Genomic DNA, 140,721 nt, shown 5'->3' with positions numbered 1-140,721 from the left:
GAGTTCCAGAAGAAAATTTTTCACCATGAACACTTAGACAGTAGAATAATCTCCCAAGGAAGGAGTGGATTCCCCTACACTCAACAGTTTTAAGGCTCAGCTTGACAGGGTGCTGAGTGGTGTCCAGAATGGTTTTGAATGACTCCAGAGATGGAGACTCCACCACCTCTCTGGACAGCCTGCTCCAGTGCATCGCCGCCCTCAAAGTAAAGAAGTTTCTCCTCATGTTTAGATGGAACTTTCTATGTTTAAGTTTGTGCCTATTACCTCTTGTGCCGTCACTGGGCACCACTGCAAAAGGTCAGGATTTTTAGGATATTCATAACTGGAGCAAGAGCCTTTCTTTCTCCAAGGGCTTTTTTCCAAGAGTACTGACACTCCAGGTGCCCTGCAGAGTTCATCAGACACATTTTTGCTCATGACTAATACGCAGCCTTCACCTCAAGCAGCCTCTGATACCGGGACACTGACAGGGGCAGGAAGTAGGGAACAACCTATCCTATTTAAATGCACTAAACACCTCACCACACCAGTGGCTGGCAGCATAATAGTTTCATACAACTCTTGTGGAAGCCAGAAAAACCTAGGTACAGGCTTCAGTGAGACTTGATTTGGCTGGGAAAATCACAGATTTCTGACAACTCCTTGCAAAATATCATAAATAACTCAGATTTCCTTCCTCTAGTGTACCTGAAAAATATCATCTTCCTATCAAGGATCAAGAGCAGGCAGCTGTGACCTTCATGTGCATCAATATTAAAGGGCAACTGCTCTGGCCAGAAGCTTAAGAGGAGATTTTGGAAGAAAGGTCGAACACCTTTGCCACATGCAGCACAGATTAGACAAGATTTAAGCTAGAAAGCTGCACTCAGTAGCTAAGGGGTTACTGCTGCATCCTGTCATTCCTGTCTGTCAAGAAGCAGTTGGGAGGCCTTGGATGACCTTTCCCTGCCTCAGTTTCCCCTCAATTACAGAGTAGTTAATTTGTCCATGCTCCTGCAGCATTATGGTTTAACAGACAGCATTATGGGCTTGTGAGCTATTTCTCTACCAGACATAGACTCTGCTGCAAAGTAGTGACATGAGCACAGATCACAACAAAATGTGATACTGGATAAGTAATGGGAAGAGGCAGAGATACACAGATTAAAGATGTGTCAACTGGATGACTCACTGGAACCATAACAGTCACTAGGGTTTAAGCACAGTATATTTATAGCTGCTGTGAGCACCAAGTTGCTAGATTTCATAATGACAGCTGGGAAAGGAAATGTGAATTTTTTGATTATTCTGTCTCTGGGGAATGTTTCTTGCCTACAGGAAAAGATAATTAAATCAACAATTAAAGCCGTAAAGATTCCTGAATCACAGACAATGGTGCATTGTATCTGACCTTTTGTGCCTTGCTTAGAGAGTGCAGATCTAAGGAAGATCTAAACACAAAGCAGAGTGCTGATCTAAGAAACCTAACTGCCTGGTTCATTGGAGTCACAGCCAGGCAAACCTGGGTAGTGGGAACAAATCAAACAAGCAGCCAGGCTATCCTGGAGAGATATGGGGTGTGCAGGGACTTTACCACCTTTGAATCAGCCCAGCTAAGGCTCTGCTCTTGTGAGATCCTACCCTGAATACTGCATCCAGCTCTGATGAAACCATCGAAGAGTTGAAGTGAGTCCAGAAGAGGGCCACAAAGATGATCCAAGGACTGGAGCACCTCTACTGTGAGGATAGGCTGAGAGAGCTGGGGTTGTTCAGCCTGGAGAAGAGAAAACTCTGGGGAGACCTTAGAGCTGCTTCCCAGTACCTGAAGGAATCCTACAGGAAGGCTTCAGAGGGGCTTTTAATAAGGGTGTCTAGAGACAGGACAAGGGGGAATGGTTTGAAGCTGAAGGAGAGCAGGGTTAGACTGGATCTTAGGAAGAAGTTCCTCAGTGGAAGGGTGGTAAGGCACTGGAATAGGCTGCCCAGAGAGGTGTCCAAGACCAGGTTGGATGAGGCCTTGAGCAAGCAAGCTTAGTTGAGAGGCATCCCTGCACCTGGCAGGGAGGTTGGAGTAGGTGATCTCTAGGGTCCTTTCCAATTTACACCACTCTATGATTCTGTGATGATTCTATGATTCAAAAACCTTTGGTGGCTCTGACACTACAAAAAATAGTAATGTTTTTTTCAAACTGCAGATGGACAGGAAGAGCATGAAGCTGCCCTGAAGTAAACAATCCCTTCCAATACTGCTTCTTTGAGCTTCAGAGACAGGCTGGGCAGCAGTAGTTAGCATGGGAGCCAGAAAACACAGGGCCTGTCCAGCCAGCAGGGAATAATACTGCTCATATTCTTTACCACCCAAAGCTACATCTCATCCACCACTACGAAAAAGTAGCAGACTCCTTTAGCTCCACACAGCAGGTAATAAATATTCCTTATTGTATATAAAAGCACCATTAAAGAAAATGTTAAGCACAGGAAAGAAAAAGAAAGGCAGAATTTCTCCTAATAGCCTTTCTGGTGGCAAAGCAGCCTTATCAGTGGATAGGAAAATTCCCAAAGCAGCTTGTATTCTAAAACATGTGGGAAACAATGTCTCTCAATGACTTCTCTCCAACACAAAAGGGTTTGTAACAACAGAGCTGACAGGATCTGAAGCTGGAACTCCAGATTTTCAGCTTCGACAATGGAATTATTGCACATTATTCTTTCTAAGTAAATTAAAGTCATTAATCACCATAATTAGTAATGCTCTGTGTCGGTGATATGGTAACAGAGCTAGTCATTACACTGTGCTATTTAAGAATGATTCTACAGCCACTACAAGCTGCTGCTGCTGGCTGGCTGCAGAGGAATATGTTAACACCCAGGGCTTAAGAAGGACTTCAGCTTCAGAGAGATATGAGGGCAGCAAGAGATACCATCTCTTCCATGCTGGCTTTAAAGCCCTGAGAGATGGCAGAAGAGAACAAATTCATCCTTAGCATCATTCTGCTTGAGCCATTTCAAGCATGGCAGAAATCACTTTGGCCCCTGGGTTTTCTCTCTTGATCTATACCAAAAGAAAAACCATTATCATTTATGTGAAGACAGCTCCAGTGATGTAAACTCAGGGCTGGTCTCGGCTGCATGTGGAATCCATCAGGATGCTGAGCTTTGGCACAGTTACCCTGGTGCTGCTCTCATCAACACTTCATCACCACATATATTGGAACTGCATTAATAATATGGTTACCAAACACTCAAGACATACCCATTAAGAAATTAATGTCAGATTTTGATAAACATCTATCCTGATGTGGGCGCCTTACACCAACACCTAAGGTGTAATACTCAGACACTAGACATGTATTGAGCCTTTACAATCTATTTATGAAGTAATTAACCTAAATAACCTTTTATTTGTTCGAACTTAGCTGTGTGCAAAGGATACAAGTGGCAGAAGGTAGCCCATGTGCTAGGTGTAATATAACCCCAAAAAACAGACCCTTGATGGTCCCTGCCCCCAAGAACTTACTAGAAATCACAAACAACTTCCTCAACAAGTTTTGCTGCCTTCTTCTGCAAATGTCTCTGGAGGGAGGGAGGGAGATTTTATTATTATTATTATTATTATTATTATTATTATTATTATTATTATTATTATTTACCTAACAGATTTGTTATTTGAAATCAGTTACCAAAATGTTTTGTTGATTTAATTTTCTATACTGCTCACTACTCAGGTTGGGTTGCTTAGTTACAATTGTCATTTGGAATTACTTTTGCTCCATGACTCAACAAATGATGAGTTCCTTGATTGATTCTGATGTTGATGCTGACGGAAATGGAATTCAAAATTTCCTTCCCTCCTGCCTAGTGTGATTGGATGGCATGAGTGTTATAGAAAGTCAGTACAAAGGAATCAATCTAGACCCCTGCACAGAAAGTATGTTCCTCCCAGTGGTGTCAGTGAGACAATTTGCCTGGAGTGTGAGAAAGGCTGAAACTGATGCAAGCAGATGACTGTTTGTCCTTTAATTCTGTGATGTGCCTGTGCCTGTAGAGACAATGTGCCCACATACACCTGTGCTTGATAAGATGCCACTGTCCCCTAGTAACTGTCCTTACCAGTCATACTTCTGCAACATGCTCTTAGGACAGGTGCCCAAACTACCCAAACAGATACAGATACAGCAGATCCTCAAAGAACAGTGTGTTTCACTGAATTCAGCTCAAACCTTCACCCCACAGCCACAGCTCTTAAAGTCACATTTGCCCAACACCCCCATTCTTTAGGACCCCCTGCCTTTAACACAATCTTCACTCCATTCTCTTCGCATTGCATCTTTTCCCACGTGCTAGTTGTCCACCCCAGCTGCTTCTACACCACCCAGTCAACACACAGCACTTAGCTCTTCTAAGTATTTCTTATGTTGTGAGCTCCATCTAGTGATGTCACTGAATCCTTATCTCCAGCCAATCTTGCTGCATGCAAGGTATTTATTTTGTGCTGGACACAAGGGATTGAACAGCACTGCAATAAAGGCCTTTCTGCCTGTTGGAACTTCTCTGAAGACATCAGTGACTACAGCGTATCATCTAAGAGCTGCTGTGTGGCACAGGCAGTGCAGTCAGCTGGGGAGCTAAGTAGGAAGCCAGAGGAAAACAGGGTGAAACACGGCCCGGCAGCGTCAAAGAGGTTTGCTTTTATGTCATCAGAGACAGGTTCTGGCAGACAGATCTGCAATCAGACCACCCCAGCTTCCTCCTACAGCTGTCAGAAGCTGCTCTTGTGGGAGCAGTGCCTTTTCAGTGGTCGCACAGAGAACGGGCTGGACTCTGGTGCTTCAGAATGGTGCTTGTGTGTTGGGTTGAATCACTCTGACTGCTCAGCCTGAGGGAAACAGGGTTACTTCTAACATCTGCTCAAGCAGCAGAGCACTTGGGCTTCCTACGTTGCCAGCACAAAGCTTTCCATCAGCACTTGTTAGCGTTGAGCAGGAGGCCAATAAAAACATATCTGAGAAAAATAAAGATTTTTTTCTACTGCCTATTTGCCTGCCTTCATAACTGCGTGTAACACAGATGTACAAAGCAGAGTATCATGGCTAACAGAACAATTCCCATGAGAGTAGGATTTGGTGGAAGCTTTCAAACTGTGTGGGTGCCATCCTATTTCTCTGCAGGGTCAATGCAGTGTCTAGCTGCGGGCCTGCACGGAAGCAAAGAGAGCCCCAGTTTTCTCAAAGATAAGTTTCTTCAGCTGTGAGTTGTCTCTTCCCAGAAATTCTATCAAATTTACTGCAAAGCATCTATTCTTCTAACCAGGTGCACCAAAGAAGTTTCACATTAGAGGATGCTAAGTGCTTTCTCAGCCTCTAGAGCTCATAGAATTCTGTAGAGTAACTGGAGAAACTGAGGCTCCAAGCAGAGAGGAAACCATTGCCTACAGAAGGAATGGGCACAAGATTTTACTACTTGGGCTTTCAAATACCCACACCAGACACTGAGCTTCTATATATTTTAGAGGCAATGAAGATGGATGGGTCTTGAGGGACTTTTTATGAAGGGAATGGACGCAAAAATGGTATGGAGATTAGGGAAGGGAATGAGAATGCTTTATATGGATCCTCAGATCTTTCTAATTTCAGCACAGCATCTCTGGACACAAGGCCAAGGAAGTCATCCCTAGCATATTTCTCTCCCCTTGCCTGCTCTGAAAGCACTTGCTGCTGTATCATATTTCATTCGGATTTTTGACCTCTCGCCCCCACACACTACTAACACAGACTTCAGTGAGATCTGGCTTAGACCCCTCTACAATGACAACTGTAATATAAGAATGCAGACACAAAGAGAAATCCACATGACACGTCCTCCAGCTGCTCTCCCCAGGTCTCACCCTGTTTGGGAGACTGGCAGACTTGGTTTCCTGGAGCCATTTTACTGGGCCATTAGCAGGGAATAAGGGGCACAAATGATATTATTTCCTGCAAGCTGAAATCACAGAGGTTCCACAAGAAATTGGAGTGCAATCTTGTTTACCTGCTTTATCCCATTCCTGCTTTGGAGTAACAATTTCACAGTCAAATCTGTTGTTTAATATTTAAAATATTCTCCCTCCTCATTCCTTCTATCCAGGGGGATGACAATACTCTGAGACAAAGCATTCAATAGATTCTCAGAGTGCAAAAAATAATATAAACCCAACCCAGATATTTTCTTAATTTCAAAAGATGATAATTTACCAAGATACTCGCAGGTAATAGAAATCTATCTCTATGACTCTAATGTATCTTATCCACAGTGTTTAGAATTTCATCCCTCATTTTTGTAAAATTCATGAAAGATTTATGAGTTATTCAGCTACTCTGAGTTCCTGGGATATTGCTAATAAACCTTCCCCTTATTCCTATTGTTACATCTCATCAGCCCCTCAGCCATTTCAGGCTTTTGAAGCACAGAAGAGCTGCTTTTTTTTTTTTTTAAGGTATTTTAATATCTGCTTCCCTGAGATGAACATCAAGTTTTGCTGCTCTGTCAAATCCATCATTTTCCACTCTTCCATCATAACTTGGGAGCCAGGCAGATGACACATTAATCCCTTGTTAAGACAGGAGTGGAGTTAGATGAGAGGAACCCCTGAACCTAGATAATGAATCTTTACAATTGTTCCAGCCCTTAAAGAATTAAGCAAAAGTAGCTTTTCCCGAAAGTACATTCAGGGCTATTATCACTGCAAGGGACTTAGTGATACACTGCCAGCATTCAACTCCACCAAACAAAAGTCTTCAAAGGCCTTTGAGGACCCATCCAAGTGTAAGTCCTGTGCAGCAAAAAGAATGCTGAGATTTTTATTCTGTTGACTCTTCCCCAAGAGCCAGTTCTCTTCCTGGGTCTATTTCCATGCTCTCCTTTTCCCTTGCCACCACTTAGTCTCAATTCCTAAGCAAACCATACCCTTAATTTCAAGGAAATCTCTCAGTGAGTGTAGATAAGCCACAAACTCCATCCTTGGCAGACCACAGGTGGGATACCCTCATGTGCAGAATCTCAGAGCTGAGATGAAGTGCTTAGTCTAAAGTCCTACTCATTTCCCAAAGATGAGCTGGCATAAGAGGGATGCATCTACCAGCAATCAGTTAGAAGATATGCTCCTTATCAGTCCACAATGTTTAAGATATTTTCAAAAGAAAGCAAACAACAAATCAGAGAAACTCTTGCCTTGGTTTCCCCAGGAAAGAAAACAAGTAAACCACATCAAATACTCTCTGCTACCCAGGACATAGATTTTCCAGTGTAAGCTTCCAGAATTCCATGCCATATCTTCAGGGTCTACTCCAGGCTGTGGTCTGAGACACCAATGGCTAAGTGCTGTTCAAGGTCCAGAAGCACAGTTGCTCTGCCTTAATAACAGAGACAGAGACATCCTCCTTGGCAGAACTAATATAGAGACATATGCAGCTTCTCTAAGAGGCTTCAGTTTGAGTAGGTTCTCCAGAGCACACAGTGTGAATGAGCTCTTCAGATTTTAATCCTTTTGCTTTTTGCATTTTTTATTTTTTTTTACAGTCTTATCATGCACTGCACAGTTTCCAGTGATTAAGCACACAACAGAGGGAGGTACATTTCCCCTGTAGGCAAGAACAAAACAAAAGAAAGGAAGTCCTGATTCAGCCTCTTGTCAGCAAACTCTTCCCCAGAACCAGGCCTAGGGAGATCACCTAGAAAAACATCTCAACTTCTATCTTAATTACTGACAAAGCTTTCACCAGAACAGCTTCTGTGTACCCCAGAGTGGTAACAGATGTGTCCTGACAATGCTCTGGCAAGATGAGAACGATTATCCCTATTTACAGATGAGGAACTGAGTCCAGGAAAGGGAAGCATCTGATCTACTATCAGACACACTGTTACTGAGTAAGGAATTTAACATGAGCCTGCAAGCTGCAGGCTAATGCCTTAACCGTGAGCTGCTGTTGTAATTTACCTCCTAACCATAAAACTCAGTATGAAGCAAGACCTTCTCTCAGTAACACTTTGCCCCTCTTCCCAGGACAGATCACTGTGGTGGGCACAGACTTCCACTCAGTTTTACTGTTTAAAGGGTCTCAGTGGTGAGAACCCTCTACCAAAAACATATCAGTGTGTTTTTTACTAGTGGTAGAAACATTCAGAGCATCAGCCAAGCAAATCATATATCATTTCAGGCTGTGTCCACAGCCTCATCATTCCTGTCTTCTCTGCACCCAAGTGATCCCATTTGGGGCCACTCAAACATGTGTTTATGCACCATGAGACAGCAGAGGTCTGTGTCAGAACGTGTAGGCACAGCACAGGCTGCTCATTGATCTTCCTGCCTTACATATGTGTGACACAGCCATAGCAGAAGTTTGTGAAAGCAGAGGGACTCCAAGCAGAACAGAGCCTGGGATTAAGAAGGCAGCTTTCTGCAAACTTGTCAGACGTCATGAGAATTAAGAACACTTGGGATTTCCCTTTCTTTTTACTCAGAGAGCATTTTGTTCTTAATTACAATTGGCAGACACAGTGGCCACCTCATTTGGCTTTGTCAGGGTTGAATTCAATTACATTCAGAAAGGGAAACAATGTGCATTCCTTAAGTCCAAAACACCTCAGACACACATCCAAAGCAACTCTGGACATCTGCTTCCTTTGTGAGGAGCGCCAAGGAAAAGGAGCAGTGTAGTGGCAAACTTCTTTGGGCTTACAGATTTCTCAGTGCATTTTCATAGATTCATAGAATGGTTTGGGTCGGAAGGGACCTTAAAGATCATCCAGTTCCAACTCCCTTGCCATGGGCAGGGACACCTTCCATTAGACCGGGTCGCTCAAGGGCTCATCCAGCCTGGCTTTGAACACCTCCAGGGAGGGGACATCCGCAGCCTTCCTGGGCAACCTGTTCCAGTTTCTCCCCACCCTCACTGGAAAGAATGTTTGTCAAAGAATGATCCTTTATTGTTCTTCTTACCTCTAAGTCCGTCTTCTCTCCTCCAGGAAGTGAACAACAAACTAAACTGCTGGGGGTTGTATCTGCAACGTCACCAACCCACGGTGTGGCCTGGAGCAGGTCACTGCAGGTCACTGCTCCTCAGCTTTCCCCATGGCTATGTGGAGATGTGTGCCAGAGCTGGGAGGCTGCAGGGAAACCCTTATCCTCCACTGGAGAGCATCAGAACCTGTCAATCCAGGTATTACAAGTGTATTTATATGCTTTAAGAAGGATTCTGCTGGATGTTTTAAGAGCTGGAAGAACTGAATTTTACATCTCTTGCCAGATGTAACACAGTCCCTTCCCAGAAATAACATTTTCACAGTGATGATTCCTCCCAGTTAGGCAACATACACAGAGGTTTACACCTACACAATACAGAGACCACATTTGGGAGCTCTCAGCTGCTTCTCTGCATGGCACTGTGGCACTTCCTTCCCAGCATTTAAACACAGTCATAGCAAAAGTTGTCTCTGCCCAAGTCTAGGCTTTTACTGAGCACTTGTGAAAAAAACTTAGTTAAATGTGAATCTTGACAAAGATCACCCCTGGGTATCTCAAAAAGGTATGTCCCACACTGTTTCATTCCTGATGTTATTTTTCTTCTTTCATATCAGATTATGCACAGCAAAGCTTCAGAAAGTCTCTGCTCACTACTCACCAGCATATTGAATACCTCTAGCACATGATCTCTGAAACCACCACTACAGACAAGTCTCACAGTGCACCCAGCCCAGCTGTATTCTCAAAGCCTGCATGACAGAGAATAAAATGTGGAATTTTTGCTAGAACAGTCTGGAAACTGAGAAAAATTGAGTCTCTTTCTTGTTAAGCAAGACTGTGGCAAAAAGATACTGCTTACATCTCTTGCTAGCAGTAAGATCTGGCTAATACAAAGAAAGGCACTGAAAGTTTAAGGACCCTTCTAGAAAACCTGAGGAGATGACCTGCAGAAATTCTCCTAATAAAATTTGTATTTGCAAATTGGGACCTTTAGGCTATGGAAGCAGCTATACAGAGGCTCTCAAGGCAGTTCAGAAGCCAGCAGAGCTCAGCTCTAGAGCACTTGAGATCCAGACTATTCCTCTGACTCATCTCTGTAGTTATCTGCCTGTCAGAACTTGAAATCATTCTCTTCCAAAACTTTCCAACTAAGACCTTGACACATTGAGATTGAAAGAAAAGAACCTGCATCAAATCTTTAGAGAGAAAACACAAAACCAATTTAGTGTCACTCTCTGTATAGCAGCTCCCTTTGCTCCACTCTCGACAGGCCTGGAGCTGCTGGGATTTTAAGCATTCAGCATGCTAAATGCAGCCTGGAGGAGGGGAGGGCATGTGAAGCACAGAGCAAAGAGAAAGAGGCTTGACAAGAAAAGCAGGAGGGATGCAGGTGTTGTGAGCACAGCAGGTTTCTGGATGACTTCCCCAGTGATGCACCATCAATTACAGTGATGCTGCCTCAGCTGGATTGACTCCTGGTGGACAGGAGGCAGCTGAGGGATGGACTCACTCCTCTGTCAGTCATGATCAAGACCAGCATTTCCCTCTCATCAAGCAGGTCCACGTGTGCTCCGTTCTGCAGAGGAGTTACTGACAGCCTGACAAATTTTTTCAAGACTTCCACAGCCATCTGCTGCTTTCCTAGCTGACTTCTCTGACAGGTCACTGGAGGGAAGCTAGCACCACTGGCTCACCCTCAATGACATAATACTGATGCTGCCCTGGCACAAACTCTTCATGCTCAGTGACCCTAACTGCAGACCACTCCCAAAGTCAGCGGAATCACAGAATGACTTAGACTGGAAGAGATCGTAAAGATCACCCTCTCCAACACCCCCACCATGGGCAGGGACTCCTCTAACTAGACTTGGCTGCTCAAGGCCTCATCCAGCCTGGCCGGTAACACTTCCAGGGAGGGTGCATCCATGACCTCCCTGGGCAACTCGTTCCAGAGTCACACCACCCTCATACTGAAGAACTTCTTTCTAAAATCCAGTCTAAAGCTATTCTCCCTCAGCTTCAGACCATTCCCCCTTGTCCTGTCTCTAGACACACTCATGAAAAGTCCCTCTGCAGCCTTCCTGTAGGATCCCTTCAGGTACTAGAATGTAGCTCTAAGGTCCCTCCGGCATCTTCTGTTCCCCAGGCTGAACAACTCCAGCTCCCACAGCCTGTCCTCATAGCAGAGGTGCTCCAGCCCTTGGATCATTTTGTGGCCCTCCTCTGGATTTGCTCCAACAGTTCTATGTCCTTTTTATGCTGGGGACATCAGAACTGCACACACGAAAATGAAGGCTCAAGCCTTTCAAATGTTTTAAAGAGCCACCTAGAATCCATTGCACTTCAAGATGAGCAGCCTCCCTGCTGTCCACAAAGTGGACCCTAAGAGGGAATGACTCCCAGGGGCCATGGTGTTTGCCACACAAGATATGAACCACTGAACACCAGTGCCCCTGCAGTAAGTTCTTAAGCCTACTGTACAAGAAGCAAAAACTGATGCCTGCTTGTTTTTTCTTCAGCTCTCCCAGCTGGTCTGTGTCATCACTTGTTTGCTGTTTGTGAAGGGAGTTTTTGTGCTTGTGGATTTCTGTTCATGCCTCTGAATCTACAATAAACCCAGAATTGTGATGTCAGGCAGGGCCTGAAGACAATTTTATCACAGTCTGTATAATGTGTAAATACCATTAAGTTAGACAGATTTTCTCATTAATTCTCCATCCCAGTGACAAGCCAGGAATTAATACAATTGATTTTCCAGTCCCTGCTCATTATCAATCATCCCAGAACTTAGTCACATCTCATCTCTTCCACCTGGGTCCCAGCATTTATTTGTAGACTTCAATAGATATTAAACTAATTTTTTGAAAAATGGACATAGTGACCTCTGTGCTCAGACCCCAGACAAGAACAAACTAGGTAGGTTCCTAACTCCTTTGCTGGGAAACATCCCACAATGTACCACTATCCCCCAGAGAACAAGGGCTAGGCAGGTGAAGGAACAGCCTGTTGCACACTGCCTCTGGCTCTAACGTTTTCTTTCCTTCTTGCCAATTAAATGCACATGTCTGTGTTGCCTAAAATCTAAACGAAAACAACAATTCAGAAAGTGTTTGTTTCCTGGAGGTGCAAGGGTTCTCCACAATTCGACCCAAATTATCCCCATTATTCTCCCTGAAATACTACTCCCTGAATTTACCACTTGTCTCCACTGACTGCAGTGGGAATGCTGCCCTTCAGTCCCCCGGCAAGGGGAAGGACATAGATAATATGATTTGACAGCTTAAGAGAAGAAAGTGAAAACCTGGGGGGAAAATGTGTAAGGCCAAAATGAAAAAGCAACAACCCACAGCCTTAAAACTCTTTTTGACTCTAGAAGAAGCTCTGTAAGGCTGCAAATAGAGACAACTCACAAGCAGTAGTGACGAAGGGAGTAATCTCAGTGCCTCACAGGTCTTCTGTTCCTGTGATTCCCACCATGTCTGTCTCACTGTCAGACCAAAACAATAGAAGGCAACATTTCCATGCAATTTTGCACTTTTGAGGTTTTCTGATCCCCTTCACTACCATCTCTTGGACTAGGAGTAGAAGTCTGGCTTGTACAGAATTTTCTGCAGAAACCCACAGATAAGGTAGATACTTGAACAGCAGCCAGGCAAATGCAATCCCTCTGTTAGGAAGCTGATGTGCCCCCAGTATACACAATCCTCACTGGGCCTCTGCATAAAACAGTCTGGGATCACATCTGACACATCCTACCCCTACCCCACGCTCAGCCTTTCAAGTGTTCTCTTGCTTGTTCCATACCCTTTGGTGCTGCTGGCTTACACACTGTGTAAATCCACCCATTCCTCTTCCTGTAGCTCACCCAAGGAACGGGAAACCCAGAGAGCCACACACTGAACACAAGCAAGTAGATTGCTGTAGATAGTAAACAGTTGTGAATCCCCCTGACTGAGAGCATCTGTTCTTCTGGCATATGCAGTCAGAAGGGGATTCATAGACCAAAATCATCTCTCTCATTCACTGCAGAAATGTTCACTCTGGCTGTTACAGGTTGGTAATGATGAGTGCTGGGTGCCATAGACCCGTACTTCTTCTTGACCCAATAACCATTTTAAAGCTCAGAAGGCAAGCATTTATTCAGATGCTTGCTAAGATCATTATTCAATATTTGTTATTTAATGAAGCAGCTGAATTTCTTCTGCATCTGCAACCCCATCTTCAGCTTCATTCTTGTAGATCTCAGTCCTGGCTTGCAGTGGTAAGCTTCATAAATCAATCAAACAGGAAGGAGTGGGGAGGAAAGAGCAAAACCTTCTCCCAGGCATTTGAAGTGCAGCATTAGTCCCACAAGCTCTTAGCCTCTCCCTAGAGGGTCTGTAAATCAGTGTAGTATTTTAAAGCTAGCAGCCCTCTTTAGTTCATCTGTGTCCAGAAAGTACTCAAGACAGGCTCAGAGATGGAATTATCAGTAGATAATAATAAGCTTTATGGAAGCTATTTAAGGGTAATTCTAATCTTTTTTATTAGGTGATTTCTGAAACTTCCAGTGCAGGGAGATGGTACAGGTTTGGAATACTAAGCAAGAAGAGGTTAGAAGGGATATTTCAATCTGGTGGCTGTTTCTCCAGATAATTGGATTCCTAATCCCTGTAAGGTTATGATCTCAGTTTACTCTGCTGGGATAGAAGGTGCCCAATTAGTCTTTTATCAGATGATCCAGAGCAGGCTTCAGCATGGCCTGCAAGAGACAGGTAACAATTTGCAAATCATCATGGCAGGGAGAAAATAAAGATGCTGCAGATACAGGATAGTCAGGCTGTGATACATCAGCTTCTGTCTTGTGTTTCTCACTGGAAGAGAGCATGGGATATGCCATCCTCCCAGTGGCTGTAAAACAGCAGCTTACAACACCCACAAAAATGTTAAAGTCCATTCTCTGAAGCATGCTGGCTGGCTAACTTGTATGCAAGAGCCTGCTCCTGTCCAAACAGAGCTGGATAAAGACCTCTCCAGGCCAGGTCTGGCAGCCCACTGTAAAGCACTCACAAGGGAAGGTGTCTGGGTAGTATTGTTGCTGTGTTGTCAGCTTGTCCTGAGGTTATGGCACCAAAAGACACAGTATCAGCAGAAAAGCGTGAGTGCTGAGGAACTGCTCTGTTCTATTCTTTATAAAGAACCCATATTAAATCACAACATTTTCTCTCAAGGACTGTGAAGTGTTTGGCTGCAGCACAGAGGAGTTTGTAAATACAGTGGAACTAAGCTAGCTCTTGTAAAACATCCTCACAAATGCAGAAGAAAACACAGAGGCAAGTCAAACGCTACCCCATCTCAGCAGGAAATAAACAGAAAACATCAATGGGCTTAAATCTGGTCCTAAACAAAAAGAACCCAAAAAGGAACCCAAATCAGCAATGATGAGTAAGGATTACTTCACAGAAGCTAACGAGGTCACAGTCTAGATTATGTCTGGTGTCTTCTTGGTAGCATTACTGCTAACAACAACCACTGAATATTTCATGCAAGGACTCTGCCAATGAATATGGGGAAGGAATGTGTCTCTGGATAAGAAAGCATCTTCAAGGAGCTGCTCATTTCTGAAAGAGATGCTGGGCAAAGATTAGTGCCAAGAAGGAATAAAGATCATGGACAATCAGACAAAATGGTGTCGCCTTCCACATACCTAAAGAGGTTGAAGCAGCACAAGGAGCACTGCAAAAAGAAAACTGAACCATCATGGCTCCTGCAGATAACTCAAACCTGTTGGTTTATTAATATGGGTAAGGTTTACTGTACACAGAGGACTCTACCAGTTGTTAGCTACAGCTTTTGAGCAGTCAAAAGGAAGATTGTCTGAATCTTCCCACACGCACTGTCTCATGATGACATTTTGCTGTTTTTATCCACTGCAGACCACAAAGGTGAGCACTATATTGGGTAAAAAGGATTTCTAAGTGTGCTAACAGCTGGAATGAGAAAAATATGGAGGGTTTTTAAGGTTACACAGAAAATAAAACAAACCAAAAAAATCTGTCAGAAACCAAGACTTTCTCCTTTATCAGTGGCTGAGCTCATGTCCCCTGCAGCCTCATAACTACATTCATTCATATGTAACTAGTTTTATGGCAGATTTCAGACCAGAACAGATTTTTATAGCTCAACCTTGAACTCCAGCAAGCACAGAATCTCAGTTGGAGAGCAGTGGCCTGAGCAGTGGCCACAGAGCCCTGCTCCAGGACAAAGCAGAGGGTCTAACATTAGGTGATACAGGCAGCTGACGGGCATCAGACAGGGGCTGAGGCCAGTGGATTGCTGCTAGTCAGTTCCTATGTGACACATCCCAGTGAGTCTTAGACAGCTCTTCCAGGTCTAGGACTATACAAAGCTCTCCAGATTCCTTCAGCCCTATTCTATCTCCAATCTTGGTTTCCCATATACAGCTCTTCCAACTCACTTCAGTCCTGCCTTGCAACCACAGACACATGCCTGTCCAGGATGTGAACAGTGAGCACTGACTGAAATTATATTCATGGGCGAGGCAACAAGCCAGGGGACTGTCTTTGCTGTCACTCACTTGGCAGTAACTGGAACAATTTATAGCAAATTGAAGTGAAAGGGCTTGATAATGAAACTATTTCATTTGATCTCCGATTCAGCTGCCACCTGTAAAATTACAGCCAGGAAAGGGCTCTGGAAATGCACTGTAAGACCGTTAGGCTTCCACCAGGCACTGCCTTCATCCTTCTGTCTTTACTTCTGTGCCGACCCACATCAGCTTTGCTATTGTAAATGATTCCTCCTCTAGCTGGTCCCTGAAGTGATCAAGGACCCCAGACTGATTTATTAGCACAAGGACAAAGGATAATGCAGCTCTCTGCATCTTTTACAGACAGGCATCATGTGCTGAGTTCAAAGCCCTCAGCACTCAAATGACTTTTCCTGTCCATACAGGCTGTCACTCCAGTAAAGGGAAGCAGTGCTTGCTGGAACACCATATTCTGTTTGACCACTGTTCCACACCAAGGACAAAAAATGGGGCACAGGCATTTTACAAATAGGGCACTGACATTTTACAAATGCCTGTTCTAGTACTGTGAACAACTCTCCTGTCACAGGAGTCTGTTCCTGACATTCACACCTGGATTGGCACCATTTGCTGGTGGCCCTTTCCATCAATGTCAGCTCCATCCCCAAGGTGCTTTATGCTATTGCAGCCCAACTGTTCAAAGCTACATACATTCCAATGCAACATTTCTATATGAATGACTACAGCCTGACTACAGACAGACATTTCTACTGCACTACCTCCCTGGGACTCCAACAATTTCCTGTCCCTTCCCCATACACAGAGAGGGCCTCATGGAATTTCAGTTTTGTTAGCAGCAGAGTGGTGAGTAGCATGGTCAGGTTTTGAGTGCAAGAGAAAGAATCAACATCAAATTCAGTTTTCCCTAGAAAGAGCAAAGCCTTGCTGAGGTAAATGCTGAAAACTTTTCTTCCCTTTAACTTTTCCTTCATGAGATGCTTTTCACACAAGTTGGAATGCCACACACATTCTCTCCCCCAGAAAAAAGCACACAGATCTCTGGAAAACAATTATTTTTCTCTCCTGTGGGCTAGCTTGCTAGAGAGATTGATACTCCTCTTTTTATGTCTCAGTTCTCAGGAGACATTCAGAGCCCCTAAATTACTTAGCTGCACTTCTTCACCATCTGGAGATGAGTTTAGTCTCAATGGGAGTATGTATCACTTTCATAAATGAACAGGCATTCAACCCTTCCTGCTCATGGAAAACACAAACACCTTGGTGCTGCTGCCTTCAGCCCAGCTGCAGAAAGGGACAAAGGAATTTAGAAGTTGGTTCAAAATTGAAGACCCCTATAAACACAAATATGCTGGGAACAGACCGGTTGCCTGCTTAGTACTATCCCAGGACATAGTTCTTCAGGAGACAAAGAGTAGGCCAGTAGACAAATACACAGGACTTGCAATCTTAGAAGGCAAATGCCAAGTTGACACACTGGGTCATGTCCCCTCCCTTCTCCAAATCCCAGGTTCTTCAGGCATGAATCACACCATCATCTTTATGACAGTGCTGAATGTCTCTGGATGAAGCAGTCCTATATTAAAATGCTAAATTCCCTGCATATCATATAGGAGATTTTTTTTTCTCTAAACCAGCTGAATTTCTGTGTATCCACTTCTTATGCAGGGGTACTGACAGAGCCACTGAAAACCTGGAATAGTTCAGATCCAGCTTCCCCAGGTCATCCTTTCTCTTGCATTGGAACAAGTTTAAGTCCTGGGATCCAATGACATTGAAAACTAGGTAATTTGGGATATGAATATTATAATTCAGGCTCACTGCTGAAAGGAGGACAAAGGCAGGGAAGCTCTGTGTGCGATGCTGACCTGCTATTGCTCACATTTGGCACACAGTGAGACAGGATTTCAGCTTCTGAAGTTCCTTAATACATAGCTTGTCCCCTCCAACTCTCTTCTTGGTCTTTCTCCTTAATTCTCCACTCCCCATCCATGTGCAAATATTCCAAGTCTTCCTGGAAACCTCACCTGCAAAGGTGTGAAGAAACAGGGATGTTGCAGGGGATTCACACGGAAAAGAACTTTGTAGAAAGCCTACAGCCCATCACTGAGGAGGAAACTTTGTGTTTCAGGGGAGCTAATTAACTTCTGCTTAAGAACTAATTTAAGGAGTAAGAAAGACCAGATGACGAATGGTATGGCACAGCACCAAGTATACTCTTAAGGCTTTAATGAGCTCTAGAATACACACAAAAAGCACATGAATCTCTAGAATGTTATTTCCAACTTGTCCTTTATCTGACTGGAGCTTTGGTTTATCTAGCAGTGGAGCTATCCCCCTCGGGTTAAAATATGACTCAGCTGCGGCATGCAGTCGCCTTGTGCCATCCAGAGCAGTTTATAATCCATCTGAAGTCATTTCACCAACCCTTGGGACAACAGCTAACGAGGCTGGGAAGATGGTTTATTAGACCCTCTTTCCACTAGGTCCAAGCCTGAGAAACTGCTGACATCTTCCCCACAGCGAGGTGACATTTCACAGCCTTATTTGCAAACACTGCATGAGATGTAAATTGCCTGGATTTGCTCCTTAGATGGCACAAGGATTCAGTTTATTTACCACAGAAAGTCAAACAATTTGGGAAGCAGGCTTTTGGCTTACTGGGACACCTAAAAGCATGCATTGTCTTTATTCTTTGTGCTAAACCATTCCCACACAAACTGAACCAGTGCTGAAAAAAAATTTCATTTTACCCTAAAAGGAGAGGAGAAAGGTGACTAGCATTTATTAAAACTGTTGGGCTATTCAGCATTTCCCAGTTAAACCGGGAAACTGATCTAGCACTGCAGCTAAAGGTAGATGCCAAGATCTCCCACCTACCTCAATCAGCACCTAAAATCACTGCCAGACCAGCAGAGGTGCCCAGCACCAGCCTAGGACAAGGCATGGGAAAGGTGCCAGCCCAGAGTCAGACTGCAGGAGGCAAATCCTCAACCTCTTCTCCTGTTGCTAAGCTCTCATCACCGCCAAACGCCTGGAACAGGATGCCAGACCCTGTGTTTTAGTGAGGTTCTCACAGCTTCCCTTGCTCCCTGACAAGCTGCCTAGGTGACATCTCTCAGCCAGCACATTCGTCTGGATTCATTATTGACAGAGCCAGCTGATTAATGAGCAGCTTCTCCTCTGTTGTTTTCATGAGAAAGCAGCACAATTGGGCTATAGATTTTTAATTCTTCAAACCACTCTGGCCTTGGCAGCCTGAGGAGAAGTCAGCTGAGGGCAGTCAGTGTTTTTTGGATGTTGTTTTTAAAAAGTACTTGGGCATGCATATGCAGAGGTTGTGAACTTCTCTCTCAAGATAGTGCCTGTGACAGATGCCCAAGCAGAGGTTTCCTTCCCAAGGGAACAAATACCCTTGGCTGGTGACCACTGTCCCTGTAGATCAGAGGCACTTGATCACTGAAGCAAGCTGCAAACTCTCAGCTGACCCCAAAGGAGTGCTGAACTATGTGCTTCAAGTTTTTCCCATTCAGACAAATCCATGTGGCCACTCAAACAGCTGGACTAGAGCTTGGGCTTTCCTGTGCTCTAACTATAGAAAGGATAAGCACTGACACTACTGAGTTATCACCAAGGGAAGGTGAAAAGGAAATTTGATAAGTTTTCATTTTGGGTCTTACTCTGAGTTACACAGAAGAGCAAAAACCTTATTTCTGGCAGTAAAGCATGGGCATTATTCTATCCAGTGCTGGGCATGTTTCCTCTAGACACAGCTGCAATAAGCCACTGTGCTGAGTTTTAATAAAACTTAGGAATTTTTGCACAGTTCTGGGAGCTATAGATTTTAACTTGGCTAGATATTTAGCTCCACCTTAACATAAAAAATAGCTTTAAAAATCCAGAACAGCATTTCATTCCTTAAATATGTAATTCAGTGGGCACAAAACTCCAAGTATATAGCAACCAAAGGTGATTTTATAAAAATAATTTACCAGTGACCTAAAAGACAAACCAATATGTGAGGGGAAAGGTCTACTTGTTAACAAGGTACCAGACAGGAAAGGAGGACCCTTGTGTACTCTCCTCCAAGGAGCATGACCTTGATAAAGCAGCAGTGACTCAGCCTACTCACCCAAGAAATGGGGAGAATATATTCCAAGCTCCTAACACCACTATAAAAGCATTACGATTTTCCAACAGTGATTCAAGGTGTGTTAAAAGCACTTGACTGAGCAGAAGTTCATCTCACAGAGTGTGCAGACACTGCATTTTTTCCCCCCACAAGTTTACTACCCATGATGCAGAGCTTGCCCACACTCTTTTGAAAGCTCAACCCTCAGCATCTGACCAGAATAAGCTTATTAAAGGCATCAGCAAAGGCTCTAGAAGTGTGAGCCAGAGCTGACCAGCTTTCTTCAGATGCCTGTTTCTGCCATTACCTGCCTGGGCCACAAGCATCTGTCCAGATACAATCTGCGCATCAGAAATTCATCTGCAATGATAAAATCATCTGGGTTGAAAAAGATCTTTAAGATCATCAAGTCTGGTGCTAAACAATGTGCCTTAGCACCACATCTCTGTGTCTTTGCACCAGAGGAGACCCAGTGAGGTACAACCCGACAAATACTTGCAAACACAACATGAGTTCCTGCAGAAACCAAAAATCAGCTACTTTTAAGCCAGTATTTGGAAAGCCTCCTTTGAGCCTGAAGACTTTTGATCTGTAAAGGTAAAACCACCAAAAAAGAAAAACAAAATCTGTCATGGCTGTAAAAAAAATCCTCCCAAATAAAAAAGGTGTGCTGGCCAATGCAGCGATCTGAGCCTGCACAACCTCTAAAACCATAAATGCAGGAGGGACACCTCCTCTTCCTCCTCCAATGACAACACAGTCTGCTGCATAAAATGTTTTGCCACTCAATAAAAAGTGGAACTAGAGGATTCTGGATCAACCTTGTAGAACAGCAGAGCAGCAATACCAGGATCTGGTCCACCACTTCTTTCACAGGGAACCAATTTTTCAGGCTGTGGATCAAGGAATCAGGACAATCCCAGTCTGTGCAGTGCCTTTGTTGTCTGCCTGCCCGGGGTTCTCTCAGCCAAGGGCAGGGATACCAGAGGGTGCTGCAGCAGTGCTGGAAGAGCAAGGCTGCCATCTGCGGACCAGGAGAATTACAGCCTCCACCCAGAGAGGTGCTGGACAGGTGTTCAATGGTGCATGAACTTCACATCTCAAAGCATTTCCTATTAGAGGTCCAGTATCTTTAAAATTAGTTTAAGCTGACTACTATTAGACTCTGCCTGCTACCAGGACAAAGCATTGGAGTGTTTTAAGAGTAGATGCAGAGCAATCACAGTGGGAACAAACCCCCCACCAGCTCTCTTGCTAAAGGACACTCAGCAGACTGGTTTTTGCAGTTCAGAAAGAGCTTTATCCGATTTCTGTGGAAGGATCCTTGAGCACAGCCCTTAGGTACCTAGATGCTATGCTGTTCTGTGTTTTATTCTCTAAAATGATCCCAAATGTTATTAGCTTGGGGCCCACTCTACACCTCAGAAAGACTGAAAAACATTTCCCAGGCTTAGCAGTCAATTAGAAACGTGTCCTGCAAACCCAAACAGAATTCACTCCAAAGCAGATAATAGTAGGAGAGTTTTGCAGGTAAAAGCATCAGCTCTGCAATGGTTTCTAGCCACTAAACTTTATTGCAGGAACTTCTTTGATTCTCTCAGAGGCTAAAACTTAAATCATGTTTGACAAATGCCTCACATACATTAAGTTGTCTTTGTATCTGTTTTCAGCTCTGCATCACAGACAACAGAGGTGGCACAGCTAAGGGGTCTCTCCAGACTGTTGAAACCATTGTAACCACAGAAGAAGATGAAAACAAAAAGAGGGAAAAAAAAAAAAAGCCAGAAAGCAGGCAACACAAGGAAGGCTTCTCAGTCTACTTAAGCTAACTGCACATGCTTTTATACAGCAGGCTGCACCAGTGGCCAAAATGGGAAATTTTCAACCCCATGTACAAGGATAGGTTGAGGACTGACCTGTTGGAGAGCTGGCAGTCCTGGTGGACAGAAGAATGACCATGAGCCAGCAACATGCCATTGTGGCCAAGGAGGTCAATGGCATCCTGGGGTGGATTAGAAGGGGTGTGGTGAATAGGTCAAGAAAGGTTCTCCTTCCCCTCTATTCAGCCCTGCTGAGGCCACTTGTGGAATATTATGTTTGGCTCTGGGCTGTTTGGTTCAAGGACCTCAGGGAACTGCTTGGAAGACTCCAGTGCAGAGCCACAAAGATGAAGTGAGTGGAACATCTCCCTTCTGAGGAAAGGCTGAGGGAGCTGGGACTCTTTAGCTTGGAGCAGAGGAGCCTGAGGGCTGACCATGTTCATGAAGATGTGCAGGGCAGTGTTGGGAGGACAGAGCCAGGCTCTGCTAAGTGATGTCCAATGGCAGGACAAGGAGCAATGGGTGCAAGCTGGAGCAGAGAGGGGTTCCATGTGAATATAAGGAAAACCTTTTTCACAGGGTAACAGAACACTGGAACAGGTTGCCTGGAAAGGTTGTGGAGTCTCCTTCACTGGAGGCATTCAAAAGCCACCTGGACATGTTCCTGTGTGACCTGCTCTAGGTCATCCTGCTCTGGCAGGGGAGTTGGACTTGATGATCTCTAGAGGTCCCTTCCAACACCTAACATTCTGTGATACACTTAGGCTCCCTTAGGACACGTAATGCTGCTGTTGTCCTATGGAACAAATAAAACCATTCCAAGTCAGAAGCAGAGACCATGGCACAAGAAGAATGGCAGACCACACAGGCGAGGATGAAAAAGTCCACCTTTACTTAAATATTAAAAGTTCAGCTGAAAGCTCCTTACAAATGCTGAACAGTAAGTACATGGCACAGAAAATTAATCAAAGAAAACTCTGCTTATTGATGACAACAATGAAAGCACTCTGAAGTGTGCCATTAGTATGAGATGATCCCTGCTACTGAAATTTGGTGATACAGAAGGACAGGACTATGTGAATCAAAAATGCAGCTTACAGCAAAAAAAAAAAAGTATGATCTTTCATGCACTTTCTACTATAAACAAGGCACACAAAATCCCTCCTCCTTCTGGGAAGATAATTCAATACATGTGCAAAACCACAACTGGAGTGATATAAAAATAATCAAACACAATAGAATGCACAGAGTAACATTCTGACACTTTATTTGATAAGAAGAAAGGCCAGGAGGTGCTCTAGGACACATTAACAGATGGGCTACAGATCTGTTCATCTACCAGTGTAGACTCATCAAATGGCAACACAGCTCATCAAGACTGACCTGAAACAAGTTTATATTAAGAGAAAGTAACATGGGACAGAGAGGAGAGGGTAGGGAAAGAGACCCAGCATCTGCACAATGAAACAACCCAAAAGAGAACCTCTCTTAGCCCTCAGTGTTGCTGTGGAGATTATTTTGGTCTATCTAGATTGGGTAAGTCACCTGTTAGGTTAGTTCATACCTAAAATGTTCTCTAGTACTAACATGGTTTTTGGAAAGCACACAGAGATAAAGCACTTTTTCCTTTCAAAGCTGTCTGTGACAATGATGCCAGCTCAGCATCCCTGTGAGGTAGGCAAAAATAGCTGTTTTCTGAAACACAGAGATGTTAAATGACTTCCTTAAAGCCATGGTGCAGAATGTTATTTATTAATATCCTTAAAAACCTGGAATGATACTGTATATCACAGACAGGGAATCAGAGGCAACCAGCATCTGCTAGTAAGGAATTACTGAATTTTCATCACATTCTTAATATTAAAATGCTTGAATCCCACTGCACACAACTTCAAGTGTTCCACAAGTATACACATGTATTAGTCAGCTCTTCTTTCATCTCTGTAATAAAAAGCACTGCTCCTTTCCAGGAGTAAGCAACCATCCTACACAGGGGGCTTTCCCTGATAGTAAAGGGTAGCCTAGATGCAACTAGAGTTACATACACTACTCCAGCAATGATCATTCCTGGACCTTTCCACTGTTACAGTTTCAGTTATCAAAGACACGAGCCAAGTGTTAGTTACTTCAAGGAATTTAGCTGAGTATTGTAGTTAATGTAAAAGGAGTAAAAAAAGCTAACTATCCATTCCTATAAACTGATAGCTATACAAAAATCAAGCTGGTGTAATATAAAGCACACAGCAGTTACAAAAGGTAGCAACAAAGCTATGCTGGGGTTAACCAGCAACTGCAAGGTTAATAGGTTGACCAGCTCAGTCCATATCCCCATGAAAAACTTTTGTTCTGCAAAAAAATGAAGTGGGTGTCAGAGCGAGGCTCTGTAGGTCCACAGAGAAGTCACAAGCAGATACTGTGCTGTGTGTGTCTGTATTGAAAAGTTTCCAAAACCTCCTGGGTATCTCCTTCAGCTGAGTTGAACTTTTGCATTTTCTCCTCACTTCTAATCTAAAAAAGAAAGCAGCACACATCTCCTCTTGTCTTGGGCCTGGTCAGCTTAAAGAGATTATTTGCCTAGTTGTAATCAAAGATGAAACTGTAGCTCATAAAATACACCTGCAAAGAATCCCTCCCCCTGAGGACAGCGCAGCTGATGAGTAGGAAACCAAGAACTGGGTAACACTGGATAAAAGGAAGCCATAAAAGCAGTCACTTAAACAGCTATGCCATATAATCCTGTACCATCAACTCAGCTTTACAACTGCCACTACAATTCATTAACACAGCACTTGGTACTTTCAGATGGACACCACAAGGGCATAACACACCCATGACAGCTGCAGGGTCACACCCCCCTGGTTTATTGCTAGTTTATTGCTCATGTTTAAAGCACTTCATACAGTACTTAGCACACTCCCACATTCTTCAAAAGCAAGGTTGTGCTCCAGGCACCAGTAGCTCTAGTTCAATACCAGCATCAATTCCTCTGAAGTTTTCCACAACTCCTGTAAGCAAATTTTTCACCAACTCCCTCCTTACAGGACACCAACACTTTTTCTTCAACTCGGAAAATAATTCAGTTGCCACTGAGCAACACAGTACGGATCAAATTCATCTTTGCCCTGCAAGTCACACTTTTCCCCAGCTGTGTTTGGCATGGTTTTCACACTGCTACATAACTGCTGAAACAATCGGTTCTCCAAATGGCCACATCAATTAAAAGTGGCAAGAGATGCAGAAGAAAATACCACCATAAGGTGTAGAGGACGAAAAAGAGGCTGGGGACTTCAGAGCTGTCTCAGCAGTTAAATGTGATTCAGTCACACAAACTCTGGACTCTATAGGAAAAATCTTGTCAACAAAAATGGTTTATTCCTGTTTCTGGGCCTATTTTTTCTTGGCAGAATCAATGCAATAATCTTGCTTTCTTTTTTCTAACCCTGTATCTTTCTCCTTTGCTCAATTGGGCCTCTTTTTTGGCTTCTAAGAAACTGACATCTAGCCTCTAAATAAACTGAAAAAAACTTTTTTAACTGAAACTCAGTTCTTCTACTGATGTACCCATTAATCCATACCCAGCCAGAGAAACCTGAGAAACCTGCCACTCTGTCAGCTCCCCCTTAACTCCAAGAACATTATTTCAGAGTAAACTCTAAGCAAATGTAAAAATGGAACCCCCTTGTTTATCTATGCATTGAGGGCTTTTCAATGCATGATTTGTATTTACAGACTCAGCTTTCATAGCAGAATATAAATGTACTGGTTTTGGCTTGAAGTTTGTGCCGCAGGCTATTTGTGCTCCATGTGCACCAACGTCCCACAGAGATATGTAACTTGGGACATTTCTAGACTATAAGGACCAAGCAGAAGCAACAGTTAATGAATTAGTATCTAGTGCATTTCAGGGAGCTTGGAAAAAGAAGCTAAACATTTGGGTAAGAAAATAAAAACAAAACAAAAACTCAAACATCTAACAGATGAAGGTTAACTATGTTCACAAGGGAGTGAAGTAATAGCACCTACATTGTTGTGAGGCTAAGCATTTGGCAGTGTTCTCTGTTGAGCACAGAGGAGCCACTAGACTCTTTCACGGTGGTACGGAAAAGAGTCGTAAGAGCACTCACTGTGCTTGTGAAGGGAACAGTTTGGCTTGGGGGCTCAATCTTACTTCCATTGAGTTGACAGTGAAAGAATTCAGTGGCAGAAGGATGAGGTTCTTTAAACATTTCCTTTGCTCCCTTGAAAAAAAGCTGCAGTTCACTCCTTCTCAAGAAGGCTTCACACACAAATCACTTTTGCAAAGTCTGTTGTGCAAGCTAACCAAGCCCAGAATTATAGCTTCCACAGCGCAGGATGGTATCTTCATTCTTCCCACTGTCCATATAGATGATCTACCCACATAATCCACTGCTAATACTGAATGGTGAGGCCTGACTCTACAACTCTTGTTACAGCTTGGGCAGAGCACCAGCTGGTGCCAGCATGATGCCAAAAACATAGAAAAGCCCCAAGAGGAGATTGAGTTTGGCTGTCCTCTGGGGAATTTTGTTGAAGCTCTGACTCCGAAACTGCCTCTCCAGTGAAAACGCCATCGGGATGGTGAGCAGTGGCAATGCCATGCTGATGGTGTAGCGTGTGGCCAGCACACAGAAAATCAAGTAGGGCAAGAAGAGCAGCAAGGTGTAGAGGACATAGGAGAGCGCAGGGCCGATGAGGATGGCCAAGGTGACAATGCCTGCCTGCCGGTCAGACTCCATGTCCCGCGTGTTGTTGCTGTGCAGGATGGCCTCAGTGCTGAGTGCTAGAGGGATGGCGTAGAGCAGCGGCGAGACAGACAGATACCCAACCTGCACAGCATGCGCAAACATGACAGCCAGGGGCCCGAAGGTGATCAGGATCACCACGTCTCCAAGTGCAACATATTTAAATCCAATTCCTGCGGCGAGACACAAGAATAAAATGAAGCAATGTCAAACAACTGAAACAACAGAATAAAACGGACAACAGAAATACTGTGAAGTGACCTACACACACAGAGCTATGGCCAAGAACCATTATCTTTTTCTGCCAAAGATAATAAAGGAAATGCAGCTTCTTGCTCCAGTCAAGCAACACAACATAAAATAAGGGCAGGCTCTAATCCCCATCTTCACATCTGCAAGTACTGTTTCTGCAGAAATCTACAGAAATAAAGTCCTGTTTAGTATGACCAGTCACACTAGAATCTGATCCTGAAGAAATATATAAAATGCACAGAACAAACAGCAAACTAGGTAAGATTCTTTCAAAAGTAGATTTAGACTAGATCTTAGGAAGAAGTATAAGGGTGGTGAGACTCTGGAATATGTTTCTCAGAACACCTGTGGATGCCCCCTCCCTGGAGGTGTTCGAGGCCAGGCTGGATGAGGCCTCGAGCAACCAAGTCTAGTTGAGAGGTGTCCTAGCCCATGGCAGGGAGATGGGCATAGATGATCAGTGAGGTCCCTTCTAACCTAAGCCATTCTATGATTCTAAATGTTTGAAAGTTTGACGGTTTGACACTGAGCTTGTTTTTCTCTTCCCAATAATCACATTTTTATCTACTCAACACAATAAGACAGTAAAAAAATATCCTCTTACTAAAAGCAACCACAAACTGTTCTACATTCACAATGAAACTCCATCGACAGAATAACAACAAAACATAAAACAAAATAATAACCTCCAGTATAAAGGAAAGAGCTGGAAAGTCCTCCAAAGTAAATCAGAGCCAGGTGCTCCAGCTTGAGCGTTGAGACAGCATAAAGCCCAGCAGCACAGATACAGCCCACGGTATAAAGGAAGACTCCAAACCGGACTACATCCTGAGGCTGCAAAATCTGGTCCACCAAAGTCCTGTCATCACTCTTCTTGTGATCGATGCCTTTGGAGAAGTCGTAATAGGTATTCACCAAGTTGCCGGCTCCGTGCACAGCCAGGACAGCCACAGCGCTTCCCACCAAGAGGCCTGGATCTAGCGACCCCTCGGCCCGGTACGCCAGAGCGCTGCCGAGGGCCACGGGGGTGAGAGAAGCACTGAAACTCCAAGGCCTGAGCGCCAGCACATAGGCCGCACACTTCTGCCTCCAGCTGCCGGGTGGGTCTCTCTCAGGGCCTGTCAGGCTGGCGCCGGAGCCGTTTCTCTCGCCTCCCCGCTGGCTCTCGGCGCTAATACTGATCTTCTGCACTGGCTCTCCCGGCCCCATGCTGTCCCCGCCGCCCCGTCTCACAGAAGCAGCACCTGGAAGGGGAAGGGCCCTGCGTTAGCCCAGCCTTTGCTGCGGGGCCCGGCACGGATGGGCCACCGTTGCCATGGCCACTCCTGAAAGGAGGCGAGCAGCAGCCTGACGAGCCCCAACCGCCACCGCCTCGCGCCTCGACTGCCGTTCCACCCCCTTCTCACCGCCCCCCCGCGCCCCCGCGGCCCCACGCAAGAGGTTCCGCCGAAGGTCGTGTACCGGAACGACCCGGCAGCACCTTCTGGCTCCCGGTGCAAACATTAAACTCTCCATGTCGTTACGCGCTGCTGCGGTCACTCTGAAGCACGCACCAGCTCTGCTATATGTGGCATTACGGCAACGGAGCACCCACAGCCGGGCACCGCATCAGCTGCCCTTGCCTCTATCGGGGACAGCCGGACACATTTCAGCGACGCTTACTGGGAAGAGCAGGGCACCGCAATACTTCCTCCACGCGTGCGCACACGGGAACAGGCTGTCAGGGCGGGCAGAAGGTAACCGGAGCCTGGAGGCTGGCTTTAGCTCGAATTTTTTTACCAGTGAGGCATAATCTGCTCTTCCATTGGTTAATTCTACTGCCACTCAACTCGACTGGCTTGATGATTGGCTGGAGGGAGACAGTCCTGCTTGCTGTTCCTGGGGAGAAAAGGCGGAGCTGCGAGCGCTCCTTCCCTTTTGCGCTTTTCCTACTGGTCAGAGGCGGTGCCTATCAAGATCCTTCCTAGAGTCCATTGGCCACGGGCGGCTCGCGGGTCCAGCAAGCGCGGGGGAGGGGAGGGCGCGGGGCCCGGAGCCCGGAGCAGGGGAGCCGGCGGCGGTCGGGGCGGAGGCGGTGAGTGCGGCTCCGGAGCCTCTCTTCGGCATCGCCTTCCCCTCATTCTCGCTTCCTGCCACGGTTCTCCTCACGCTCCCGCCTCAGCCGCCGCCGGGCTGGCGCCCTGCGCCCTGTCAGCGGCACCGGCTCTCCCGCGGACGGCTCGGCCCCGCGCCGCAGTTCCCCGCCCAGAGGAGCTTGCCCGAGCCCCCCACCCCCGCGGCGTTGCCGCTAAAGGCCCCGCACACGCTCCGGCGGTCGTGCCCGCCCCGCCCTGTCCTGCCTCACCTCTCGCTCACTCCCAGTCTGTGAAGCGACAGCAGCGGGATTCCGCGCGGGCTCGGGCCTGGCGGCTCCTGCCCGCCAGCTCCTACCCACCGGCTGTCGCGTCCCACCGCGGGTGCGACGGTAAGGGAACTCCTGCGCAGGCCAGCCCAGCCGGTGGTGATGGGGCTGCAGCTACAGGCTGCTGCTGTGGCGCGGGAGAGCTTCTGGCTCCCAGCAGCGTGGAAGCCCCTAAGCCCCAGCACAGTGTAATGTCAATGGATCTTTATGACCACGTTGGGGATATCTAGGGAAGGAGCTGGGGCTTTGGTGCCTGTGTCGCTGTGGGCCCTTCTGTCAAGTGCTTGGTTTGTGCTTATGTAATCTGAAAATCAAGGGATTCAAACCTCCAAATTATTTTCCTCATAAGGAAAGACTCCTGAGACAGTTGGGCTACGTATTATGATAGTAAATATCCTGCTGCAGTGATTGGTGTTGCTATAAGTAGTCTTCTCATCTCTAAATATCTACTGGAGAATGTAACACTTGCCAGGCCCTGTGTGCTGAGTCTTCTTCTGTTGGCATAACACTAGAATGTCTGTGGAGAACCTTGGATGAAAATGTTCAAGGAGGAGTCAGATACAATAACGATGTTATCATAGCACTGATTGTGCCTCCTGTTATAGGGCAATTGGAAACCCCAGTCTGACCCTGCTATTTCTCAGCTATTGCCCAATCCTGGATTTACAATTGGATCACCATGGGTTTGGGAACCTGACCTATTGGAACATGTTCTGATATTTGAGGAACTACACAGCAAATAATTTGGGGGTCAAGTTATGTGGTGTTGCAGTTTTGTTAGGGGACTATAAGACCTAAGGAACATAGTCATTGCATGTAATTTTATGCTCTGCTGGCACAGCATCCTTGCATGCAGTAGGGAACATGGAATAATAGACACATAAAGAAAAGTTCAGAGTTTTCAATAGCTGAAAACAGTAAAAAAAGTGTCTTCTTTGAAGCACTTGCAGGCCTTGATGCCCCCAAGCCCCAGCACACCACCATCATGTCGGGCACCGTGTCCATTCTCCAGCAATTTGCCAATGGCTTGAAGAGCCGCAGTGAGGAGACGAGGGCCAAAGCTGCCAAGGACTTGCAGCATTATGTCACCATGGAGCTCCGTGAGGTGAGTGCTGCAAAGGAGATGATTTATCCCCGTATGCATATGGGCCATGGGCTGCATACTTTGGGGATGGAGACTTGTGGAAGCCGGTCTTAGGGAGGAGATATGCTTAGAGTGCACTGACAACATAGACACGTGGTCAAGCACCAGAAGAAATAAAAGTTGACCTGTCTAGGGCACAAAACAGACATACACTTTTGTGTCTGTCTGTTCTGTGTGGTTCACATAAAGCCTTTAAGTGACCCAGGAAGCATTTTCTTTTTGGAGGTTTTGTGGGCAGGAAGGGAAGGAATGCTGAAAGCTGATTCGAACTTTTTGCTGTTACAGATGAGTCAGGAAGAGTCTACCAGGTTTTATGATCAGCTGAACCATCACATATTTGAGCTGGTCTCTAGCTCTGATGCAAATGAAAGGAAGGGTGGCATTCTGGCAATAGGTGAGTGAAAGTGCTTTGTGCCTCTGGTGTGTTTTCTCTTCATGCATCCATCTTCAGGGGCAGATCTTTAAAAGGAATGAGCTTTTATCATTGCAGCCTTCTGACTGCTCAATATGCTGGGTGCCTGCTAGCTGCTGGGCTCTGAAAATCTGTAAGTGTCAGCATGGGAACTGCTGAGAGTAGCTGAAAATCTGGTGCTTCTTGGGCCCTGAGCTCTTCTGTGAGCTAAGCATCAAATGTGAGAGCTGAGCACATGAAAATTCTGATCCTGAGCTCAGCTGAGCACAGTTTCTGCTGTTCTGCTGTTCAGGGTGGGCTGACTTGCTTAACTCTCTTCTGTCCAAGGAGATTAATTCTTGTTTTAATTGTACCTGGCTCAATAACAGCAGCTTCCATCCCTTGAAGTGGCTCACATAGCATCTGCTTTGATTCTGCTCAGCTGCTCCATCAGTTGCACTGGTTGTGCTTTTGCTGTGGTGTGGCAGCAGTTTGACTTAGTGAAATCAGCTCACTTAAATACTTCACCTTCCAAGTGAATAGCCTGAGTCATAGCGATTGTTTCTTTAGTAACCAAATAGGAGGTGGTTTAGGCTCACAGCCATAATCTTCCACTCCCGAGGTGTTTGAAGACAACGGAAGTCCCCTAGCTAGAGAAATTTTTGTTGTCAAACATCTGATTTTTAAGCTGACAGTATCACTTTAAAATTGTTTCTGTGAATTTAGTGCTGTTGAAAGGTGCCGTCTTGACAGCCCTTGACACTGATGGCCTCTTTATCTACAGAGCAGGTACAACCCAGGCACTGGCAGTGAAAGCTTCTGTCATGCTACTGCCTGCCAAGGTGCCTCCACCCTGGTCTGGAGAGACAATCCCTAGAGCTGAGGGGAAGAGAAATTTCCTTGGTCCATTCAATCTTTGACTTCTCTACTGAGATGGACCAGCTGTCGTAGTTGCACGTGGATGGATGCCTTTCTATTGGGAATAGGTCTGTCATCCCAGGGTGGATTATTTTTTTTCTCTCTTTTTACACTAAAACTGAGGAACAGCTATGAAGCTGCTGGATGTATTTTCCTGCCCACTTAGCAAGTTCAGGCTTGAAAGAATGGTGACCCTTTCCTATTGCTTGATTTTTATTTTTTGTTCTGTGGATTTGCAGATTAGGAGATATTAATGGGCATCTTTAAGGAATGGATAGGGAATACTAACTCTCATCCAGAGACTATCTACTGTCTGTCTCACTGACTGTTAAGGAGAACCTACAACATTGCTCCCTTTCTCTGCAGCGAGCCTTATTGGTGTTGAAGGAGGGAATGCCACCCGTATTGGCAGATTTGCCAACTACCTGAGGAACCTCTTGCCATCCAATGACCCTGTTGTAATGGAGATGGCCTCCAAGGCTATCGGGCGCCTTGCGATGGCTGGTGACACCTTCACAGCTGAGTACGTGGAGTTTGAGGTGAAACGAGCTCTGGAATGGTTGGGGGCTGACAGAAATGAAGGTCGAAGACATGCAGCTGTAAGTGACTTTTTTGTTTGTTTGTTTTCATCTTTCATGAAATGGGATGGTTGGGATTAGTTAGCAGTGGGCATGGAAAGCTCTGGTCAGGATCAGAATGGTTGCCAGCTCACATCTGAGGCTGTGATGCTCTAAAGCTGCTTCATTGCTTTAATCTGTCTTAGCCCAGTGACTAAAGGCATTGAAACACCATTGTGCTAGGAACTGTAAAAGTGTGGAGGTGGAAATAGCTCAGCTCACAGGCACTGACAGTCTAAATAGCTGATACTATGGTCTAGAAATTATGGGGGTTTTCTGTGGCTCCTCATTCTCACAGGCTGTTGCTGCTCCTCTCCCCACCTTCAGGTTCTTGTCCTGCGTGAGCTGGCAATCAGCGTGCCTACCTTCTTCTTCCAGCAAGTGCAGCCCTTCTTTGACAATATCTTTGTGGCTGTGTGGGATCCCAAACAGGCCATCCGAGAGGGAGCTGTTTCTGCCTTAAGAGCCTGCCTTATCCTTACCACTCAGCGAGAGCCAAAAGAGATGCAGAAGCCCCAGTGGTACAGAGTAAGAAAAGAACTTTGCTTGGAAGCAGCTCCTCATAATGCAATGCAAATGATCAAGTGCCAGTTCAAAGAAGAGCTGTCTAAGCCAAGAACCTATGTCACCACTGTCAGTATGTTTCAGAGTCAGTAGAAAACTGCCTCCCTTGAAAGGGTTGAAAATATAATGGCTTACAAAATGAGTAGTTCCTTTATTCCATGGTAAAAATAAGAAAGAGACTTAACTCCACTAAGAATCCATTGCTCTAGCTGCAGCTCATTTTTATTTGTTGAGCCTGACCTAGTTTTATAGCCATGTAATCATCTATCTATTGTCTACTCTTACTCACAGATGGTTTTGTTAATGTTGATAAAACATGAGTGAGAAAAGAACTCTGAACCTTAGCTTTGCTGCTATTTTCACATGAATTCAAGCTTCATAATACCAAATAAGCCTTGAACAGTGCAGTCAAATGTTCCTCAGTCAAATATGTGATGCAGATACTGATGAATCTTTACCATGGTATGGTTGACTAGAGGTTTGATTAATGCTGTTGAAAATGGTCTGCAGCAAAGTCCACAGCTTCTGTGTGAATCTGAATTGTGTAGTCTTGTACTCTGTGACTACTGTTGAAAACTGCAGGACATCAGTAGTTCTTGACTGGCAGGACTACTTTATTTCCACAGGTTTTGTTTCTGCATCATCACTGAATTGCCTTTTTTTTCCCCCCAAGCATACATATGAAGAGGCTGAGAAGGGTTTTGATGAGACTTTGGCCAAAGAGAAAGGAATGAACCGCGATGACCGAATCCATGGTGCCTTACTGATCCTAAATGAGCTAGTGAGAATCAGCAGTATGGAAGGAGAGGTGAGAAAATGAACAAAGTAGGGATTATGCCTTTTGGTTGCCACATTGATTGACAGTGTGTAACAACTCAGCAATCTGGAATACTCCATTGTGTGTGAAATGGAGTCGTTGGCTTGAGAAGTCCCCTGAATGTGGTGTCAGAGCATTGATTGTTACAAATTGCAGTGGTATAGAATAAAAACAGTGACGAGTCTGGGCTGAGCAGGTTGTAAGCTCTGATGGAAAGTGCTGTGATCTGGATTCATTGCAATGATAAAGATTTTTATACAGAATGAGGACTCTCTATTGCGTATTAAATACCTGAATATTTTTGCTGGATTTTGCTTAGTTGTTGTTTTACAGCCATTTGGATATCAATTATACAGGTTACTGCTCAGGAGATTTGAGTAGCACTGTGCTGGGAATCTCTTATTCAGCTTTTCCTTAAAGCCCATGATTTTCTTCTTTGTCCAGCGCCTTAGAGAGGAGATGGAAGAGATCACTCAGCAGCAGCTTGTGCATGACAAGTACTGCAAAGACCTGATGGGCTTCAGTACCAAACCTCGCCACATCACTCCCTTCACTAGCTTCCAGTCTCTTCAGCCCTCTCAGTCAAACGCTTTGGCTGGTCTTCTGGGCTACAGTGCCCACCAAGGAATCATGGGTTTTGCAACCTCCCCTGTCCCAGCAAAGTCTACATTGGTAGAAAGTCGATGCTGCAGGGACCTAATGGAAGAGAAGTTTGATCAAGTAAGTGTTTGGTCTTCAACTTGTCTATCAACATTCAAACACTAGTTTTTGCAGAGCAGTTGTCCGCTGTGTCCTTATTTAGCAGATAATGCTGCCTAGCATTGAATAGAGACATCAAACTCATGAATTATAACTATCCTGTCTTTCTCACTGTCTCTCAGAGTAGATTTACTTTCTTTAGAAGCGGTGTTAATCATTCATCTTTCTGAGTGGCTCTGAAGCCAAATATCAGTAGAATGCCTTAAAGCACCCAGGCAGTGCTGGCAATGGTCATCCTTCAAAGCCCAATCTATCTCCTTTCAGGTGTGCCAGTGGGTTCTCAAGTGCAGAACCAGCAAAAACTCTTTGATCCAGATGACAGTTCTCAATCTGCTACCACGGCTGGCGGCTTTTCGTCCTTCAGCATTCACAGGTGATGAGACAGATGGTTAGATGTTAGAAGTGTTGCTGAAATTGGGCTGGAGGAGAACCTTTTTGTTGTTGTGGGTTTTTTTTCTGTTTTTTTGTCCTCAGTATGTCAGACTTGGGGTTGAACTCTGCTCTTTTGCTCCCACTCAGTGTATCCCAGTATTGTCAGCAGAGTTGTCTTCCTTTTCTTCTGTGGCATGTGCTGGGAAATACTTGCTAGCTTTAAAGCAGGTCAGCTGATTTATCAAGCAAGCTTAGGAGAGCATCAGAGCTGCTGGCAAGTTACCAAGCTTCTCTAAAGGGGCTGGAACAAACTTCGTTGTCATTCCAAATTTCCAATCAAGGTGCTTGGATCTTATTTGTGTGTAGAACCAAATGCAGTGATGTGTTTTGTTTGTTTGGGTTGTTTTTTCTCATAGTTCTTTTTTAGTTTTCTTTTCTTTTTTTTTTTTTTTTTACAAAAAGAAAGCTTTCTAAGCTTTGAAAACTTCATTGTATGGTGGTGTGTTTGCCACCACCCATGTCAGCAAATTTTATATGGTTGTGTCTGTTCCTTAATTTTATGCTTGTAAAGGTTTAGTTGCAAATGGGATGCCACTGTATAAACCTGAATGAGTTCCAGTATCTGTGGTGTTCTTTCTTTTGGGCAGCTGATCAGTATCTTCCAGACACCATGAATCATGTTCTCAGTTGTGTGAAGAAGGAGAAGGAGCGGACAGCAGCCTTCCAGGCTTTGGGTTTGCTTTCTGTGGCTGTGAGGTCTGAGTTTCAAGCTTACCTGCCAAAAGTTCTTGAAATCATTAAAGCAGCTCTTCCACCAAAGGACTTTGCCCACAAGTAAGTGAAGGTTAGGGGAAGGAAATTAAAAACTTGTTCTTTATGTATTTTTTTATGATGTGGGAGCAAATTATTGTATTAAAACCAGAGGTGTTTCTGTGAGACTGATAAGCACAGAAGTGGGGTGAGGAAAGAGCCACTCCTCTTAATGAACTTTTCTATGGTCCCGTCTCAGGAGGCAGAAGTCTGTGCAGGTTGATGCCACAGTCTTCACCTGCATTAGTATGCTGGCACGAGCCATGGGACCCAGCATCCAGCAGGACATCAAAGAGCTTTTGGAACCTATGCTGGCTGTGGGCCTGAGGTAAGCAAAAGGCATAGAAGTGTATTTTGCTGTTACCCACTGGATGGCATTGTTTGGCCATACAGAATGAACCTTTGACAGCCTTCACTGTGAGAAGGAAGATTATTACTTTTAAATGACCCTTTAGAAGATCAATATAGCTCTTCCAGAAGAATAACAAGTAACTCAACAGCCATTAACACTTAAGATGTAAGAGTATTGGTTTCTGTGTGAAGAAATAATTTTGCTTTTGAATTCACTAGTTGTTCTACAATCTCCTTTACTTTCCACTCTCCAGCTGGCAGGGAAGGAAAATTTGCTTCTACTTTCTTTCTCCTTGGGAGCTGTCAGTTCCTATTCGGAATTCCTTGGCTCATTAGCTGTTAGTATGAGAGGGTACAGAGAAAGTATCCGGGAGGCAGGAAGCTGTTTAGATTAATGTTACCATTTGAAAGTGAATTTGTGTCTTAAAAGCACAATTAGAAGGACTCACATAGACTTGCAACAGTATTCTACTAATATTGCCTAATGTAGCCATGTGTTGCTACAGTCCCAGCAGTTTGCTCACCGAGTTCATCCAAGAAGGTCACCTCATGTGCCTGAGCTCATGCTGGGACCCCAGTGCTGTGCTGGCAGGTGTTGCTGTGCTGTGGCTGCCCACAGTTCTCTGATGGGCAAAGGCATAAACAAAAGGCTGAAATATGCACCTGTTTTGTTTGTGTTCTAATGACTATCTAGCTGCTTCTTGCCCACAGCCCTGCTCTGACAGCTGTGCTGTATGACTTGAGTCGCCAGATCCCCCAGCTAAAGAAGGATATCCAGGATGGGCTGCTGAAAATGCTCTCCCTTGTCCTAATGCACAAGCCTCTGCGACATCCAGGCATGCCAAAGGGCCTGGCCCACCAGCTTGCCTCCCCTAGCCTCACCAACATCCCAGAGGCCAGTGATGTGGGTAGCATCACCCTAGCCCTTCGTACACTGGGTAGCTTTGAATTTGAAGGTAAGAGGAAGTAAAGCAGCAAGGGGCAAAGGGATGTGGGGTATGTGGGACGTAAGCACTAGTGCATTGGAAGAGAGTCCAAGTAGCAGAAAAACTCAGCTTTATTTAAACTGTTCTCTGGTAAGACCAATATTGAGGTGTAAAACTCCTCATCATCTTCTTTCTAGGCCACTCTCTGACCCAGTTTGTCCGGCACTGTGCAGACCACTTCCTGAACAGCGAGCACAAGGAGATCCGGATGGAAGCAGCCCGCACCTGCTCTCGCCTCCTCACCCCTTCCATCCACCTGATCAGTGGCCATGCCCATGTGGTCAGTCAGACAGCAGTGCAGGTTGTGGCTGATGTACTCAGCAAACTGCTTGTGGTTGGAATAACTGACCCAGGTCAGTGTGATGTTCAGAAGAAAGAGTTCTTCCATGTGTTAGTTTTGGGTGTGTTGTATTAAGGCTGTGGCACATATCTGCTACTAACTGAAGCTGTCATTCCTTACAAATTAAAAAGGGCTCCTAATTTCTCTTCCCAGGTATTGATTTTTGATGTATTAATAGAACATTAGTATAAAATGCTCAAACTGTGCCCTTGGGAATCCTTTGAACTAGGTGGACCCTGAGACTTCTTTTGCTGCTGTTCTATGTTGTGGCCTTAAGCTTTGTAGGTTGGGAAGGAATTGATTCTTTCTGTTGAATCTTCCTAATTGATGGGTTTTTTTAATTCTTTCAGTTGCAATATGGTAGCCTGAGATGAGTTTTCCTTTTCTTCATGATGCCTCTAAATGTGCTTCTAGGAGCAGGAGGTTGGCTTTATTCTGATCTGGGTATAGGGGCAGTTCTGAGCAGCACTAAATCTGCTGGGCTGACCTACCCTGCTTCTCATTGTAAAACACTGACGTAGTATATCATGTTGGGGGAGCTCTTAGCGTTTCCTTGAGGTTGTGAGGAGTTTTGAGGCCAGTTTGTGAATAAAGGCAACAAAACCCAGGAGTGTACTGCATCTAAAGAGAAACAAATGTGTTCTTGCAGACCCTGATATACGTTTCTGTGTGCTGGCTTCTTTGGATGAGCGATTCGATGCTCACCTGGCTCAGGCTGAAAATTTGCAAGCTCTTTTTGTGGCCTTGAATGATCAAGTGTTTGAAATCCGAGAGCTGGCCATCTGCACTGTGGGTCGCCTGAGCAGCATGAACCCTGCCTTTGTCATGCCCTTTCTGCGCAAGATGCTAATCCAGGTAACAAAGAGGGATGCCTGCAGTGGAAAGAGAATAGTTGGTATTGAGACTGAGATGGTGTTAAAGAACTGCTCTGTCTAGCTCTAGTTGATGCGTGGGAGAGTGGGGGAGTATCTCCCTTTTGGAAAATATTTACTGCTCAGCTTAGCAGGTTTCAGGAGATCTTTTTAGTGATCGATGTTTCAGCTGAGGCTCTGAGGGTGTACTACAAAGGAAAGGATAAGGATAGCAGTCATGATTTCACCCCACGTTCATCATGCTGCAGTGCTGTATTGAGGAAGGATGGTCTGTGCTTTTTTAGTTGAATGAATGGCTCCACTTTATAAACCTACATGGGTTTGGAGCCATCTGTTCAGCTTTAAGCTCATTCATTTTAGCTTCATTTAGACATGAATGGCTGGATGGTGGACTAATCTAGAACATCCTTTACAAGTGCTGAGATTTGTTGTCATTGGACAGGAAAGAAATATGAACAATTTTTGCCTGCCTTTATTTCCCCTGTTGTCACACTTCCACCGTCTTTTCTGCAGATTCTGACAGAGCTAGAGCACAGTGGTGTTGGCAGGATTAAAGAGCAAAGTGCCAGGATGTTGGGTCACCTTGTTTCCAATGCTCCACGCCTCATTCGTCCGTACATGGAGCCTATCCTAAAGGTAGAGTTTCTGTACAGTTCCAGGTGACTTTGGAGTGAGATGGTACAGCAAGCAGATACATGGCCCCTAGGAGCTGCGGTCCTTTTTTTTCTTCATAGCAGGAAAAAGATTGGTGTGGATGATATCTGCAGTAATGTCTGTATGTGACAGTGTAGCCAACTTTGATTCTGGATTTGCATAAAGTTTGTGAAACTAAAGTTTAATTTACTGTTGAAATGCTCACCATCATGCATGTTGAGCCACTGTGGAATCAATTTCAGACACAAAAGATAATTTTGAGTGCTGTACAGCAAAGAGCCTTCTGAACACATTTTAATTTGCTCTTCTATCACCTGCCAGGCACTGATTGTGAAACTGAAAGATCCTGATCCAGACCCAAATCCAGGGGTAATTAACAACGTCCTGGCTACCATAGGGGAGCTTGCACAGGTAGGGATACTGCAGATACCTCTTTGCCCTGCTTATCAGTTGTTAAGTTTTTGGCAGTGCTAGATGACGGACTTGGATTTTTGTCTTTCAATAGGTCAGTGGGCTGGAAATGAGGAAGTGGGTGGATGAGCTCTTCATTATAATTATGGACATGTTACAGGATTCCTCTCTGCTGGCTAAAAGACAAGTAAGTGTTTGTCAGCTGCACTAAACTTGCTATCCACTGTGACCAGAGCTGTGGTGAGACATCCTTGTGTGCCATCATTGATTTAAAGGTTCCACAAGACAGACTTGTGGAGCGTATGGTCATGCTTGTAGCACACAGGTGAAGGGACTGCAGTGCCTGTCTGCTGTGACGTAGTACAGAGTTGTTAAAGGAAAAGAATTAGGGAGGGGAAAAGGAAGCAGTTTTTATTGCAAGCTTGGACTCACTTAACTGAAAACCTGTGTGAATTATGTCTCTGAGTGAGGGCAGTTATGGCTGTCAGTCTAAGCAATTGTTGATTATCAGTTGCTTTACTGTTGCTTATTTTAAAACACTTTTTATAGAGGCTTTCAAACCATGGACTGTGGGTTGCAGTGTGATGCTAAAATGTTCAAAGAAACTTGACTGGTGGATGAGGTGATATAATAAATTTCCTGGTCAAACCTAATATTCTATGGACTTGATCTTTCCAGGTGGCTCTTTGGACACTGGGACAGCTTGTGGCCAGCACTGGTTATGTGGTGGAACCATACAGGAAGTACCCAACTTTGCTGGAGGTGCTTCTGAACTTCCTGAAGACTGAGCAGAACCAGGGCACCCGTAGAGAGGTATGAACAAGGAAGCTAACGCAACCATTGCTAAGAGTTTTGGGGGAGAGAGTTATCAAACAAATGTATCTGCGTAGATCTGGAGTGGTGGGAAGGGAGGTGAAAGAGCACTGTTGTGGCTGGTTAGAAGTGTACAATAAGCAGATTCACAAAGATGAAAGTTATGAGTCCTCCAGCAGTTGAATGGAAAGCATTCAGAGTTTCTCCAGGGAGTCACTTCAGTTCCACATCTTCTCTCTTTAATCTTCGGACCTTCCCAATCACATGAGTTCATGCATTGACTCTTGCCTTGGTGCTGAAGAAGCTCTAATGAATTTTCTTTGTTTCTGTCTTACCAGGCCATTCGTGTGCTAGGGTTGCTGGGTGCTTTGGACCCTTATAAACACAAAGTGAACATTGGCATGATTGATCAGTCACGAGATGCTTCAGCTGTCAGCCTCTCAGAGTCCAAATCCAGCCAGGATTCTTGTAAGCACCTGAATTTATTTTCAAGTGAATAGATTCATGATATATAAGAGACGTGAGGTCCTGGAACCTGTCCAGAAAAGAGCAGCGAGGCTGATGAGGTGTTTGGAGGGTGTCATATGAGGAGCAGCTGAGGGAACTGGTGGAGTTTAGTCTGGAGGATGCTGAGGGGAGACCTTATTGCTGTCTACAGATACTTGAAGGGAGGTTGGTCTCTTCTCCCAAGAAACTAGTAATAGGATAAGAAGAAATGGGTTTAAGTTGTGCCGGGAAGGTTTAGGTTGAACATTAGGAAGAACTTCTTTACTGAGAGAGTGGTGAGGTGCTGGAGCAGGCTGCCTGGGGAGGTGATGGAGTCTCCATCTCTGGAGGTGCTCAAGAAGTTTGTAGATGTGGTTCTTCAGGATATAGATTAGTGATCATGGTTGCTGGGTTGTGGCTGGACTCAATCTTAAAGGTCTTTTCCAACCTTAATGATTCTATGATCTATGAACAATTTGCTTGTGACACTATTTTCTTTCTCCTAGCGGACTACAGCACCAGTGAGATGCTGGTGAACATGGGAAACCTCCCTCTGGATGAGTTCTACCCAGCTGTCTCTATGGTGGCACTGATGAGAATTTTCCGAGACCAGTCCTTGTCACAACACCACACGATGGTAGTCCAGGCCATCACTTTTATTTTCAAATCCCTTGGGCTGAAGTGTGTGCAATTCCTGCCCCAGGTCATGCCAACTTTTCTTAACGTAATCCGGGTTTGTGATGGTGCCATCCGAGAGGTGAGTGTGCAAAGGGACCAATTCTTCCTTCCTCTACCTCTGCCCTGAAATGAGAATCCATTACTCAAAAGAGAATGTGACTGGCTTTGGGCATTGCTGTGCTGTGTGCTGCTGCCAAGCATGCTGCAGAAGTGAGGTTCAGCTTTGCTTTTTCTCTCTTGTGAACATTTGGTAGAATATCCAGTGGAAACAATTTTTCTGCTTCTTATTGAATCAGCTGCTTCTGAGCATAATCCCTGGAAGGCCAATATTTGATTCTGTTTTTATTATCAAGCTGTTCTTGTTCAGGAAAACAGCCTGTGCAGCTTCCAGAGCTTTCAGTGATCCCTGCATTCATGTGCTGTTGAAAACAGTATTATTAAATAATAGAGGGAGATTCTTTAAATTTCTGATGGAACCGTGTACTTTGGCTCATCCAAGAGAAGGAAAATTCAATTTGCCACAGTCTGCTAACATTCAGAGCAGCGTGGGTGGTGATTCCACAGCAGTACTTTTTCTTCCTTCCCACTGAAGTTACAGTTTTAGAAGGAAATGAGAATTGTATGAAGATGACAACAGGCGTAAGGTTCACCTAACCAGAGATGGCTGCTGTTTGCCAAGCCTTTTCCTCAGGCAGCTGAAAATAATCTCTGGGGTGGGAAGGGCAGTTTGTACTCTTATTGGTGCTGTGTTTTGTAGGTGGGATGGGTGCTCCCTTAGCAGAATCCCAACCCTGCTATAGAACCCCTGTTTTCTCCCAGACTGAACTACTACTCAGATTGGAAGAAAAACATCTCACGTGCCTGGGTTGGCTGAACTCCTAGACCTGACTGATCTAACTTGCTTGAAAGCTATGCAGTTGTGCACACTCTGTTTAAAAATTTTCAGGTAAAAGAAGATGGTGAAAGTGTACTGGGGAGAAGAGCTGAGGTGGGTACACATGACACTAAAGCTTAAAGGAGGCTGGTCCCTGTCCTGTCTGTAAGCATCCTCTCACAACATCAAAACAAGGCACACCAGAGGAGCTCAGGGTTCTTTTTTGGTACATGTGGGTGCACTGCTCTCACTAAAGAGGTTGATGTTATTTCTTTCTCAATTCATTTTCACAAAACAAAGCTCTGTCTGAGCTCTGCTTTATATTTGTCACTATAGTCTTTGAATACTGCATGAAGAAATGAAATTAACATATGGTAACTAGAGGCAAAAAGCTACATATGTTAGGTTGTGGACAAAGCTATTTAACCCTTCTTATTTCATACCAATCTCAAAAGCAAATTCATAAGCATGAGTGAGGGCATAAGATTGTATCGGGGCAAAAGGCATTGCAAAACTGACATCATACATGCAAATAAAACTGTTTTAGTCACAATTCTTTTGTGGTACAATCAACCATCTTTCAAAAACTGGGATATTTCTGGCAAGGACCAAACTCTCTTTCCCAGTAACTTTTCACCAATATATCTTGGTGGGGATGGGAAAGAGTGCAGACAGAGTATCTTAAAATGTGCATAAATTTGGTTTACAGGCAGGGGGCTAATTTTTTTTGGCAGCATCCTTCAAATCTAAATTACCACACTCTGTAGTGGTTTGTACTTGCAAGTCTGCTGACACATTATAAACCCCTATTTGTATGCTTCATTCTAAAGCTTTGAGCTTATAAAACTTTTGATGTAAGTTGAGGAGGGGAAAGCCAACCACAAAAACCCCAAACTACTCTTACCCCTCACCCATAAAACCCCAAACCACTGAGCTGAAGCTGCCAAGAATGTAGCCCCAGATTTTGAGCATACAGGAGTGATGCATGCTGGTTGTATGGTAAACAAGCTTGCAGATGGCCTGTGAAACGTTGTTTACCTGTCGTGGTTTTGATATTTGAGTAAGCTGCATTGAGCACTTCTCATTTCTTCCTTCCAGTTCCTCTTCCAGCAACTGGGGATGTTGGTGTCCTTTGTGAGAAGTCATATTCGGCCCTATATGGATGAAATTGTCACCCTGATGAGAGTGAGTGCAAACTGTATGCTAGCATTTTGCTGCTAGCACAGGTGGACAGAGTTTCTGTCATTATCAATGTATAAGTTACTTCATGCATTCATGTGAAATGCAGAATTCCATACATTTGAAGTACTAATTGGATTTTGAAATAATATCTATTCGAAACAGTAATATCTGTTATTACGAGAGAAGACTCCAGGAGGACGTTAGAGCTGCCTTCCAACACCTGAAGGGATCCTACGGGAAGGCTGCAGAGGAACTTTCCATAAGGGTGTCTAGCAATAGGACTTAGGGGAATGGTTTTAAGCTGAGGGAGAGCCGGGTTAGGCTGGATCTTAGGGAGAAGCTTTTCATCATGAGGGTGGTGAGACTCTTGAACAGGTTGCCCAGGGAGGCTGTGGATGTCTCCTCCCTGGGGGTGTTCAAGGCCAGGTTGGATGAGGCCTTGGGCATCCAGTCTAGTTGAGAGAGGTCCCTGTCCATGGTGGGGAGGTTGGAGTAGATGGTGTCTAAAGTCCCTTCCAACCTAAGCCGTTCTGTGATACCAATGACTGCAATATGATCAGCTCCTAGGTTCTGCTAGTCCCTGAGTTCTTTTGAGTGCTTGGACATTGTGCACCTTCTCCTTTCAGAAACAGTTTCAGCAGGAGGTGTTTGGAGTTCATAGATAGGTGACATTTCACTTCATTTTCGCTTACTGTTTGCAAAGACTTAGAAGGAATAGGAAAAATCAGTTGCCTAAAGGTTGTTTTTAACAGCTATAAATATCCTGAAGGCACAGAGTGTTTTGAAAACAGACCAAAACCTGCCAATTGATACTAGTCTAGTATAGCCCCTCCTTGTGATCTTGAGTTTATCTGGAGATTGTCTCCTACAGCTGGCTTTTCTTGTATCTGGTACAGCTCACTTGAAGAACTGAGTCTTTCTGTTTTTTTCCTTCTGTAGGACTTTTGGGTCATGAACAACTCCATACAGAGCACCATTATCCTACTTATTGAGCAAATTGTGGTGGCTCTGGGAGGTGAATTCAAACTTTATCTGCCTCAGCTCATTCCTCACATGTTACGGGTCTTCATGCATGACAACAGTCAGAGTCGTGTTGTGTCCGTCAAGGTGAGTGGGAGGCTGCAGTGCCTGGGCTGGGTTCAGTGTTGAGTTGGGTAAGTGCTCAACATGCTGGGCTCCAGCAGAGCTTCTTGCTTGTGTGCTGCAAGCAGATGGGATAGGTGCAGTTCAGCAGTGGCTTGGTATGAAATGCTGCAGACAGTGCTTTGCTGAAAATGCAAGGTGGAAGCAGCTTTTCACTAGATGCTGCCTTACCTAAAGTGCATCTCTTCTATGACTCACACTGGGTAACTTTTTCCTCCAGCTCTTGAATGCAATCCAACTCTTTGGAGCTAACCTGGATGACTACCTTCATTTGTTACTACCTCCAATTGTGAAGTTATTTGATGCCCCGGATGTCCCAGTGGTGGCTCGCAAGTAAGTGTTGGCTTTGCAGTCTGTCCTTCTTCTTTCCTTTTTGCCTTTTGATATCTAAGCTCTGCAGTACGTGCTCTGGCCACATGTAGAATAAAATACCACTTGATTCCTCCTGTGGTTTTCCTCTATGAAATCACTGTGGAAGAACTGGCTTTGCTTGGGTGTCACGCTACTGTTACTAGACTTTCTTGGGCATAGACTATTACTTTCTGCTTCTCACCTCCCAGTATTTTAGTCACTGCAACTTACTAGCTGCATTAACAGAATTCTGGTGACTTTTTTCATAGAATCACCATGCAATGTCGATTTGGGTTGGAAGGGACCTTAATAGACCATCTAGTTCCAAATCCTTGTCAAGAGCAGGGATATTTCCTACTAGACAAGGTTGCTTAAGGCTCCATCCAACCTCCCTTTTAACACTTCCACTCTACAACTTCTTTGAGCAATCCTTTCCAGCGCCTCACCACCTTTTCTATTATTATTGATGCCCAGGAGGCCTGAGCACAAATCACTTATATATTTTTACATCTCATTTCTCCTGTCTAATATCATGATGGCTAAGTTCTCCTTTCTTTCTGCTCTGACTTCAGAGCTGCTCTAGAAACAGTGGACCGCTTGACTGAATCCCTGGATTTCACTGATTATGCTTCACGGATCATTCATCCCATCGTGCGGACACTAGATCAGAGCCCTGAGCTTCGGACAACTGCAATGGACACCCTCTCCTCTCTGGTCTTCCAGCTGGGAAAGAAGGTAATAGCCTTCTTAGGCTTGAAAGCTCACAAAAGGAGGGACTGTCCCGAAGATTGATGTTTTGAAGTTGAATATTTGCATTCTGTATTTTAAAGAGCATAATTTTTTTTTATTCTCTTAGTTGTTTCTTGAATCAATAATTACTGAAATCAACATTTCAGAATTCGTTTCTTGTCAGATCAATAAAGGTGAAATTTAACTGCTCTTGATGACACTGAGTAGAAACAAAGGTGGAGTTTAGCTGCTTTTGGTGACACTTGGTAGAAACAAAGGTGGAACTGAGCTGCTCTTGGTGACACTGAGTAACTAGCTTTTGATGCTTTTCCCTGTACAGTACCAGATTTTTATCCCGATGGTGAACAAAGTTCTGGTGCGACACAGAATTAACCACCAACGCTATGATGTTCTCATCTGCAGGATTGTAAAGGTGGGTTGGCAAGTATCTAGCTCTTTGCAGAAGGGCACTTTGGGGATGTTTCTTGTTGAAGCAGATGAAGAAGAGTTGTTGCTGTGTTGTGTGTTAAGTGCAACTTTATAAGGAGATTTTGAGATTGCATTGGGAAGTCGTCAACTGGTTGCGATTATTTCCTATAGAAACATTACTGCAAGTTTTAGGCAAGAACTTAGACTTGTAGCCAGTGTAATTAATTTTTTTTTCTCAGTACTTCTTAAATGTGGATTTACCTTATTTTTCCCACAGTTCCAAGACTGAGATAACAAGGTCTCCTGATTTTCTGCAGCATGTTCCACATTTCAAAAAGTCAGTAACTGCTTTGCAGTTTGATTAGCTTGCACAAGTAGCACGCTGCTGTTCTAACCTACTAGTGAGTCAAACAGGAAAGAGTACTTGTTTTAAGGGGTGTTATTTGTTTTTCATAACTAGGAGCTAAGATTGTCTACCAGTTACCTTGGATAGAAAAGGGATATCATTTGAGTTCTTTGTTTTATAAAATTATTATAATGAAACCAAACTGCTTCACAAACTGTGTTGTGAGTCTGGATAGTCCTCTGACCTTATCATCCATTTGGCCTTTGTATGTTTGGGTGTGATCTTCATTTTAAGCCATTTATTGTAGGGCTATACTCTTGCTGATGAAGAGGAGGATCCCCTGATTTATCAACACCGAATGCTGAGAAGCAACCAGGGAGAAACTTTGGCCAGTGGTCCTGTGGAAACGGGTCCCATGAAGAAATTGCATGTTAGCACCATCAACCTGCAGAAGGTAAGACTGGAGCACTGCACAGCATGAGTTTGCTGCTGAAGGGAGAAGCTGTTGTGTCACATCGGTGGAGTTTGTCCAGTGCATCTAAACTGCATTTATTTACTTCTCTTTTCTGTTGCAAGTTCTGTGAAAAACAGGTCTCAGGTCAAAGTAGTGCCTGAGACTCTTTAAAATTAGAAGGTGGTAAGCAATTTTAGAAGAGGAACAGCTGAATTATTAGGCTAGTAATGGCCATGAAGTCATCTTGACACTTTCTTATGTGAAATGTGAACAAGACTTCCTAGATGACAAAGAATCATCTGTAGCTTCTAGAGACATCTTCTCAGAGCTTCTGCCTTTTTCATCAGCCGCTTCTCTGCTATCTTAGTGCTATAATGTCCTGAAGGGAGTATAGAACTTAACAGCGAAGCAGTGACTAATCTGAACAGTAAATGCATGTGGCACTCATTTCAGTGGTGGGATGGATTGGTTTGAAAATGCTGGACTTAAAAATGTAATTCTGAACATATGATGTATTTTTAAGCTGATGTTTCAATGGTGGCTTTAGCTCTTGATGTATTTTTGTTAGGGGGAAGAATTATTCATGTTAAATACTTGGCAGGTCATGACAGGAATACATTTAGGGAAAATTTCTTAGAAATGAGACTGAAGTGCTGCAATTTATCTGGTGAAGTTAGCATATTTCAGGGAATTGAAAAGGGAATCTCAACAATGTGGTTTGGAGCTGTAAAGAAATAATGCTGCCTGCTGATGGAGTCTTCTGCTTTGGGGTAGTGCTTCATTTGGTACTTTAATTGTCTTCTTTTGTAATACAGGCCTGGGGAGCAGCTAGAAGAGTTTCCAAAGACGACTGGTTGGAATGGTTAAGAAGACTGAGTTTGGAGCTGCTGAAAGATTCCTCCTCACCATCCTTGCGCTCGTGCTGGGCCCTGGCTCAGGCCTATAATCCCATGGCTCGGTAGGGTAATTCTGTTTTTTTCACATCACTTAAAATTGCAGCTGCAAGCCAGATACTACAAAGAGAAAGAAAGTTACTTAAAAGCTCTTAGATTCCATAAATAGAGATGGTTCCTGCTATAGGACAAATCAAATACTTGGCAACTTGATTTCATTTCCACCCTTCCTAGTTGGCTGCTCCATGATGTACACAATCTTTCAATATAATTCTGCGTATTGGCCTAGAAATCTCGTAAAGCACATAAAAGGGAAGCTGGAAAAATTGCAGAGTATGAAATAGTTTTGAGGATCTGCTGTGGATGCATAAAAATGCCTCTGAGTGGAATAAAACACAGTGGTTTATTTCTTTTGTAACCAGTATGTCTGGAGAGACTTTGAGTTTCTGGAAGCCATTACTCGTTTGTCTCTTCTTGACAGGGCATATGAATCTGACTGTTGCTGTTGGAGAAGCAATTCATTCCTGGTTTAGTTTTAATGTGAATGTTACCATTTTTGAAGTAGAAGGGCAAACAGCATGATAGAAAGTCAGCAGTTCCTAAGTGGGCAGAGGTGTGATGCTCATGTACTCCATGCATCTAAAAAACCCTCTCACAGTATCTTGTCACAGTATTGGCAGTGACTAGGGCTGTCACTCTCTGGTTTTCATGACCTTTTCTCCTTCTTAAGCTTTGCCATTTTTGCAAGCTCCAGCTAGTGCACTTCTCTGGTGAGCCGAGAAGGCATGAGTGTTGTAGCCTCTGTCCAGAGAAAGGTACAATCAGCTTCCTTACTGCATTCATTTATGATCTAAGACAGACCAGGCAGAGAAAGCATCCTTGGTGCTGTGAAGAGTTTGTCCTTTCCTAAAGTTCTTGCTGGCATATGATAGGACAGTACTTCTACTATTGTAGCATCCTATTACATTATTCTTAAGATGCAAGTTTCACTAACTGTTTGGTGCAGAAACTAGTTGTGTAAAAGGTAATCCCTCTCTATTGCAGGTAGACATATAAATGCATTTTGTAGCGCTCTTTCTCTGAATACAAGGGCAAGTCTGCTGTCAAAGAGACTTTTCTGATGAATAATGAATTCCCATCTCTCAATCTCTTCTGTTTTCCTCCTCAGTGATCTCTTCAATGCTGCTTTTGTTTCATGCTGGTCTGAACTAAACGAAGACCAGCAGGACGAGCTGATCCGAAGCATTGAATTGGCCCTGACTTCTCAGGACATTGCAGAAGTCACTCAGACACTGCTGAACTTGGCAGAATTCATGGAACACAGTGACAAGGTAGAGATGCTATGAAGCAACTCTTTTCCAATGCCTAGTTTATGGAAAGGGTGTGAAGAGTTCATGTCTGCTTTGTTCTTTTTTATACTCATCCTGCTTTTGATGCATGTGCTTCTGCCCAGGGTCCACTGCCTCTGAGAGATGACAATGGCATTGTGCTCCTGGGGGAACGTGCTGCCAAGTGTCGAGCATATGCCAAGGCCCTGCACTACAAGGAGCTGGAATTTCAGAAGGGCCCCACCCCAGCCATTCTAGAGTCTCTCATCAGGTAGGACCACAACTGATGAGATTTCTGCTCTTACATCACTACCAGATTTAGGATGCCATTAGGATGAATCTAGACAATTCTTAGGATTCCACTCTCTACCAGAAGACTGCTGTAGGCTAACAGCTTGCATTCTCCTAGAAGGTGACTTCTGCCCTTCTGTTATGTGCTTAAAAATTATGATAGAAGCCATGGAAAGTTGTACAGGAAAAAGCAGAGTCTTCTGCTTTCTGCCTCTCACCTGTTGAGTTCAATATGGGATATTGTGGAGTGGCTGTAAGATAGATGAGAGATTCCTACACCTATATGTAAATAAGGAAGAAAAGTTCTTAGTGAAAAATTCTCATCAAAATTGACTAATGTAGCTCAGGAAGAGTTCACATATCAAATAGAAGATAGAACAAGAGCGTATTGTTTCCTGAGCATTGTCAACAAGACAGATGTTACCCTGAAACACTTTTGGTACTGAGCTAAACTGTTTTAAAACATGAATCTGTTTCATATCACAGAATTGCTAACTCTGCTATCTGAGATGGACAAACTGATTTTGGTTGAGCAAAACCTTAGCTTGGTTTCAGCCCTTGTATACCTTGGAGCTGTGCTTTCCTGTTTTTTGTTTGTTTGGGTTTTTTTTTTCCCCCCTTCTCTTTTATTCTTTCATGCCTCAGTTTTGTTCTCTTGGTTTTCTGAGGAAAATCTAGAATTCAGTGTATTCCCTTCTCTTGGCCCAAATCACTTTGCAGCTGTTTGTGTATCAAAAAAGCACATTAAAGAGCAAAGGCTCAAAGTCAAGCAGGACTAAAAATGAAAGGCAATTTATTAGAAATGAAAAAGTTTAGAAACCCTTAAAAATTCATTTGGCAGACCACAGTTAAAATAGTTCCAGCTGTAGTTCCACACAGATGAAATTTACAGCATGAATAATCAAACATATTTAAGGCAATTCTCAAGACACCTTAATCTCCCATTTCATACAAGACTGAACAATTTAAATTAGATTCAAACTCTCTTTAAGATGAATAAAAATAGGTATATTAACTGCAACTATTTTTTCCAACATACTCAAAGAGTGATATGGCTACAGGAGGAGTCTCTCTTTTGTAACTGTTCTTTAAAACATTGTGTTATGTAAGGATTGGTGACAGAACATCTCTAGGTAGCTTGTAACTGAGTGATCTTCAGAACAGATGTTAATATTCCTCAGCATGGTGTGCTAGCACGTCCCCTTAGGTTGGAATAACTTCTGCCAGTTAATGGATTCTCTAGTGTGTGTTAGTGTTTTGCTCATGGATACAGTGGTTTTAATTGTTGGAGTTGAGTTTTTTGACTATGTGGCTGGGTCTGGATATCTTTTTGCTGACCTGCTGTTCTCTCTCAGTTTTGCTGACATGTGGCACATTTATGTTTAACCTGAACATAATTTTGTGACAGCCCAGTAAGTTGCTTTGTGATTGACCAACCTTTAGGTGATCTGTGGATAGGAATAAGCATCACAGAGCATACAGGAGAAACCCTTCCTCTGGGGTTACTATTTGCTGGGTGCAGACCTCTGTGGGGACTTACTTGAGGCAGCAGTAGGAGATGGCAGTAGAACTTCAGGAGAGAACCTGGGCAATACAAAACTTCTGAGCTTTGCCTTTTTCCTGTGTGGGAATGTAAGCTGCTTACTGTACACTAAAGAAAGGTGCATCAGGGGCACTTCTGATTGATTCCTCTGGTATGAAATGAGTATTTCTGTGATGTGAGTCTCTTTTGAAAGGAGTTACTCAGCAGTGCTTCTTTCAGACACTGAAGGAAAGGTGACAAAAAGGCCTTTGTTTTCAGTCCCTGCCTGACTGGTTAATGCTAAGGCAACTCACCAGTCACAATGCTAGTGACAACACACCAGTGGGTGTTCTGAAGGTGCTATAAGTGCATTCTCTCCTAACCTATTCTAATACAGCATTTTTCCCTTTGGAAAGAGTCACAAGAGGAAGAAATAATTTTGAGCCCTGATGACACTAGGGGCTGTGGCAGATGCTTAGTGTGCCTCTGTGTTCATAAGCCAGTATGTAGCTGTTGCACATATTAGATGAAATGAGTATTTATCTGGGTGAGTTGGAGCTCTCCATTGCCCACCTTCACCTGTGGCATCACATAGCTGTACAAGCAAATATTGGTTCCCTCTATGGTTTGAAGTCCTCTGGCCGGATCTTCATCTCAACTCTCTTCAGTGAATAGGTTGATCCGTGCCATCCATACCAGGTGATGCCATCCATGTTCTTGGTGTGCTCTCCCTTGCGGTAGTAAACCCCATTCAGGTTGGAATCTGTGCAGCAGTTGTACCAGTAGCCACCTTGTCAGAAAATGAACAGATTCCTGGTGAGCCAATTACTTAAAACAGGCAGGCTTTGTGTTAAGAATTACTGCTTCTTCTGGAGGAGAGAGACTAGAATGCAGCATTTAATCCTTGGAGCCTATAATCCTGCTAGCTGGGATTGCAGGTAAATTCAGAACTTCAGATAGATACTGAACACACAAAGGCTTTACAGTTCCATAGTCAGATTAGTCCAGTAGCTTTTCATCCAGTTGCTCATTCCTCTTAGAGTATTTCATAGATTCATGGCATGGTTTGGATTAGAAGGGACCTTAAAGATCATCTAGTTCCAATCCCCCACGCATTGGCAGGGATACCTTCCACTAGACCAAGTTGCTCCTTGACATTTTTCTGTCCCTGACTCAAAAAGAGCATGGAAACCACTTTTGGTTCTTAGTGTAGGCATCTTACAGTGTTTAAAAGGTTTCTGGACTCTGCAAGGGGGCTACACTATTTTATTGAGACTGATAGCAATTTTATTTGTGTGCCATGTGGGGGCACAGTGGGGAAATTAAAAATAAAGGGCAAGACACAAAGAAGACAGTTATTTGTGACAGACCTCATAAAAAGCTAGGAATAAAAGATTAGAATTCAGGTTGAGTTTTGAGGTGTATGTAGAATAATATAGGCAAATAATTACAAATCCTTAATTCTAGAGTTTGAATCAGAAAAATAGAAGGAAAAATAAAGACCTTATAGATATAGAGAAATAGTTTTCTGCGTCTCTAGATTACATCAATGTCTGGGATAGTCTGGCAGATTGTCAGGTGCACAGAGTGGGCTGGATAAATGTGTGTAGGTGAGAGCAGAGAGTAAATCATTTGGCAAATACTGATGTCTAGAACATGCAGCCTGGCTTTCTGTAAATCAGTCTTAACTGCCAGATTTCCCACACAACCCAGAAGTGTATATTCCAGAGTTGGTCATCACTCCCTTGCTTTGCTATTGTCACTTGTAAAGAGGGAGTCTTGGGCTCCCTACAAAGGACTCATACCTCTCTACGCAGCGCTGGCGAGTCTGCATTTCAAATAGTGTGTTCAGTTTTGGGCCCCTCACTCCAAAAGGGACACTGAGGTGCTGGAGCCATGTCCAGAGAAGGGCAACAAAGCTGCTGAGGGGTCTGGAGAACAGGGCTGGTGTTGAGTACCTGAGGGATGTGGGATTGTTTAGTCTGGGGGAAAGGAGGCTGAGGGGAGACCTTATTGTTCTCTACAACTCCCTGAAAGGAGGTTGGAGCAAGGTGAGGGTGGGTCTCTTCTCCATAGTATCAGGTGATAGGACAAGAGGAAATGGCCTGAAATTGTGCAAGAGTGGTCAGGCATTGGAACAGGCTGCCCAGGGAGGTGGTGGAGTCACCATCCCTGGAGGTGTTCAAGAAACCTGTGGACATGGCACTGTGGGACATGGCGTAACGATGGTCTTAGGTCAAAGGTTGGACTTGATGATCTCAGAGGTCTTTTCCAACCAAAGCAATTCTATGATTCTATGACCCAGGCAGCTCTGTGGGGCCAGGCAGGTGTTTGTATGTGCTTTACCTTTACGGAACTGGGCACAGTCATCCACACATTTGTCATTGTCCTTGTCCTTCGTGCTGAAGGCTGTATTGTTGTGGTAGCGCAGGGAGTCACGCCCTGTGTTGCCGGTGTAGTTGCCCACGAAGAGCCGGTAGCTGTTGAGTTCATTGCTCAGGGTGAACTGCTGGTACTGTGCGTAGCGGATGTTACCTTCCCAGTCCTGCCACACAACAAGGAAGAAGAAACAGGTCCTGTGAGAACCCTTAGGAGAAGATTCCACCATCTGTGATTCCATACAGTGCATGTTGTGTGTCTTTTCTCGGTTGTAGATTTTTCACAAGTTATTTTCTGTCTTGGACTCAGGCTGCAGAAACTTAGAAACATAGAATTGTTTGGGTTGGAAAAGATCTCTAAAATCAAGTCCAACCACTGACCTAACACCACCATGTCCATTAAACCAGCTGAAGTGCCATGTCTACATATTTTTAGAACACCTTCGTGGATGGTAACTCCACCACCTCCCCAGGCAGCCTAAAATTCCCACAGCAAGGCATCATATTTTCAAGTTTTATCTACACTGGTAGTAAACAATGCATGTGGAAACCTGGTGTGCAGCTCTTGTGTTTAACATCCTTGTCTCAAAGTGCAGCCACAAGTAATTTTTTTTCCCCTCTCTGAAACAGTGGCTTTTAGATCCAAAGCCATTCAGCTCACTCTTTCCATTGTACATATCCCACCCCTCAAAGCTATTGACCAACTATAAATGAGTCTAAGACAAACATAAGCCTTTAGCAGACTGTAGAAATTGTTTTGGGGTAATACAAGGCAAACTCTTGTACACAGACTGGAAGGAAGTGCTGCAAAAGGAAAACACCCAGTCTTAAACTTCATGGGGCAGAAGATTCCGAGTCTTGAAATGTGAGGTGGTCAGCAGTTTGCTGTCTGTCTGCAGTGAGTTCTGCAAGAATTCTCTAGAGCCCCAAATGCTTCCCTAAGATACAATCTCTGTGCAGACAGGAATTTGTACTACTGACTTTGCACTGTGGAGGACACAATTCTCTCTTATCCTTGAATGCATCACAAAGTCCATCCTACCTCATTCTCCTGTAATTAAAGCACAAAAATTCTTTTGGTCTTCTGTTGAGATAGTTTCTGCTTCTAGTGGATCACTTTGTACAAAAACCCCTTTTGGGGCTGAAATTTGGAGCTTGTTAGTTACCTCCAACTCCACTCTCAGAACAGTGGGGCGCCTTGAGAGTCTGTAGATATTTTCATTTCCCAGCCAAAAGTCTCCTCTGATGTTGCCAAATCCATCCCTGTATTGTTTCCAGTCCCTATTGAAAGATGTCAAACCAACTTTACGCCTCTGGATGATAGTCCAGCCACCTCCATCTGTCTTCATGTCACAGAACACCTAGGACAGGACAAAAAGCAGTGTTTACTTCTCAGTAGACTTAGGAAGGTTTGTTTCTCTTAACATAAGACATTGTTCCAAAATTTCACAACTTGGAGAAATTCCTCTTTTGTTTAAAAGTAATGAGAAAAAAAAAATCCTTAACCCTTTTTCTATTTTCCACTCTTAAATATTCATTCTTCCCTTCCTTGAAGTTTGCCTGTATAAAGATGATGATTCTAAGTGCAGAGTGTCATAACTCGGTATATGCTCTTTTCTTCTCTGTGATAGAGAAGTATTTCTTGATTATATTTGAAAAAGACTTAACACCTACATTTTGTACTTAACATCCTTACCTCCAGATCTGGACTCCCCAAAAATTCATCAGGAGGTAGCTTGTAAACGCCAGAGATTCTGTAGTTCCTCTGGTAAAGCGATGAGCAGTCATAGACAGCATCTACTTGAATCAGAACCAGTACGTAAGAATCTGAACAGCAACAACTCCCCTGTAAGAGTGATGTCTGCAAAGCTTTCTGTAATACAAGGAGTAATTAAGTGAAGAAGATTCCCACAAGTGTGTTTCCCTGAAACGGTTTAGTTTTGATCAATGCATATGTTAGGAAAAGAGGGGACCTTGTGTTGTTAACCTTCCCTATCCAAAGAGACACCTCTCTGTTTTCTCTTCACATTGCTGCTGCGTGTCTGTTAGAAGGTTAAAAGGTGCGTGTTTCCTTCCCCTCCCAAATAACAAAGGCTTATCTTCTAGAAGGCTGCCTACTGCCAGATTTGTTTTGTTTTGTGTGCCTGAGTAGGGTAGCTGAGTTTGAGCTGAGATGAGACATATTTGCTTAAAACATTTTGCACTAGAGCCTGTGGCAGAGGTGGTAGCTTTTAGCTGCAGTCAGTCTGGTAGCTTCTGCAAGCCTCCTTTCCTGTCAATACAGGAGCTGACTTGAATTGTAGTGCATTTTACCATTTTCTTCTGAGGAAGATAAAGCAGCTGAAGCAAGGCTTTATCCATTCTGACAGCTCTCACTGGGGTACAACCTGAACGTCTCTTACCTGGCGAGGTGAGACGTGTCTGCTTTAAACACCTTCAGGGCCACCTTCTTCTGTGGGATATTGTATTTTTTCCAAACCTCCAAAGGTTTGGATTCATTATAGTAAAAAAAAAAAAAAAAAAAAAAAAAGTTTAAGACCTGCTGTAAACAGCAATGTGTCAAAACTACAGCCAAGTGCAATTTTTTTTTTGTAGGAAGAATTTAGTAGACTTCGAAGTTTTTCCTTGGCATCTAAAATAAAAACCAATCCAAACGAAGCCTTCTGGCAAACCCAGTCAAACCCAAACATCCCAGCAGTTTCTTTTTAAGCAAGTTTTAAGCTCGTTGCAGTGATTTCATTTGAAAAGTCAGCAAAAAGGACACTTTCTTCTAGAAGCAGCTTTACAGGAGCTGACCTACAAAATGCACCTGCATTCCACAGTTAGTCCAGGCCTGTGCAATTACTGCACAGTGAAATTTTCCCTCGGGGAAGAGAATTTGGAGCAATTTAACTGTGTTCTGCCTGGGCTTATGTAACAGTTTGCATCGTGCCTCATCTACAGCCTTGAGATTTTGAGAATGACCATTCAAATAATGGGTCACTCCTTTCCTCTGGTTCAGAGAAAGTCATAAAGATACAATTAGAAATCTTCAGTAGTGCTTAGAGAGCACTTTTAAGTGTTTTACCGACTTCAAGTCTCCTGTCAGCACTGTGAACTTGGAGGATGTTACTGCCAGAGCCATTCCCTGACACAGCCAGATCCTGTTCTTTTTGGATTGGTCCTGTACTGTCAGAAAGTGCAATACCAGGCCAAGTTCCTCACTGTACACATACAGTACCTGTTCAGTTTTTATCCTCCTTGATTACAGACACAGATACTAAAATACAGCTGCCTCTTTGGGCTTTGGCAGACGAATTCACACCTGGTTCTCTCAGGATCGCCTGCCAACAGCAGTGCTGCATACACATCCAGTCTGCATATTTGCTGTTCACATTAGTGGGACGTGCTAGCATTAAGATCTAGTTGTTAGTTCATTTTGTGCATTAAGAGGTGTGTCGGGGAGCTTGGTGACTCCCTGCTTACCAGCTGAAGTCTGTGTGACAGTCTGAGCCGCCTGCAGCTGCATGATGTCTATCTGGTTGTTCATTTCGGAGTATTTGCTCTCAGCATCAATGAGGCGAGACTCCATCTGCTTGGTGCTCCCTTCCAGCTCCATCACCTGCATCACCACGTTCACCCAGTCACCTTCCTGCTTCTTGCTCAGCTCCTGCAGCATTCTGCTGAGGTTGGCTACTTGCACCTTGAGCTCCTTGATCTCATCGCAGCAGGCTGTCATCTTGGACTGTACATTCCCATTGATTGTTCTCCGTTTAGGAGGCTTCTGCAGCAGTGCAGGGTAGATTGCCACAGACACAGTGACAAAGCAGAGCCATGCCAGCTGGGCACTGGATCTTGCTGGCATTTTTGCTTACAGCAACAGAAAGCTTCCAGCTGCCTGTGAGTAGTCTGAATGCAGATGGGGTAGCTATGAAACTTTCAGCAGGTCCTCCAGCAGACTGGTACCTAACTTTCTTCCAATGAACTCAGTCTCTGAAGGTGGAGCCTGAAGGAGCAACTTTTTTTCAGTCTGTGCACTTTGGAAGTCTGTCTCAAAGCATCTTATATACTATTTTTCTGTTTACCTCCACCCCCCTGAAGCTATGAAGAGCTTTCTGGCCCCTCCCAGTTCATCTGTTCATATCAGGTGTTTACAGGGTGAAATTGGAAGAGGTTTCAGCCAAAAAGGGTTTGGGAGAGCAGGAGAGAATTCACTCAGTTCTGTCTTCAAAGGGGTGTGGGAGAGGACTGGGCAGTGAGGAGAATTTCCAACAATTATTGCCTGTTGGATTGTAGCCCTCTTGGTGACTAGTTCTGGCACTCCAGTAACATTAGAGGTCCAGGATGTGAAAAGACTGTTCCAAAGAGAGTGAGTTTATAGAAGTTCAAGGAAGGTAACTCCCTATCAGGTAGCTTTGGCTGCAATGAGTCCTACTAATATATTCCCCAGAAGTTGTAGGGGTAACTCTGCACTTGCAGTGTTTCTTAAATTAGAGAATTTGTAGCAAATTCATCAGTTCAGCACCTAACCCTCCTGTCTCTGCACACTGATGCTTCTGCACTGTTGGCTTTGTGGAATTCAGTGCTGTTCTCTTTAGAGATGGGATATCTGAGAGTGGAATGGGGAGAAGTCCACAAAATAAGTAAGTCAGAACCCATGCTTCTGTTTACTCAGAGTGGACAAGCAAAGGGACATTAAATCATGCTGAAGGATAGTCTATTTAAAACTGAGAAGAGATGGGTTTTTACAGACAGTGTGATCTGTCACACTCCAGTATTATGGTGACTAGTTTAACAACAGCTTTTGAAGAGAAAATCTATGGCTAGCTAAAATGTCCACAGTTACATAAAGTGCAGATTTAAGATTTATTATTTAAGGTTTGCTCTTAAATCTTTAGGTATTCAGAGTATAGATCAAATATTGGCTGGCTGAGATATAAGAGGAGACTGGAAATTATCTTTTAACATTTTAGCAGCTGATTATGGCTGTTTGATCCCAAAGTTGAAGTACTTCAGCAATGGTACAGCCTGGTGCAGGTGGTTTGCAACTTTTGTTCTAGAGCCTAACAGAGAATTTGTTACAGCTGCTCTGTAATTTCCCAATGTGTGGCTTCTTGCATCTTCCTGCAAAGTTTCTGATTGTGTCAACTGGCCGAGGCAAGGTGTAAATGGAGTAAATGGCTCAGGTAAATGCTCCTGGGGTAAATGCCATGAAAGTTTCTTGGTGTCAAAGAAAACAAAGTGAATCTTGCTCCATTTACCCCTGACATGCACCACAGCTGGTTAGTAGGGTTTTTGCAGAGCAGTAATGAAAGACCTTCCAGGGTGTAAAGATTTAGGAAGATGAATTCATCAAAGCACTGGAGGAGTAGAATGTGAATGGAGGTGTTTCATAAACCTGTTTTTTTCTTAGAGGAGGAAGAGATGATCTTTTGGAGGAGTTCAGAATTTGAGATCAAACAGGCAGCATTGAGTGTTTTCAGTTGTTGTGGGTGCCTGCCTGTGTGCTGTACTTTATGTACTACTGCAGCCTGGAGTATCAGCTGTTGAGGCTGCTGTGTGGAGATACTGCCTGAGATATGCAAGTCCAATTTGATGAAAGCACTGAGGGTACCTCCAGAGCAGACCATAGGCTTCAGCCACATTTTTGTCATGGACATTCCAGAAACCTTCCATGGCAAAATTGCCTTTTATGCTTCAGACCAGAAAGTGTCACTGCACCCAGATGAAAGCCTGACCTTTTTGTTCTGCCTCTAATCCTGTCTGAGCCCTCTTCCAGCTGGAGCTTCTGTCATTCCCAGGGGCAAATTCTTCTCAGGCTTCCTGTGATGAGAAACATGTTTTTGTCAAAGTTGGAACAAAGAATAGGGCAGACCAGATTTTGGCTTCTCTGCCCCAAAAAGCCACCCTGCTAACACTCCCATTGTGTTACATAGGACTTCGTTCTGCTGCTACTCTCACTCAAATTCTTCTATCTGTCTTGTACAGTTTGAATTTCACACACATCATGATGGGCAGATGTGGAAGAGAGGAGCCTCTTGTAGGTCCATGCATTTCTTCTTGATACAGATTTTGGAAGGATCCAAAACTCAGCCGAACTGTTGCACACAGATGTTATGAAACAGTGCAGAAAGGCCTCCAAATGCTCTCTTTAAACTGAAGTATGTCATTGGAATTGAGGCAGCCAGGGTTTTCTTTTGGGTTCAGCCTCTGGTTTGTGTATCCTAACACCATCCGTCTTTCTTTTGCATACGTACCTGTTTAAAGCAGACATAATACTTCTTCATTCTGAGGGTGACAATAGACAAATTATGCAGGAATAGGAGAGAGCACAAATCTTCTGTCGTTATTTTTGATGAAGCATTAAGAGAGCTTTGGACAGACAGATCTCTCTTGGCAGAGACCTTGGCCTTATGGAACTGGACTTCTTTATGAATATGTGAAAGATGAATCTCTTCCTGTTGCATGGAGAACTGAATGTAGGCTCTCAGGCAACAACACCTACTGATGGTAGTCACTGCCAGATCAGATCAGCTGTAGGAGCTGGCAGGCTGTTGGAAGCAATTCCACTGTTATGTAATTGTGTACTGACAATTCAGGATCCTAGTACATTTTGGGAATCTAGGGAGAAACTAGTTTTGTGATTACTGAGTGGGTCCTAGTCCTATTTTTCCCTTTCCCCCAATGCTGATAGAGGAATCCAATATAATTTTATCTGAATTCCATCACCCTGTGTTTTTTTTTTCTATTATTTTGTGTGTGTGGAAATATCTTTCCAGCTACCAGGTTGCAGAATAAGATCCTAATGTGAAGAGCATGAGGCAAATCCTTTTTGGTTTTGTTAATGATGTAGAAGTGGTTGGGAGAATTGAGCCTAACCATGGCTGCAGTTAGTGTGTTCCCTCTGCTTGCAGTGTTGGGTGATGTTACAAATTCAAGTGTGTTAGTATTACGTGATTAAAACCAGAGATCTCATGTCCCTGGAGGGCCAGATTAAATCAGAGGTCTGGGAAGCTGTTCTGGCAGGTGTATGTGAAGCTGAGACAAGAAGAAAAGCTCAGAGCCCTGTGGCTATTTATTTGGTAGGCAGTCACTGCAAAACCCTCAACAGGCATCTGGCAAATGCTTAGAATTCAGCATTCCTGGTGCTTGCTGAGGTGGCAAAGGCTCTCCTTGGTTCTCTGCTGGAGGGTCACAGCAGTCCATACTGTGCCAGAGCTCAGGGAAGTACTGCTTTCCTCTCCCACAATATGTGAAACTTCACCTCTGGCTTTGGAGATGCTGTTTCACCTTTTTCTGCTAATATTTCTGACAATTTTTTTTCTTCTCTGCCCTCACTGAATCTGGTTAATAAATATTTGGGTGCAGAAAACCTTTTGCAACCTAAGATTCATAGAATCACAAAATGGTCTGGGTTGAAAGGGACCTTAAAGATCATCTTGTTCCAATCCCCAGCCTCGGGCAGGGACATTTCATAGAATCATAGAATCATAAAATCAAGAAGGCTGGAAGAGACCTCAAAGATCAAGTCCAACCTGTCACCCTAAACCTCATGACTATCTAAACCATGGCACCAAGTGCCACGTCCAGTCCCCTCTTGAACACCACCTCCAGGGATGGTGACTCCACCACCTCCCTGGGCAGCACATTCCAATGGCCAACCACTCTCTCTGTGAAGAACTTTCTCCTCACCTCCAGCCTAAACCTCCCCTGGCGCAGCTTGGGACTGTGTCCTCTTGTTCTGGTGCTGCTTGCCTGGGAGAAGAGACCAAACCCCTCCTGGCTACAACCTCCCTTCAGGTAGTTGTAGACAGCAATGAGGTCACCCCTGAGCCTCCTCTTCTCCTTCCACCAGCCCAGGTTGCTCAAGGCCTCATCCAACCTGGCCTTGAACACCTCCAGGGAGGGGGCATCCACAACCTCTTTGGGCAATCTGTTGCAGTGTCTCACCACCCTCATTGTAAAGAATTTCTTCCTAATCTCCAGTCTAAATCTCAAATCTTGCAGCTCGAAACCATTGCCCCTCACCCTGTTGCTGTTGTAGTGGTTCTCTCTGCTTTGCATTTCAAAGCTCATGAAGTTTTTTATTTACTCTTGAGTATTTGTATAAAAATTGGGAATTTGGGCAGTTTTAAACCCCACGAGCAATGTGGTGTGCCCTTGCTGTGCAAAGTTGAAGGGCCTGCTACTCTGGCCTGGCAGCAGTCAATCGTCAGAACTGCTGATTGAGAGCAGTCCTTTGCCACTGTGGGTTTCTCAAATGCATTTGTTCCCAGCAGGGGAATAATTTTCAGTGGCATGATGGAAATGCTTTGGGGTTTGGAGTGGCGGGGGGGGGGACAATTGATTGTTCTCTGAGCTTTGTTGAATCAAGGAGTGAAGGATGCCTGAACACAAACTGTAGAACTGGGGACACTGGCCAACAAAGCCAATTCCTTGTGCCAGAGGATTATCTGTTCCCCAAAGTATCCACAAAGTAGTAGTGCCTTCTGTTTCGAATTCCAGAAGCAAGCTCTCAGCACTTCAGAAGGAAAACCAAGCTTGATTTATCTGCCACACAGAGGAGCTTTTTAAACAAACTTAGGAAGATTGCAAGAAGAGTTTGGCTTCTTGTCTGGTCTTTGCGCGCAAGCTGCTGTAGTGCAAAAAGTAAGGGATTTGGTAATAGGAAATGTGTGTTCTCTCACAGAGAGGCTTGGAACCTCCTGAAAAGGCTCTGTTGAAAGAAAGTTTTTCATTTTTTATGGGAAGATAGGGAAGGGTTCTGTCTCTTACTTCTGAGTTCCTGAAATTTTAAAATGTATTTTGACTGGCAGAGAATAATGTTAGAGACCCTCAAAGATAATGGAAGACTGGAAAGCTCCCAGGACTGTATAAAACAGAATATTTCTAGTAAACATTAGATATTTATGCCTGGGGTTTGTGGAGGAGAAAAGTCCATCATTTTAATTGTCTTCCTACTGAAGACAGCAAAGTTGTTGTCTTTCATTCCTAGTTTCATACCTGGTTTCTGTTTGGTGAGACTTCAGCTGGAGTACTGTGTCCAGCTCTGGTACCCTCAACACAAGAAGGACATGGACCTGATGGAGAGGATCTAGAGGAGGCCACGAAAACAATCAACTGACTGGATCTCCTCTCCTACAAGGACAGGCTGAGGGAGCTGGGGCTGTTCAGCCTGGAGAAGAGAAGGCTCCAGGGAGACCTAATAGCAGCCTGCCAGTACTTGAAGGGCCCTCCAAGAAGGCTGCAGAGGGACTGTTTGCAAAGGCCTGCAGCGGTAGGACAAGGGACAATGGTTTGAAATTAGACAAGAGGAGGTTTTAGGTGCATTAATGCTGGAAGATTCTGCCAGTCCATACTGGGCAGCATAGCTGAGTGCTTGGGCCTTTCCTGAGGGGTGATGTGTTTAACCTGAGACCTAAAATACAGAAGTCATCTCTTGTGGCCTGCTGCCAAGACTTCAAGTAAAATAGGTGGTAGTGGTGGTTTTTTTTTTTTCTAGTTTCTACACAAAAATAAACATGAATATGTTGTACCTTCAGTGAACATGAGGAATAATTGATGTTCACCTTAATATGAAACTTTGTATTATCCTGAATTAGGAACAACTGCAAGGATATCACCCTGTAAACAAAGACTTAACTGGCTGCTGAGTTAGCCAGAAGCATTGTTTTTGTCTTGAGAGATGTTTTCCAACCTTCTCCTTTAATCCAGAAAGATTTTGTAGTTATTTTTTCCCAATACGAGGAGAAATCTATCCTCCTGATTGTAATCCAGTAAACTCCCCTCATCTCCAGTAGCAACACTGTGACTAAAACCCCCTGGCAACTCTGCCTGCCTGGAATATCAGCCCTTCAGGGCCTCTTCTGTGTGCCTGGATGTTTTTCTGTGGTGTTGCTCATTCTGTCCAGTCTCCAGCACAGCTCAAAAACAGCTCTGCAGGCCTTTGAATATTAGAAAAGTTGAGAATCTGCAGCAAAGAGGGGGCAATGCCTTAATAGTACGAAGATGAAAGGGTGAGGAAGCTGAGGAGGTTTTCCAGTCAGTGGCTTATGAAAGTCCACAGAACTACCTATCTTTACTCACCATGTGTCCTCCTCAAATGTTACAACAGAGTAATTTAGGGTTGTTAATGATAACACAATATATTTTCTGCTGATATGTATTTCTCTGTCCCCTTCTCTTCTTTCCCCTCCCTTTGCTTAAACCATAGGCATCTTTAAAGCATTCAGTTTTATTTTGGACAGCCAAGAAAGTGTGAAATAACAACAAAAAGAGTAATTGAGTGCAGCAAGGAGCACCAGCAAAAGAGCAGAGATAATTGTTGAAGAGTAAAAGCTAACGGTCAACATTGTCAGGAAGCGTTGACAAGAAAGATAAGTTGAGGTTATTAACTGTCTGACATGCTGGAACTGATGTCTGCCAATGGCTCTTTAAATCATCAGGATATGAAATGTGACAGCCATTTATCACTTTTATGAGGCACTGCTGCCTAGCTTTCCCTTGGGAAGTGTGGAGGTAGCTTGTTCTTTGACTATCTTGCTAAAAAAAGGCATGGATGTATTTCAAGTGCTTCCCATTTTTTGGGTGCCTGGCTTCTTGAACCATGATTGTGCTGCATTCTTAGCCTGACTGAATCTGAATTGAGCTCAGGCCATTCTGAGGTCCTGTTTCCAAGAGACTTCACCTTCCCATATATCCAGTGTGTCTAGGAGCTCAGTTCTTTAGCTGTCAGGGAAGGAAACTTCAACAGGCAAAAATCTAGCACTCATTTGAAAATGTTTCCTTTTTTGTCTTTTCAGACTATTCCCTTTAATACTATAATAGATTTCCTTGTCTCTTACTGATCAACAAACCTGTTCTAGGGGAGAAAAATACGCAATCATTCTGATGCTAGCTGGCAGGAAGGAACAATCCTGAAAGCTGCCCATACCTACAGCAGCAAATTCAAAGGGCACTGAAAGTCTCTTTGCATTGCTCTTAGTTGATGTGTTTTGGTTTAGGTTGTGCTTTTTCTATTGCAGATGTTAACTGTCATTAATATTGAACCATGGAGTGTGTTGTATCATGCTCAAGTGTTGTGACATTGCTTTGAACAACTTGCACTTCTTGTTCTCCAGCACCACAAGGGAAAGAGGAGAGCCATAAGCCAGAGGCTGTTTGTAAATAACCATTATCAGTTAGCAGGGGCTTCACAAAAAGTTCATTTCCCCCTTAAATTTGGGTTTAGCAAAAGAACTGTTAATCATATACAATTACTGGTTTGTGTCACAGGTCTTGAGAATACCTGCAGAGAATGTGTAGTCTTTGTGCCTTATGTAGTCCAGTCATTCACTTGGAGGTTTTAAACAAAAAGGAGGGTGGTCCACAGCTATTTCTAAGTGACAGAGCTTGCTATTAGCAAGCAGAAGCTCATACCAGCCTCTGATAATTGCCAACTCTGTTAAATGGTCTTTCTCTTCTACCTTTTCAGCATTAACAATAAACTGCAACAGCCAGAAGCAGCTGCTGGAGTACTGGAATATGCCATGAAGCACTTTGGGGAGCTGGTGAGTCCTGCTGGATAACTTCCTTCTTCATGTCTTACGTTTTGCTGTTTTTCTAGGGTGTGGGGTTTTTTTGGGTCTTCTACCAATTCTGCTTTGTTAAAAAGATGATTCTGCAGTGCCTTAAGGTGGTTTGGGAAAGGTAGGCCGCCCTGGAAGCACAGTAAGGAACCACTAAGCAGTGGGAACATGTATAAGCACAAAATGATGGAATTCCTTTGGTGCAGGATTATGTGTGGGTTTGACCTAGACTGGAAAAGTCCTTTCTGGGAGAGGTACAGACTTCAGAACATACTCACAGCTTCTTATGATTCCCTGGGTGGATTGAGCAAAGCTCTGTGTTACCTAATCCTGACCTCACTCGTTACCAGTAATGTAGCTCTAGCAGTAAATGGAGTTCAAAACACAGAATTTGCCAGAGTGGGCAGTGAAAAGAAATTAAGAGGAGCTATGAGCTCTGCTTTCAGGAACTTACCTGAAATACTGTGATTGTGCTGAGAAGTTAAGGGCTGATGTATAAATGTCCTAAGTGGAAGACCTGGCATGCAGAGCATGGTTTATACTGACCCTGCCCACAGGGCAAGGAGAGGAATATTCTGAAGCCTATGTCAAGGTTTGAGCTGCCAAGGGCTAAGCAGGAAGACATTGGCAGAGAGAAGTATGGAAAAAATATTAAAGCATTTTATTTCTTGAAAATTAGAAACAAAATCTTGAAACCAAGACTGAAGAGAAGTTTGTGCAGCTGATAAGGATCAGTGCTTGGCTTACTTGTAAAGTGTTTGTTACAAACCACATGCTTTCCTTTTGAGGGCTGTGATTAGACCCCAACATCAGCTACCTGGTGTGTTGAAAAATGGCCTAGCAGTAGCCAGGCACACAGTGTGATTTTTGGGGTTTGAGTTTATTCCAGTTAGTCACTCCATTCCTGAGTGTAGCATGGTCCTTGTTTAAATGCAAGCATATGCAACAGTAGGAAGAGGAATGTTTTATAGCTTTGCCCTTTATCCTGTTCCGCTCAGTCCCCTTCTCCGAGAAGAAAAGCACCAGCTACAGAGCTGGTATTTTAGTGGCACTGAATAAGGGAATGGTGTTGGATTGATCCCTCTGGTAATATTAATTCATTTCTGTGCATGTTGAGCAGTGCTCAGGATTCCTGTTTTGTACTAGCTCAGGGCTTTTCTCTGTACCACAGAAGTCCATTAAGATACTTAGAATGAAAAAAGGTTGAGGTGGCCACCACAGACTGAACTTTTCAGGAACAGCTGTGGTAGTTAATATAGAATGATTAATATGAATCCTTCTATTGATTCTGATTTTTTTTTTTTTTTCTTCCCTTAGGAAATTCAAGCTACCTGGTATGAAAAGCTCCATGAATGGGAAGATGCTCTGGTGGCCTATGACAAGAAGATGGACACAAACAAAGATGATCCTGAGCTGATGCTGGGACGGATGCGTTGCTTGGAAGCACTTGGTGAATGGTAAGAGGAGAACGCCTAAAGACTGAGGAAAGTGGTGCCTTTAAAAATAGTGCTTATCTCTTCTCCGGGGGCTGGCATTCAGTTGACTTTTTTGCCTGAATTCCTACTAATAGTTTGAGTATTTTCAGCAATTTCTCACTTTATTCATTGTAGTCAGAATTAGTAACATCTCTAGGCCTTGTGGGATGGGCCATCTGATGAGTTCAGATCTCTCTGAAAGAGAATCTGCAGTTTTATGGTCAGATCAACCCCATTTATAACTGAGAAAGGAATTGTAAGTAGAGCAGACCTCTCAGGAAACATTAACATGGCAGCACATGTCAAATAGAAGGAGACTCTACAACCTCGCTGGGCAGTCTTCTCCAGGGCTCCAGCACCCTCACAGTAAAGAAGTTTCTCCCCATGTTGAGATGGAACTTCCTGGCTTCCAGCTTATACCTGGTGTTCCTTATGCTATTACTGGGCACCACTGAAAAGAAACTGGCACCTTCATCTTGACACCCACCCTCAGATACTTATAGATATTCATAAGATCCACCCTCAGCTGAGTTTTTTGTTGTTGGTGTCTCTTAGCTTTCATTAAACATTGTCTTTGTGGACATGTGGTATTTCAAACCCTGTGTTAAATGTGTTTTGTCAACATGTAACTGATCAGAGGCAGTGTTGGTTAGAGGGTGAGCTGGTAGCGACTTAGAGCTTGCTGGTTAGCTGTGGGCTGCTGTTTTCCTCTGTGTTCATTTGAAAGAAGCTAATTGAAGAAGGCATCCTGTGCACTGCAGCATGCAGTCATGCCTAGGGGCAACTCTGATTTGCTCCAAGTTCTGCCTTTCTGCTGAACTTTTCATGTCACCAGAGCTCTCTCCTGATGGGTCCTGACGTGAACTCAGGGGATGGCACAGAGTAGGGAGATTCCACTTCACTACAGTTACTGGAAGAGAACCAGAGCTGGTTGAGGAACCTCATTCTGACAGCAGTTGTCTGCCCTTTTCTAGATGAGGAATGAGGTATGTTTGGCATAGCTTTTTCAATAGGAAAAACAGATCCTCTTAGTGAGTGTTTCTCAGTCATCTTTTCCAGGGGTTTATGGAATTTCTCCTTCTGCAGGATGTGTATTTGTGTAAAGTGCCCTCTCTGAACCCCCTGCTTCTTCACATCAGAAACAAATAAATTGCATCTATCAGTAGTCTGTAGTTATTGCAGGTGAGGGGAGGCTTATTTAATAATTGCCCTCACAACAATAATTAATAAACGATATGGCAAATGGGTACTAAAATAGTAACCCTTTATTAATATGAAATATGCCAAACTCGTAAAAAGGATCGTTGTACAGTCGGAAGATGTGCCCAGGTGGCCAAGAGAGCCAATGGCATCCTGGCCTGCATCAGGAATAGTGTGGCCAGCAGGAGCAGGGAGGTCATTGTACCCCTGTACACAGCACTGGTTAGGCCACACCTTGAGTACTGTGTCCAGTTCTGGGCCCTCAGTTTAAGAAAGATGTTGAATTGCTGGAGCATGTCCAGAGAAGGGCAACGAGGCTGGGGAGAGGCCTTGAGCACAGCCCTGTGAGGAGAGGCTGAGGGAGCTGGGACTGTTTAGCCTGGAGAAGAGGAGGCTCAGGGGTGACCTCATTGCTGTCTACAACTACCTGAAGGGAGGTTGTAGCCAGGAGGGGGTTGGTCTCTTCTCCCAGGCAACCAGCACCAGAACAAGAGGACACAGTCTCAAGCTGCGCCAGGGGAGGTTTAGGCTGGAGGTGAGGAGAAAGTTCTTCACAGAGAGAGTGGTTGGCCATTGGAATGTGCTGCCCAGGGAGGTGGTGGAGTCACCATCCTTGGAGGTGTTCAAGAGGGGATTGGACATGGCACTTGGTGCCATGGTTTAGATAGTCATGAGGTTTAGGGTGACAGGTTGGACTCGATGATCTTTGAGGTCTTTTCCAGCCTTCTTGATTCTATGATTCTATGATTATGCAGTCTCAGGGCAAATACAAACTATCCTATGCAAATTAGGAGGCAACAACTTGGAAAGAGAAGGTCCCCGAGAGCAGGTAGTGCTCAGTTACAGCAGGGAGGAGGCTCGATAAGAACTGTTAAACCCAAAAGGGAGCGAATTAGTTATTCACAGCTAGTTTCACCCATATAGGGTTGCTGCTGCTGCTGCATTTGCTTTGGGGTGCTCTTATAAGGCGCAGCACAGCAGATTGCCAGCAGGAAAGGTTTACCACCTGGTCCCAGGCTGCTCTGGCTTCAGGCGGACAGCAGGCAGTTAACGACGCTCTTGGTGACAGGTGCTTGTGTGGTTCCTGGGTAAACTGAGGCATGGCACAGTTCTGGTGGCAAGGGGAAGCAGGCTAGGTGACTTCACCTTCTAGGCTCATGGCTTCTCTGGCTTGCATGTGTATGGCTCCTGGCTTTATCCCAGGCTCTGGACTCGAGGCAGGGCAGGGCAACTCGAGGCGGCGAGGCTTGAAGCAAAGCAAGGCTTCAACAAGCTTGAGCAAGGCAAGAGTGACTACCAAGTCAGTTGTATGTATACAAATGCCAGAGGTCAACTGGTCCAATGGGGCACTGAAGCTAACGTGTAGCTGCCCAATGGAAAAGTGTTCTGCCAGGCTACAACCATAAAAGGCAGAAGTAAGAACCTTGTATCTGGGGGAGCAGTGGTCAGCTTAAGTGCTCTCACCCCAGATAAACATCTTGTTTGGTAGACAGACAGGAGTCCTGTCCCCTTTGTTCCTTTTTCTGCATTGCCCTGTTTTTCTGCAGGAAGGAGGGGAGAGAAAGGGACTCTGTGTCTAGACATCTTAAGGCCTGTCTGGATTTGTACTGGGCCATGCCATGGCCCTTCCACCACAGTAGTGATGAGAGCAATCACAACCTCACAAAGATCTGTGTGCTTGCTGTTGTGGGACTGCATTCCATCCCTGAACAGATTTTTTTTTTTTTAATTCAGAAGTGCCTTTGCAAGGTGATATTTGCTACTTTGCAGCTGACTACAGAGACATCATCATCCAGAGACTGGGAATTCCATGCTTTGGCTGCTGATACGCTTCAGCAGGGTTCAGTTTGCCTGACTGTGCTGCTGTAGTCTGCTTGACAGAGTATGACAGTTAATCTAGAACTGGTACTCTGCAGCATCATGATTTCAGTAGGTGTTGAAAGTACAGGCAAAATATTCCTAGCTGTCTGTCTCCTGATGCAGTTCTGTCTACAAGAGCCAGACTACTTGATTAGCATCTGTGAGGTCCCAATTTACAGCTGTTGGTGGGTTTGCCTTGGGTTTTCATTTGGTTTGGGTTTGGTTGGTTGGTTGTTTTTTGTTTTGTTCTTTTTTTTTCCTCCTGGGCCATTAAGCTGTCAGAATGACTATCCTGCCCATTGGTTCTGTTTGACTAACTCATCTTCCTTTTTGGGAGGAGATGACAGCAGAGAAGGCCACTTGGCCTTCCTGGCAGTTGGCAGCTCTTCCACTGATACAGAGTATCCAGCCTGAGAAATTCTGGAACTGCAACACCCACAGTAATTGGTTTGATTAATGGAGCATTCACAATTGATTTAAAGGAAATAATATAAAAAACCCTGATCCTTCCTCTCCAGTGGAGATGAAAGATTCAGATCCCCTCTGAGATCTTGCCATGACAAGTCTTCTTCCTAGATTAGAGCAGCACTGATTGTCTAGTGTCTGTCATGATGTGTTATCCAAAGTGTTTGATAGCAGGAGCCTTGCAGAAGCTCTTCAGATCATGTTTCTTGCATTGGTACTTGAAAAAATGTTCAGCATCCCTTGTTTGGTGGTGGTTTGGATTTTTTTCTGTATTTGTGGTCTGAAGTTGCCATTTCAGTTCTGTAAACAGGCATTGCTAACTGCTGAGGAGCAAATGCAAGCCTTTCTGAATTTGTTTGCAAAGGATAATTTGCCTTTAAATGATTTTCTGATGATGGGATATTTGTCATCAGACTTAATCTGTCTGGGTTAAGAGGAGAGGAATCCTTTTAAGCACTCTCGCTAAAAAGAATGATGGGGCTGGTTGTCATCTTATCTGTGGAAAATGGTTGTTTAACAAGGCAAAATTCTTAGAAGAGGCTTTTTGCTGATCAGAAATTGTGGATTCTTCTTAGGGGGCAGCTCCACCAGCAATGCTGTGAAAAGTGGACCCAGGTCAATGATGAAACTCAAGCTAAAATGGCTAGGATGGCTGCTGCTGCTGCCTGGGGTCTAGGTAATGTATCCTTGTCTGGTGTGACAGCCCTCAGCATGGAAGCACAGATTGCTTTAACTTCAGAACTGCAAGATAAAAGAAATGGCAAAATCAAAGAACAAAATTATTTCTGTTGGGAAACAAAGTAAGAGTCATTCAGCACTGAAGCCCTTTGGAAAATTTGCATTTACATGAGGTCTCCCAGTGTGATCTCGAGTAACAGACTGCCTTACTGGTCTGAGCAGATCATCAGTTGCTTTAACTGGTCCCTTTTGCTTAGTTTTACATTGAACAGAGCTCAGACTTGAGATGAAATTAATAGGATTTCTTAGATTTGTTGGCAGACTCTTATTTACAAACTAGAACCATATCTGTTGAGCATTTTGGTAGGTTGTTTCTGCTGAGTAGACAGTCTTTAAGTGGAATAAATCCATAAATGGTGCAAATATCCATTATGCTGGTAGTCAGAAATTTACTAGGGAAGCTTATATATCACTTGCTGTTTGCCAGCCTTTTGCTGAGGAAAAATTCACCTTTTGCTGTGTAGGACACTAAATCATTCAAGTGTTCTGGAAATGTCAGCGTTTCAAGTTTTCATCACAGGGAATGCAAGAACTTTTCCATGATGATAACAGTTTGTCTAGAAAAAGAAATGCCTGGTTTTGCTTGTCTCTGTATGTATGACTGTCCCTGCCAAAGGGGAGCTGCTGGAGAGCTGACTGATATGGAAGCACCACACAGCATTCAGACTTAGTTGCTGATGCCAAAGCACTGTAGCATGGTTCCGTTCTCATCTTGCGGGGAGGGCTGTTGTGGTACTGAGGATATCTGTCTCTCTGCAGGTCAGTGGGATAGCATGGAAGAATATACCTGCATGATCCCAAGGGACACCCATGATGGTGCTTTCTACAGGGCTGTGCTGGCTCTTCATCAGGACCTTTTCTCACTGGCTCAGCAGGTAATTATCTTCCTTTGCAGGCTTCCCAGTACCTGATTTAAGATGAGCTAGGCTATACTGCTACATGGAAAGATGTCCTGGTTTAAAGCAGTTGGCTGTAACCTATGAATTACCCAATAACTTTTTTCCATTGATAGGTTAGATCTCAGTGATTGAGCTTATTTTGCATTTCCAGACACACAGAATCTTTGTACAAAGAGCAGTGGTACAGTGCTGTGGAGTGCAAGAAAGCCTTAGTCATTATTTGGCTTCTTTACTTTCCTGTCTGTTTTCTAGACAGACAATGCAGAAGGATTATTTCAGCAGAGGTTCCACCCTACAGAGCAGTACTTGACAAAAGGCATTCATGGCCAAAGTCACACACACCTAAGGTTTTTCATGGGTGCTCTGTGCACTTCTACCTGTTCCAGCTTTTTCGGTGGACCAGAAACTTTCCCTCTGATTTTTTCTAGTTGCAGTGATAAATCTTAAGCTGAGATGAGAAATCTCATCTCTGGCAAGGAATGAGTCTATTAAACAGAGCTGTATTGGTCTGCCTGTTTGTCACAGAGGAGATTTGCAGAGTGATTTTTTCCCCTCCGTAGATTCAAAGTCTGTTGTTGCCTTTCCAAGGAAGCTCAAGTAACATTTCTCAGAATTCTGTGCTGCCTTGCCAGCTTAGATAAAGGACTAATTCAGTCTGCTCTGTCAAATCCCATCCATAGAGTTTGGGGTGACGTGCACAGTAAAATTAGCCAGGCATTCAAAGGCGCAGAGCTTTGGTGCTTAACCTCTAACATTTGGAAAAGGAAAAAACTAAAGATGAGCGATTATATAAAGACTGGAACCAGGGCAGGATTTATTTCGTGCCTGAAGAGCATTTCTTAGTTGCAGTAAGAGAAATGGAATTTGCTGTCCTGTAAAAGAGGCAAAAACCTGTTGGGTTACGTAAAGCAGTGAAAGCTATTTGCTGTCATTCTGGGTTATCAAGATACATCTCTTGAGGCTTTTTGTAACAGGCTCTCTTGCACTAAAACATAAACTTCTTTTTTTCTCTCTAAATATTTCTTCTCTCTAAACGATGATCTCTGCTGTCAAGCAGGATTAGAAGTACTTCAAACTTTGGTAGAGAAACAAACTTCAAACTGTAGATAATAAATTAAGCCCCCTTGACTTCCCCTGTACCTGCTCTGTCAACTCTTTCTATTGATAACATCCTTTCCTGGTTCTTGGTGGAGAAATGAGAACAGTGCCAGCTTTCTTCATGAGATGCAACAAATGTATGGCAGTTCCAGGAGTTGATTCCAGATGAAACATACCATCTTTACCCCATATATCTTGTTTTATTTCAGTGCATTGACAAAGCCAGAGATCTGCTAGATGCTGAGCTGACTGCCATGGCAGGAGAGAGCTATAGTCGAGCCTATGGGGTAAGTATGTAACACTCAGCCTTCCTTTTCCTCGTTGCTGTTTTGGACTGTCTCTAGAAGCTGCATTTGCCTTCTGAGCAGCGCTAGTGTCAAACATAAGACCTGTGTAGGCCCACAGGCTAAATGGCTCTTATCAGGTAAGAAATACAACTTTGTAGGAACAGCTTTGGGATAAATTATGCAGCGAAGTGAGCTCCTCCCCCTCAAAAGAAGTAAGAATTGACATTTAGAAAGTTTGAACCAGCAGATGGTCTAGATCCCAGCATCTAGCAGTCAGTCCTTTACCTGTTGGGCAGCACATGTACTTCAGATTCTGATGCCAAAATACTGTTCCTTAATTGTAGATTTGTTCTGTAGTGATTGGGATGGAATGTGATTATTTCCTTCAGGCTATGGTATCCTGCCAGATGCTGTCAGAGCTGGAAGAGGTTATCCAGTACAAACTTGTACCAGAACGCCGTGAGATCATCCGCCAGATCTGGTGGGAAAGGCTGCAGGTATGTCTGAGTAAGGACCAAGGATGGAGATGCTGATGTGCTGGCATGCACAGCTCCTCTTGCCAGTCAGTGTGATGGCTCAGGAGGTCTTGCCATACCTCTTTCTATCCCACCAGCACGTTTGCTTGTATGGCTGCAAGCTTTCTGTCTCCCTTTGTCCTGGTTGGTTGGGGTTTGGGTTTTCTGTTAGCTTTCTTGAGGTGTCTACTAATATGACACTTTAGTAGGATAATGTAAACCTTAAAATAGATGTATACAGAATGGAGTCACTAGAAACATCTCCAATGCTGCTTATGTCAGAGTTGGATCACACCTGGAAATACTGGTTTGGATAAGGCTAGTTTGAACTTTTTACCTGGCTGGCTGCATTTTAAGGAGAAGTGATTCTCTCTCAAGGTGCTACCAAACTGGACAGAGAATTCACATAATTGTTAAAAATTGTCCAGTCCTTTTCTGACCTCTTACAGGAACATTCCCAATTGATTGGTGGCACTTAAGAACATGGCTTAGAGGTGAACTTGACATAATGTTTATTGTTGGACTCCATGGTCTTAAAGGTCTTTTTGAACCTAAATGGTTCTATGATTAGCCTATTAGCCTTGTACTCTTCAAAGAGACCTTTAGCAATGCTGCTTTCTCTGTATTAGGAAACAAGTTTGTGCCTTTTTTACTCTAAACATTAAAAATCCAAAGCACCTCTGAAGATTTACATCAGACAAATATTTTGCAATTGTTTCCTTACAAGAGGCATCCCTACAGTGAAAATGAACACCATCAGATGAAGTAGTGCATTTAGGAATACTCTTTAAAGAGGTGATTCCTGTAAAGAAAATGTTGAAAAAGGATGACAAGAGCATCACAGAATAGCTTAGGTTGGAAGGGACCTTAGAGGTCATCTCCTCCAACCTCCCCACCATGGGCAAGAATGCCTCTCAACTACACTCAGCCACTTAAGGCCTCATCTATGCTGGCCTTGGACACTCCCCAAGGGAGGAGACATCCCCAGCCTTCCTGGGCAGCCTGTTCCAAAGTCTCACCACCCTCATACTGAAGAAGTTCTCCCTAAGATCCAGTCTAAAGCCCTGTTCTCCCTCAGCTTGAGCCATTCCCTCTTGTCCTGTCTCTGGACACCGTTATGAAAAGTCCCTCTGCAGTCTTCCTGTAGGATCCCTTCAGGTGTTGGAAGGCAGATCTAAGGCCCCCCAGAGTCTTCTGTTCTCTAGGCTGAACAACCCCAGCTCCCTCAGTCTGTCCTCATAGCAGAGGTGCTCCAGCCCTTGGATCATCTTTGTGGCCCTTCTCTGGACTTCTCTCCAACAGCTCTGTGTCCTTATGCTGAGGACACCAGAACCGGATGCAGTGTCAGAGGTGTCCCCTCGTATATGCTCTCATTATACCAAATTTTGATAACAGTGCCTGAGGGAACAATTTCTCCCTCTACAGGGTTGTTCCCTGTTACTGCTATGTCTGCCTCCTTAGAAAGGCTGTTGCTGCTGCATTTGTTTTTGCTGTTTGGGAAACTGTGACAAAGCTTATAGTCTCTCATCTGCATTCCTGTCCGGAAAAGCTCAGGACCATTCCACTGGGGTGGAGAAACTGAGAGTGATGAGAAGTGTAATGTCTGAATCCAGCTGTTTATAGTGCTGGTAGCAGCACATACACTTCTTGCGCATTTTAGAGCTGCTTTTTAGTAATTAGTAAATGCCTGTCAGAGGAGCTTTATTTGGGTGTCAGGGAACAAGCTTTGCCTAACTTCCCAGCCTTCCATTCTGGGCAAAGAGGGAAAGAAATAGACAAATCTGTGCTAAGGTGCTTGCTGCCATTGGAAATTTTTTCATTTACCTCAAACTAAGTCTAAGTTGCCTCTGGATCAATACAACCTTCAGAGTATCTCTGTTGCCTTGAAGCACTTGGCCATTACAGCAAGCACCATGTGTTTGGTTGTTACTCTCACAATTCTACTTCTCTGTAGCCTCCTTGAACATCTGAAATACAACTCACATTTTCTCTTACTGACCATGTTGTGCCTTTCCCTTCACACAGACAAGAACCAGACAATGCTTGCACAAGCAACACAGCAGTTGGAACTGCAGATTCTGGCAAAATTATCAGTTCAGTCGTGCCAACCTCTAAAAGCAACACATGCAAGGAGAAGAAAAGGAGCAATAATAAAAATATCTCTGCAACCATTTGGTTTTGTACCATCTGCATATTGAGATTTGTCACTGTTTAAGCCAAAATAACTTCAAAACTAGGTTCAGAAGGGTTATAAAACTCTTGACTCATTTTGGAATTGCACAAAGAGCTCTCCTGGTGCATTTCTGCCTTAGAAGCTTTTTCTCCCTTTTCCTTAGAGGATATCATTAGACTGCAAACTGAGCTGGCTGTAGAGTGTCAAGGACTTAACCTTCTTGCAGTGTTAAAGTAGCCATCTACTTCATAGCCTTGGCCTGCTGTGAGTTATGGGTTCTGAGGAAAAGTTCCTTCAAATCCTGAATTAAGGCTCTGTGGAGCAAATTTGAGAGAGAACATTAACAAGTTCTCTCTTATTTTTCTTGCAGGGCTGTCAACGAATTGTGGAAGACTGGCAAAGGATACTGATGGTCCGATCTCTTGTTGTGAACCCTCATGAGGACATGAGAACTTGGCTGAAGTATGCCAGCTTGTGTGGCAAGAGTGGGAGACTGGTGAGCATGGTCAAACTCTACCTTCTACAGCAGGATTTTAGACAATTGGCTTTGTCATGCTGCTTCAACCTTGAGTGTTTCCAAATACTTTCATTGCCCAAGTGGGATGGGCTCTACTTCGAGGAGACTGGTCAGCAGAAATTGTTGAAATACTAAAATTCTAATCAGTGTAGGGTTCATGCTTGTAGCCAAGGCTAGTTTTGTGGGACTTGTATTCCACCTGAGAGCCTCAGAGACAATTTTTTGTGACATGCTGTACCTGAAAGTTCTTATGCAGCACTGATAATTATTAGTGATAGCTCTCTCTGCTGAAGCACTCTTTGTGTCATCTAGAATGTGATGTTATCACTGAACATCACAACCCTGTTTGGACATTCACCACAAGGTTTATTACCAAAAGCAATTGAAATAGAGACTTCACACTCTCTACTGGCTTCTGAAAACAGAATCTAACTCTCTAATCTTGATGAAGACACGTGATTTATCATGTGGTATTCTTACAAGTCCAGGGAGTGGTAATAAGGCTGCTAGGTCTGTGTTTTATCTGGAGGGTCAGAAGTATTTTTCAGTGGCCAGTAATTCTGCAGTCAGTATGAAATGAGGTAAAAATGAGCTTGGTTTAACCTGCTCTTTCTCTTTGTGACTTTCTTCCAGGCTTTGGCCCATAAGACACTTGTCCTGCTCTTGGGTGTAGATCCATCTCGACAGCTGGATCACCCCCTGCCCACAGTACACCCCCAAGTGACTTACGCCTACATGAAGCACATGTGGAAGAGTGCCCGTAAGGTACAGGAGAACAGAGGGCTCTCTACCTTTTATTGCTCAGGTTTTGGGCAGTGACATGCACGTAAGCTCTTCATAATCCCCACAGAACTAAGTCAAGGCTGATGGTTTTATTTTTGCTCACCTACAAAAGAGTAACTAATCCCTTTCCTTATTGTTATTCAGAGGATAAGCCTGTGAAATTTCCCTTTACAACTCTAGACTGACAGGGAAGGCCTGACCCTGCTTTTGTGTCCTAGGTGGAAAGATTATTTTTGCTAAACCCAGTATCAGGTACCCAAGGGATGCAGCCAAGATGAATGGTGGTAAATAATAGCTCTTCTGTCCTCACCAAGGTCTTACTGCATAGGCTTGGTGCTTGACTTTTCATCCCCTGTTGTAACTGCCAGTTCTCCACACTCAACCAGAGTGACATGCTGAAAGAGGTTTTATTACCAGTTTAAAAAATATATCCTGAACAGTCTGTACTTAGTTGTTGAACAGAACTGACTTTTATTAAAGTCATTATTGAAAATTTCTAACTGAAAGGGAGCTGAAAAGCACACAGGGTTTTGTCATGGGGACAGTTTGGCTCCAAAGAGCATAGGGTGAATGTTTTTGACATTGCAACACAGGGAAAATTTACATAATCATAGCCAATAAACTCCAGACTGGATAACTTATCTTCCCTTTTTTTTTTTTTTTAATATACATTAAAGCCTCCATTTATTCTCTCATTCTGCCACATCTTTTTTATTTTTCCTGTCTTTGGGATTGCCAGCACTGGAGCAGAGCCATTACTATGAGAACATTGCCATGACCTAACTCTTCTTTATTTGAATTTAAAATCCAGAAGGAGCTGCTGCTGAGGCCCTGTTCAGCTGGCTCTGTAAAACAGTCTAATGGCCTCTTAAATGACCTAAGAAGTATATGGGCCTTCTGCTTCCCTCTTTGAGTGAAAGTGGAATTTTCTGAGTTTGAGCTGGGATGAAGAAATAGACAAGATGCAGGAAACCAGTGCAGTTGTAGAAAGCAGAATGAAAAACACACAAAGAAAAAAGGAATGGGGGAAGAGAATTCACCGAAAATACACTGATGCAAGAGTTTGGGGAACCTGTATGTGAGAATGTGCAAGTCACAGAGTGTTAGGGGTTGAAAGGGACCTCTGGAGATCATGAAGTCCAACCTCCCTGCCAGAGCAGAATTACCCAGAGCAGGTCACACAGGAACACATCCAGGTGGGTTTTGAAAGTCTCCAGAGAACGAGACTCTGCAACCTCTCTGGGCAAAGTCTTCCCTCAAAATTTGGTTGTGCATTACTTTAACACTGCTGCCACACGTAATCTGCATTTGTACTTCTTAAACAACTTTAGTGTAAATGTAGACTTTAATTTGATGAAACAAGTCAAAGTTTACATCCCATGATATGTAATGTAGCAAAGGTCAAGAGTTGGAAGAATGGGAAGCTGCAAATTTTCCTTCAGGCTTTATTTTTCATATTGGTAGGATTTTTGTTCAGGGCATAGAAAATTCTAAACAGGCTTCTCCTGTCTATTGTGTTAGTGACCTGGTTTCTTTGACATGCATGGTGAGTTGCAAATAAGACATCTCTATCATTATTAGAGTGTCACTGCATGAGTAGTAGCAGGACATTCTCTTCTGCTGAAGTTTTCTTGTACAGGTGACCATCACACTTTGCCAGAGGAAAATTCTTGCACATCAGAGCACGGTGTTAGCTTATCTTGTGGTCTCTCATACTTCTGGCTGTATGTATGACCTGAAGGTGTGCTTAGCATCAGAAGTCTTACCTGTTCCTCAGTGTAGCAATTCAGTGGCCAGATTTCTGATACATCAAGAATTTCTCACCTCTTCATTTATTTGCTGCTATATGTGTAGAGAAAAAAATATTTTAGAAGGATACAAATGACAAAAAAGCTTTGAAAGAAAACGAAACTGAGGATTTTGCTTTCAGTGAAAATTTTTCACACTGTTTTCCTCTCTTGTGAAGTTGTGTTTGACCCCTGTGCTCCTTACTGTCACCATCATCCCATTACAGATCGATGCGTTCCAGCACATGCAGCACTTCGTGCAGACAATGCAGCAGCAGGCACAGCATGCCATTGCAACTGAGGACCAGCAGCACAAGCAGGAACTCCACAAGCTCATGGCACGGTCAGCACCCTGGTCCTTGGACACCCTTTAGCTTAGAGTGCAATCAATTTCTTTCCTGAGGTTGCAGAGTCATAGAATCATTTCAGTTGGAAAAGACCTGACATCATCAAGACCAACTGTCAGCCCAACACCACCATGCCCGCTAAATCCTGTCCCAAAGTGCCATGTCTGTGTGTTTTTTGAACACCTCCAGGGATCATGACTCCACCACCTCCCTGAGCAGCCTGTTCCAATCCATGAACACTCATTCAGCAGAGAAATTTTTGTTAATATCCAACCTAAACCTTCCCTGGTGCAATTTCAGGTCATTTCATCTCCTTCTGTCACCTGATACTAGGGAGAAGAGACACAACTTTCACCTGGCTCCATACTCCTTTCAGGGAGTTGTAGAGAGCAATGAGGTCTCTCCTCAGCCTCCTTTTGTCCAGACTAAACAATCCCAGGTCCCTCAGGTGCTCAACACCAGCCCTGTTCTTCAGACCCTACACCAGCTTTATTGTCCTTCGCTGGACATGTTCCAGCACCATAATGTCTTTGTTGTAGTGAGGGGCACAAAACTGAACACGTGAAGATAACACATTTCAGACATGACCCATGCTTTGGTTAAAATGAGCAAGGGATTTCTCCTCTAGCTGGTAGAGCCCTATTTATGTTACATCCTTACCTATCTTATCAGCCACAGTACATGCTATTGGGACACATCAGTGTAAACAAGCCTGTGATTGTGGCTGGTTGTATTTTTCCATCCCTGTGGCTCGCTGGCAGAAGGCAGAGCTCCTGCATGGCTATTCCTTTGGTTTTCAGGAGATCCAGTCAGCAGGAAAGAAACACATCTGTGCTTGGCAGCATGTGTGCTTTGGGTAATAGATGCCCAGCATGTGATGGGCTCTTAAAATATTGTTGCATTAAAACCACATCTGATAATCTCCATTTTCCTCTGTGGATCTGGAGGTGCCAGATCTGTCATTTCCAATTCAAAAAAGAAATTACATAATGCTTACTAAAGGGAGGCAGGCACTTAATTTGCTTTTATGAGGATGGCAACTTGATAACATCATCCTGTGTTTTTCAGAGTGGCTATAAGGGAAGTCGTGAGTTGCCCACAATATTTTTCTTGCACAGTGCTTTCTGGAAGACTGAAACTACAGAGAGGAGACTGGTATAACTGTGGTATTCCAAGCAAAGTATCGAGGTTAACACAAGCTTTCACAGCTCCACCCTGCTGCAGTAAAACCATGCTGTTTTTCCTTTCCATTGGGAGGGGATGACTTAGTGGAGTTCTGGCTTGGGGGAAGAGCAGTTGCTCTCTTTCCACTGTTTGTCTGTTCTCTCCAGAAGGTTGGTTTGTGTGCTGATAACTCGAGTTATCCAGCATGTATCCTGCGTGCATTTTAGTAACACTGAATGAATTCTCTTCATGCTACTGTTGGCTACTGCTGTTTATTTTATCACTGAGATAACTGAGGAACGAAGTTTGACCCTCACCTTCCTTTCCCCTTAAAAATTTAACCATTGATTGGTTCCATACTTGGAAGCAGGATATAGGTGTTTTGAACCTTACCTCTTAATGCATACATTCTCGATCTGAAGAGGCGTGCTGAGTGCCTTTACTACATGAAAGGGTTTTCAGACTTCTGATAAGACGTCTGCCTCTTAATCCAGTAGGCTTCATTGTCATTCTAGCTTCTGAGTCAATAATCCCTTTGCTTAACCAGGTGTTTCCTGAAACTGGGTGAGTGGCAGCTGAACCTGCAAGGCATCAATGAGAGCACAATCCCCAAAGTCCTGCAATACTACAGTGCTGCAACAGAGCATGATCGCAACTGGTACAAGGTCAGTAAGGAAAATCTTCCAGGCAGCATTGCAGAGAGATGGGTAAATCTGATCATATCCCATGTTACAGGAAAATATTCATAGGAAGATCTTTTATAACTATCTGCCTTGTAGGAATAAAAAAAAAAAAAACACCAAAAAAAACCCAGAATGCAGACCAAAGCAACTGTGAGCTTCTTGTTTAGAATTTTATCTGACTTGTAGAACTAGGCCACAATTCAGTTTCTATTCTTGCTCTCCTGTCAGTTAACAGTGAAGGAGAAAGGATGGAAAAAATGAAACTTGTTCTCACTCAGTGTATTTGAACTAGGAAAATAGCCTGGTTGCTAATTCTCTGAAGAGCCTTTAATTCCAGGGTTGTAAAATTTCAATTAACATTTGGTGCCACCTCTTCTCTGAGGCACCATCTCCTGAATTTCTTCGTCTTGAGCTGCTCTTAGTCCTAACACATTCATCTTCATTTTAAGAGTTGAAAAAGGAAGGTGTGTGTGGAATGGGATTTAATTTTTGCTACACAGCTCCTTTGCCTGAATATAAAACGAGGAGCTCCTGGCTGAGAACTTCCCGTGATGTTAAGATAATGAGATAGTTGAAACTACAAGTGGGTTAGAGAAAGCAAAGTGTCGTATTGTCTGCAGGGTATTACAGACTCAGAAAGGTTAGAATATTATCTTGAATAATTAGAAAGTACAGGTTGCAGAAAGGATTCATCCTCCTTCTGACTTTTGTTCTATCTTGTTGGCAGGCCTGGCATGCCTGGGCAGTGATGAACTTTGAAGCAGTGCTTCACTACAAACATCAAAACCAGGCCAGAGATGAGAAGAAGAAACTACGTCATGCCAGTGGAGCCAGCATCACCAGTGCCAACACTGAGGGCAGCAACAGTGAGAGTGATGCAGAGAGTGCAGAGAACAGTCCCATCCCTTCTCCAGTGCAGAAGAAAGTCACTGAGGTACCTGTTTCCCTGTCTGTAATGGGAGATATTTGCCTACTGCTTAGATGGCAGAAAGATGCTATGGTGGGGAACAAGCTGCTGTGCACAACTGGCTTGTGGAAGCTGTCTCTATGTATACAGTATGCACACACATACACTTTTACAGCAGAAGTGAAGAAGTTCAGGTTAGTTTAGGCTTAAGGGAATTAATGCAAAAGATCCCAGGTTAGCTGTGAACTCAAGCAAAGGCATGGATGGCTGTCACTGTGTGTGTTGTGTGCATTGACAAATTCTGCTGCTGAAGCCCTCCATGGAACACTGTGAGGAATCTCTTTTGCTTCCCAGCTACAGCAGGCTTGTAGTTTTTACACTGCTGTGCTGTCCATACCTTTGCCAACAAAATGAAGTATAAAAACACTTCATAGTGTGCTTCCTGCCAGGCAAAAAGAGCTAGGTTTAGTCCAACAAAACATGAATTCCAGGACCAATACATCCCATGAGGGGTATGAGCAGAAGTCAACTATACTGTGGATCAGACCTGGGTTTCCACATATTTCTCCTTCTTTCCCCTGCTAAGCTAGGATTCATGTGGACTGATGTGCTCGTGTAGAACTAATGCAGCAATTTTCATTCCAAAAGGATTTATCCAAGACCCTCCTGATGTACACAGTCCCTGCTGTCCAAGGTTTCTTCCGCTCCATATCTTTGTCTCGAGGAAACAACCTGCAAGACACTCTAAGGTAATAAAGCAGCTGGTAAATGAAATCCAGCTGAGAAGGGCACATGGTTTAAGGCTAGGTAGAACCTGTGTCTGCTTTTTGTTATGGTTTAACTAAGTGAATGCTTCAGTCCAAGCTAATTTGCTAGGTGGATTAGCCCTTATCCTACTAGCTGTAGATTCTGGGAAGAAGAGTCACTTGTAAATGGATCTGAAGGTGTTTGGAATGGGTTTGGTTTTTTTTTTTTTTTTTTTTGTTGTGTTTCATTCCTAAGGAATGTGTTTCTCATTTTCAGAGTCCTTACTCTGTGGTTTGACTATGGCCACTGGCCTGATGTGAATGAGGCTTTGGTAGAAGGAGTCAAAGCAATCCAAATAGACACTTGGCTGCAGGTAAGGAACCCAAGGGGCTAAGACAAATCTCAGTTCTGGAAGCAGCTGGGGCATTTGTTCCATGAGATTCCTGGTGAGATCCTTTGTTAAACAACCTCTGTAGCTGAGTGGTGAGAGCAGTGAGCAGTACAGTTTGTAGAGGATTTAAGATGCATCTTGAACAGGGGCATGAGAAACACTCTTGCATGCATTTGGGTATTTATATGCAGATTAATGCATATGAATTGGGAAGATTGAAAATGTTTACACTGAAGATGATGTGCATTCAGAGGTGATCAAGTATAAAACACAGCTGTGCTTCTTTGATGTAATTGAAACAGTCAGTCTGTTTCAGGGTTACCCTGCAGAATGATTTGTAAATAAATAAAAGAGGCTTTATTTCTTATTTGAGCATTACAGTACAAAACATATCTTCCTCTTTCCTTAAGAGCATCCTTTAACAGTTTTGCACAGAGCAGTTGTGAGCTCACTGAGCTTTTCTGTGTTTCTGGCACTATCCTCTGACCATCTCAAGCATGAGTGGTGGGCCTCTCTGTCTCCATTGGAGATTGTGAGGTCTCTAGCAGAGGGCAGAAGAGCTGGTGAACTAAACATGTTATGACAGGGATGTTTGTTTTTCCAGGTTATCCCTCAGCTCATTGCAAGAATTGACACCCCTCGACCATTGGTAGGACGCCTCATTCACCAGCTCCTCACAGACATTGGACGCTACCACCCCCAGGTGAGCTTTGGGCTTGGAGGAGGAATTTCCACAGACCGGTAGCCAGTTGGAGCATTCCCTCTGTTCCATTTCACCTAGGCTAGATGCCTGCACTGGAAGTTGCAGCAGGTGAGGATAGTGAGGGTGGGAACTATTTCTGCTGCTGCTTCCACCTCAGCGCTGTTGACATGAAAATGCAAAGAAGAGGTGGATGAGCCATGCAGCAGGGGAAGCTGTCTCCGTCTAACAGAACACTGGGTAGTGCAAATCACCTTCTTAAACCTCATTAAATGGCTATTAAGAGGCTGCCTCACAGATGGTTTTTCTGAATTGCTTCATACATTGTGAAAAATCATGAAATGCTAAAAATAGGGTTTCCAGTCTGACACAGGCTTTCAGAGTCATTCTGCTACCCAGTGAATGAAAGTCTTGTCAGCTTTCAGAGTGGAAGACTTTCAATAGCAAATTACTCTTCCCAAAAGCAGTTGTGCTCTCTCTTTTCTAGCCCTAAGACTGCTACTTACTAATGCTTTGCTAATCTTCCCATTTATGTAGCTCTTCTGTGTGGTTCTAAAATGCTCTCGCTTGATCTCCTTTGTAGGCTTTGATCTATCCTTTGACTGTGGCCTCTAAATCTACAACCACTGCTCGCCACAATGCTGCAAATAAGATCTTGAAAAACATGTGTGAGCACAGCAACACCCTGGTGCAGCAGGCAATGATGGTGAGTTCGTGGGGTACCACCATGTCTTCCATGTTTCAGGGGTGGATGTACCAAAGGTATAATAACACAAAATGACTATCAGTTGTTAGCTTTGTTCAAATAGAATTAATTTGTGGATTGTTTGGGTTTTGGTTTTTTTTTTTTGCAACTGGTAGATAACACAGTAGTGAGATAATTACAAGAGAATAATATTTTAATTTTAAAAGGACCCTAACATCCAAACACTGAGTTATGAATAAATTTAGAGAGGTAATGAAGAATTTTTCTTCCATAAAGAGATATTTTTGGTTTAATGAAAAGCAGAAAGAAAACTTACTGAGCATAACACAGAAAGAGTAATTTCATTCATTTGCTGAAGATTTTTATGAATAAATGAAATGCTTTCAGGCCAAGCTACATAAATACACAGAAATTTTCAAAGGCAACAGATGGGGTGAGAAAAGCCTGGTGAGCTTCTTGCAGAAAGAAAAGGAGTTCTTGTGGCTCCCTCTAGCTGTCAAAAAGTATTTCGTAACCAAGGAATGATTGAAGAAAGGTTTAATTTCTAAGTCAGTATACAGGCAGAGCATTTTGTGTAGGTGTTTAATCTTTCTCCCTGTCCTAAAACAGGTGAGTGAAGAGCTAATCCGTGTAGCCATCCTATGGCATGAGATGTGGCATGAAGGTCTGGAAGAAGCATCTCGTCTATACTTCGGAGAAAGGAATGTGAAGGGAATGTTTGAAGTGCTGGAACCACTTCATGCAATGATGGAGCGTGGGCCTCAGACTTTAAAAGAGACATCCTTCAATCAGGTATCAGCAAACAGCCAGAGGAGCATCATCTCCTGCATGATCGCAAAACCAGGCAGGACAGCCACCTGCCCACATGGGTCCCCACAAGGACCTTTGCAGTCTAATACACAATGGATCTCTTGGGGCTCATTGTGATAGTCACAGACTTCATTATTGACAATCATCTTCAGATCTGTGTCACCATTGGTGACCACAGTACCACTGGGGCCATGGGATTATAGATTGCCATGGAGTCTTATATTGTCTGGGTGTCTAATAGGGTCTGGAAAACATAAAATAGCTCTGCAGTGAACTCTTCTAAATCTAGCCTGCTTGGCTTCACAGTAACCACTAGCACAGAGAGCAGAGATGCAGTTAATTCTGACTCCAGTCTGCTTGGCTTCACAGTAACCAGCACAAGTAGTAGAGATAACCTCCCCCACACCATCAAAAGGAATTAATTTGAGCTTGTGAGCCTACCATTAAAGGGTGATTCCTTTCCTTCCTGTTGCTTGCTATCATAAAAACTCTGAGCAATGTTGTCTAATAAACTGAGTGCATCTCTTGGGTCCAGGAATTTTGGGGTCTTTAATTCTGGATATGCAACAAGAATGTAAGCTCAAGAATTTGTAATGAAATTTGAAGATGAATTGTGATACTCTTTGTGTTCAGAGATCTCTAACTGTTCCACTTCCATCTGTAGAAATGTTTTTCTTCTGTTGGTTTTCACTTCCTGCCTAGGCCTATGGCAGAGATCTAATGGAAGCTCAGGAGTGGTGCAGGAAGTACATGAAATCAGGGAATGTCAAAGACCTAACTCAGGCATGGGATCTCTATTACCATGTGTTCCGGCGTATCTCAAAGCAGCTGCCTCAGGTGAGGGGACACTGACAGTTCTGTTGTGAGTCTTACAGTGCAATGGGTCAACACCAGTCTTCTTTCATGTTTTTGGGTTATTCAAAACATTCAAATTCAATATTCTAGAAATATCTGCATATGACTTGCTGCAAGTTTTCTGCTCATGCAGCACTTTGTACACGCATCTGAAGTATTGACTACTGAACTGTTCCAGGTCCCTCAATAACATGAACATTTCAGGTGTTTCAGTGAGATTTAACTGAGGGTTGTATTTCTTTTGGCTTTGGTAGCTGACTTCTTTGGAACTACAGTACGTGTCTCCAAAACTCTTAATGTGCCGGGACCTGGAACTGGCAGTGCCAGGAACCTATGATCCCAATCAGCCCATTATACGCATCCAGTCCATCGCTCCCTCACTGCAAGTCATCACCTCCAAGCAGCGGCCCAGGAAGTTAACATTAATGGGTAAGAGACAGCAGTTTGCTCTCAGCTATTCTACCATTTAAACAATTGTTGCTTTTAGGTCAAACTGCATATTGACAAGGTAGTAAAACCTCTGCAACATCCTCTTTCAAGTGAGGTGTTTCGTAGTGGTCTGGTCAGTTTGCCACACTTTCCAGTGCTGGATGCCATGTGTGCTTGTTCTCATCTGTTTGTTCAACAAGGGTAAATCTCTATGTGTGTTAATTCTTTCACAGGAAGCAATGGGCATGAGTTTGTATTCCTTCTGAAAGGTCATGAAGACCTTCGCCAAGATGAAAGAGTGATGCAGCTTTTTGGGTTGGTCAACACTCTGCTAGCAAATGACCCAACTTCTCTTCGGAAAAACCTCAGGTACCTCTTGTGAATAATCACTGAAGGTGCTTGTGCACAGTGACTCCCTAGACAGGTGCAGTTTCCAAGTAACTCTTGGCACAAGCAGCTGGTTTGTCAGGAAATGGTAAGTCTTGGAACTAAGTTAATTTAAAAACAAAAACAAAAAAACCCACCATCACCGCCACCTCCCATCCCCAGAAAAAAAAATACCCTCACAACATCAACCAACCAACCAACAAAACTAACACCTACAAAACCAAAAAGAAACAAATGTCCTCATTTTTAGAATTCAAACTTGGACAAAAGGGATCCTGGAAAGATCATTTGTTTTATTTAATTGAAGCTCCATTTGGTAACTATGGTCTTTGAGGCAACTCCTGTTTCAGGATAGCTTGAGCACTGTCTTAGGAGTCTGAGAACAGATTTTTATGTTCTGGAGGTTTTTTTACTGTAGTCACTAAATAGGTTGGTGAATAGTCACTGCAGTTCTGTACAGTGTCTTTCAAGTGTGAACATATCAAATGTCATGTGCAAATAATAGATCAACGTGGGTGACTTAACTTGTACCTGCTGAAAGCAGTGAAAGCCATGTAAGCTCTGACAACGTCTGTAGGTTATCTGGCAGCAGCCTATCCCAGTGGATGCTTCAGATCTCTTTGAAAGGAAGAAAAGCAGGGCAACTACTGAAGAGAGAATTTTGGGTCAGAGTCAGAATTAGTAGTAGTTGTTTTAAGCATCTCAAAATGTAATTATTCACAACATACAATTTAAGCTCTGGTTCTCCTTTTCTTTTTTTGTTTTTCCTGTAGCATCCAGAGATATGCTGTCATTCCCCTCTCTACAAATTCAGGCTTGATTGGTTGGGTGCCCCACTGTGACACCCTGCATGCACTCATCAGAGACTACAGGGAGAAGAAGAAGATCCTGCTCAACATTGAGCATCGCATCATGCTGAGGGTAAAGGACAGAGCTTTAAAGCTGCCACTTTTGGGTACATTCTTTTTGGACTCCGGTGTCTTAATGAAGAATAATGTGCACAGCAGCAAACTGCCTGTTCTCTGGTTGTGATTGGTACCAGTAATAAATGCAAAAATATCAGATAGGAGTTACAAAATGCTACCAAGAGGTAAAATTGGCCACACGTTTATTTGTTTCTCATTTCTTTTTTGCAGCAAGTTGTTACCATCTGGTGACTAAAATGTGTTTGGAATTTTGTGTGCTTATGCTGTGGCTTATACAAGGTGCCATGCTGCTGGCATCTACGAATATTGTGTCTAAGCAACAGGGCCAAAATTAGACAGACTGGAGAAACTGAACATTACTAGAAAAATTGGAGCTGGCTGCCAAAAAGGAAAGTGTGTGCCAACCATGAAGACTTACTTGGATAATGGGGTTTGAAACATATTTACTTCACAGTATTCTAATTAAATATGGCTATGGAGTACTTTGTGGTTGCTAAATCATTTGCTAACCATTTTAAATTACTTCTTTTGTCACTTTTGGATGGTCATCTCACTGAGTTTGGGAACATACTGGTCAGCCTACTAATAGCTTCATTCTAAAGTTGATACAAATTTTATTGTGGTTCTTGTTTCTCATGGTACAAGTTGGGATTCCTGGAGGCTTTGTTCAGTTTCTGACTGTCACTTCTCCATTGTAGATGGCTCCAGATTATGACCACCTGACTCTGATGCAGAAAGTAGAAGTATTTGAACATGCTGTCAACAACACAGCTGGGGATGACCTTGCCAAACTGCTGTGGTTGAAAAGCCCAAGCTCAGAGGTGAGTTCAGCTCATATAATGGCTTGTGTTTGGCAGGCAGCAAAATGTGGAATTGCCTTCTCTATAGAGGGAGAGGGAGATGGTGTTTACTCATCATAGACTCCAGATGGATCACTGCTGAACGTGTATCCACACGTGTCCCCTCAAAAGGGGCATTAAAAGGCTCAGATCACAGTGACTGCTGAAGTGCAGTGCAAAGCCTGAGACTGCAGAGTGTGCTCCATATACTGGGCATAGAGGGGGAAAAAAGCAGGAGCCTCATTACGCTCTCTTAATGCCTCAGACATCACCAGAGGATGTCTGAACCCCCTCAGGCTATAGAGCATATTGAACCTAAGCCACTCACAGTTTTGGAAGTGCTGGTGTATAAATTACAATATAAGCTGAAACATGCAGCATGTCTGCCTGACTGCTTCAGGTTTGTCTCCACTTGTAGGTCTGGTTTGACAGAAGAACAAACTACACTCGTTCACTAGCTGTGATGTCAATGGTTGGGTACATTTTGGGCCTTGGGGACAGGTAAGTGCAATTGCAAAGGTTTCTTTTCAGTGAAAGCACAGACTCTGTAGGCCTGTCTATTAACTCCTTGGATCTGTTCTTCTGATCACATCCTTCATTACTATTGTGGATTTGTAATGATGGCATCCTTCGGGACATAATTATGCACTGCAAGCATGAAGTATAGCGTTTGTGTATCAAGTACAAATTAAGAGTTTCCTCCTTTTTGAGAGGAATACTCAGAGAATTACTTCAGAGTTCTGATTTTGTCCTTTCCTTTCACTCAGCAGAATGGAAAATCTTTCTCCATCCATTCTATAAAACAAATATTGTTGGCTTTGGCCACCAATCTATGTGGGTTTGTGTGCTTCATGCATACGAGATGACAAGTTTTTTGCAAAGTCTGTTAGGGTTCTACACTCACATCCAGCTTTTTGGGGAGGGAAGGAAGAAGCACCATGATCAAGTATCAGCTTTTGTTCCCTGAAGTGGCAAAAAGAAATTCAGGAAGTACTTAGTGGCGGAGACCTTCTGATTCAGTAACTTATTTTGCATACTTTTTCACCTGATGGGCATTTGGTCTGTGAAGCAGGAACCTCCAGTGCTATGCATGCTCAGAGCAGTTGGCAGAGACACGTGAAGTCCTCAAAGACTGCTCTAGACTGGAAACAAACGAAAGTTAATATTGGTTTAACTATTACTTGACATGCTGCTTTTTCTGGTCTGTAATGCAGACATACTCTGGAGGGAAATATGTACAATCCAAATGGACTGGGCAAATAATGGGGGGGGAAGATAAAATGAGCAAATCTCTGATTTAATATGTGGCTCACTGTCAAAAGGGCACATCATAACTTCCAAACTACTTCTGGAGACAACATTTTTAGATTAAAGGCTTGTAAGGCAAAAACAGCTAAACCCTTTCCATAAGGAAAGCTTTTATTCCTGAACTTAAAGGTCTTTATAATGAAATGATAAACCTTTGAAAATTGAATTAAACCAAAACTGGAACAGGTCAGCACAAACAACAGCATCATAGTTCTGCTAGTCGGGATTGATTCTCTTGTCTTCTGGTGGTAAATCCAATTTGCATTACTTCACCTGTAGTGATTTATGAATCATTACCTTTTTCTATACTGAATAGAAAAAGTATAAAACAAGTAGAAGAATTTATCCTAACCAAAAAATAAATGTTCATATCCAAGAAATGTACTGATGGCTCTGCTCCAATAGGTTGTTTGTCTTCCAAGGTGAGCAGATCTCTAGCTCCTGAGAGGTAATTACAAAAATAATGTGATAGATTCACTGTCAGGAAGCTATTCTGTTCACCCTGAGATTGAAGATCTCAGACAAGCTGTCACTGACTCTTCTTGTTCATGAAGATAAATATCAGACTGGAGCTGCTGTGATTTACTTTGGGTTTTATAATGCTCTGTCACTGTTCTCTCTCAAAGACACCCATCCAATCTGATGCTAGACAGGCTGAGTGGAAAGATCCTGCATATCGACTTTGGGGACTGTTTTGAGGTAAATCTTTGTATTTGGACATTGAATTTCCTGTAATAGTTCACATTTTCTAGTAGAACAGAAATGGATCTATAAACCAGGACAAACTGTCCTTTGAGTGTGATCGTGGCCAAGTCTTTTGGCTCTGTTTTGGGCTTAATTTTATCTCCAGGCATGTTCTTGATCATTAGTTAACCACTGCAACAGGCCAATAAAATTTCTTGGGGCAATTTGCTGATAGGCAACCTCTGTTATTGGACACTAGCAACTGAGCACACACTTGAGTTTTCCCTCTGTTATCATGTTAAGTATCTGGATTTCCCACAAATTTGTGGAAACTGAGGAATATAAAGCTGGGATTTTATTTCCTATATCTCCTATATTATTTCTGAATACAACCTTTAAGGTGGTAGCAAAAAAAAAAAAAGAGGCCAATACTTTTTAACTCTTAAATAATAAATCAGCTATTAATTTACTTATTTTCCATCCTCATGTGTTTAGGTGGCAATGACAAGAGAAAAGTTCCCTGAGAAGATTCCATTTAGGTTAACAAGAATGCTGACAAATGCTATGGAGGTAAGCATCCCCTCTTTAACATGAAGGGGATTGTTCCCAGGGAAAATGGCACCAATTTCTCTGGTTTTCCTATATTTTCTGTTGTGGCTAAACATAACCACTCCTGTAAGAAACAAAGGTATTGATATTGCAGCTGTGTTTTCTGTAAGTTAAAATATCTCCTGTGATCTTTACCATACAGTACAGTCAAGAGCAACGTTTTCATTGATGTGAAAACTCCTGAAATCCCTCCAGTTTTGTAGGCCTTCCTTAGTTTCCTCATTTCAAATAGGTGTTTGCATCAAGCAGACACGGCCAATGGCCTAGGACTTCACAAGATCATCTTAACGTCAGAAGAAAGCTTCTTAGCTCTTAATGGGCATCAGTCTTGTTCTGTAACTGAACAAAGCATTGAGAATTCCAGTTCAGAGCACAAGCACATCCTGCTCCCTGAATGTTAGGGTTGGAGTTGCACAGTGAGCAAAGCAGCATGGTTGATTCACTCCTTTCTCTTCTGAAGGTGACAGGCCTCGATGGCAATTACAGAATCACCTGTCACACTGTGATGGAAGTCCTGCGTGAGCATAAGGACAGTGTCATGGCTGTGCTTGAAGCCTTTGTGTATGATCCCTTACTGAACTGGAGGCTCATGGACAGTAAGTGATTCTGAGCAGTGACAGTGAGAGACTAATCACTTTGATTTCAAACCAGAAATGCAGAAGCCTGAAATCTATTCATCTGCAGATGCTCTTTCTGCATGCACACTGCTTTAGGGATTGTCATGTGAATTTACCACAGTGGTTTAGAAGGGTTTGCAGCAGTAGGACAAAGGGCAATGGTTTGAAACTGGAGCAGGGTAGATTTGGGTTGAACATCAGGAGAGGTAAAATACTGGAACAGGTTTCCCCAGGATGTGGTTGAGGCCCTGTCATTGGAGACGTTCAAGATCAGACTTCCTGTGGCCCTGGGAAGCCTGATCTAGTTAGAGGTGTCCCTGCAGTCAGCGTTGGACAAGATGACCTTTGAGGGTCCCTTCCAGTCCAGTGCAATCTGTGAATCTGTGGTTAAAACCCTTTCACCCTTACACATAGGACTAAGGTATAGGCAAAAGTACTTGGCTTGCTTTTGTGTTCCTTGTCATCAGGAGACTGAAAGCTATTATCAGGTGACATAAAATCTGGAGAAAGGCAGTCAAATCTGTGTTGTTTGTGGACACTTGCTGTGAAACACTGAAACTCCGGTTCATACTTTTCAACTCTTTATTTTCTTGCAGCAAATACAAAGGGCAATAAGCGCTCACGAACAAGAACAGACTCCTACTCAGCTAGTCAGTCAGTAGGTGAGTAGAAAAGATGATGTATGCCATGGATTGTTTGGAGTGGGATTTTTCTAGCAGTCCACAACACTGGGTAGATATTTTCCATCCCCTTCTCAAAAGCAGGCTGATAAACAGCTCATTGTTAATAGGTTTAGGGCTGGAAGTGGCTCAAAAAGCAGACACTGCTTTACTGTTATATTAACACCCCTCTGGAGTACATAGGAACTGAGATAATCCAAGATATAATTGATAAATTATAATGATTTATTGAGCTACCAAATATTAGTGTGCAAAACCTTCAAGGATTCATCTGAACATTGAGAGCTTTCTGTTGAATCTTAACAGTTGTTGGCTTTATCTGCTTTTCAGCTTCACATTTGAGCTTTTCCATTTTCATGCTTTTTTCAACAGAAATGCTGGACAGTGTGGAATTGGGTGAGACAGCCCATAAGAAAACTGGGACCACAGTGCCTGAATCTATCCATTCCTTCAGTAAGTTTCCTTGTTGTTTCTATACTGATGGAGAAATGATTCTTCGATCAGACAATTTCATTGTCATCCAGATACAATTACCTGAGGTGGGACAGATGCACTTCTTTGTCATCTTAAATGAGGAATATAATTAATATGTGTTTTCAACTCCAAACAAGGTGACAGAAAATGTACTGGTAACTGGATTTGCGCTAAAAATGGTGTTTGTGATATTTGGGAGGGGCAAATGTAACAGCAGTACCAATGCTTTTATTGTTCAGATGAAGTTCTAATTCTCTTTTTCCCTTCTGTCTTTTAGTAGGAGATGGTCTGGTGAAGCCAGAAGCTCTAAACAAGAAGGCAATTCAAATCATCAACAGGGTTCGAGACAAGCTCACTGGTGAGCATGTTTTGATGTTTCTGTAAGATGAAAATCTGACAAGATGGCTTAGCACCAGTTCTAGTGTTTGTATTTCTTGTTAATCCTTGAACTCAACACATTCTGCATTCAGAGACAAAGGAGCTTGATATATGAAGTACAGAAGTGTTTGTAACTGATCAGGCTTCTTTTTTGCATTTTTTAGCTTTTTAGTGGAAGTTGCATTTCTATTTTAATGCTTTACGATTGTAGCCTTTAGTTATTAAAGTTTATAAGGAACTGTCCTCCACCTGCCAAATAATATATTTGAAGGGATTAGGACCAAGATTCCGGCTACTAGAGATTTGTCTGTTGTTGGTTTATCCATTGTTTGGAGAATATAAAAGGAAGAAATCATAAAAATAGGGAAAACCAAGTTCTGGGCTATGAATGCCTTTAGAGGTTCCCTGTGTTTGGAAAAGGGAAGGGTAGTTAAAAGTCTTCTCAGTCCTTAACTTGCTACCCAGAGCAAGTTACGTTATATGATTTGTGACTTCCATTTATAGTTTTTTCCACTTCCTTTCATTTCAAAGGTCGAGACTTCTCTCATGATGAAACTCTCGATGTACCCACACAAGTAGAACTGCTCATTAAGCAAGCTACTTCTCATGAGAATCTATGCCAGTGCTACATTGGATGGTGAGTTTGTCATTCAAATAACCTTGAAAAATTCTTCTCTGAATAATCTGAGCAGAGAACAGCCAAGGAAAATGGCACTTGTGTGGTTAGGGATGTGTAGGAGCACTACCATGTGTTGCATCTGCTCTGGCAAGCCTGTGACAGATCCTATAGACAGTCTTCTGGAGGAAAGTTGTGATAAGTAGTGTCAGGGACTTCAGAGCATTTAAACCACAATCAGCTTCAAAATTTTGAGCGTTTGCAGTAAGTGAAGCCCCACATGTTTGTCACATGGAGAGTTAGCCAACTTCGGACTATGCTTAAGAAAACGAATCTTTTCAGCACTTTTAAACATTAATTAGCTGGAAAAAAACATGGAAATTCTTCTTCATGAGCCAGCAATGTGCCCTTGTGGCCTGTGGTTAGTAGGTCAGAGTAGAAGCTCCCCCTCTACTCTGCCCTGCTGAAGGCACATCTGGAATATTGTGTCCAGTTCTGGGCCCCTCAGTTCAAGAAGGACCTCAGGGAACTGCTTGAAAGTGTCCAGCACAGAGCCACAAAGATGATTGAGTGGAAAAATCTCCGTTGTGAGAAAAGACTGAGGGACCTTGGAGCTTCAGCATGGAGCAGAGTACCCTGAGGGGTGACCTCATTCATCTTGATAAAGATGTGAAGGGCAGTGTCAGGAGGATGGAGCCAAGCTCTGCTCAGTGATGTGAGTGTGACAGAGCCCTGGAGCAAGTTTCCCAGAGAGGTTGTGGAGTCTCCTTCAATTGAGAATTCAAAATCCACCTGGATGTGATCCTGCTTTGGATTTTTTGAGGTCCCTTCCAATTCCTAGTATTCTGTGACTCTGAGAGATCATCTGTCAACTTTTCCTGCACTGAAAGAGTGCCTAGTTAGTAGGGAACCCCAGGCCTTCTCAGTGTTGCCTTTGTGAAACTCTATGCAAGTCAGCATTACTACAATGTCTTTATTTTCCTTAGGTGTCCTTTCTGGTAACAGAAGATTCCAAAGTATCCACAAGTCTTTTATTCTGGAGGCTTTTGCACTCCAAACTTGCTCTTCTACAAACACAAACTGAACATTGGACTGAAATACAGCCCTTGTCAAATATTTTGCAATGTAAATGAAAAGAGTTATTGTATATTAAAAGTTGGTGTAAGCCAATGTATAGCTGCTGTTGGAAAAAAACACAAAGCTGTCTGAAACACAACACTTGATGTGGGTTTCCAGGACAGTGAAGACTGATTGTACCACAGATATCTACGGTTCCACTTGGTCTTTGGGGAGCTGGTGATCCATTGAAAATAACAATATACGGGTTTTGACTTCCTTTGCAATGTAACTAAGTCGTTTGCAGATTAATTATTGCCCTGGTCAGTCCTGTTGGTGTGGCTGCAGTGAGCTCAGTGCAATTGTGCAGGAGGCTTCATTCAGGAGGTAAGCTGGATAATGAGAAAGAAAAAGAAGTGAGGCAGAATATTACCATTGTTTCATCATGTTACCTTGTTTTCAAACTCGATTCTTGCCCCAAAATTGGCAGCTGTATATCTGCTCATTATAGCCGTGCAGGAGTTGTGCCTCCAGACTGGCTCATAATATGGGAGCAGATCCAGAACTGAAGTCCTTGGGCTAAGTCAGGTGCCTCTGTACTGATTGATTGGTGGCAAACTGAATGCAGGGTACAAATGAAATACCATTTGAAAGCTTTCCCTGTGTCAGGATTAAAAAGCTGTACTAGGAAATAACTAGGGGAAGTTAGTACTTGGCATAGGAGGCAGATGGGGGTAGAACTGGTCGTAACTTGAAATGGGAAGGAATGGCTGTTAAACATGTGTGAAAATAAAGTCATGATTTATGAATTAAAACATATTAAAAACAATGCACAAAATACAACAGAGTAGCCATGTTTAGATGCCATGTTGTATTTGAATATTTTTGTGCCAATAAATTACACCAAAATGTTAACATTTTGCCTGCAGTTTTGTTTATTCTTAAGTATTCCCTGGGAAGCAGATTAAGAATTTTATTAATTAAAATAGTTTCCAGTTGCCGTGGATTTGACTTGTCTTTTTCCACACCAGTTCAGGTGGTTGGCTCTATTTCCCTTCTGATAGCAGCTGGAGACAAAATTAACCAGGACTGACTGAAGTCAGCCCCTACATTTTAGTTTCCAGCAGATGTGACATCATCCACACGGTAAGAACATCAGTTTTCCTGGTCTCAGGGTCACAGCCACAGCTTAAGGGCTAGTGGGGAGTGTGCCACTGTCCCCACTGGGGTTCCATGCGCTCCCCTAGCAACTTGTCCCAGTACTGCACCCCAAAAATGGGAACTGGCAGTGGCAGTCAGGGGCTTTGGCCGCTTTCCAGGCACTGGTGTGACTGTCATGGAGAGTGCTCAATAGGCAGTCGCTGGGCCACGCTGTTGGGTGCTGTGTGGGAAGTGGGACCCTTTTAAACCTTGAGGGGCGTCCCTCAGCGCCCCCTCCCTCATTTCTGCTCACCCAGAGACTTGTTCCGCCACGCCGCCTGGGGGCGCTAGATGGTAGCCCTGGCGCGCTCCTCCCGCCCCCCCACTGTCTAGTTCTCGCGATAACGTCTGAGTGTCGCGTGGCTGCGGGGACAAGATGGCGGCCGCCGCCGGTGGGGAGAGCGGCGACACGGCGGCGGAGAGCCCAGCGGGGCAGGATGGGGGCTGCGGAGCGGCGGGGCGACCCGCGGAGGCCGGCAGCACGGCCGCGGTGCTGCTTGGTTTCGACGATGCTGACGCCTTCGTCAAGGTGCGCGGCGACGGGGCCCGTGGGAGCGGGGCGGGCGTTGAGCACTACCGCTCCCGGCGGGCCGTGGGCGGCCCGGGGCATGCCGGGAGCTGTAGTTCTGTTCTATGGGGGTGCCTGAGGTACCCCCTAGGGAAGGTACCCCCCGAGAGGAACCGCTCATGGAAGGGGATGGCAGGGAGGGTTCGGGCCGCTGCCACGAGGGCCAGGAGGCAGATCGGCTGCTTGGAGCCCGATGTTGCCCGGGGCTTGGGCCTCTTGTCACGGGTTCGGGAGCGCATCGTCCCTGATTGGGGTTTTCCGCCTCCCCGGCCCGAGTCTTTGAAACGAGTGCCGTTGCTGGACGCGTGGCGATGGGCATGGCCTCTATATTTCAACACCGCCAGTGCTGTGTTTCACCTGTGCACACCGCTGTTTCCAAGAGAGGGAACGCACGGTACTTCTCGAGCAGGGAGCATGGCAGGGGTGGGTTTTGTTAATAAAGTGATTGTCGGTGTTCTTGCTGGTTTAACAAGCTTTCTTTTGGTCCTCGAGTACTAGACTGATTTTTAGGCCTTATTATTAGCCTACTATTGTTTTAAAGGTCTCTAAATAGACAGTGTGAACAAAATGACTATGAACCTACTCATACTCATGTTTGAAAGCCCCATGACGTTAGAACCACACAGGTTAAACACAAGGCAAAATGCATTTCTACCAAATGCCATCCTGGGTAAACAGAGGAACAAGAGAGCAAACAAACGGTAATAACACAGTATCCTTGTACAGTATGCTCTTGGCACAGTGGTAGCTGCAACAAAGGCATCTAATGGGATTCCTCAGCCTGGTGATGAGTACGACTTCTACCGAAGCTTCCCTGGCTTCCGGGCATACTGTGAAAGTCAGGGTGATCGCCTCCTTCACTGGTAAGGATTCTCTTGAAGCTCTGGGTCCTTGCTAATGGCTTCCAATCCAAACCAGAAGGTAGCACTGTTCTTTAGAGCCTCTACAATTGCTGTAGATTAGGTGTTTTATTTCACATACCTAATTTTGGCTCGTTTTCTAGCACTTGACAGTTTAACAGTTTTAGAAGAGGGCTTTGTATAATGCTTTGGAGAAAGAGCTGTGCAGAGAGCAGAGGCTGATAAAAAGCACATTAGGCTATCTATTTTAAAAGTCACATGGCTAGTAAGAAATTAGTAATTTAATGCTGTAGTAGTGTTTCTGCTGTTGGCTACTTGTGTACTGTCAGCTCTAGGTACTGCATTTTATTTAAACACTGAAGATGTAGAAAGTTGAAGGGAATTGGATGGCTTAGCATTCAGTATGCCTGCTTTCAAATCTCTAATAGCTCTTCTGCTCTCTTGCAAGCATGACCAAAGTGATGCAATACCATGGCTGTCGCAGCCACCTGAAAGATCGCAGCAAGGTGACAGAACTGGAAGATAAATTTGATATGCTGGTTGACTCCAATGATGTAATTCTTGAAAGAGTGGTAAGCAGATTATTTCTGGGTGCTGTTTGGTTACCACAAATTACTTTTCATTGGCAGAATTTCATCAGTGTTTTCACATTATATTTAGTATTTCTGTGCTCTGGTGGTTTTTCTTTTTATTTAAAAAAATGTTTTCATGTACTGGGGCAGGGAGCACAGAAGCTAAAGCAGATGGATTATGGTCTAAAGGGGAGGGAGGTAATATATGACTTGTGAGGAAACCAAATACAGTTTGGCACAAGAGCCTCACAAACTTGAGGAAGTGGCCTGAAGTTTTACCAGAGGAGGTTCAGATTGGATCGTAGAATAAAGTTCTTCAATTAATGGATTCTCACTGAAATAGGCTACCCAGAGAGGTGGTTGAGTCCCCATCCCTGGAATCAGCAGGACAAGGCACAATGGTTTTAAACTAGAGAAGGGCAGGTTTAGATTGGACAGCAAGTTCTTTACTATGAGGGTGGTGGAACACTGGAGCAGATTTCCTGTGAAGGTGGCAGAGATCCCATCCCTGGAGACATCGAAAGTATCAAACTTGATGGGACTCTGAGCAACCTAATCTAGTTGGGGGTGTCCCTGATTACTGCAGGGGGGTTGGACTAGATAACCTTTAGAGATCCCTTCCAATCAGTGCATTCTATGATTCTGTAAGTGTTTACAAGACACAGAGATGTGGTGCCAAGGGACATGGTTTAGCACCAGACTTGGTAGACTTAGAGAATGGTTGGGCTGCCACAGAATTTGGTGTAGTGACAGTGGAGGTATCTACCTGTGTGTGTGACTTTATTCAGTCTAGCTAGAGTGGCTGACCAAAGTAATTTAACAGGTGCTTGGTTTTCACCTCACTTTTCTGCAATTTAGGGTATTTTATTGGATGAAGCAGCAGGAGTGAACAAAAACCAGCAACCAATCCTCCCTGCTGGATTACAGCCCCCCCAGACCATCATTTCCAGCTGGAACCGCAAGGTGAGGCCTCAGAGCTCAGTTTGCTGGGTTTCCTTGGAGCAATGGCACTACTGATTTTCCAGTGGAGTTGAGTAGTTAAATATTCTGTCAGGTTTTTTACATGGCCTAACCTCTTTCCTCTTTTTTTTCCTTTCCCTGTTTATTCAAATTTGCCTCTGGAGTCTGTGTGCTTCCAGCTGCCATTTCAGATTCACACACGTAACAGCCTTGTTTTGGCTTATTTGTAGGAATCTAGGATCCTGATTCAGAAAATTTTCACTCTCAGGTGCTGGATTTAGTGCAAAGGGTGCCATAGTTTTGAGTTTGGATTATTGCTTTATTCCTCTGAATGCTGGGTCAGGCTGAGTTAAAAGAAACTCTTAATGTCTATTAAGAAACCTGAGTTTTACCTTTAGTTTTCCTTTATTTGAAATAGGCAGGAGATTCCCACAAGAGAACTCAGTCTGAAACCTTCCGACTGCTTCATGCCAAGAACATCTCTCGGCCACAGCTTAAGTTTCGGGAGAAGATTGACAATTCCAACACTCCCTTTGTACCTAAACTTTTTATCAAGCCAAATGCTTTGAAACCTTTGCCTCAAGGTAAGGGGTTTATGTTTTGCTGGGTAACCTCTTAGGAGTCTTTGGCTCATCTGTCCTCAAAGTCTAGAAGAGAAATGGGTGACTAAGAACAAGCACCATCAGGAGGTGTTGACCATGCAGGTGTAGTAAGCTCTGTGACTGTTGTTTGCATGCATATAAACAAGGGTAGGTCAGCAGACAGCATCTTGTTCTTGGTGTACAGTAGATAATCTGTTCCAAACAGATTCTCTTTACCACCATTGAACACCCATGATGAGAGTCACTCTGGCACCAGAAGTGGTCTGGACTAGTTGGCTTTACAGATATTTCTACCTCATCAGCTGAAGCCCCATGGTTATGGTCAGACCTGCTTTTGCTTTGGGGGCTTTATCAAAGCCACCAGCATAACATTTTGGCTCAACAACATGTCATTCTGCTGTGATTCATCTTTAGTCTGCACTGATGTGGTTGTGCTTTCAGTAACTGGAAAAGACTGAAAGATTTTTTGGAAGGTTTTTCAATCTCCTTCCAAGCTCATGAGCAAAAACACCTTGTGTCTTGCTTAACAACAGCCTGGTAAAACCTAGTAACTGAGTTGTCACTGACAGCAAAAGCTGCAGGTCTCAATTGTTAAAAGTTTTTGATACTTTATGATTCTAATAGGATCTTGTGGTGGGTGGAGGGGAGAGAGTAGTAGGCTGAGAACATGTTACGTGTGGGGCCCCACCAAGTTGTTCCATATTGGTTGTTCAGCCCTCACAAAAAGTGGACGGGAGCGAAAGGAGCGCCCTGAGGACTTGGATGTGCCAGCTGCTTTGGCAGACTTCATACACCAGCAGAGGACACAGCAAACTGAGCAAGACATGTAAGAAATTAAACTGACAGCCAGGTGCTTGGAGTTCCATTAGTGGACATGCACTTGTGTGGTCCCATTGTGCTGATGCTATTCACATGTAACAGCTCTGTATGTGTTTGTGCCTGCACACTACGTTGTGTGTGATTTGCTGTAGGCATCTGCAGTTGTTTTAAACCTCTGCTTATAAAGAGACAGCATTTTGGCTCAGTAGGGGAACATAGCTCTCAAAAGTCTCTGAGCTCTGAGATGTGCTCTGTGCTCATGAAGAATACTGAAATTTAATCTATGCCTGTCTTCCTGATTTTGGCAGGTTTGCTCACCCTTACCAGTACGAACTGGAGCATTTTTCTCCACCAGATGGAGTTCTGAAGAAACCAGAACCCCAGGTTGGTGCCCATGTTAATTGAAACCTTCTGCAGATGGCAGTAACTTTACAGACCCCTGTACTTGTTGAATCTCAGAGTTGGGAGTGGAAGTCAGGGGTGGGAACTGATAGAGAACATTCTGTACCTGATAGTTTGCTCTTTCAGATGTACAGGCCCATGGAGGAAACACCCTGTCATTTTGTCACCACGCTGGATGAGCTGGTAGAGCTAAATGAAAAGCTTATGAACTGTAAAGAATTTGCCCTGGACTTGGAGGTAATGACATTTTCTGTTCAGAAGTCACATGTGTACTGTCAGTACCTGGGAGACCATTGTATTCTTCTAGTCTGTTTGTAGGCTTCTCTTTCTTCTGCTCGTTGTGCTTTCTGGCGTGAAAAGGCAGTTCATGCCACTGACCTGCCAGATAGTATCTACAAGGTTGGATTAACCTGTGTCAGTATTACAGGATTCCAGTGGTAGTACTGGCTGCATGCTTCATACTGAATTTGATCTTCTTTCAGTTCATCCATGGTTTTTTTATGCCATGTCAGTAGCTGCAAAACCCAAACCTGCGTATCCAATTGTCTTTATCTTGAAGAAGTCCTCTTTTCTTTCTTCATTTGGAGTGCTGTTTGGTTTATAGCATTACTTCTGTAATAGATCCTAGCTTACACCTGTCCTCCCTGGTTTTCAGCACCATTCCTACAGGAGCTTCCTGGGCTTGACATGCCTGATGCAGATTTCCACCCGCACAGAAGACTTCATCATCGACACGCTGGAACTGCGCAGCGAGATGAACATTCTCAATGAGACCTTCACAGACCCTGCAATTGTGAAGGTCAGCTGCCAAGCTCACCCCTTCACCCCCAGAATTCTTTTCTCTTTGCTTAGTTTCAGCTTTGTTATAGTTAAAAACACACTGTATGCTCTGTCCTGGTCATTTGGCTCTGCTTTCATTGTAATTTGTTCGTGTGCCTGTTTCCTCCGTCTCAGTGGGGAGATACTTGCCAAATGCACTCATGCAGTAGTTCTGCACTTAAGAGTGAAGGACAGAGATAAAACAAATTTGGTCCTAGACACTGGAATATGAAACCATTGCACTGCTAGCCTGGAGTAGAAATCTTCTTCATACCATTCTCAATTTGTTTTGCTTTTCAAGGTCCTTCATGGTGCTGATTCAGATGTGGAGTGGCTGCAAAAAGACTTTGGTTTGTACTTGGTGAACATGTTTGATACTCACCAAGCCGCTCGTCTCCTCAATCTTGGCAGGCATTCTTTGGAGCACCTACTAAAGCTGTATTGCAATATTGATGCTGACAAACAGTACCAGCTGGCTGACTGGAGGATACGGTAAAAACTGACCCCATTAGTGGGCTGGAGCTGCAAGGTAGCACTTACCCTTGTTTGTATTCTTAGAGCAGGAGCATGCTTCTAATTGCAAGCCCCACAGTTGTAGTTTAGTCTGAGTGAACAAGCGCAGCATTTGCCTGGCTGTGCTTTAAGTTCTTTTGCAAGTCATACATTTTTCCAATGTTTCTTTAGAAAATGGGTTCTTTTGGGAAGGTCAGGGAAGATTAAGTAATGAAGAGCTTCTGGAAGCTCATTTCTTAGGAGCAGAGTTTAATCACTGCAGTATTATGGAGAAAGTCAGTATTTGCTCCTCTAGAGCCCCCACTGCAGCAGGTCGAGCAGTGAGCTTGGCTGTGCAGATGGACTCTGCACTCCACAGAGATCCCAGGTCTACTTACGTAGGCTCTGCAGGGATGAGAGTTCTGACAAATAACCATTGCAAGCAGTTCTGCCACCTGACTTAGCTCCACAGCTGTCCTGCTCTGCAGCACAAAAACAAGGTGCTGTCCGAGCTGCAGAGGGCACAGGACATTACTGCTGCTCAACCCAGAGTCTTCAGTGAGGAAACAGAAATGTTCTCATGTTAGTTCTTGGGGTGGTTTATGTGCAGTTTGCCCCAATAGGCCTTGCAAGAGGAAAGTGGCAGTCTGGTGGAGAGCTGAACATCTCAGTGTAACTCTGTCCCTTTCTCTAGTCCTTTGCCACCAGAGATGATTCGCTATGCCCGTGATGACACCCACTACTTGCTCTACATCTATGATAAAGTGAGAGAGGCACTGTGGGAGAGAGGCAACGAGCAGCCCATGCAGCTGCAGGTGGTGTGGCAGCGCAGCAGAGACATCTGCTTGAAGGTGAAGTGTCAACCTGGTTGGATTACCTGGGTCAAAGGATAGGCTTAGTGGAACAAGAAGTCATTGGCCTGTTCTGCTTCTGTTGCATAGGCACAGGGTTGTGTCTGAAAGCAGCTGTATCAACTCTGACTCAGTTGTGTGCAGTCACTTGTTTCACTAGCTAAAAGCCTCAGATTCAGAGGCTGTCTTGCTGGTTTTTGAATGTTAGCACTCCTCAACCTCCCAACGCTTTCAGGTATATCTTTTCCAAGAGACATGTTACCTTTCCAGTTCTGCTGGATATTCCTAGAAGTTCAAAGCCTAGCTGGAATTGTGTTATGAAATAATTCTATTGTCTGTGGAACGTATTGTCTCTGAAAGTAGGCCTTGTCTAATGTACTGAAGCTTGAAGGTACTGTAGCTGCTCCTGGAGGTGCTCTTCCCCTAAAGATGGATGAAATGTATGTTTTTCAGTTATAGGCTCCTGCTTTAGGGTAAAAGACAAGTAATACCTGAATTAATTTGTCAAGGTGAGACTTTGTCTCTGTGAAGCAAGGCAAACTGGAAAGCACAAATCTGATACTGATCGTGAGTGTTTCTGTTTTTTCCTGCCCAGAAATACGTCAAGCCCCTCTTTTCAGATGAATCCTACCTTGAGCTGTACAGGAGGCAGAAAAAGCATCTCAACACACAGCAGCTAGCAGCATTTAGGATGCTGTTTGCATGGAGAGACAAGATGGCACGCCAAGAGGATGAGAGCACAGGGTAGGAAGTCTGTCCTTAGAGACACTGGCTTAATACTTCAGTGAGTCTCTTGGGTTGTGTCCCTCCCAGCCCTGAGCTGGAACCACTTTGTTACTTGTAGAAATTAGTGCACGAACTAATCATATACAACCTCAGGCTACTTTTTACACAGAAATTCTGTTACATTGCCAGTAAATTCTTACAAGTATCAGCCCCACTTAATTTCCTTTTAACTTTTCAGACTTTGTAATTGGGCCAGACTTGAACACTCAGAAGGTATTTGTAAGAGTTTTTAATATTGTGTTAGATTCACTCTGCTTTTTTATGTTGTAGATATGTGCTACCAAATCACATGCTACTGAAGATAGCAGAGGAGCTGCCGAAGTAAGTTTTGCTCACCCTTGAGGAGTCTTACTTGATTTTTATATCCCATGAGTTGTTTTCTAGTGTGTCATTACTTTTGCAGCTGGTCCCTTCCTTCCAGTTGTCAGTACTGCTTTTCTCTATAGTTGTTCAGTTTGGAAGAGAAATAAATAGCAACAGCCCTTCATAAGGCTCCATACTTCTTCTGGGACACATCTTTCTCTGATTTTATTCCACTACTAAACACATTCCTTTGTGTTGCTATATGTCACATGTCCTCCTGAGATTCCTATGGTACTATAGAGCAAGAGAGGGATGAGTTCCCTCATAGCCTTTATTTGGACTATTTTCAGTTCCTAAAGGAACTGGGAGGCAGAGGGAAGGGGCAGATCCCTTAGAACACCCAATTTTACACAACTTGGCACTCACCATCTAACATCCATATTTGAGAATAATCAAAATGCATTTTTAAACACAAGTCCACTGCTGGGCTCGGCTTCCATAGATGAATACTGAACAAGGAACGAAACGAAGGTGGGGACAGGCAGACCACAGAGAAGGTAAGTGAGAGGAGAGTTAAGTTAATGGTTTCTCCTTCTCTGCACAGGCTTGGTACAGAATTTTTCATTAGAGAATAGACTCTGACAGATGAATCTGACTTGCCTTTCTTTGTCAGAGCTAGGACCATGATTATATCTGGTTGTACATCCTTTGAATGCAAATGCCTAACCTGGCCATAAATACAGCACACTGCATTTCTCTCCTCTCTTTTTAGAGAACCCCAGGGCATCATTGCCTGCTGTAATCCCATCCCACCACTAGTTCGCCAGCAGATTAATGAATTGCATCTTCTCATTCAGCAGGCCCGGGAGATGCCTCTTCTCAAGGTAGGAGTAGCTTGTACCACACAAGAGACTCATCACTTGCTTTCCATAAGCCAGGGACTGGAGCTAAATGGTGACCTGTGGTGATGTGTGTGCTGAAGTTTGCTTTTTGAACACTGTGAATATAGTGTTCTGTAGGAGATCAGAGAGCTATATTGCAACTAATTGCCCGTCTGTTGTCTACTGGCTGACAGACATTGTAGTTTCCTGGAGAACAGAGCAGTGAGAGAACAGGCACATCACATTTCGATATGTGAGGAAGAACTGGACCTTGTGGAATTTTTTTGGCCATGTAAATGAATTCATAAATCTTTTACAGCTGTGGTGAAGCAAAAATGCCTGTAGGTGTGAGAGGTTCATTAGTTAAAATATATCGTCAGCATGTTGATATTAATGCAGTCTTCCTCCTTCAGTGAAACAAAACCATTTGTGAGCATGAATGTGTCATTCCTCTGTGTGTGTTAAAGCATGTCTATATGCAAACACTCCAGGAGAAGAAAATGTAATTTTATTAGCATGCTAGCTTGTAATAAATGTGTTGAAAGCACTGACAGAAGGCATAGGACAAGTGAATTTAAGTGGCTTAACCTTTCTCTCCCTTTCTAGTCAGAGATTGCTTCTGGAATCAGGAAGAAAGCACCTCTAACCAGCCCTGAGGTACTGGTTGCTTAATACTTGTTGCCTAATGACATAAGCCTTAAACTCAGAAACAAATGCTGCAGAGTTCTAGCTCCTAGTAAGTTATTTCCTCTCATCCATTTTACAGCTCCCTCCACTGTAGCTTAAGGTTATTTTTCTGTTATTACCAGCTGTAAATTGGTACTTTACAGACCACCATATAGCAGCACTTAAGGTGTCATCAGCAGTCTGGCTGCTGGACAGTGTTGTGTGTGTTAGTCTGTGTTGACTGATCTGTAAGAAGAGAAGATTCAGATGAGTGTTTAAGGTTGGCTCATTTACTTTCTTCGTGTGTATGAAGTAAAGCATTTCCATTAGCCAGTGGGTGCTGCACAGAGAGCCTTTGGCTGCCAGATATAATGTACTCTGGCAGGTGAGCTGGGTTAGTTCAGTCTCTGAATTTCACCCTTTTGTTGGAATTTTCATTAATGTGTCTCTGCAGTATGTGAAAACTTACACAAAACTTACACAGACTCATAGAGAGTGTATTAATGGTGTTTGTCATTTGCATCTCTGCAGAAGCTGGAGAATACCTTCTTTGGACCACATGACAGTTCCCGGGTTCCTGTGGATGGCATCCAGAACAGCTCTGCCTTGGGTAATTTGGACATTACCCAGAAACTCTTCTAATAAAGCCACATCATGTCACTGGCATGGAGAAATAAACAGCCCTGAGGACACCTTCAGTGAAATCTTACTACGTAAAAGACCAGTAAAATATATCTAATAAATACATCTAACAAAAATTTTGTCTCCTTTTCATGTAGAGTCTGCCCCAGTTCTGGAACATGGTTGTCTCTTTTCGGACAGTGAGAAGACAATGGATGGTCAGGATATTCAGCCAGAGTCCACATGTCTTGTTGCTACCACCACTGTCAGCATATTCAGTGTAAGCAACCTGTTTGTGATGAAGTCAATATTTCATTTTTGAGTGTTAGAAAAGATAACTTAATAGTGTGGTAAGAACTTGTGAAAGTAGTGCAAGGAATCGGAAGGTGGGAGGTGACTTATCGAATTGTTTTGGTTGGAAAAGACCTTTAAGATCATCAAGTCCAACCATTCTCTAACTCTAAACCATGTCCTTTAGCACCACATCTCAGTACCTTTTAAACACCTCCGGGGATGGGGATTCAACCCCTTCCTTAGGGAAACCTGTTCCAGTGTTTAAGAACCCTTCCAGTGAAGAAGTTTCTCCTAACGTTCAACCTAAACCTCCCCTGGTGCAACTTGAGACCAGTTCCTCTCGTCCACATGTGTGGTAATGATCCTGGCTTCCTGTCAAGCAGATGGCCAAGCATAACCAAGTCAACTAGTTTTAAGAGACCAGCAAGCTAATTACTTCTCTCTGAAGAGTTACTGCCCTCAGTGAAGTTTTGGATAGAGTGAGAAATACCCTGCATGAAACAGCAGTAGCCGAACCCCCAGATTATTCATGTTACTATTTCTTCCTTTTTATTTTTTTTAGGAACGTGATGAAGATGAAAGAAGTGAGAAGCCTTTAACCACTGCCCAGCAGAAAGCTCAGCGTATAATGGAGTCCTTTGAAAATCCATTCAGAATGGTAAAAGCTCCCAATACACATTTCTGGTGGGACTCAGAAACTGCCCTAGTGCAGAGTGCTCTGAGATACTGTTCCAGACACATCCAAAAAGAGCTTGATACAGCACCAGCTGCTGCTTTCTTACTGGAACAGAGATAGTCCTTGCAAAGCACACATGTGTGGACTTGTTTCCACAACTCACTGAAATGCCTCTTGGATATTTTTCTACATAGTAAACAGACCTTTCGTTGCCCGTTTTTAATCAGCTTTGAGGGTTTTTTAATTTGCATCCTATTTTCATCTGTATGGCTAGAGTTAGTGAGCTGATTTTACTCTCCTAATGAATCAGCAGAACAATAGAATACTTTGTTATGGATTTGGAGTGGCAAATTACGAGGAACCACTTTTTCTGATGTGTGGTTGGGGCTTGGTTTCTCAGGTTTTTAATTGTTTTTTTTTCTCAAATGTGTCTCCTGGCCATAGCTGTGGTAACTTCGTCCTTTCATTCTGTCTGTTGAATGCTTCTTAAATAGAAACTTCTTGATTTGGAGCATTTTAAAGTAGCATTTTAGTGGTGAGCTAAATGTCATGTGCTGTGTTTAAAGCAAAATGGGTTTTTATCCTCTCCACAGTACCTGCCCTCAGAACAGAATCCTGCCTACGTCTCACAATCTGCAAAGTTTGACCCATCATCAAAAATTTATGAAGTAAGACTCGTGCTAAAATTTCCTGTCAACTTGTACAAAAGAAGCAAATAAGTAGATTATTTTCCTTTGGGAACCTCAGCAATATAGAATAAATTTATTTTTCTCCTTGGATTATTCTTAGAAAAATAATGTAAGCCTTCAGAAGCCTGACATCTTTCTGGATCTGTAGTTCATTGTTTCTGTAGCATTCGTATTCCTGGAAGATGCAGGGATTGGACCTGTTCCAGTACATATTCCCTGTCTGTCAAAGCTACAGACTGCTACTGAAGTCTGTATCTGCCTTTGTTCTCTGCCTTGTTTATAGCTCAGACCTTTTAAAGTGCATGGGTTTACTTTACCTGGTGCAGCAGATCTTAATCTCTTTTACAATCCAATTTGATCTTTTTGTACTCTTAAGACCAGCGTGTGGTAGCAAGTTTACAAACTCTCTTTTGCCATAAAACTTCAAAGAAAGTGATCCCAGGTAATTGTTTTTATCATTGCAGATCAGCAATCGATGGAAGTTGATGAGTCAGACACAGGTACAGAAGAAGTCCAAGGATGAAACCAAAAAGAAAGCAGGCCAGCAGTCAGGTACAGTCATTCTTCCTTTCCTCAATGCACTGGCCAGTCTGCCTCTCCCAGTACACACCAGTTGTTTCCCAGTTACAAGGAAACCTTAGATGATGGAATTCCTGACAGATGAGATTGTTTGACTTAAGATTGATTGTACTCTGTTTAGTTTCAGACTTGCTTCAGGGTGGTTTGCTTGTTTGTTCTAAGCTCCTGGCCAACTTGCTCCTGCTTTTACAGTAATGCTTGTTTGTTTCTGTAGCTGCTCCTGACCAGGCACAGAAGGTGAATAAAGAAGCAACAGAAAACATTGTGTCTGTTCGTCAGCAAGCTTTGGTATGTCCCTGAGTTCCCCATTTCCAGCCTTTGCCCCTTTTGACCCTTTTTAGCATAGTTCAGAATGAAACCATGAGCCCTGTAGCACTGAAATACCCAAATGTCAATCTTTTGTTAGCAGTTTTTCTGTGGTTCTGCCCTGTGCGTAGCAGCAGACCCCTAGCAACTGTGCTGTGCAAGTCTTCACATCCCTCCCTATTTTCAGTAGGGAATGTTTTCCACTGCTGCACCTCTCTGTTCCTCACTTGCTTAGGGTCCCCCAAATCCACCTGTGGGGCCACAGCAGATCTCAGCTTTCTATTATCCTGTGAAATGACAACTTGGCTTTTCGTCTGAGAAGTCCCTGCTGTGAGGAGAAAATAAGCAGTTTGGGGTGGAGTGATTTCTCCTCATGTTCTGACTGCCATGGGCAACAGCTGTCCCAGGGGCCTGGGTCCATCAGGCAGTTGATCTGCATGCTGGTGTTTCTGTGCCTGCACAGAGGTGTTTCATTCTCTTCTGCTGAATTTGCCCTTGTTTCTGTCCTGTGGGCTGCTTTCACAGCAGGAACAAGCTAATAAGAAGAGGGAGAGAGCCATGAATGAAACAGAAACAGAGTTGCCGAGACAAGAGAAGAAACGGCCCAAAGCCTCCCAGCAAGCAGAGGAGCTGGAAGCACCGAAGCAGTTCACCCCCTTTGATTACAGCAAGTCCAACTTCAAAGTGTTTGCAGGTAAGATCTGCATCTCTTGCTGGAGTGCTGCAGGCTGTGGAAAACGTTGCCAGCTGAGCCCTGTGTGTGAATGGAGGTGCCAATGCAGCACAAACTGTTACAAAGCACTTACTTCACACTGGGGTAATACTAAAAGAAGTTAACTTGGGGAATGTACAGTCGAGGGGATTGTGGATTTGGATTTTGCTTCTTTTCTCTGTAGAGAAAGTCATCTGTTTAATTGGATCCCAGGAACTAGGAGGCAAAGGAGATTCGACTCTTTTGTAACAAGTTTCTATTCAGAAGCATCTCCTGCCCTTAAGAGACTGTTGTGGTAATTAGAGTGTGGGATACACAGGAACACTGTGCAATGTACTTTTCTTTACGGAAAAATTTAGTGACAGCTTCTTGCCTCTCTCCCTTAGGAAGCAGCAAATCGAAGCAGTCTTCACAATTTGATCCTGCCAAGCAAGCTTACACAGGCAAGGTAGGGACATGGCATGAAAGAAGGAACAGAAGTGTTACGATATCAGGTATCCAGCTGTGGATGAAGGCAGATGACTTCTGGCTCTGCAGAATGTTCCCTAACAGCACTTGGTGCTGAGGTGCAGCTTCAATCACAAGCTCATACTTGGGATTTCATTCAGGAAAAGCTTTTGTGGGGCACCTCAGACTCTAAAACCCCTCATGTTCCCCTCCTACATGGAACTTTTAGAGCAGGTCCAGAGGAGGCCATGAAGATGGCCAAGAAGGCTGGAGCACCTCTCCTATAAAATCGGGCTGAGAGAATTGGGGTTGTTTAACCCAAAGAAGAGAAAGCTCCAGGGAGACCTTAGGGCATCCTTCCAGGATTTGAAGTGGACTACAGGAGAGCTGGAGATGCACTAAGTTTTTACAAAGGCATGGAGTGACAGGATGAGGGGTGATGGCTTCAAACTGGAAGAAACTGGATTTAGATCAGACACGAGGATGAAATTCTTCCCCATGAGGGTGGTGAGGCACTGGAATAGGTTGCCCAGAGAAGTTGTGGAAGCTGTTCAAAGCCAGGTTGGCTGGGGCCTTGGGCAGCCTGGTCTAGTAGGAGGTGTCCTTGTCCATGGCAGGAGGGTTGGAACTGGGTGATCTTTAAGGTCCCTTCGAACCGAAACCTTTCTATGTATACCATGCACAGTGCTCATGCATGGAGCATTTGGATGCTGGTGTGACCATGCATGAGGTCATCAAAAGCTTGACCATTAATTTTAAGTTCTGAAGCTCATTTCTTGCATTTCAAACTCTCCTGTGTGTGCTGCCTTTCTGTAGGGAGGGCGAATGGTCTCAGGGACCATCTTGGATACTCACTACAAGTCAGATTTCATAAGCTGAACAAGTTTATGCCTGATAGTGCAGGAAGCAGCTTCCTGTGCAATCCCTTTGCTGTGTCACCTCAAACTTGTTTCAGGAGGGAAAAAAGAAACCAGTGGGTGAACTGGGGACAACCTGGACAGATCTTTTTGTCTAGATGGGTAAGGTTTGTCATCAGTGAGAGGTGCTTCAAGGTTCAACCAGTGGAAGAGCACTTACTGAGAAGCATTCAGTCCATGTGCATATAAAGAAGTCCTAAACCAAAAAGCTCCTGGTGTAAGTGCTCTGTGGTCCTGGAATGTGGAGAGATGCGAGAGCAGATGATTCTCATGGAATATACTGTCTTTGGCACGTACCTCACTGTGCCTGTGTTGGGTTTTTGTTGTTTTTTTTTCTGTGCAGAAATTTGCTGGAGCTGGAGCAAACAAACTTCAACAGTCTGGAAACCGAAGCATGTCGTACCTGGCGGGGAAAGCTGATCGGTGGGTTGTCAGCCTGATCCTCTGCTGAAGTATTGTCACACCTGTGCCCTGCAGCCATGGGCAGAGCACAGCTATTGTCCTCAATTGCTGTGGGAGCTTAAGCACATGTTTAATGGGAAGAGGTTGCATCAGGGCTTGACGTCAGTTTAAAGGAGGAAAAAAAAGAAAGAGGAAAAAAAAGCCTAGTCAGGCTTAATGCAATCAAAGACAAGTCTGGGTGGAAGGTTTGAAATGCTGAGGAAAAAGTTTGTGTTAATAGATGTGGGAGTTGCTTTCTTTGGCCACAAAGATAAGTAGAGGTGGGGAGAACATTTGCCTAGCTTGGGAGGAAGATAAATATCAGTACTGCCAAATGCTAACATTCTTGCTCTGAATAGACACTTAGTGTGGCTTACTAGGTGTGATCCTTGTGTATTATCCTAAAAGAGCAACTCATAAGGGCAGCACTGGAGGGAGAAAGGTGCTGTCTGCATCATCAGCATTTCTCAGATCACTGTAATCTAGGACAGGTTTTCAGTCTTGAACTTAGAGCATAAGTTAACATCTTTCTGTAACTGTCTTTTGCAGGGGTTCCAAGCACCACTGGCCAAAGAGATAGTTCCTGTTGCAGGACCTGTGGGAGTTGCTGAACAGAACAATAGTCAGAAGTATTGTCACCATAGGAAAGCAAAACACTGGTCATTGAGCAGTTTTTGTACAGAAATGTTTTTTAAAGCCATTAAAATCCCTTTATTTCAAAAGGGAAAACATCTAAATTCATATCACTTATTCTATTCATATTGCGGGGTTCCTAATTACACTCAGAATGTTGCTTTGTTTCTAATTTTGAAAGTTTATCCTGTGTCCTCAAACACAGTTAGGTGAAACTTGTCGCTGCTTGGAGCTGCTTCAAATCCAGCATGTCAGTGGGGTATGAGAGCAACCTCTTGGTATCTAAAGCCAGGATAAAAATAATAGATTCAGCAGATATGACTCAAACCCCAGTAGTCCTGAGGAGGAGATAAAGCCAGACTCTTTTGTGTTAGACCTTGCTTACAGACTGAACTGCACAGCTCATCTTGCACAAGACAAGGTAATGTGAAAAATGAGGGTTTACCTGTCAGTGTTTGTATTTTTAAGCAAAGGGAGAAAAAGGCTTATGCTGCTTTCTGAATCAGACACCAGTGATTTGACTGTAAAGTCAGAGAGTGAAAGCTATAGTGCTAGGTAGAAATGAAAAACGCATAGTGCAGTGTTGGGTTAGGGAAAGCCAGTGAAGCTCTGTGCTGCAGCTGAGTCTCAGCACAGCTGTACTAACATGTCCAGGAGTTAAATACCTACAGTGAGTTATCCTGAAGCCTTTGTAGAAAGTGTGTCAGCCTGTACTTGCATGGATGGATGGATGCATGGGTGGCAGAGCTTATTCTAAATGCTGACAGCTGAAGGCTGGCAAAGCTACTGTAGTTACCAGTCAGGAGGACTGAAGGGTCAGGCTGAGATGAGGCTTTGCTTGAAGCTGGGGTAAGTCGGCACCAGAGTTACTTCCTGGATTACTGGTTGGTGTTCTGAGCAACAGACCTTGCTCCTTTCCCAAAAGCCTTGTCTTTAATCTGTGATTTCCTTTTCTGACTTAGGATTTTCCATTCCATGCTGGCTTGTTGCTGCTTGCAATGACAGGATTTACTTCTCTGACCACTAGGCCAGGTGCAAGGACTGAGTGGGTAGCAGTCAAAACTTCCTTCTCTATCCCAACCTGAAGCTTTGTTCTCAAGACTGAGGAGGTTGGGGGCTTGTTTGTTTCAGTTTTTTCCTATATATCTGAGGGATGAAGGGAACAGAAGAGGGTTTTTCCTCCTTGGGTATCTTGGTGTGAGCAGTGTTGTGATGCAGAACAGCGGTCCTTTCTGCTTGTAAAACCTGCCTGCAGGGCTGGATGTTGGAGAAGGATTTGAAACGAAGCAGCTAAGCAGCAGTTGCCTTTAAGTTGCAGGAGCAGCCAATTCTTGTCAGCTTCCCCACCTTCACTGGTTCTGACTTGGGGAAGGAGCAGTGCTTACAAAAAGCCCTGCTGGCTGCAGAGGTAGTGTCATGTCGTTAGTTTCTTTAACTCGGATTCAGCTACTTTGTTCCAAGCAAGGTGATGTTTCAGGAATGAGCCTGATTTTAATCTCTTTTCCCTTAAGACTTGTGGCTTACTGCCACAGGGTCTCAAGATGTTTGACAGAGATGACTACTAAATCCACGTGTGCTTTGTTCACCTGCTTACAGCTGTGAGTCAGATGGGGTTGTAGCAGTAGGACCCCATCATCTGCGACTGTTTAACTGTGGTGAAGATCTGTGCAGAATCCGATTGGGGAACCACCTGGTTCGGACAGCCTCGGTCTTTCTCCCGAAGTTAGCTCTTCCACACTGAGGGAAACGAACGCTAGACCGGAGCCAGCTTTTCCAATCTCTAACCTTTTAAACACGCAGACGAGACTTTGTTTCGGAGTGCTCTTGGTCCCTAGCGTATCTGCAGCCCGCGGAGCTCAGCCGGGCGCTGTGGCAGCCTCTCGCCTTGCGCCCAGGCTCCGCCTCTGTGGCGCGGGAAGCCGGCCGGGCCGTGCCGTGCCCTAGCTGCCCGGAGCCCCGGGGCACACGGACGCGCCCTTTCCCCGCCGGCGCGGGGGCGGCTCCGCTGCTGCCGCGCCGCCTCGCGTGGCCCCGGGGCTCGGGCCGCCCTACCCTGCTGGCGCCGACGTCACTGCCCCGCGGGCCAATGGGAGTGCTGCGGCGCCCGGGCCGCCAATGGGAGCTCTGCGGCGCCGCGCGCTGGCGGGTGGGGCGGGGCGGCGCGTGGGCCCCTCAGCTCGGCTCCCGCGCCGGCGGGGTCAGGCGGCGGCGGCGGCCGGGCCGGGATGGAGCGCGGGGCGGCGGCGCTGATCCAGGAGGGCTGGTTCCGGGAGACGTGCCGGCTGTGGCCGGGGCAGGCCATGTCGCTGCAGGTGGAGGAGCTCCTCCACCACCAGCGCTCTCGCTACCAGGAGATACTCGTCTTTCGCAGGTGCGGCGAGGCCCGTAGGGCGTCCCCGGGAAGGCGGCGGTGGGGGGCGAAGGGGTGAAAAGCGGCGCCCAGCGCCATGCGGTGGGGCCTAGGGGCGCTGGGAAGAGACGGGGGAGCGCGGCCCGGGATGCGGGCCGGCTCCAACCGCGCTTCCCCGCTCTGCCCAGCACCACCTACGGCAACGTCCTGGTCCTGGACGGGGTGATCCAGTGCACGGAGCGGGACGAATTCTCCTACCAGGAAATGATCGCCAATCTGCCCTTATGCAGTCATCCCAACCCCCGCAAGGTGAGTTGTCCCCGGTCTCCTCTGGGGGGTCTCCCCTAGCCCACGGACCGGCCCCCGGCTCCTGGCCTCCCAACCTGCCCCTTCGGACTGCGGCGGCAAGAGGCAGGCGTTTTGGGCGCACATACGCCCGGCGCTTGACAGAGCTGGGTAGGCAGCTCTCGTGGGCCCCCGGAGCGCATCTCCGGGGCAGGACCTGCCCGGCGGACTGGGGGGTTTCAGGCCGTGCTGTGAACATTCCCGAGTGAGCCTACCCCGCTGATGGCCATTTTTCTGCCCTCTCCTCTTATAGGTGCTGATCATTGGTGGCGGCGATGGGGGAGTGCTGCGGGAGGTGGTGAAACACCCGACCGTGGAATCCGTGGTGCAGTGCGAAATCGATGAGGTGCGTTGGGCTGCCGGCTGTGCAGAGGTGCTCCGGGGGCTCCGTCCAGACGGGCAGGCAGCCACACGGAAAGCAGACCCTCTTTACAGCATCCCCAGGAGCTGCGGCTTCACCTGCTGCCCCTTGTCACCAGCAAGCGCCTTCGGTGCCGGTTCTGCTGGCGTGACACTGACAGCGCCACCTCTTTGCCTTGCGAGTCATCTACGTGGCAGCTGGCTGCCTCCTCCATGTGATTTCTTTCACACACGTACGGTACAGGCCTTTCCAGGCCAGCGTGGGCCAAGCACGGGGTCTGGAGAACGAGAGCTCTGGCTTTGGCAAGGTGCTGCTTTCCCTTCTCCCTCCATGCAGAGCAGAGTCTACTTCTCATGGAGCAGGATGGTCACTTTGTTAAGCAGTCTCCTGTGACTGGAAGCAGGAAATAAGCAGGGGGAATTTGTTTCTGTGATAGATGGCCTGTTCCTTCTCCTCTCGTTCAATTTTTTCTGATACTTTGCTCTCTTAGAAAGTTTGCTGTGAGAGACTGATGAGGCTGTGCCCTTTGAGTGCTGCACTAAGTAAGCATATGTGCCTGGTTTTGAACAAGCACAGCCTGACACCAGCATATTTTTTGTCTTTACGAGCTGTGAGAAGCTGGTAATGTTCAGTGTAACTGTTGGGCCTAGGGCAGTGGCTGTGTAACCATTTAGAGAATACTATGTCTTCTGGGGTGATTGATAGGACTGTGTATCAGACCAACAGTGTTGCTGAACCCTGGGGCCATAGGAGAGGGCCGAGTGTAGCTTGTTGGCCAAAGATGCTGACAGCTCTTGAGGATCTCGCTAGCAAGTTGGATTTGTGCTGAAGGCATGGAAGGAAACAGCTCATTGTACTGCTCCTGCAGCTGTGCAGTGGCCTGAGAATCAGCTCCTTGTAGCCCCTACTGACCCTACGTGTGCTTTCTGTGTTGCAGGATGTGATCCAGGTATCTAAGAAGTACCTCCCAGGGATGGCAGTAGGGTATTCCAGTGCTAAGTTGACCTTGCACGTCGGAGATGGTTTTGAGTTCATGAAACAGAATCAAGAAGCCTTTGATGTGATTATCACAGATTCATCTGACCCCATGGGTAAGGACTTGGGCTGTAGAAGGGTGCTGCTTTCCACACTCCTTCTCCTTTTCTCTTCTGCCTACCTCTTAGAAGCAATGCCAGCCTGCCCAGGCTCCTTTCAAGTGAAAAGACCATTACTGACTTGGCTCTTTTGGTAGAGAAAAGGAAGAACGAAGACCAGAAAATTGTATTAGCAAGGCTTCAAGCTAGCTGTCACGTTTCCCTCCTCAAAATTCAACTCCAGCAGCTACTGCTTCTGGCAGAGCGCTGATCCTTGAGTCCAGTAATCCCATGAGGGACACAGCCCTATGATGGCACAGACAGTTTAACACATGTGCCTGCTAATGAAGCAGGAGTTCATATGCTTTTGGTGTAGCTGCCTACCCTAGAGATGGCTGTAGTGAGGTTCCTGTCATTCTGAAAGGGAAAACTGATGGTGAGAGGGACCAAATGTTAGTCTCATTTTAGGGACCTGTGGGTGAGTGCCTGACTCACCTTCACTCTTGGTGTCTTCAACACAGAGCTAGCCATCCCTAAAAGGCACTTTGGAGCAGGAGTTCAGGTTACAAATGCTCACAGCAGCAAGAGGCAGTTGCTGGGACTTTCCTTGGTACTGGTTCTGAACTTGCCATTGAGCAGCACTAAAATCCCAGTGGGTTTGCTGTGCTAGGTGCAGGCTGGGCTTCTCCCAGGGTCGGAACTTTTTGCTCCCAGATTATCTCCATGGTCACTGAAAAGCCATTTAAAATGTCCCTGTGCAGACTGAGCATTCAGAAAACTCAGAAGCTCACTGTCTTAGACTCTCCCTACTCACTTCTCTTGCAGGTCCTGCAGAAAGCTTATTCAAAGAATCTTACTACCAGTTGATGAAGACAGCCCTGCGAGAGGACGGGATTCTTTGCTGCCAAGGTGAGGATGCTCTGGGCAGAGGCTGATACCAGATCTTGGCATGCAAAGCATGAAGCACAAAGGGCACTGTCTTCTTGGGGAGAAATGACACAGGGAGTGAAATCCTTTCCAGCTCCCTGCCACAGAAGCAGCTGCACCGCGCTCACTAAGCCTGGCACAAGGGTCTTGTCTTGCCTGTGAAACCACCTGAGCTGCATGGAGCGGAGCAGGTTGGGACTTGGAACCCCTGCTGAGCTGGCACAGAGCAGAGGGGCAGCTCTCACCTTGCATCTTGTCTTTCTTTTCCCCGTAGGTGAGTGCCAGTGGCTGCACCTGGATCTCATTAAGGAGATGCGTCAGTTCTGCAAGTCTCTGTTCCCTGTGGTGGAATACGCCTACTGCACCATCCCCACATACCCCAGCGGGCAGATTGGCTTCATGCTCTGCAGCAAGAACCCGGTGAGCTTCAGGCACCTGAAGTGCCCTTTTCCACTTCCTGAAAACACCATCAGAGCCTGCCTCAGGCTGTCCCTTACAGAACCTGAGCTGTGGCACTGAGCTCTCCCAGCTCTGGGGCTTCTAGAGTCATGCTGGGCTCCAGCTCTGCCAGCTCAGGGCCCCAGAGCTGCAGTGCAGCTTGTTCAGTGCTGAATGAAGTGCAGAACTGACCAGTGATGTAACCAGCTGCCTAAGAAAAGGGCATGGCTCTTTCTGGTACAATGGCTTGACAGGGAGGAAGCCACTACCAGTTTCCAGAGCCTGTTAAGGCTTTGCCCTGTTGATACCAGCAGTTGCAAAGCAGGCATCTGATGACAAGAATCAGCTTGCAATGGGTAATCTGCTCATGGGGAGGCCTCCATATCGGGAGTCAGTGTTAGGATGTGGGGTCTGCTTTCTCCCCATTCTGCTGCCTACAGCCTTTAATGCAACTGTCGCAGTGGCTTAGGGAGCCAGCAGCACTTCTGCTCTCTGTGATTTATCTGGGGCACTGCCAGCATGCACTGTGCCTGACTTAATCCAGTTGTGGACGCTTCTCTGAAGAGCAAAAGCCTTGCTTCTCAGTTGCTCAGGCACAGTCTGACAGCTTCATCTTGGCACGTGGCTCACAGGCAGCCTGACCTAATGCTGTGAAAAAGGGCTAGGCACACAAGGTACAGAGTGCAGAACTGCAGAACCTTTGCTCTCGTACTAGAACAGAGTCATCTATGTCCCTACAAGAGCCCCTGTTGGTTCTCTGCCATGCATCAAGATGACTGTCTCACAGCCTTTTTTGCTTCTTACCCAAATGCTACAGAGCTACCTGCCTTTGTTTTTGCAGAACACAAATTTCCGGGAGCCTGTGCAGCAGCTCTCACAGCAACAGGTGGAGGAGAGGAATCTGAAGTACTACAACTCTGACATTCACAGGGCAGCTTTCATTCTACCAGAATTTGCACGGAAGGTAAGCAAGGCTGCGTGCTACTGCCCCAGCAAGAGTGAGATGAATTTTATTCAGCAACAGTAGGAGCATACAGGACTGCAGCTGTAAATGCTTCTGTGAGCAAGTCAGGGCAGAACAGCATTTTGTATGACATAAGAGAGTGTGAGTCAGCAGGGGAAGTCTGGAGTTCAGTTTGGAATTGTTCTTTGGGTTGATGTCCCATCCCTGGATGGCAGATCACTTCTACGTCACCTACCAATATGAAGTCCAAGAGCCTACAGAACTGGTGTTTACCTTTGCAAAGCTCCAAAGGCCTTAGATAGGATATGGTTGTGGTTTCTGGGGCAAAGCAGAGGGTAAAGAAGGGATGCTCTGGTGTGGTTTAGTGTGCCTTGAAGGCTAGTCTGTATTTCTGTATCATTCCATCATCTCCTAACTGAGCTGCACCTGCAGGTTCCAGAAGAAGTCTCCTTAGAGCATCCTAGGGATGAAGGCCAATGTCGTGGTTGTGTTTCAGAGCCTGGCAGAGGTCTGTCTTGACACTTACTTTGCCTTTGGCTGTCTCCAGGCCCTGAGCGATGTGTGAGACTTGAGAAGCTGCTTCCTTCCTTCAAGTTGGACCCTGAGATCGTCAGTGATGTGGTTGGGACCTTCCCAGCAGACTGCAGATTTGCTCTCCACTGTGTGGGATTGTTTAACCCTTTGCCAGCCAACATTCCCTTTGATGTGTTAAAGATGATGGGGCATAAGCCAGATAAGACTATTGAAAAGGTCCAGTGACTTATTGCGTGAGGTCAAAACTGTTCTTTCCAGTGCTGGAAACGTAAGATGCCTTTTTCCTTTCTCTCCTCCCTGCACCCATTCTAAATTCTCCTCTCCCACCTCCAGCCCTCCCCCAACTGACATGATGTATTTATAACTGACACTTATTTCTGTCTGCTGATCTTCTGACACCTGCGAAGAGTCCAGAGGGGTCACTGACTCGGCCTTAAGCAGAGAGAGTGAGAGCTTTGTGCACAGTCAGCTTTGCTCTCTCCTACTGGGAGCTCCCTGCTGCTGGTGACAGGTCTGAGCCTTCCTATCCCACTGCCCTCCTGCCACATCTGTGCTCTTCTGCAGCACAGCTGGAGAAGTCACGGTGCAAACTGTTGCCATTCACAATAGGTCTCTCTCCAACCCTGATGGAGTAGCAGTATTAAACACCAGCCAGGCAGGCTGGCAGCAAAGTCTTGTGGCTTTTTTTGTTTGTTTGTTTTTAAATCAGTTGGAAGCAGAAGTGCTGAGGTAAGGACAAGCTGAGCCCTGCTCTTACCTCTGCTGCAGAGTGGTTCCAAAGAATGTTTATGGTGATAGGCGCTTTATATATATAAATATAAATATATATATATAAAACAAACCTTAAATCATTGCCTGCTGTTAAGTACTGATGTTGGGGAGTCAATAGTGCTGACATATCTCTCATCTCAGTCATGCTGAGATGCCTCAGGCCTGGGTATTTGTTAGTCCTTAGGAGGCGTCGTTATTTCTAGTGCTGCCCCCAGCACCCCCAGATGCTGAAGCTGGTTTTTGTTGTACTCTGTTATGAGACAGATCTGCCCCTACCTTCTGACTTCTGTTTGAAAGGCTCCGTGGCACCACTGTGCAGTGGGGATCTTCCCAGCACAACCCCTGCACGGCCTCACTCCCTTGCAATCCATTAAACACTCGGCTCTGGTTAAGGTGACATCAGTTGGGTTGGTGTCCTTCTTTGGGGAGGGTGGAAACAGAGGCCCTGAAAGTTTGCTGTACTTGTCAGAAGACATCTAGAGGTGCTCCATAGATGGTCTGACTTCCTCCTTCCCTTGTCTCTAGGGAGGACAAGTTACTATCACAAATAAGAGTGATCTGAAGAGTGATTCCATTACCTGTTTTGTGAAGCTCCACCTTCTCTTGTCCTCTGTGCTGCAGATGTCAGAACCTTCAGTCTAAGCTGTTCTCTACTCCTAAAGGCTGCCCCTGAGCAGGTTTCCAAGCTGTTTTCCAGCTGCCATCTCCCTGCTAGCATCATATGTAATCCTTGTCGATCACTGGCCCCACAAGGCTGCATCATCCTTCCCTCTTCTAAAACTGGGATGGTAGTGTGGCTCCCAGCCTCACCCAAGTGCTGAGCTCTAGCTGAACACGCTGGGAGTGGTCACTAGGTGGCATCAGGGGAAGACAAAAATGCTCCTCCTGAAGGAGGCTTTTTGGCTTGAAAAGAGGAAACTAGAAGGATCAGACTTTTGCAAAGGTTGGGGTTGGACTTTACCATAATTGTGACCCTACAAACAGCATGGATGGTGCAGCTGCTGTGTGCCTACAGAAGGGCACTTCGTTGGTGTCAGTGCCAACCCTCCTTTCTCTTTCTGGTGAGATTTGCCACTTCCTTCCCAGTGCCCCTTTCTACTGCCAGTATCAGTACAGCTTCTTTGTGGTCATAAGGGTTTGCTCAGCACTGCTAGCTGTAAAGCCGAGTCTGGATCTCCTTCGTGTTCTCATGTTGAGAAGATTGCACCCTCAATTAGACAGCTACTCAATTAAGATTGTCTCTTAATTGAGTAGCTGTCCTCTTTCTTCCACACCTACTGATTAGTTAGGGCTATGGAGGCATTATCATTGCTCAGCTCTTGCATTTGTACTGTAAAGAGCAGACCAGTAATGAAGGCTGGTTCTAGCTACTCCAGTTCAAAATTAGTGTGGGACCTGAACCCCATTCAGCTCTTCATCCTTGACAGAAAACTACCTCTGGCACTTTCTCTTCCCTGGAATGGGAATCAAGACAATGACTGTAGTCCAGGAAAGCCTTAGAGCAGCTGCCAACTAGTAACAAGTTCAAGCCTTCTACCCACCCTCGGTGAGTACAACAATGCCTAGGAGGGAAAAAGCTTCCTCAAGCCTGTTACTACCCTCCACTCAGCTAATTATTCCTTCTGTTTCTCTGAGCTCTCTCCAAATGTGTAAGTTTAGTGAGTGGCCAGTGAGGCAAGCAGGAAGACAAAGCTGTTTGCTGTGGAAATCACACATGCTCTGTCAACAGGGTCCTACCTATAGCTTCCGAGTCACTCCAAACAGCTGCTCTTAACAGGCAGCTTCAAATGCTTCAGTGCCTGGCAATAGCTGCAGAGATCAGTGCCTGAATTAAGCACTCATTAACAATGCACCAAGAGTTTGTGCATCTATAGCTGGTTCCATCTGAGCAGCTTTATGTCTTGGTTACTCCTGTGCTGGAGCTGCCACATGCTCCACATGCTGTTTAAGCTGCTAGAATGATGTCTGGCATAGCAGTCATCTCTCAAGCAATTCTGCCTACAGATTGCTCCTCCCACAAAAGTATGAGGTCTGAGCTGTTACGCTGCAGGCTGCTTTGGCCAAGGACACTGGGAATTGAAGAGGTGCTGGACATTGGGATAATGCTCAACAAAAGAAAGTTAATGAGGCCGTGAATAGAACTGAGCAGTGAACACTGGCAAGCAATCTGCAGGGTCTCTAGGTGGGCAAGTGAAAGATCTGAGTAACCTTTCTGGAGCTGCTGGCTTTTGCCTGAGGCTAGTCAAGCAAGGCTGTTCATAAGCAAAGATCCACAAAGGTGTTTGTCTCAACATGTTGCAGTCATGTTCCAACATCTTGCTAAGCCAGGAGCATGTGAATGGGGATGGGCTGTCCCCAGTAATGTACAAGGTACTACCAGAGCAGGTGGAGACAAGCAAGGGAGCAGAGCCTGATGGGCTTTAGCACATCAATTGCTTAAGCCTCTTGGCTCCTTCTGAACTATGTCAGACTCCCTGCTCTGTGCTTTATTCACTGAACTAACTCAATTTTTAGAAGTTCAGAAAAGAGATTAAAAAGATTAAGAGAAATCGCTTGCCTATATCTCCTGAACCCTTTCAGCCAGTTCATTGGCATCAGTGTCATATTCATCCAGAGCTGATGTTAGCAAGGCCTGGCTGAATTATTGATGGAGCTTGGCTGGAGAAAGAGGCTGCTGAAGAAAGAATGACAAGTCATCTTTCACCAGAGAACAGAAGCCTCAGTAAGCAAACAGTCCAAAAAGTAGTAACAAGTGCCACCAAGCTGGGAGAGAGGAAAGCTGTGATAAAATCATGGGGGAAGAAGAGGGAAAAGTACATATGAAAGTGTGACACTGCAACTCAGGTCTAGCAGAAGGGTCAGACAAAATGTGAAAAAGTAAGATGAGAAATGTAACCAAGTAAAATACTGACCAGCTTAGGTGATGCTCTGTGTGGAGGCTGGAATGAGTGCCTTTAAAATATGCAGAAGGCGGTATGTTAGAGTCAGGGAATCTCAATTACAGCACAGCGATGTGTGAAGCAGATAAAGGTGGGGAGGATTATTACAATATTAGGGATTCCAGCAGAAGGCCTTTTGAGGACACTAACTCAGGGGCTAATGGGGTTTGAAGTGCTGCTGCTGCTGCTGGTGAGAAACCACTGAGAGCTGGGGTAGGGGGGACCCTGGAGGAGAGGACTGCTCTCTCCTTGGTTCTGAAGGCTGCTGCAGCCAGGCTTCTCTGGGAAGGAATGTGCTTAACAGAGTGAATTGTGTGTGCCAGGGATAAGGGCAAGCTGAGGTCTGTGGTGACCCTGTGTGTGTTTCATGCCCCTCCATCTGCAGCAAAGGAAGATCCAGAACTCTGTGCTATGGAGTGCCTGAGTTCTCCTGTAGAACTCTCCCTGTGCTGCTGGCAGCCCTGCTGTTAACATCCCTGGAGAGCACTTTGACTGAATTCCCACAAGGCACAGTGTGTGGACAATCCCTCAGGATATCCACAGGGTAAAGAAAGATACTGTCCAAGCCTTCTCCAGCCCACCTTGCCATCGAGGGGGCGAGTCTGGGGTGACCAGAGGTCAGCTGAGATGTCAGTAGGTGGTAACCCCAGCTGCCCAGCTAGAAGTGCCTCCTACTTGGAGCCAGGCAAAACATTTTGGGTGGAAAGCAGAGGTATGATGCAATGGAAGTGTTCCAGAGCCAGCAGCTATTTTTGAAGAAGACTTTTAGTGGAATCACTGAACTGTTTAACTTTGCATCTGGGAGTAACAAAAGGCTTTGAACACAGCACTGCAGCGTTATGCTCACCTGCCCTTCAGCCTCCTGCCAGCCCCTCTGGGGCCAACAGACAGAGAAGGCAGCCCAGCTCCCCCCTTTCATCCCCCCAGAGAGCTGTAACAGCCTTGTAGTCGTGCGTGCTTTAACAGCAGCATCCCTGTGGTACTCCCTCCTCCTCCTCCTCCCTGCACCTGCTCTGCAGCTCCTACCAGAGCTGAGGGAGAGCAGCAGGCTCCAGCCCACGCTCCTGCAGCCTCTTCCTCGGGTCTGTAAGATTGGCGCCAGTGAAAAGCTGTGGCTGGAGCCACCACCTGCATGCTCCTTGGAGGCCCCTGGGGAGTGCAGTGCCAGGGAGTACTGCAGGCTTGGCCTGATAAATGAGCTGTGATTTCAGGCCCATGAACAAATTGCTTTCCCCTTCCAGGCAGGCACATAACTGTCAGCTGACTATTGCTTTATTTATTGCATTGGCCTTTGCAGCTAGGGACTGTTGAGGGCAGAAAAAAGGGATTCCAGAAACAGGAAAGTAGAAGCATTTGAACCATTCCTTCAGCTGAAGCTGAGTGCCTCACCTTTAGGAACCAGACTTGGTTGTGGCAGCCTGATGTAATTCTAGTACATGCTTCAAGACATGGTGATCTAAACCCAGACTAGGCAACAAATGGGCATAAGATAGCAAATATCCAGGCCACAGAGGCAAGCAAGAAATTCTCTCATTCTTTAATGTGGCCAGGCACAGTCTTAGCTTCTGTAGCAGTGCCTGCACTGAGGAGAGGTCAGAAACCTCTTTGTCAAAAGATAAAACCTCTCCCATTGCATGTTGCTTGTGCACCCTTAATCACAAGAGGATGGGGGTTGTCTTCCTGTGTAAGTACATTCTGCTGTACTTCTGACCCCCCTCTGAACCTCTGCTGCAGCCAAAGTCCTTGCACAGCCAGAACTTTTCATCTCACTGGGTGCTGAACCTCCTTCTGGAGCATCCACACCCTCACCAGGCCCCATGTGTTCAAAGGCCTGCTGATTTCAGACAGATCTACCTCCCTGTAAGGTGGTAGAAACCCAGCCAGGCCTTGTGCAACATCAGGGAAGAAGTCTTCTTAACGGGGTGAGTCAGATAATAAAGTGTTAAGAGGAAACCAAGGAAAGGATTATCAGAAATGTTTATTCCTCCAAGGGAAGACCTTTAACCTTTCCTGTACAGAGTGATGAGCATTTATGGGTTAGCAAAAAAAAATTAAAGGGGGATTTCTTAAAGGTCAGACAGCCGATGCAACAGGGAACCAGGAACAGTAGGAATGAAGAGAACAATCCTGGTGCTTCATGTTGAACTCTCCAGTTACTGAAAGGAGCCAGTTTTATCACCACAGAGTTACTTTACTTCCTTTGGAAAATGAGATGGTGAGCAGTGCTCGTGGGAGAAGCAGCAGGGTCTCTGCAAGGGGGACAGAAAACCAGAGTTTGAGGAGGACAGACAGACAAATCTAGGGGAAGCAGCAGAGGGAATGTGAGGAGAGGGCACTAGGGAAGGTGAAGAAATCTAGAAGAGAGGTATCTCATATTGAGGGATGCTGTAGCAGAGCCTGGAGGGGTCTTGTCTGGATTTAGAGATCCACTTGTACTGTGGGTACCAGAATGTAGGTGATTTGTGTCCCTATTCCCCTCTCTTCCAGCTGGGCAGACTCCTCCCAGCCTTGCCCAGGCCAGAAGTATAGATTTTGGCTGTGCTCTCCTTGTCAACAGGGCCACTGGCTTGATGCTGGCATATCTGGGCAGAAACTCTCCGAAGCCAGCCCCTTCAAGACATAACTATTTTATTACTGCTCTTTAGTCCCAGGACAGATTCACAGCAGCCTGGTCACTGTTTATATCCCCATGGTCCTCCCCAGAAGCTCTTTTCTGGCTCAGCACATCATCCCCTGTTGGTTAGAAGAGCATTGTCACACTTGTGACCCCATTTGTTCAACGAGGAGTTATAGAAAGCACATTCAGAAGAGGAAGCTGCAAATGAACCATGTTTATTAGAACAAGCAGTTTGGTTGGACCAGATGGCCCCTAGCATGGAGACCTGGCTGCTGCTCTCTGTCTAGCCTTTGGGCTGCTGGGCCCATGAGGTTTAGCCCTGCCTCATAACCACCAGCACAGGATTCACCTCCTGCCTGCCTGTCAGCCCAGGCACATCTCACACTCACAGGTAACTGCTCTTTGTTCCTCTTGAGCAACCAAGTGTGCATTCTCCGTTTGCTATCCTCCCACTTTTACCTCTCCTGCAGCACATCTGCTGTGGGTCATTTGGCAAGTCCCTGTGATTTGTCTGCTTGCTGGAGCCTGGAAGTTCAGTGCTCTATCTGGAGCCTCAGACTGGCTGGGAAGGGTTTGACAGAATCCATTATAAGGGCTAAGGCAATTCCGATTGACTAGCAAGATAGTTCAGAAGGAAACAGATAAGACTTCCAGCTCTCACAAAGGGGGTGAGGCACAATGAGGTGACAAAGTTTCCAGAGGAACACTCATTTCTAGAAATTGCTACATTGTCACCTGTCCCCACAAGTCCCTATCACTCAGAGAAGGTTTTTTCTCTGTATCTTTCAGTGAAGGAATCCAGCCTTTCTTTTCAAACACACATGGAAGTGATGGCACCTTTCCCCTGAGGAGCATCCAGGGGATGGCTTAGGAGCTGGATCATTTGCAGGCACAGCTTCATCACCCTGTTTCCAGGCACTGTAATGCTGGTAAGTGGTAAAAGCAGGGACTGGGGGGTTCTGCCTTCTGTTCTGAGTTCTGCCACAGCATCCCCTTAGCTAAGTCACCTCCCTGGGGGGCTTTTGTATCTGCTACCTTAGCGTAACAATTTACCTTTTGTTGTTAGGGTCAGAAGAGGACTTGCCCTGAGGCAGTGCTTCTGGAGAAGGGCTAGTGGTGAGATGGGATCTTAGCTCTATCTCTGCATCTCTCACAGGCATGTGGCACTGGATGCCATCCCTGCATGATGGGGATAATGCAAAGCAGATAGCGGTGCTTAGTAGCACCTTCTACTGCCCCACAAACCAGCCTCACTGGTAGGACAGCATTTTGGGCAGAGGGAGAAGCAGTATTTACAATTGCCAACCATAGATCAGAAATGGTAGGAACTTAACTCCAAGCAGCATGCAGTAGCCAACATACGATGGAGCCCTTTTCTGCAGCCTTTCAGTACTCTGCTTCCCCTGTAACACATTTAAACCAAACATCTCCAAGTCAGGATTCTTGGTGCTGACTCATGTTTCTGGGATAGGTTCAAGATGTATTCAAACAATACTAAGGAACAAAACCCAATAACCTACAACTGGCTTCCAGGTGGTGTTAGTTCCATGTGCCAGACAGATTGTGTTACTGCATAGCTGCAACCTATGTCCCCATGTTACCATAAAGGGGATATTTGGCATTGCCAGATTGGCATTCCACAGTGAGATGCATCACTGGATGCAGATCCAAATACCCCTAGAGTCTGGAGCTGTTTGGACACACAGGCTGAGGGTCCAAGCCCATATCTAAGTATTGATGGCCAGAAGTTTTACCTCTTCCCTCTGATTCATCCAGCATTGGCCATGGTTTTGTGCAAGCTGGTGGCCTGTTCTATCCAACATTGTGTTCCCAAGCAGAATTCAGCCAAGTAGGAGAGGCACAGCCAGTGCCTACAATTTGCCAGGGTGAAGAAACAGCATGTCATTGGAGAATCCCAAACCTTTGCTCCCTCAGTCTCTGCAGGTCTGGCACATGGAAAGCCCAGAGGCACTGAAGTATCCCACTCAAGCAGCCAAGTGTTAACAACCTCTCCAAAGTCTAATTTGCCTTTGATATAGACTTAATTGTTTGCGTCACCCACTGGGCTAGGGGGAGGGCTATAAAAGGGGCTGCAGCCATTGTCTGAGGCAGAAGGGAGCCCAGAAAGAGCTCCCTCTCCCAGTCTTCCTCATTCAGCACAGTAGTCACAGCCTGCACATCATGCAGCTGGTGGCCAGCCTGGTGTCCGTTCTGCTGCTGGTGTGGAGCGTGAAAGCCACCGCGCTGCCCGGGGAAGAGAGGCTCGCAATACAGAGCACAAGGGTGAGTATCATACAGCCTGTGCAGGAGCTGGGTGAGGTGGGAGCATGCAGAAACAGGCTGGAGCTAGGGCATAAGGTAGTAAGGGCAACTGGGCTTTACTGATGCTGACAACTCTTCCACTCCTATATATTCCAAGGCATTTCAGCTTCATGCACTGCTGAAGCACAGGCTATTACTACAGCTTAATAGCCACTTTATTTAGGAAAGGTACCAGGGCAGATGCCAAAATACAGCAAAAGTGAAATCTAAGCTAAGCAAAAAAACTAGCAGAGGAGAGCAGAGAGGACAGGAAAAAGGGGAAAATTATATTGCTGAAAGACTACAGCAAGAGAGAATAAAATGGAGTACCAGGGAGGGAGAGAAAAGATCTGTAATTGGTAAAATGATCAAGGGAGATGATATTTTAAATAGGACTCCTGGGATGGACAAATGTTTAAAAGATGGGTTCAGTACAAAAGTAACAGAGGAATAATAAATGAAGTAATTATATCAGAATAAAATTGCTTTTTCCAGAGTAGTATTCACAAGGGGGGATATACTGACATAGTTCTGCTAGAATAATTACACTCTGAACCAGCACAGCTCAATGCAGTGGCAGAACTTATTATAGCAATATAATTATCCTACCAACTGGCAAAACTCTAATATTATAATGGCTATAGCACTATAATAACTTTGTTTTGCTGGACTGTTTCCCCAGGAGGCCAAAGAGGTAGGAAGCAGTAGCATAACAGCATCACAAGCGAGTGCTCTGTTCTGCTTACCCTCACCCTGCAGTTTTCTCACCTGAATGCTCCTTGCCATCCCTGATGTTCCTCTGCTCTGTCAGTCCTGTTCACAGCTGTATCCCTAAGGCTGCTGCTGTTATTCTAGTCCTGCAGAGGAGTTGCCTAGAGAAGAGAAGGATCCCAGTGTTGGTTTCAAAGGCACTAACTTCTCCTTTGTGTGTATCCACATTGTTTTTTCTGTCCTAGTATTGGCTCCAGCTCATCCATCAGTGTCTTGCTGCTTCAGGAGTGGGCTCACATCCCATTAACAACAAAACTGCCTGCAAGGAAGAAACATACACAGTGTGAGGTGCTAGGGCTAGCATTCTGTTAGAGATCAAGGCTTCTGCAGCTGGCTGGGATTAACCCTTGTGGGGATCACTGTGAACTTTCAGCTGTATGTTCTTACAATAACAAATCCAGTACCTAAAATGTAAACTCTTTCTGGTGCAAACGCTGGTTGCTGGGGAAAAAAGAAAGAAGTTGTAGGGAATAAATCAGTAAATAAGGCTTCGGTAAAAATTAATTCAAGTGTAATGATTCTTAGTCTTTTATACACCATTGCTTACAAAATAATGATCTAATTATAATTGATATCATAATTCTCTTTAGAGCATTCTACAAACTGAAAAACTGTTGATACTGATGAACCAATCCCTACAGCCACCACTGCTGTAACTTGTACAAATGTTTTAAGTCTGAAGGACATTTTGGTGTTCACATATAAACCACCATAAAATACACAACAGCAAAGGAAAGATCTGCGCATTCTGATGTGCTGCTGGATGCAGCACAGGGAACTAAGCAGATACCCAAAGGGGTGCTGCAACCCACCCCTGCTCAGATCTCTAGCTGCTGCCCAAGAGTCTTGCAGTCTTGCAGCTAAAAGCAGAAAGGATGTTAGCAATGGATCAGTGTAGGGGAAGAGCTGTCAAGTTTCACTAACAGCCACAGCTGATCATGCAGAAGGAATATCCCCTAACAACAGGATGAGTTTTGCCTTCCCCAGCCCTGAGTCTGGAGCTGCTGGCTCTGCTTGGAGCAGATCAGTTCAAAACATAGCCCTTAAGCGAGGAAAAAAACTTACAAGAAAGACATGATCCAGGAGACACATTTAGGTAGGTTCACCAGTCCCAATCCATCTCCCACAGGCTCAAGACGTTTCTGTACTTGTAGCATAAGGAGGAGTCAGGATGGGGACAAATTGGCTTTTACCTTTCTGAATTTTTTTATGCCTCAGTATCTCTTGGAAACAGGGTTAGTTACTAGAGCTGAGAAAGGGATTAAAAATATCCATAAACATTCTGTAATGTAAACTAATTGTTGCTGCCTTTTATTTATCCCTCTTTTGAGCTGCTCACCAAGTGGTCCTTAGCAAATGCTGGTTCTGACAGCAGGATAGATACTGCAGTCCCAGGAGTAAGCATGGCATTTGTAAAAAGTGATGGAGAAATGTACTTCTAAGATTCCCATCTGCATGGGAAACAGGATCTGTTCCTGTCAAAACATCTATCCCAGCTTGTCCAGTACCAGCTGTCTCTGCTAATGAGTCACTGAGACCAGGAACCAGGAACGCTCAGGCAAGAGGCAATTCCTCAGATTTGTTGGATGTAAAGTTAAGAGAAAGAAGATAAACTCACAGCTTTTTACTGACGGAAATCCCTCAAGCCCCAAACCACAGGCTGTGCTCTTTCATATTCTGCTGTGGCAAAGGAATAGAGTTTGGCAACTCCACTTTTGCTGCCTTCCCCCAAGGTCAGGCTATTGAAATATTTGGTCTTGTTCTTGAAATACAAGCTACTGCCACTGATTAAATATTTTGCAGATACTTAAGATGTCTCTGTTCCCTCCAACCCAGCCCTCTGCCTTGTTAAGCTTCTGTTCTCAGCATTTTAGGGTGGGCTGCAGGCTCCGATGCATTTAATTTAACATTGCTCAGGACTCTGCCTCTTTCCTGACCTTCCCACAGCAGCCACTGGGCAGTCAGAGCTGTGGGGGGTGCAGGGCTTGCTAACAGAAGAGGCAACTTGGCATCCTGTGAAATTTAATTAGTGCAGGCAGCAAGGGATTTTACGGCCAATTCATGCCGATTTGTTAGCAGCCCTTTTCCAGCTAGGACATGGCACGTGCCAGCTGAGCTGGACTGGCCCAGGGAGAAGAGAAGTCTGCAGGCACAGATTGCTCAACTCCAACACAGTTCTGCTGATGGGAAAAGCAGCAACTCTTGAGGACAGAGCACTAGGAGAGGCAGGGAAACCAGAAGGGACTCCCTGCCTCAATGGCCACTGGGGACAGGCACTCTGTCTTTCACTCTCCCCTGCTCTCTGCCCACAGGAGCAGAACACAGTCCGGAAAGATGCCATCCTGAAGATGCTGGCAGGCCTGCTGGACAGCGTGGACACAGGGCGTGAGGTGACCTCCCCAGACATGGAAGAGGAGAACAAGCTGGAGGAGGAGCGGGCAGTGCTGGGGCGGCTCGCTCAGCTCTCGCAGCGGGACCGCAAGGCTCCCTGCAAAAATTTCTTCTGGAAAACCTTTACCTCCTGCTAGTGCTGACCCCACTGGGCTGCACACCCGCAAACACCCTCCTCTCCCCTCAGCTGCCGTGTCTCCCGAGCACCCTTCCTTTTGTTCTGCACCCCTGAAAATAAAGCATGGCGCCTCGGGGACTCGTCTCTGCGTCTCTCACCCCGCAAGGCCGGGCCGGGATGGTGCGGGGCGTGCCTGGCTTTAGGGGTCCCGTCGGAGGAGGCGGCGGCCATCTTGGGCAGGGCGGGTGCGGCCATTTTGGAAAGGGGCTTCGCAGAGGCGAAGCCGGAGCCGTGGGGCGAGGCTCCCTGCCCCACCGGGAGGAGTCCCTCAGTGGGAGTAGGCACGCAGCACCCTTGATGCAGTTGCCCCTTCAGCCTTTGAGAGTCAAGGTGGGGGTGTGTGCCCCCTCTCCGCCAGGGTGGACTGGGGAAGTGCGACCCAGGTGCTGGGCAGCCGGGGTGGTGCCTGTGGGGAGGACCCTCCATGTTAGCCACCTGCCGGGCTAAGGAGACGTGTCACGGATTGCAGCACATGGTTTGGACTAGGGCATGTGAAAGACCATCCCCTGTGTGCCCCTTTCCTTGCCGTTTGTGTCTTGGGTGTGGCTGAGTGAAGCCCGCAGGGAAGGGCAGTGTCTGGGGCTGTGGGAGGGGGAGCCATGCCCAGAGCCTGAGCCCACTTCTGCTTTGCCAGCAGGTATCTCCAGAGCAGTTTCGGGGTGCTCTGGGGCTGTATGTTCTTCCCAAATGCTGGGCTCTGCCTCTTGAAGCAATCAAACTGGCAGTGACCCCTGGGCCAGCAGCTCGCATTGTTTGTTGTCTTGTTATTTTGCTTAAAAAAAAACCACTAAACCCAAAACCCCAAACCTAAACACTCAGTTTCTCCTACTTCTGGGGTTTTGCTGTCTGGAGAGTAGGAGGACCTGCTGGTTTAATTCTTTTGGCTTGGTGAGAAGCTTTTTGAACCTTACGGTTAGCACTGACAGGTCATACGGGAGGATGAAAAGTGGACACATTGGAGTTCAGCATTTCTCTCTAAAGGAGACTGCCAAGACTCTGCTCTCACAGCATGGAACGAAAATAAATAATCTTCCTCTATTGAATTTAATTCTTAGTATTAACAAGGTGAGTTTTGGAGCAGTGTTACATCTCTGGGAATGACGACACAAAACAGGAGACTGCAGCTGTACGTTACTGAGCTTGTCTCTGAGGTGTGACTGGTCACTGGTGACAACAAGAAGATCATTGCATGTAGTGTCTTGCTTTTGAACCTTTACATTTTGAAGGCTAGTGACCAGGAGGTCACTCATCTCAGCACCAGCATTTTGGATTTATCAGCAGTCAGCCTGTTTTCTTATAGTTAAAAGAAACTCTTCCATCTCATCTGCTGTCCCTGAATAACAAGTGGCACAAGCGCTGCAGTACCTTGCCACCACCACTTTGCTCTTTGTCAAATTACATTTTCACTGCATTGTTTGCCATAGAATTTTTTGGCTGCGTGTCTCTTGGCTTGCAGGAGGAGTTACAGCCCTGTGGCTTGTTTTATTTTTCATTCTGTAATGAAAAATAAGATCCCAGAGACCTGGTTTTATGCCTCCCTTTGCTGCTGGTGTTTGCATTTTATCATTACTTCCTTTTCAATACCTCAGTTTCCCTGTCAGAAACCTTGATTTCCTTGTCTTTAAAATTGGGTAATAGCTCTTCTGTCTTTAAGATAAGTGGATGACAAGTGCTATGTAAGAGCTAATTATAGCCATTATTGTTATTAAGACCTGCCTAGCACAATGAGACCAACCAGAATGCTAGTACCTTAGAAGTGTTCTCATAAAAATTGCCTTATCACCCACAATTCAATCTTGTCTGTGCTAATAATGCACCTGGATCACCCGTAACAGAGGTTACTTCTATAGCAAACTATGTATGTTTTATTATTTAGTGTTTGTAGTGTATGTAGTCTGGAGGACAGAATGGTCCAGCTGCTCCCAAGACTGGAATTAAATTCGGAAGTTGAACTCTTCTTCATACTAGGAGTGGCTGAAGGAACTGGGGTTGTTTAGTCTGGAGAAGAAGAGGCTAAGGGGAGACCTCAATGCTCTCTACAACCTGAAGGGAAGTTGTAGTAAAGCTGGTGGTGGTCTGTTCTCATGAGTAACAAGTGATAGGACGAGAGGAAATGGGTTGAAGTTGTGCCAGGGGAGGTTTAGGTTGGACATTAGGAAAAACTTCTTTACTGAGAGAGTAGTCAGAGATTGGAACAGGCTGCCCAGGGAGGTGGTGGAGTCACCATCCCTGGAGGTGTTCAAGAAGGCTGTAGATGTGGTGCTTCAGGATATGGTTTAGTGGTCATGGTAGTTGTGTTATGGTTGGACACTATGATCTTGAAGGTCTTTTCCAACCTTAACAATTCTCTGATTCTATGATTCTTTCATCCCTACAGATGGTTCCTGCTAATGTAGGCTGAGGCACATGGGCTGAGCACCAGGCAGGAAGCCTGCATCGCCAGTGCACGTGCTGTGGATAGGGGCCAAGGCAGTTGAGGCAGTTTCCTTTCATCAGTGCTGAAATCGGGGTTTGAGTCGGATTTCATTTTGCAGTTTCCTTGGTAAGTCAGCTTGCTGAGGATGAAGCAATGTGAAGTCCTGCCTAATGAGGGCATTTAACATTAGAGAGCAGACCTGGATAAATCAGATCCTGTGGGAGGGGCTTAAAAAAGAGTCAGCAGGAACCTGTCATTACTGAGCATTCTCTATTTAAATTTTCACAAAGGAATTAGTGAGTCTTAGAATGGTTTCTGTCAGGAAGAAGGGAGAGAAAGTATGGTATGTTTTTTATATACAGTAGCCAGTGCATTTTAAAATCTTGTCACAGCTCAAAATAATTCTCTGTGTAAGTGGATAATGCCTATGAGCTATCTCTAGATCTTTAGAAAAATTAGAAAGATACATTAAAAAGTATAAAAGATGCCAGAAGGCAAACCTTTAAAGTCAACTAGCACACATAATGCTGACCTCACCTACTTTAATGCATGGTCCAGTGGTATTCACTGCATGTATTTTTTAATTATTATTTTTTTAACCTCAGGCTAGCTCAAGCTTATGCATCAAGCTGCAGGCAAGTGAAGAAATTATCATGGGGACAAGCTCAGCTGTGAACCTACAGCATATTCAATACCCAGGGGTAACTCTGTGTGTGCATATCCTGTCCCATGATAAATGTGAAGCAGTCCAAGGTAGCTTATTCCTCCATGAAAACAGAGTAAATCTCATTTACTCCAAGATCAAAGCATGTGCATATGTGGACAGATATGACAGAAGAACCAGGGAAGTATTAATTTGAAATTTAGTACCCTCCATGCTGGCTTGTTTGTAGCAAAGATCTTGTTTGAATATATGCTGTCAGGTAAACTAGCAGGGAATCAGTCAGTGCTTCCCTGTGTGCAGACAGAGACATCTCTAATCTGACTTGACTTCACAAAGATGCTGTCTGTCTGCAGGTAGCTGGCAAATGCAGTTAAATGTAGTGGGAACACTACAGTGCTGCCTCTGTCTATCATTCCCAAACAACTCATAACCTTTAGCATTGATTACAGCTGGAGAAAATGCAGGTTCAGCCTAGTGTCACAGGCAGAACGAGGCATAAAATTGCACAGTGGCTTTTGTCTTAGGTTGTTACCGTATTTGGCTCTGCTCAGAAACACTGAACATGTGTTTGAAAAGCAGGGAGTCCATTTATTTTACCAATAAAAAAGTCTGCTTTGAGGTTGATGGTATATAAGCAGTCAGGAACAAACCGGGAAAGGAATAACTGGATTAAAGTGGAATCTTTTCTCTGCTGTTGAGTGAATTCTGCTGTTGCTCTTCATAGATCCCTAGAATGGCTTAGGTTAGAAAGAACCTCAGAGATCATCTCCTTCAACCTCCCCACCATGGGCTGGGACACCTTTCGACTAAACTTGGTTGCCCAAGGCCTCATCCAAGCTGGCCTTGAACACCTCCAGGGAGGAGGCATCCACAGCCTCCCTGTTCCAGAGTCTCACTACCCTCACACTGAAGAACTTCTTCCTAGGATCCAGTCTAATCCTACTCTCTCTCAGCTTCAAACCTCTTGTCCTTTCTCTAGATACCCTTATGAGAAGTCCCTCTCTGGCCTTCCTGTAGGATCCCTTCAGGTACTGCAAGACAGATTTGAGGTCCCCATGGAATCTGGTCTGAACAACACCAGTTCCCTTGGCAGAGGTGTTCCTCATAGCAGAGTCTGAGTTCTCTCTCTCAGATTTGTGTCTTTTGAAGCCTTGGGAGGGGAGGTACCAGAAGAAAAAAAGGCATTTCTGTCCCTTAAGATACTTCCAAGAGAGCTGTTTGAATCTAGATTCAAACCAGCAAATCTGCTTCCCACTTAGAAACACTCAGGGGAAGCATTTGGGGGATGAAGGAAATGAAAACAGTTCAAATCCATGTCTTCCACTTCCCTGTCTTAAATGGTAGACTGAGCTGGGTAAGGGTTGCCACATCACACCAGGGAATAAATAGCTAGCTGTGCCAGAGCAGAGAGCATACTGCTGCTTCCCTGGGCTCTGAGCATTCAGCTGGGAATGAGGAATTTCTGTTCTAGCAGAACCTTGGGGACCTGGAGGACTCTTGTTTTAAACCAATTAGTGTTTAGTGTTTAAAAAAAAAAAAGAAAGAAATTATACGCAATCTTTACATACAGCTGGGACCTTGTTGATTTTGGCTCGGGGTCAGGCTTGCTTCCTGATGTGAGATGGTTTGCTGCTTAGGTAAGTCTGCTGTTAAAATAGCTTCAATTTCACTGAACTGTGCTTGGCTCCTGTGGTTTAGCCGCTTCTTGACAGAGGGGAAGCAGCCAAAGATTTATGTTGTGGAAAGCTGCCCACTCCTGGTGTGTACACTCCAGAAATTGTCCAGGACACTTTTAGTCCCTTAGATGATGATTTTAGACATCATTTGAGACATACTATAGCTTCAGTCAGAGTTGCATAGAAGGAAAAGTCTTCAAATATGGTTGATTTTGCTGTGACTTTATGTGGTTGAACAAAAGCAGGTTGTCTAGATAGCCTGGGGTGTGTTGGTCTGTATTGGTGAACCCAGCACAGGCACAGCTTAATGAACAGATAAAAAGAGAGTATTTCTGTGATAATGTTTTACACAGAGCTTTTAAGTCCTACAACTGGGATAAGGCTCTGTGCAGGGAGTCCTCAGAGGTCAGGACATGTCTCCATGCTAGCTTTATTTGCTCTGAAAGCTCTGCCTCTGTCCTTGGCCAACACAAGGCTCATCTAGTCAGAAGTAAATCAGTCCCCTGGTGAGAAGTGCCCTGCCAGAAGCTTAGGTGCAGGTGTAGAGACAGGGAGCTGCAGCTGCCTAACAAGCTGTGGATTTACACTTTAGGAGCCCAGGAGCATGGGGAGCAAACAGCAGTCTTTGTGCTCTGAAATATTGGCTTCCAAGCAATGCTCATCTTGGGCTGTGAACTGATGAATTTACTCCCTGCTGGGAGCCAGCAGGCTGGGAAGCGCCTCATGATTGCTCTTCCGAAAGGATGACGGAACCCTCTTCAGTGCTGGAAGAGCTTCTCATGCCATGGGACAGAGTGGGCTAGAAGCAGAATAACTCAAGAAATGCCATTGGTGGCCTTTTGCTCCATCTTAGAATAAAAATGTGAATGTTTCCATATTGCAAAGCTGTCTAAATAGTGTATGGCTCCGAAAAGAGTCCATAAACCCAGCAGAGTGAAGTAAGGGAATGTTCTCCCTCCACTTTAGTCACAGACAGGCTTGCATTTTGTCAGTCTACTGTTGTTACTCTATCTTGGTATAAAATATGAAATTACTGAGTGTTATTTCAAGGAGGAAGTGGCTGTGCATATCTGCATGTGCATATTCTTCTTTTCAGAGAAGCAGTTGCTTCCGCTTTTATTTGACCAGCAGTTTTGATGAAGGAGTCTTTGTGAGATGATCCATCTTGGGCAACGTTCTTGTGCATCAGACAGGAATGGTTGTTCCTGATGAACAAGAGGCAAACCAGTGCCAGCCACTGTATCATGATCCTGCAGGAAACAAGCAGGAGAATGTGAGGACCACAATCCAGGATGTCTCTCTCTTGTGACACAAGATAGGGCTATGTCCAGATTACCACACCTGGGGATTCTTCACTGGTTCTGGGTGTCTCCAAGACCTTTGAACAGTCACAGCCCCAAGCAATGGTGGCTGTCATGTGCTGAGTACAGCCCATCTTTGTCAGCTGCGGTATCAGATGTGGGATCTAGGCAGACAGGTTAATGGGTTCCTGTTTCTGACAGCTGGTCAGTGCTGGCTGCAGGCCTTTGTAACCTCTGAATGGCAGGCCATAAATCAGAGCTGGCGTTTAGAAGCAAAACTGTAATGAAGGCTGAGGGGTTGAAGGCGAATTGTTTTCCTGTGGCCCATCCCATCGCCACACATGCACACGCAGGCGCTCGCCCTGTCCCTCAGAAACGTTTAACTAGGCTTCACCTCTCAGAGGAGATGGACTGCCTGCTAAATGAGATGTCACAGGCAAGCTGAAATCCCCAGCATGAAGGGGATTATTGCCAAATTATTTGAAAAGATGTAGCAGGAGCACAGAGACTATAAATAACAAGGAGTGCTTTGGAAAGCTGGGGACAGCCTCGTGAGCCCCCAGGAACTTCCCAGTGCAGAGTGCAGACACAGAACACAAGAGTTCTCCATCTCCTAGAGGGGTTACTGCAGAACAAGTCTGTCACAAAGCAGTCAGTACAGGGGACTTCGTTCTGGGTGACTTCCCAGATCACTGTGGCAATGCAGCTTGCAACTGAGTGCTGTTTAGCCTGTGTGGAATTGAATATGACATGTCCCAGGCCACCAAAAACAAGGTAGCATAAGAGGTGAGTGAGGCGCAGTTAGCAAAACTCTACTGGGCTATAGGCTGCAGTGGCAGCTTAGGGGCTCAGGACACTTGACCCAAGACAGAGATGGCTCCATCTTGCAGCAGGTGTTTGCTTGCTGCTTACCTTGACTCTGCATAGTTGTTGGTAGGTGTATGGTTTTACACTGTTGTCAACTGTGCCAGTTTGTTCTTGGAATACAAATATTATTATCACAAAGAATAACTTGAAGAATGAGGAGTCCTGCTGGGAAATTCCCCTTGATTGCCATGCCCACTGTACAGTCCCTCAGCCCTTTCTTCTCATGTGTGGCTCACCTGGAAGCTCCTTTTGCTGCGTTTGCAGAAGGGTTTCATAACAATGAAAGAGTTTTTAATTTATCATTACTCTCTGTATTGCAGGAGGCAGTGCAGTCCCTCAGCTGAGGCTAATTCAGCAGCTTGTCTGTTCTTTTAACAGATCTGCCCCAAAAAATGTTGCTTCTCATGCTGATGAGTAGAAGACAGATGAGATAAAGAACAGGCAAGTCACTGTCAGTCCATGAGTAGAATAGCAGTGCTAAAATAGGACAGGGGTCTGTAGACTTCCAAATCCAGTTAAACTGAAAGTTTGCTGCCTTGAATTCCTCACTGAAGACTGCAGTGTATTAGGGGGGAATAGTACAGTGATAAAAGAATAAAAACATCCCAGTGTCTGGAGACTTTCTTAAATGAAAATGCATTTCAAAGTGAAAAACCTTTTTGTCCATCTGTGTCCCATTACTAAGCTGGGCCCATCATCCATTTTCATTAGGCAGGGTCTGAGCATGTGGGTGGGGACAGAGGCCCAGGCAGCTGGTCTGGACACCAGGCTAAAAAGCACCATATGGAAAAACCTAATGTATGTTAACAGGCATCAGAGACCAAAATTGAAAGAATAATGGCCCATCCACATGCGGTAGCCTCAATGAGACAAACTCTCAGCACCAATCTGTCAGCTGTAATTTTGGGTTATTACAGTGCTGCTAAGCAGAGGATAATAGACAAGTTAGAGTAATCTGACTTCAGCAAGAATAATTCTTCCAGCCATGTGAGTGCTTTGGCTCAGTTTTCTCCTTGCTAACATACATCAAACAAAATATCTTCCTTTCCTCAGAGATTCTTCCCACCAGGCCTCAGGGGATCCCAGCCAAACATTTAAATTAACATGCAGTGATCTTTTAATTTGCTGGCTGCTTGGTGGTTCTGTGTGGCTCTTGCCACTTTAGATAAAGATGTGCTGTAGCCAGAATGTTTCCCTTTTGCTTGCCCCACAAAGGTGTATCTGCAGTAGTGTCGTTTTGACCTCCGTGAGTTTCTTCTTTCATTTTTAGTTGCTATCGAAAGAGGCTCAGAGCTGGACTGAAACCATGAAGTATTCCGTGCTCTGAGTGCCTTGGCATTCAGGTTGGAATCTGGTCTAGATCCAATACCCTTGTACCAAATTAACTCTGCATATAGCCAAATGGTTCTGTTTGCCTTTCCTGTGGAGCAAAGCAAGCTCTTGCAACTATTTGGTGACTAGTGGGAGTCCCTGGCAGATATTATGGCTGGGGCAATTTAGGATATACTTTCATAGGCCCTGTGCCTAATTTTAAATGAGAGGGTATTAGCATCTGCCAAGTCTCCCTTCACTTGCCAGCAGGCCCAGTGCCTCCAGGCTATGTCAACAGTTTATAGTGGGGTTTTTTTTCTGCATAGAGTTTTGAGACTCAACAAGTGGTGGGCCTGTTGGTAGTAAGTAAAAACAGGTGGCAATATGTCCAGCAGATGTGAAAAAGTCAGGTATGTAATCACAGTCAGGTAGGCTCTTCCTCCAGGGAATATCTCAGTGCCCACACCTGAGCATTTGGGTTTGTACAGCCAGGTTTATGGCTCTGCCTATCTCTGAAATGCAGATTTGTCTGAGATAGAACACAGTGCTGTGTTGGCACGAGCTCACTCCTCCTTTGTAATGCTTCTGTCTAATTGTGTTTTGTTGAAAACTGTATTTAAAAGCTGTTCTTTTCTTTTTGCAGATTCCCTCTATTGTTCAAGCTTTAGTCACGACTCCTGCTGAAACTTCAGTGTTGTGGATTTCACTAACCATGTTGAAAAGCGAGGAGAAAGCCCAGGTTAGCATCCCACTCCTTTAAAGGACAAAGTTAACTTGCTCTCTGAAACAACAGCAATCTCACCTCAAATCCAAGTGTTTGACATTGCTCCAAAAAAAGCACACAGGAGCAAAAGGATATTTTGTTGGTTATAGCTTGGTGAAGATTCCTGTCAGAGAAGTAAAAATCAGCAAAGAAGCTGAGCAGTACAGAACTCTCGCCCTGCATTGTGGTGGGCTCGTTTGGTTGTTTTTTTCCCTAGGGCAAGAAACAAGAGCTTCAGGGTGGAATCCTGGCAAAAAAAGAGCTTAGATCTAGGCTGGAAGAAAGTATTTGGTTTGAACACTGCCAGGGCTTTGCGGCAGAAACAGATTTGATGTTTCTGCCTTAAAAATAAGCTAGGTAAGGACCATCTTTGTAAAAGGCAGTGCATCTAGAAGGTACCTAGAAGGTATCTCTCGTTTCTCCTCACTGGAGAGGAGAATAAGCAGAGATCCCAGACTTCTTTGAAGGGGGGTGGATTTGAAAGAGTTGGTAAAGGCATATTGTGGTGATAAGCAAAAGCTGAATCCAGCTGATTGATTGCTAGGTTTGGGTTTTTCCTGGAGTGCTACAGACATTTTAATATACAGGTTCTGATTGATGTGACTGCTGGCTCTGACACGGCTTCAATCTGTTTGCTCCAAGGCAGGAATGAAGCTGTGTGTATTCAGTTAGGGGTTTAGCCAGAGGGAAGATTGGTCCATTTCGATGGATCATACTCACACTTTAATGTCTGAGCAATAGCTCTGCTTTTGGGAATGCTCTGGGCTGGCTTCACTGTTTATTTAGATTAGTGAAGTAATAGTCTCCTTGTTAGAAAAAAATTGAGATTATGGACAATTGCAGAGGAAGAAAAATGGGTTTGAGTCGAACATGAGAGAGTAGAAAATCCATTTGCATGTCTATATGGACAAGGAAGTTTAATGAATCTGCCAGTCCTAATGCCGTTGAAATCTATTCTTCAGCATGTTTCTCAGCTCCTTACTCTTCCTGAGGAGGGAGGGAGTCTCAGGAATTTACTGTCTCCTCCAGTCTCCACAAGTTACACATTTGGGAGGTGAATATAGTTCTTCACGGTGTTAATTATGGGATGTAGAGAAAGAATAGTCATGACAGAAGAAGGAAGAAATGACAGTGGGACAGAAATAGAGACAAGCATCCAAGATCTGACTTTGAAAGACAGAGCTTGTGCTCTCACCTAAGAGCAGCTTGTCTG

The 140,721-nt window shown here is 44.7% G+C and overlaps 6 protein-coding genes across 6 annotated transcripts; 4 read left to right on the top strand and 2 right to left on the bottom strand.

The window, feature by feature from the left end:
* Positions 1-25,780: 25,780 nt before the first annotated feature.
* UBIAD1 (UbiA prenyltransferase domain containing 1) lies at positions 25,781-27,715 on the bottom strand. Its single transcript, XM_054395047.1, has 2 exons — positions 27,181-27,715; positions 25,781-26,415 (listed from the first exon to the last, which is right to left on the bottom strand). Exons 1-2 carry the CDS (start codon positions 27,701-27,703, stop codon positions 25,928-25,930), a joined length of 1,011 nt encoding a protein of 336 aa, XP_054251022.1. The 5' UTR covers positions 27,704-27,715; the 3' UTR covers positions 25,781-25,927.
* A 6,693-nt stretch (positions 27,716-34,408) lies between these two features.
* MTOR (mechanistic target of rapamycin kinase) lies at positions 34,409-94,421 on the top strand. Its single transcript, XM_054394963.1, has 51 exons — positions 34,409-34,478; positions 35,125-35,311; positions 35,487-35,615; positions 36,350-36,594; positions 36,762-36,977; positions 37,614-37,819; positions 38,350-38,472; positions 38,812-38,901; positions 38,996-39,088; positions 39,580-39,714; positions 40,053-40,182; positions 40,707-40,957; positions 42,851-42,937; positions 43,874-44,041; positions 44,298-44,410; positions 45,001-45,163; positions 45,498-45,590; positions 46,240-46,386; positions 47,202-47,344; positions 48,448-48,610; positions 48,733-48,878; positions 64,251-64,326; positions 65,662-65,801; positions 69,920-70,020; positions 70,842-70,957; positions 72,289-72,366; positions 72,756-72,863; positions 75,425-75,550; positions 76,205-76,336; positions 78,369-78,484; positions 80,200-80,317; positions 81,063-81,269; positions 81,891-81,991; positions 82,266-82,362; positions 82,985-83,083; positions 83,664-83,786; positions 84,396-84,578; positions 85,299-85,433; positions 85,706-85,880; positions 86,114-86,249; positions 87,041-87,188; positions 87,892-88,014; positions 88,451-88,533; positions 89,967-90,039; positions 90,520-90,594; positions 91,094-91,229; positions 91,847-91,912; positions 92,303-92,383; positions 92,682-92,762; positions 93,314-93,419; positions 94,385-94,421. The coding sequence occupies exons 1-51, from the start codon at positions 34,421-34,423 to the stop codon at positions 94,398-94,400; spliced, it is 6,441 nt and encodes a 2,146-aa protein (XP_054250938.1). The 5' UTR covers positions 34,409-34,420; the 3' UTR covers positions 94,401-94,421.
* On the bottom strand, positions 51,041-56,642 carry ANGPTL7 (angiopoietin like 7). The gene is made up of 5 exons (XM_054394964.1): positions 56,264-56,642; positions 54,495-54,595; positions 53,965-54,159; positions 52,767-52,965; positions 51,041-51,210 (listed from the first exon to the last, which is right to left on the bottom strand). The coding sequence occupies exons 1-5, from the start codon at positions 56,640-56,642 to the stop codon at positions 51,041-51,043; spliced, it is 1,044 nt and encodes a 347-aa protein (XP_054250939.1).
* Positions 94,422-96,030: 1,609 nt separating the features above from the next.
* Positions 96,031-111,521, top strand: EXOSC10 (exosome component 10). Its single transcript, XM_054394846.1, has 25 exons — positions 96,031-96,183; positions 96,949-97,085; positions 97,531-97,654; positions 98,513-98,617; positions 99,033-99,198; positions 99,931-100,042; positions 100,344-100,419; positions 100,564-100,674; positions 101,093-101,236; positions 101,558-101,748; positions 102,443-102,599; positions 103,195-103,343; positions 103,656-103,706; positions 104,461-104,572; positions 105,176-105,226; positions 105,767-105,845; positions 106,015-106,136; positions 106,713-106,808; positions 107,420-107,494; positions 107,980-108,067; positions 108,309-108,382; positions 108,926-109,094; positions 109,499-109,560; positions 110,820-110,899; positions 111,467-111,521. Exons 1-25 carry the CDS (start codon positions 96,031-96,033, stop codon positions 111,495-111,497), a joined length of 2,715 nt encoding a protein of 904 aa, XP_054250821.1. The 3' UTR covers positions 111,498-111,521.
* Positions 111,522-113,775: 2,254 nt separating this feature from the next.
* SRM (spermidine synthase) lies at positions 113,776-118,639 on the top strand. The gene is made up of 8 exons (XM_054394978.1): positions 113,776-113,921; positions 114,089-114,209; positions 114,499-114,591; positions 115,544-115,697; positions 116,505-116,588; positions 116,881-117,026; positions 117,886-118,008; positions 118,556-118,639. Exons 1-8 carry the CDS (start codon positions 113,776-113,778, stop codon positions 118,571-118,573), a joined length of 885 nt encoding a protein of 294 aa, XP_054250953.1. The 3' UTR covers positions 118,574-118,639.
* An 8,411-nt stretch (positions 118,640-127,050) lies between these two features.
* CORT (cortistatin) lies at positions 127,051-130,469 on the top strand. Its single transcript, XM_054395103.1, has 2 exons — positions 127,051-127,152; positions 130,254-130,469. Exons 1-2 carry the CDS (start codon positions 127,051-127,053, stop codon positions 130,467-130,469), a joined length of 318 nt encoding a protein of 105 aa, XP_054251078.1.
* The last annotated feature ends 10,252 nt before the right edge of the window (positions 130,470-140,721 follow it).

The sequence above is a fragment of the Indicator indicator genome, chromosome 32 (assembly GCF_027791375.1).
Source record: "Indicator indicator isolate 239-I01 chromosome 32, UM_Iind_1.1, whole genome shotgun sequence".
In the NCBI taxonomy this organism is placed as follows: domain Eukaryota; kingdom Metazoa; phylum Chordata; class Aves; order Piciformes; family Indicatoridae; genus Indicator; species Indicator indicator.
The sequence above is the reverse complement of the archived record's forward strand: the minus strand, read 5'-3'. Positions and strand labels throughout refer to the sequence as shown.

Excerpts from the sequence above, each read along its gene's own strand:
- UBIAD1 (XM_054395047.1), bottom strand. The coding sequence starts at position 27,703 with ATGGGGCCGGGAGAGCCAGTGCAGAAGATCAGTATTAGCGCCGAGAGC. Across the intron at positions 26,416-27,180 it reads CTCTTTCCTTTATACTGGAG|GAATTGGATTTAAATATGTT; the intron begins GTTATTATTTTG and ends GTCTCGCCGCAG.
- MTOR (XM_054394963.1), top strand. The coding sequence starts at position 34,421 with ATGACAGTTCTCAATCTGCTACCACGGCTGGCGGCTTTTCGTCCTTCA. Across the intron at positions 36,978-37,613 it reads GGTTGGAATAACTGACCCAG|ACCCTGATATACGTTTCTGT; the intron begins GTCAGTGTGATG and ends GTGTTCTTGCAG. Across the intron at positions 72,864-75,424 it reads TCTGGTGGGAAAGGCTGCAG|GGCTGTCAACGAATTGTGGA; the intron begins GTATGTCTGAGT and ends TTTTTCTTGCAG.
- ANGPTL7 (XM_054394964.1), bottom strand. The coding sequence starts at position 56,642 with ATGCCAGCAAGATCCAGTGCCCAGCTGGCATGGCTCTGCTTTGTCACT. Across the intron at positions 54,160-54,494 it reads TGGGGAGTCCAGATCTGGAG|GTGTTCTGTGACATGAAGAC; the intron begins GTAAGGATGTTA and ends GTCCTGTCCTAG. Across the intron at positions 52,966-53,964 it reads TTCTGAGAGTGGAGTTGGAG|GACTGGGAAGGTAACATCCG; the intron begins GTAACTAACAAG and ends GTTGTGTGGCAG.
- EXOSC10 (XM_054394846.1), top strand. The coding sequence starts at position 96,031 with ATGGCGGCCGCCGCCGGTGGGGAGAGCGGCGACACGGCGGCGGAGAGC. Across the intron at positions 100,043-100,343 it reads CAGCAAACTGAGCAAGACAT|GTTTGCTCACCCTTACCAGT; the intron begins GTAAGAAATTAA and ends TGATTTTGGCAG. Across the intron at positions 102,600-103,194 it reads GCAGAGACATCTGCTTGAAG|AAATACGTCAAGCCCCTCTT; the intron begins GTGAAGTGTCAA and ends TTTCCTGCCCAG.
- SRM (XM_054394978.1), top strand. The coding sequence starts at position 113,776 with ATGGAGCGCGGGGCGGCGGCGCTGATCCAGGAGGGCTGGTTCCGGGAG. Across the intron at positions 114,210-114,498 it reads GTCATCCCAACCCCCGCAAG|GTGCTGATCATTGGTGGCGG; the intron begins GTGAGTTGTCCC and ends CTCCTCTTATAG. Across the intron at positions 116,589-116,880 it reads CGGGATTCTTTGCTGCCAAG|GTGAGTGCCAGTGGCTGCAC; the intron begins GTGAGGATGCTC and ends TTTTCCCCGTAG.
- CORT (XM_054395103.1), top strand. The coding sequence starts at position 127,051 with ATGCAGCTGGTGGCCAGCCTGGTGTCCGTTCTGCTGCTGGTGTGGAGC. Across the intron at positions 127,153-130,253 it reads TCGCAATACAGAGCACAAGG|GAGCAGAACACAGTCCGGAA; the intron begins GTGAGTATCATA and ends CTCTGCCCACAG.